Here is a 125,014-nt window from a genome sequence, read left to right as displayed (position 1 = left end):
CAGCCCTCTAAATCGAGATATTTTCACTTCCACATACCTGTGAAAAAAAAAGAATGTTACTGGAACGGCATGGCCCACAAAGGCCCTAATCAAGGCCATCTCATTAATGCTATATATACATATACCCTGTCCTAAGCCAGGTACCCATTTTATCGACCAACCCCTAGGGGATGGATGAACAGCTAGGTTGACTGTGGACAGATTCCTGTAACCAGGAATTGAACTTGTGCACTGAACCCGGCATAGCTGTGAATGCATCGCGGTCTGAGACTCAAACCCCAACACCATGGAGGTCCATTTGCATGCAAGGCTGAAGCTATCTATCCATATGACGCTTCAGGGATTCCTATACCTTCAGACTTTAATATTTTTGCCCTCGCAGAAATTAACTTATATACCGCACACTCCATGATTCTATACTATATACTGAACTATATACTCTGCTATAACTGTTTCATACTTTTGTTCACAATTCCTAAGATTTTCTTTTACAAACCCATCATTATCCTTGCAGGCTCTTTTGAGCTGCCACCAGAACTGTCATATGCAAACAGCAACTGCTTTATCTTTGTCCCCAAACTCCCAGCATACTGCAGACCCTTGCACCTACCTCCGCCACCCTATCCATAGATATATATATATCGCTGGTGAAATTCTTCATGCAAACCTATCATCTGGAGCACTCCCTCACCCCCTACACACACATGCGCTCTTTACACGCAGTAAAATAAACACTCTTTTTGTAACTACAATTTTTCATATATATGTAGTACCTTCCAGAAGGTGCTTACTTTTTCTTCAGATTCATAAATGTTACGTGTACAAGGTATTCTTTCTCCAGTATTTCTTGCACTCCGCCTCTCCCAGATCCACATTGCTCTTTCTCAATTAGCAGTTGTGTGCTTGATGCAACCCCCTGTCACCACTCTCCCATATACCTCTCCTGGTATTCTCAAAAGTCCTGTTAGTGTACCTCACTTGTTTGGTTTAATATATATATATATATATATATATATATATATATATATATATATATATATATATATATATATATATATATATATATCACACTATTCGCCATTTCCCGCATTAGCGAGGTAGCGTTGAGAAGAGGACTGGGCCATAGAGGGAATATATTATATTATATATATATATATATATATATATATATATATATATATATATATATATATATATATATATATATATACAAAGGCATTATGCATGCACTTCACGTTCTCAGGCACCTCCTATCAATTAAAGCAATATATATAATGTACAGCCTGATTATGCAGTGAAGAGCATTATCACTTTTCTTGAACTAAAGCAAATTCATTCACTCCGAGCACATTACCATATTCATCTTCCAGAATGCATTCCGCCAGTAAGGGACAGATTGCAACATTGCTACTAAGGGGCGATGCCTTGCCATGCTAAATGCTGACATATATATTCGGATGCCAAACAACAGTTCAGTTAGGGTTATGATGCAACATTACACTAGCAAATGGTACTGTGCCATATCAAAAGCCAACGACGTAGAATGCTTAATCACAGGCAAGCAAGGGACATTGACACTAAAACTGGAAGCTATTAAGGGGTGGCATGTCACAAAAGCCAACAAGTAAACAAGTGGGATTTTATATCACGCTAACAAAATCAATAGGGAAAAGAACTCTGCTGGCCAGCAAGGGGCAGAACTATAAACTACAGACTTAAAAGGATGGGGGGGTTGACGCTAAAGAAGGTAACTAAAGGAAGCAGGCTACACTACATGCCAGCACTGACGAGGGCATTACAAGACTGCAAGTGACGTAACACCATTACAACAAAAAGTCAGGACGTTACAGGCCAGCTAGGGTGGGTAGGGGCGATACACTGGTGCAAGTCGTAACAAGTAGGACACCAGCCAACAGACCATCACTGGGTTGCTAGATGCGGGCACAGTCAACGGCCTTAATGGCCCTTTTTTTTTTCCGACTTTTATTTCAATATTACTATTGAAAGTTATCATATCTTGCAGTGCATAACAGCTGGTCCGAAACTTTTTTTTTTCTCTGTCCACAGACTATTGTACGCTAAAAATGCGCCGTGTCGCTATAGATTCAAATTTGTAATTGATGGCGCCACAGAAAAAAAAAAGGTATATCCTTTTGTAATTAGTAGACATAGTTCCGTGCGTTTTACACAGTACCGTTTTGTAAGCTAAACGTAAACCCTTATGGAAGAAAATCCCAGTCGCCCTTTACAAGACAATAGATGACCACTGCGGTCTTGAGTTGTCCTGTCTCCAAAGAAGGCGAAGAATAGGATGCTCTAGAACGAAACCTAATGTTACATATCCTGCACCGTACAGTAGATCTATTTTTATCAATTTTCACGGAAAAGAAAAAATCGCCAGAGATGCATTATCTGTGTTGTTTTGGTAATAAATTGACCTCATTATTTCGGCTAAAAAGAGGCCACAGTTTGATTGCCAAAGTAGGAAGTCTAATATTAGTATTAGTCATCTTAGTCTGTATGTTATGACGAAGAATGATTGCATAGGGGGAGTTAAATGACGCTATAATCATGTACGTGTCTCTTTAACTGAAACAGATTAGCAATCATTAATTGAAATATACGAGATTTCCGAGAAAAATAATAAAGCAATATTACCTGCAATGTTACCTACCATGAAATAGGCAAAAAAAGATCCTCTAGCTCAATATATGTCAGAACATATTACAAAGAGGATGATATTCAACACTAAAGAGTAAGATTTTCGACCTAGATTACCTTACCATTCTGTAGTTGGATAGTTGCCAGAGTCACGAGAAGATCCGTGGGAATTAATGCATATGACAAGGTCTGAGATATTCTTTCATTTTCCAGGCAACATTTCCTTATAACATTCTTTACTAGTCTTAGTTTTTTCAAAAACATTATAGAAAAAAAAATTGGGATGTATTAGAATTAATTAGTACTTGGTAGCTCGATTTCTTCCCCAGAATGGAAAAAACTTAGAGCGTCTTCGAGATCATCTTTTTAATGGTGCGGAAAGCTGAATTCGTTTGGTTGTTTGTCTCCATATTTCAAATGAGGTCAAGATCATTGGATGTGATTGGTTCCTTAGAGAAATTTCGTCCACGTGGTTCTGTGTGCGTTGAAGTCACTTAACAGTTGAGATATCTTCAACGTATTGTGATTCACCCTTCATGCCCTTTGTTGTTCCCAGGTCAAAGAAAGCAAACTTTGTTGCCGATTCTCTTAGATTCGAAAATAAACACGAATTATATATTCTCAAAATTACATTATAGACTACTGCTTTGGATTGCAATCGGGAAAAAATTATTCTTTCTTAGGAGAAATGTTCGCTAGCAGATGATAAAATGCGAACAGCAGAGAAATTTTGGACACAAGCAAGAATGTGGGCGGGCAGTGGGAGTGTGAGGCCCGCGGACCCGCAGTGCTGGTTGTGTTGTGGGTTGACGTGTGTCTACTTCTGCTTAAGCCCGACATTTGCTACTGTTCTTGTGTTTTATGATATTTAAAGTTTATCCAAGTCTGGCATTCTACGAAGTGATTGGTAAGAATATTTTTGTGTGTGTGTATGTGGGTTGCAGTGTGTAGCAATGTGGTTAGACAAATGAAATAGTCCGAGCATGGGTAAGAGCCATAGATATGAAATATGACATTATCAACAAGCATTTGTTGTTGTTCACAGATGAAAATGATAAGAGTTCAAGCTGGTCGTCGTCGATGTCCGTGACCTCATTAAAGAGTATGAATTAGAACGCAAGGGATTTGTAAATGTCTTATAGGGCTGTTAGGATTATTTCATTTCCACCTAATTTTGTTTTCCATTCCTTAAAATGATTGTAAGTGAATCTTACAATGAAAGGTGACAGCAGTGTCAACATTCGCGGCCGTATCGTTGTCAAGATTTCCATAAGGCTGCCTATCAAGTTGTTTCCTGTGGTAGAATCCTCCCCAAAGTCGCTGAATGCCATAGTACTTTGTGGGTCGTAAAGATTCGGCCAAGGAGGGCAGGAATTTAAATTAGTGAGAGGTAGAGCCAAATTGAAGAAAGGTATTGAACCGTTTTAAGTTTTCTTGAGATAGGCTCTGATTTCGATTTATTGAAACGTAGATTAACTTTAACGTGTCGTAGGTTAACTTAAGAGAAAAATATTCAACTGAATGATTGGCGCCAGCCTACTATAGGGTATTCTTTATTTGGAACGTTCGAACCGAGAGCAATTAATTTATTATATTGATTACGGTTAGGAAAATGAATACGATCAGTTTACTGTGGTCGCTGACGTGGCGGTTACTGTAATTTAGTTCTGGTGCGGTTTCAAAGGTTAAGTTTCAACCTTGAACTTGTGTAAGGTTAAGGAATCATGAGTTCATGGGCGATGGCTGATGGCTGTAGACGGTGATTATCAGGATCGTTTGGTTATAGTGTTTGGTGTAAATGAAAATAAAGTTTTAGTAAATAAGTATGTTTGTACACAAACATACTGAAATAATGACATTTGTCATATTAAGATCGCGCTGTGCTGTGTGTATTGATGACCATAGAGCAAATTCCATTTTTTCTAATATTACAGGAGGTCATACGTTCTCTGATTGTAGGTTTAGCTGGCTTGTCATGTCTGTTTTTTGCCATCATGCTACGTTTGCTCTCATGCATATTACTGTGGAAAACGTATAGGTCAGTACCCCGACGTATATTTTCGAGTTCTGTAATCCATAGCTTACCCAGGTATCCTTCTTTCGAGCCTTTCACGCTTTGGGACACTTTGTCACTTGTTTTGGGAGGTCTTTAGAAAAAAATCAACTCAAATGGCAGGCAGTATTCAACCAGGAAGGTACTAACATTTTGGTATTGAAAGGATGATGACAGCGCATTGGGCTAGCATTACAGAGACGATCAGGTTTTATCTGGTCCAGGTTGCTATCTTTCCTGTCTGTCACACACCTAAGTTACTGGCCTTCAGCCTACAAATGTATATACCCTCCATATATATATATATATATATATATATATATATATATATATATATATGTGTGTGTGTGTGTGTGTATATATATATATATATATATATATATATATTATTATTTTTTTATTATACTTTGTCGCTGTCTCCCGCGTTTGCGAGGTAGCGCAAGGAAACAGACGAAAGAAATGGCCCAACCCCCCCCCATATATATATATATATATATATATATATATATATAATGGGATTTACGAGTTAAATACTCTCTCCGTAACACAGCTAATAATGAAGCACATGTAAAGTAGTGGTCATCGGTCTTGGGGCATGAATAAATTTATGACGAATGTTGTGTCTGGAGACCGGAAACACTTGTATAGATGTCGGAGACCGGAAACACGTGCTGGAGATCTGGTGATGTAGCTAGTGAGGTCTGTAACCTTTTGTGGCTTCATCGCTGAGGTGAGGGCTTGTGCCCGTCTCCATACCTGAAGCTGAATATACGCCAACGGTTCCCAGACATTTTTCAGTCATTACGCCGTTTTTACACCACTGCCTTTATAATGACCACCACCCCACCTGTTTCCTAAATAACAGTCATCCGCTGGCGGTTTGTAAAAGAAAACGTACCATTTCTGGTGATTACAAATACAGTTGGTTGGTTATCAGTTCACCTGAAGTCATCTTTCAGAAGGGTTGCAAGATTTTTTTTTATTTCCTTTATTTTTAGTGGATGTGACGAATGCTGTTGCCCACCTTACAATCGTCCCGAAATAGCCAACATTACCCTCTAATGGTTACCACTGTAATTTAGGATAACATTTAGGGGTATAATTAAACATCCTAGCGTCGTATTTAGAGTTTTCCATAAATCAGATTTATAATTCATTGACACTGATATAGAATGGCTCAGCTGTCATCGTCCATTTAACGTTATAGTGGATAGTTTAGAATGTAATAATATATATATATATATATATATATATATATATATATATATATATATATATATATATATATATATATATATATATCCCTGGGGATAGGGGAGAAAATACTTCCCACGTATTCCTTGCATGTCGTAGAAGGCGACTAAAAGGGAAGGGAGCAGGGGGCTGGAAATCCTCCCCTCTCGTTTTTAGTTTTCCGAAAGAAGGAACAGAGGAGGGGGCCAAGTGAGGATATTCTCTGAAAGGCTCAGTCCTCTGTTCTTAACGCTACCTCGCTAACGCGGGGAATGGCGAATAGTATGGAAAAAAAAATGTGCGACGGACTTAGGTTCCTCCAACGAATCACAAGCGCTCTTAGTCCCATAGCCAATCAAGGGTAGCTTTATAGCAGCAGGGCGGAGGCTCGTCTTTATAAATAAATACCCATGACACCCGCTAAGATTTGATTTTCTCTCTAGCCCAGCGAGGTAAGTGGTGTCCCTCCTGCTGTAAGCCCGATTATCCGAGTGCATTGCGATACAGACTCTACATTATTTTGTCTTATAATTATCATAGACTTATAACTCGTTATAAAAGGGTCTAAGTGTAATGTTATCGAAGAATTTGTCGTAAAGGAAAGAGATCTGGTTCGAAATCTTACCTGGAATGTAAACCCATGTTCAGTGTTAACTCATGTTCATTGTTAACTCATGTTCAATGTTAACTCATGTTCAATGTTAAATTCATGTTGTTCAGTGTTAACGTAAATGATTCATGCCTGATTTATGTGCTTATTTTTAGTACAGCTTTAATTCTTTCATTATAAGTAGATTTAGTTTAATGCTGGTCTTTGATTCAATCCTATGACTTACAGATAGTGTTATCCTGTTGTGAGACATAAATCTAACGTCCTTGCAAGACAAGGATCAATATAGTATTTGTAACACATATATGTTACTGGCGACCTTGCCCGAATAAGTATTGAGTTCGTAACAATATATATATATATATATATATATATATATATATATATATATATATATATATATATATATAATAAATGTAGTATCTTATCTCTCAGGAAAGGGAGACGTGGGTGTTTGCACTTGAGATACACCTGCATCGTTCTTCGTGTAGAATATTGTCGTGTGTTTGCAGAACCTACGTTCACATCTGCACGATCTTTTAAATGTTGTAACGTAACATATATTTTCACCATCCTTGCATTAGTTGTCTGAATTTGTCTTTGCTGAATTCCATTATATTCAGGTATTCTTGCAAACTCTCGTTGTCCTATTTCGTACTTATCATAACCCATGTGTCCTCCTCCTCCTGGCCCTTATAGACGAGGAAAAAATGCTCTAGTGCCTGAACCAGAGCGTAAGATGCTAGCAGTCAAAGTAAACCATGGAACATTCGACGGGGCGCGGCTCTGGTGTGCAGGGCCCCCGAGAGGAGTTTTATCACGGGATACAAAGTTTCTTTCGGGTCCCCTACCCTTCTCCATTAGTCATCCTATTTTTATCCACTACGGGTTTATGCTATGAGCTGTAAGGCAAGGAAAGATATGAAGGATGAAAGAGATGGGTGGAATGGAGCGCTCTGTTGATTTTCTGCATTATCTGAAATCCCAGGAAATTCCTGGCCCCGTTTTGGACCACCGGGCCCGGGTACGATGTACCCCTTGCACCCCAACCCCCCTCCAGAGGCCCAGCTAGTGTGGGTGCATCGTACTTGAGCCGGAGAGAGGATGTGTGCGTTGTTCGTCAGTTCCAGACGCTCTCTCGTCAAGACGGGAGATGGAAGTGTGTGTGTGTGTGTGTGTGTGTGTGTGTGTCAAGAATATATATATATATTAAAAAAAAAAGAATACTCGTAACACGCAGTAGTGTTGGTGATCAGTCAAGAGGGCTATGGGGGTCATATTTGATGTCATGGCTCCAGTAAAACTCCCTAATCAAGACAATGAATGACCCTATTATGCCGCAGAACTGCCAGGTTTACCGTGACCGTTCGCTTTCCTGTAGGCTTAAGGAAAGGTCTCCAACTTTCTTGCATTTTCATATCTTTAAATCTAATAACAGCGGGAGAAGTAATGTGGCATGCATCCTGACACACATGTTAGTAATGGCTAATAAGTCCTTATTCACAAGTGTCACAGAAAATTCAGTGGCAATAAATGCATTCATTTCACGTGTAAAAACACATCCTGTAATTAAACTCAATTGAGATAGCTCTTTCGATATTGAACTGGTGGGCAGAAGCAATATTGGGATATGCATTTAAACTACATTACAATATAGGACTGATGGGCAGTGATGTGTATATGTACACACACACACACACACACACACACCCTTTTGTTCTCTGTGAGACAGGCGTACTGCCATTTTGTGACACGTCCCTGCATCACTACAAGAACCTAACCACCTGTGATTTATGTGTCACCATGAACAGCCTCGCTCGCATCAGTCAACCTATAGCTCTTGACTCGATTTCTCTCTGGGCTTCTTTTTGTTTTTGTCTTCAGTCACAAGGAATATACAGACGTTTAGAAACTGCCAGTGTCAGTGGTTACAATAGACCGTTCGGTAGAAAATATACAGTTTAGAACACGTCTTCTACTTGATATTATAGACATGAATGTCAAGAGGTCAGGTCGAAATCTGCACCGGAAGTCTAGATTCATAACAATTATATAACTTAGAATATAGAAATTTTTTGACTATGGTAAATACCTTTGTGTGTAGAAGTTTTATGGATTTCAAATAATAAAGTAAATAGACAGAATCACCCATTATCGCTTCATTCGAATTACGGCGAGCGAAATTAGACTAATGTAGCCTCGCGTAGTTCGTAATATCGAGATAAACCAAAGTCTGATAGTTATGACTACCTGTGTTAGATAACCTATTAACCCTATCTTTTCCAAGCTAAATTGATTTGAGTCGTTCACTCTGCCCCCTTACGATCTATATCATAGACCTGGAGTCATCTTAATAGCTCGCCGATGTACACTGTACGGCTAGACTATGAAACTATTTAGTCCCATTTACTTCAGTTATGAGCATGAGATGTACCCCAACACAGGATGCCGGAAATGTCACCCGCGACCGTTGGTAAGGGTATTATGGGCTTTAGGCCTATCGACAGCCAGGTCTGAGATCTGCCATTACGGCCGGCATCCCCGTGTTATAACAACCACTCGAAAAAATCGTAAAGACCAGTCGTTCAATAGAAGTCTAAGATCATGAACACCTACAACGCATGGTCCTTGGCCGCGACGTGTAGGCGTAGCTGCTTTTTATTCACGGTGGTAGACGGGTTGCCCTCCTTGGTTATGCTCTCTGAGTGGATGGCCACTTAGTGAGCGTACTCGGGAACTCGCTCACGGACCTATGGCGCGGCAGTGTTAGTATAAGGCTGTGGTTGGCGTTGGTAGTTAAGTGCTTGTATGTTTGTAAGGCAAGTGAGCGAATGAACTTAAGCTTCCACAGGTGAATACCTCTTCACTATCAGACACATTAGCACTCTGAAAGACAAACGTCTCTTGAATGGAACAGAGTCTGGTGTGATTATGTTTTGAGTCCATTTTTTATGGAAAATAGAGTTTGAAGAAGGATTTTAAGGAATACGTGGGCACGTCCAACTGCCTGCACAGTAAGTTCGTTAATGTATATCTTATTTTGAAAGTTTGGAGCCTTTCCACATGGGCACGTCTTCCTGCACATTATGCTAGTTAGTGATGTAAACCATAATATTTGGAGCATTTTCCTACACAGTGATTGAGATGGTTTACAGTATCTGAATTGGCATATAACTTTTTTTCATTAATTTGAAACCCAGAATTTTTTCAGTTTATTGAAATTGCTTTGGCAACTTTCTCGTACAAACTTCAAAATTTTGTTGTAGGTTACACATTAAAGTTGTGCAGATTTTCGTCAACTATGCCGTACTGTTATGGACTTGGTACTCTGCATTAGTTAAGTCTTAGATGTTAGGCCGGCGGTAAACGTTTATGTAAACTTCCACTATCAGTAGTAAGTTCCTTTAGGGGAACACTACCTACTTCGGTGGGTCGGTCGGAACTCCTCCAGGTGTTAGGATCACTGATTATCGACATGTATATACCTTTGTAGCTCACTGATAGTTGCGCCTTTATTGCTGACGGGGTAGATTATATAAATAGATAAACCCGTAAATTGGGGGAAAGTGCTGGAGATATTTTAATTTCGAGAAAGCCGCAAAGTTTAATTAGTTTTGATTATAAGTTGATCTTGAAATTAAGAGTAACGAGATCACTGCATAGACTTGTTCACGATTAAACCAGGGTGTAGTATTAAGCCTTCCCTGCCTTGGACCTTGATTACCTATCAAACACAACTTGAAACTTGTATATTATTTTTTCAGAGCTTACTGGATCTCTGGTGTTTGCAAAATGGGTGAGTAAAGCAAACTGCTTGCTGATGATCTAAAAATGGTTTTAAAACGTGCGAGACATGACCCACAAGCTATATGCGTGTCGTGTGGTATCACCCTTTCGACATGAGGCATTGTGTGATGTTAGGGAACAATATGCAGAGATAATGACACGGGAACACAACTGCTGAGATTATCCGCCGTGCCATCAAACATTCCACAAGCGACACCGAATGAGGAATGGATCTTTCACTGGTGTTAGGGTTGGTTAGGTGCTTATCAGGTGACTGAATTTCGTGTTAAAGCTACGGGTGATGCTGAAGGAAATTGTCAATCAGGTGTCTTTTTTTTTTCGGAAATAAGATAAATAAACGATTGATTTATACATGATCTGATCTTTCTTATCTGCAGGAGTTTATGTTATTTGACTGGGCAGTAGGTACTTACTGCTTAGTGTATTGCAGTGTTCTCTAGTAGTTACTGGACGCAGCAATACACTAAGTGAATGATACGGCATATCCTCGAGTGTTCATATTGTTGCTTTCATTATCAACGTGGGTATTCGGTGTGTGGATGAAGATAAACTATTTTATGTTTAGCTGTGTTTGCAATTTACTTCTGTTTTAAGCTTTGGCATTTTATTTTCTTTCAATATTGATAAGTGGAACTTTTACAGATTTGTTAAGATAAAGTTGATTTTCGTTTATTTCAATTAAATGCAAGATCTTGGACCTTAATGTCTGCTATTGAAATTGTGTTCGCGCGTGCAAGGTAAACTATCCATAAGCTCGAATGTGTTTGTACCCAGTAGCGAGTGTTACTTGGCCCTCTCGTTCATTGATCCATGGACTCGGGTGGAAGGCATGCGCTTCTTATTTTCCAGGAATTCATTTGAGTGTGCTGTGTAAATTCATGACTTTACTAAGGGTACGCTGTGGGTGTACTTATGAACTGACGGACTGGCCAGATTGGAGAAACTGAGTTATAATATTATAAGTGACATGAAGTGTGGGTTTTGCCTAGGACCTCTATTCAAAGGCACCTGCACCCCAAGGCTGTGTCAATTCTAGTAGCAAGGAAATATGGATTCCTTTAGAGTGAGAATTTCTTTGACCATACTTTACTGGCCAAAGTTAGGTTTTTACTCGCGGTGTAACCTTGTGGAGACGGCGCTCGGTAACATGATTTTGAGAAATGTTGGCGGTTTATACGCGAGTGGTGTGAAGCAGAAAGCCCTCGTGTGGGGTCATCTGTCACGGACCACCTAACTTTCTAACGGGATGTGAGAGCTTTAGTTAATAGCTTGATGTAAGCAGCTTCAACCTTACATGACGTTTAAGTTAGTCCTTTTTAATAAGATGCAACCCAGTCTTGTTTAACTTTTTTATCTTGTGTAAACCACTCTAAATGTAACTTACAATTTTTTTTAGTAATCAAGACGTTTGGATAACGAATACAATATAATTGTGATATCTAATCTAACTATCGTGGCCATATTATATATTTGATGTAGCTATCAAGGATAATATTTGATCAAACCAGCTTAGTGATATTTAAGCTCAAATAGCCTTAATGGCGATTGATATCTTATCTCACCTAGATTAATATAACATGAAACGGCAACGGTACAAGCTAATTCCGAAGACTAAACTTCTGAAAGCTGAATCGTAGGATATACGGTCAGCAGGGGAATGGACTCGACTGTTGCAATCTCACTTCCCGTGACGCCCAACTTGTTCAGTGGTGTGACTCTCCCAGTAAGTGTGGCAATCCGACATGAGGCATACACATCCGTTTTTTGATGTGCAATAGATGTATTATAAGTGGCACCGGGAGCTAGTTTTCTCATTTTTTTAAGAGTTCAGGAATGCTATAGAAACATATGATGATATTTTGTAAATTAAACGAACATAGCCATTTGTTAAGGAAGCTGGTGGAACGAACAATGGAATTTCCTTTTCTAACCTGTGATCAAGCACACCCCTCGCCTGACTGTTAACGACAACCCTCACTTAGATGTAGACGAGTTCATTGATTTGACGTTCAGTAAGTTGATTATTTGGGCTTGTCAGGGTCATTTAGACTGTTATCTTTTCGTAAAACTCTGACCCTTTTCAGGTGATCAAGACCATTCGTAAGACCATACACACACTTGACATACACACTCCGGTATAGGTGAGTGAAGTACTTTAAATATAGTACAAACCCTCTAAATTTTGTAAAAAAAAAAAAAAAAAATATAGTTAGGTGTATTCTTACTGCTTCATATGACGTATTTTGATAGGGACATCAGTTTTCTTAATTTTGACATGTCGGAAACTGTTAGCTTATATCTCTGTCGAACTCATATGTTTCTCATAATGCTAGGAATGACGTCCCTCAGGTAAATGACGATGATTCATAACTGGCAACCACACCCCTCACCTGACTAGCAGCTGTTAATGCAAGCAGTAATAATAACGAATAGAACCCCCCCCCCCCCCCGCCCCCCACTCCACACACACACACACACACTCCACATGCAGGTGGCAGCACATGGGTGTGGCATCTATTTATGGAGTCCCTTGGCTTTAACAAGAGCAAATGATACTGGCTAGAAAATGCGTTTAAAACCTAAATTCCATTATTTTTTTTGCGGGGTTGGCAACATGACCCATCGTCATATCTCTTAATTATGAGGATTGGGTCAATTGCCCTACATCATGATTTCAGTAGACTTTCCACGACACACGTTGCTTTTTTGTGTGTCTTAGACCGTACTCCAGGCTGACACGTAGTATTTCTGAAGTCCATGTTACTAGTCCATTCTAAGTGAGCGCCTTTTTTTTTACCACGCGCCTGCAGATAACCATCTCATTTCCTATAATGTTTGCAGTATTATCTTCTCTACTAAATTATTTTTGTTCGGTGGAGCGGAGTTGGAGATTTTCTTTCGTAAACGTTTGAAATTTAGGTTAAAATTTAGCAGGTTTAGAGTTTCTTAGATAACTGAAGAATATCCCGATCGCGATATATGATAATTTTCCTTACTGTTGCTGTGAAAGGCGCACGAAACCATATCCGCTGCTTACTTTTTAGATCAATTTTTGTAATTCCTCTCAATTCCTTTCTTGTACTCCATGTTTAACATTGTTTAACTTTACCTCCACTCCACTGCCTTCAACTGTAGACATTCTGCTCCTGCGTGTTTCGCTAGTGTACAGTGATACGGACTGAACAGCTTCTGACACAACCTTACAGTATGTCTTCATTCTTTTCCGGTCAACATTTTGAAAGCTATGGAAGTTTGCTGCCTTTCAAAACTCAGTCTAACGTCATGGCTCCCGTTGTGGCATCTAATTCCCCACCTTGCCTAGTATTATTGTGTTTACGTGCATTTATGTAAGAGACCTCGTTACCCACTGCGTTGTAAGCCATGTATGGCATAGTGAACACTACTAACAAGCATTGTTTTATTACTCTTTTAACGTCCTATTTAAGACGGTATGGGCTCCACCCTCGCAGACGCTAACCTTAACAACGTCTGGTTCAACAGTTTCAGCATCTGGCTCTCTTCATCCACCCTCGCCTGCCGTATAGGACTCACCCTTCTGCATCCTTACATCTGAAAACTGTAGCAACGTTACACTGTCTTTTTCCCTTGCTCTTTAAGACACTGTTCTGTTGGAAAGTGCTTGTATGATTATTGATTGCCTATTTGTACTGTTCGGGGACTGAGTTTAACCCTCGTGTTGATCCATTTCGAGCTTTCTCAGCTATCATACAACTCCTTAAACTTTTATGCTGTTTGTATTAGTTTCATCATACGGTTCATTGCATTCAGTAATGTGAAAAGTGCTTTTTTTTTTCTTAATTTCATGTTATTGCGTCTTGTTCGTGTATCTTGAAAAGTGTTTAGAAACTTTAAAATTGTGAGTAGGTTACCCTATATTATTCGCTCTTTTATGGTAGGCAAATCTAAGGCCTCTATTTTTTTCCTTGTAATTCAGTTCTCTTAGTTTAGGTATTATCTCAGTCGCCCTCATTTAGATCCTATCTCATCTTCGTGCTTGGGAAGCATATTATAATTTTGGCTTAATATAGCATGTGGGCAATGCACTGAATATTTCCGTATACCTTAATGCTGTTTAGATGTTTGCCAGCAGACAGCTTGATTTCTTCACTGTTCTCCTAAGGTGTGACTCTGGGTACAGGATTCTGGCTGTACTTGACCGTTGGTATGATGGTCTCCCTGGGTCATGGTTTGACCTCACACCGCACCTCTTTCAACCAAGCCCGCTGCTGATGTTTTGACCTGACCCATATCATGTGCACTAGCTTGACCCAGTTTTCGATGTGGGTCATGTAACGAGAAATAAATATTTTTCATTTTCATTTGTGAGATTTGACTTAGTGTTGGATTATCGTTACGTCCGTTTATTTTCTGGGGGGATAGTGTGTTTAGGGAAGACCCGCTGATGTTGCCAAGTCTTTCAAAGGTCATGAGACTTGTATAAAGCATCTCTTGTCCTTACGCAGATTACGCAACATTTTTTCGTCTGTTCTATTTTTCGTTCTAATTTTCGCTAATACTGGCTACCGCTTTATTCACCTTATGTTACTTGTCTTCAGTCCTTATCATCACATGTGGTATTTTATGCTTTGCTTCGTCTTTTTCTCCATTCTTTTTTGTGGGGAATGGTATTCACACATTTTTTTTTTAATGTCACTTTGCATTTGTTTGACGTTTGTTGCGTTGAAGAGTAACAAGTCAGCTACGGTGTCTTAAAGAACTTTAAGTGATTCCAGTTTGGCTCAATTTATCTGCGATCTCACCCCTCGGGTCTCAACTGATACGCTGCCGTCCCTCATTTTTTTTTCTTTCTTACCTGAATTCACCGACCGTGTTCGTATTTTTTTCTTCCTAATCACCTTTCCAAAGGTATAACCTATATATCATTGTTGCTTCATGGTTTTGTGCGGGGCATTGCTTCGTCTTTTGCGATATTTCATCTTTCCTCTTGGGTCGTACCAGTCACTCATCTCTCCACTCTGCCAAAGTTGCCTTACTAATAGTTGTGTCCTGCTCAGCCTTCAGCTGTGTCAGTGTTAACTTCATCGTACCCAGCGTCACAGGGTGATGATCCAGCATTCCTTCACATGCTTTCCGTCCTTACAGTATCGTGGACCTGGTTGTGACTACGCAAACCTTGTGACAGGAAGCTTGTGTACGTGAGTTTTAGTTTACGGTAAACAGAAGGGAAGAGGTTCGTGTTATGGACGGGACTGGGCGGTGTTTACACTAGCGAGGAAGGTAAGAGGTTTTCATCAACATTCCTCATGTTCGCGTTGCCATCGAGATTATTATTATTATTATTATTATTATTATTATTATCATTATTATTATTATTATTATTTTTTACATATACGGTGTTACCGACTTCCACCTACTTTAAGAGTACACCGCAAATGAAATGTCAGCTTTGACGAAGTTGTATCATTGATAGATGAAGCAAGAGTGTACAGTTTCGTCAAACATCTCGTTTCAGAGAAGTGCACGTCTCCTTGCTATCTGAGAACCATGTGCTGCAGGAGCCTCAAGATACAGGCATTTCAGGAAGGGAACCTTGGTTAGTTGTAGGTATATAAATCCATGTATATGATGTACACACTTGGAATGAAGAATGAGAATATTTTTAAGAGTATGAAATATGTTGAAGTACACTCTCTTATCCGTGCCACCTGTGGCACTCACATTACTCATCCGCACTACCCAGCATGTCCCCCGTATTACCGAACACTTGTGTCAATATCTCTTACTAGTGCCACTCTCCTCCACCCGTATCACCCACCCACACTGTAAACCTCCCTCCCAGCCGCTTACCATACCCATCGTGTGTGCTGCTCGATATCGATTCTACCACCCACTTGTGCCACTTAAGATACCAGTTAGCCGTGTCACCCACTATGGAGACCATCCGTGTCACCTGTCACCCGTGCCATCCTCCTCCTATTCCCCCAATGCCAACTATTCCTTGTATACACACTTGGGCTGAGGGAAGGTCCGTATTTTGTTAAACCTGTGGATTCGACATTTAGTTGGGGTGACAGTGGTAACAAAGGTATGTATGCCAGTAGGTGGGAACATTTTGACTTGTGGTTGTGGCAGTACTTGTTGTGGTAGGAGTGGTCACATTAGTGATTCCGGCAGTGGTTGTGATGGTACTTAACTCGTTGGTAGTGTAGGTGTTAATGGTAATTATGATGATGGCACTGACAGCTATAAAAGCTGTACAGGTTGTCATTGATGGCTGCACTGGTAGCAGGGGAAGATATGTAATGTTAGTTGGGATGGTCGTGATGGTGATGACTGGAATGGTAGTAGTGTTAGTGTTAATGATAATGCCGGTGATAAGGGTGATAACAAGATGAATGGTAGTTGCGGTAGTATCCATAATTGCATTGCAATTAGTGATAGTTGGTATGGTGGCCATATTGGTAGTGATGGTGGTCGTGCTGGTGATGGAATGGTAGCAGTTCTCCTGGTGATACCATTGCTGATGGGAGTAGTGGTGACTGTAGTTAGGGTGGTAGTTGTGATGATGCAGTTGATGACAGAATGATGGTCGTGATGGTGTGCATGTGGTGACGGAATGATGGTGGTGGAGTAAGGTTGTGGTAGATGGAATGGTAGTGGCGATGATGGTGGTATGGATAGAAGTAGATGAAGAGGCAGGTTGTGGAGAGAGGGAGAAAGAGAGAGGGGAAGCCTGTGTTGATCGTTGCGTATACAGTGTATGGTATGGGCATTGATGCCCGCTTTTGATGCCTTGCTTTACTGTTTCCACTTCTGTTACGAGAGAGAGAGAGAGAGAGAGAGAGAGAGAGAGAGAGAGAGAGAGAGAGAGAGAGAGAGTTGCCCGTGTGGATGAACGTATGAACGTATTGATTCATCTTCATGTCGCTAGTCCAATGTCTTTGATGTTGTTTGAATGTGTTACCACACTACTGGGCTCCATTTCTTGAGCTTTCTTCGTCGTGCAACATTTATAAACATCTGTTTATTACCGGCCATCACCGTCTCATCAGATGGCTTTTATTACATGTATCCACAACTTGGGTGTTATAGACGTCAGATGCATCTTTATAACATGTTTCTCGCCTCATCTTTTACCGTGAACGTTTGGGATGTAGTTGTGGGCAGTTGGGAGGTAATATAAGCGAAACATGAACGTAAAGTTATAGAGGATGATAAGAGGTTGCTGGTCTTTCTGTACAGCTTTGAAGAAACTGGCCATTGTCCACGTTGTCAAATTGATTTGGAATATTGAAGGATAAAGGAAACCCCCCCTTTTTTTTTTCTTAGGACAGCATTATACTCTCTGACCTTATCCTTTAACTTAGCTCATATTTCAGGTACCAACTCCCATGTCCTCTTCTAGATCTTCTTTATTGTATCTTAATGATCTTTGAATGTGATGACGAAACGTGAGATGCATATTCTGTGACGTGTGATATAAGCTGGTCACGGCTTGTTGGACGTTTTCTTATCCAAGTGTTTGTTGATGATTATGATATTAACCAGTATAGAGTCTGGCTCTTTTGCATTCCTGACCCACGCGGTGCTCTGACGTTAGCGTGGACAGCAGTGTCGATTCATGAGTGTGTATTTGTATGTGTGTGTGTGTGTGTGTGTGTGTGTGTGTGTTTGTCATACTTTTTCGCCGTTTCCCGCGTTTACGAGGTGAAGACTTCGTTTGGTTGGTTGTGTGGGCTTTTGGCCTGTCATCTGCCAGGGTTATTAAGGCCGTCATCGTGAACTACATCATCCACCAACCGCAAAATATTGTTAACACTTTCTTCAGGTGTTAAAGATCATTCTAAGGCCACATTACTCACCGCGCATGTGGCCCATGGGTGACATGTGACGAGAGGAAGAAACAGGTCATGCGCTCACACCATTTCTCTAACTGTTGTGTGTAAATGCAACGAAACAACAGTCCCCCACTCCACAACCAGGCCCCAAAGACCTCTCCGTGGTTTCCCGCGGCTGCTTCATATACCCTGGTTCAGTCTACTGACATCATGTCGTCCCCTGTATACCACAACACTCCAGCATGTCCCCTCCACTTTTGATGTACATAAATCCTCTTTGTCAGCCTCACGGGACTGATAACAATAAACATTACAACAGTAATAACAACCACATCAAGTCACAACAACGGTAACGGAACAGTAAACCCTGAGGCATGTACAACAGCATGAACAACCCCTGAAGCATGTACAACAGTATGAACAACCCCTGAAGCAGTTACAACACTTGAGGCATCAACAACGCAAACAACAGCATTCAAGACACCTGCAGCAACACCTGAGGTAAAAAAAAATAATTTACTTCTACACTTAAGGCAGTGACAAGCACACAAGCAACAGATAAAGAAGCACTTAAGACCAAAGCCGACAGTAACTCTCCGAGACAGAACAGGAAAGATATCACCAGCAACACCTGAAGGAGCAACACCTACAGCAGCAGCCATACCGCCAGCAACACACACACACACACACACACACACACACACACACACACACACACATTACAAGGCAGAACCCACCAACACTGGCGCCACCAACACCATCAGTACCAACGTGCACACGGACGGACACTCTGACAGCAGGTGCTCCACGCCCAGCAATACCTGAACCAACACCTTAAATGCGGCAAGGGAATGACTCACTGACCATGAACACAATGGCTGTGCAGGTCTAATGCTGCTGCTGCTCTCTCTCTCTCTCTCTCTCTCTCTCTCTCTCTCTCTCTCTCTCTCTCTCTCTCTCTCTCTCTCTCTTTCTTCAGTTGTTGATATGATGCCCTGATGTTGTAGTTAGTATTGTCATGACAGACCTTCCATGATGTGCTTGGTGCCCTTGTAAGTGGCCCTGGACTCTCTGTAAATGCCATTCCTGTGCCGACTGTGACGAGGAGTAATGTAAATGGTGGATTTTTAGCCGACGTTGTGCACTGGAATGATAAACTAATACCGAACGTAGTATATGTAACAATGTACTTTGTAGTGGACGTGATTCAGTCATCATAATGTTAACGTATGCGCCCCTGACATGGGACGTAGTGCACTTCGTTAACCATCCACGTTTGAAAAAGAAAAAAGAAAGAGATGGACTCACGAAGGTGGTATAGGCTCCATAGGGTTCCAGGAGGGTCGTTTAATTCCCATTATGAAAAACAGGCGGCGGGAGAGACTGACAGTGGGATTGTTACCGTATTTGTACATGTGTATGTTTAGCTTTGTTGACCTCTACAGCACGACGGTACGTGCTCTTGAGCACGAGGGCACCGCTCTTCAGCACAAGGGTACATACAGCCCCTTTTCGCGCAAAGAGGCATGACATTACAACCCTTAGGTTAGATGGCCTGCCTGGCCGTTGACCTGATCCTTGTGGGTGAGTGGAGGCAAGTGTACGCTGGGGTCGTGCCGTCACGTTCAAGCCGCGAACATCGAGCGCGTCTATGGTCGGAGATCCTTGTCTCCTACGTGAGACTGGCATGGGACCAGGAGGCGGCCGCCCTTCCCTACTTAGCGAAGGAGGCTCTTCCCTCCCCAGGTGAGGGCGAGCACGTCCGTAGGTGGCTGCTGCGGCATCTCAATCGGGGGGGAACGTGCCGCAGGTTGGGTCGGCGCTGGACGACAGTACGACACAGAGCGCCACCAGGGTCGAGCGTCACGTAGTATTGTTGTTCCATCACTCGGTCGACTCCTTTGCTGAGTTCCAAGCTTTGACCTGAAGTGGAACGCTCCTCCTTACAGTCAGAACATTGTCTATATCATTAGCCTTATCGAGTTCACAGAAGATCTTAGAAGATGTCACTAAATCTCCTCGTGAATTGTGGGCAGACGAAAGCTAGTCCATGGCTCCTTTTCACCATTTGGCTACGAATTTCCCGTTCTCATACGATTATAGTTACCTTTGTGTACGAGTGTAGCCGCCGTCGGGAAGACGACACGAGTGATGCCCGGTACCTGCCCAGGTGTCCTTGTAACAAGGATGGCATCATCGCTAACACAATCATACTTTTATCAGAACCTTGGCATTGTCCCTGTTTAGCCGAGTTTGTGTTTATGTGTGTGTGTTTGTGTGTGTGTGTGTGTGTGTGCGTGTTTTGTATTCGTATTCTTGCGTGTATTTAGACGTATTAGTGTTTGCAGTACATCATTGGAGCTACAGAAATAAAAAAAAAATAGATAACAGCGTGTGAAACAGTCGTGAAAATTATGTGTATCCTAGATCATCTTCACATGGTAACATGTCATACTGTTACGGAAGTGTGGTGATGCCTGGCGTCCTGGGCTGGTAAAGACCAGTGACTGGCTGGATTGTTTAACCTCTTGAGCTTGATGATGGTAAGGAGATCTGAGGCACGTGTTCTGTTGAGACAAGTGAGGGGCCGCCTTACGATTAATGACGTCAAAAGGCTCTTGCAGCAGTCACATTAGACTGCAGGACACATGAACGGAGAGAGAGAGAGAGAGAGAGAGAGAGAGTAGTCCAGTCTAAGTCGTGACCGATCAGCTTTCGCGATCCTCGCTGCGCAAAGTTACCCTCCTAGACGCGACCATAGCTGAACCATCATAGATAGGTAGGGTGAGGAGCGGATACCGGGGCAGATAACGTCTTACGATGCTGGTGACCAGCAGAAGGACAGTGACATCAAGTGGTAAGCTTCGCATCAGGTGTTGTTGGACAGCAGCTGAGAGTGGCCTGCGACGTAGAGTGGCCTGCGACGCTAAGACGACATGGCTTTCCTCCCTGCCGGAGGGGATGTTGCCGGCTCCTGCGTTGTCTTCATGGACACCTGGCTGAAGCCCGACGCTGCGAACTTGGGATGCGAGGGCGTTGACTGAGACCCGAGACTTTGAATCACATAAACTGCTAAACTGATACTTTCAACTGGGTTATATTTTTATGCGCGCGCGCGTATGTGTGTGTGTGGGTGAATCATATACGTGTGTATGTATGTTCCCCCTTTCATGCTTGTTTACCGTTTCTTATGTTTGTTAGGCAGCGCCGGGAACAGACGAAGAAAAGGCTGCATTCGCTCAACATCCATCCTCTAGCTGTCATGTGTCATGTACCGAAACCACAGTTCCCTTATCCAAAACTAGGTCATACAGACCTTTCCTTGGTTTTCCTTCATATTCCCTGGTTTAGTCCTTTGACAGCACGTCACCCCCAGTATACCACAGCCCCCCAGCTCACAATATCCCGTGCACGACTTTCCTCCTCCTGCGTGTTCACATCCCGACGTTCTTATTCACTCATCCATCTCCAGTTTAGTCTCCTCCATTCTCCTTGTCCCCTCCACTTTTGACACATATCCTCTTAATCAGTCTCTCTGTCTCCGCTCATCCTCTCCATATGTCCAGACACACCCTGGTCAGGTCTCAGTCATACTCCACATACTGTGGTAGCCATCCTCTTTTTTAGTCTGTCATTCGTTCTCTCCGCGATCGACCCACCTCACACCACACATTTGCCGTCAGGCATTACACTCCCAACACGTTCACCTCATCAAACACTTTTGCGTTCAGACCTCACATCCATACAACAGTGTCGGGACTATTATACCTTCAAGACGTACATACGTTTGTCTAACAGGTAACTGACCTCTATCACCACACACTCCTCGGTGCTCCCATTACCTTATTTAGCCCCCTTACCAACCCTATAACTCACTTCAGCCTCCATACTTCTATTTGCCACCAAGTCCACTCCCGTATATCTAAAACGCGCCACCCCTCCAGGTCCTTCACTTCTCAGGCTTACTCTGAAACCATCATGATGTTCATTTCCTGACGAAGGTCGTCGAGAAGTCTGCACCATCGGCCAAGTATCATGCGTTGGTCTGCACCGTCGGCCAAGTATCATGCGTTGGTCTGCACCGTCGGCCAGGTATGCGTTGGTCTGCACCGTCAGCCAAGTATCATGCGTTGGTCTGCACCGTCGGCCAGGTATCATGCGTTGGTCTGCACCGTCGGCCCAGTATCATGCGTTGGTCTGCACCGTCGGCCCAGTATCATGCGTTGGTCTGCACCGTCAGCCAAGTGTCATGCGTCTGCACCATCGGCCAAGTATCATGCAGTATCATGCGTCTGCACCATCAGCCAAGTATCATGCGTTGGTCTGCACCGCCGGCCAAGTTCCGGAAGTTGGTCTGCACTTGGTATCAAGAATGTCCTTACTTGAGATATTCGTCGTGTGTGTGTGTTAGTGTGTCAGATTCAGTGTGTGGACAACTGTTAGAAAGTCGATAGGGTGGGAGTGTTGGGGTGCGTGTGAGCTGGATGTCAACATACTTTGTTTTGATGTTCGTTTTTCACGCCCAGTCCTCCAGTCACTGCTAACTTGTCCCATGGCTGTTGTTTGTTCCGTAATATCTATTTTGTTTCACTGTTTTTGCTTGTTCGGTGACTCTTGCTTGCTCCTTGACTTAATATTTAGAGGCTTCGGCTTGTTCCTTAATTGCTCTTTGTATCATAATTCATTTGTTTTGTAACTGTTGCTTGTTCCGTGACGATTGTTCTTTGGCTCTTCGTTCCGCGTCTCTTTTGTTTCGTAATTGTTCCTTGTTCCATGGCTGTTGCACGTTCATTCAGTGTTGTTTATGCCCCGACTTCCTTGCTCCGTGGGTGTTGTTTGTTGTGTGACTCGGTTATTTTCTGTCCCCCGTGGCTTTTGTTTGTTCCGTGACAGGTGCTTATCGCAAGACGGAGGAGCTACTCATGAAACCACTGTGTTACTTTGTACGTCACTGTTATGTATGATGTGTGTGTGTGTGTGTGTGTGTGTGCGCGCTCGTATTTGTGCATAGGGAAAGGGTTTTGCACAAATAAGGGTTAGGTGGGGGTCCCCATCTCCTGATATCTCTCTTAAAGGAATTTCTTGAAAATTGTTAATGTTTTCCGTGTCTGCTGTTTCTTTACTTCGCTTCATTTCGTCCACTGGTGTTGTTTCAAATTACTCACAGTTTCCTGTCACGTATTTTACGGTACAAGTTCGTCCAAATTTCAGGGAACTTCATTGTTTTTGCCTTGTCGGCTCGTCCACATTTCAGGGTCTCTGTGTTTGCTACCCCTCATCCTCTGACCTTATTTTCCTTTTTTTTTTTTTTTCCTCCCTCTCTCTCTGTCTCCGTAGTGTCTCTTCTCGCATATTTTATACCCCACGTAGGTGGGGTGATTAAGCCAGCGAGGCAGACTCAGATTCGGGCGTAATACAGGCAATGGATAATTTCCTGGACATCACCATCTGCCCACATACGTGAAGGCAATTCATTGTGATCTTTCATTTCACCTGCCCTGTTGTTTTACTAATGTTTTCGGGTGACGACGTTTCACTATGTTCCATTATCATAAGTTCGGTAAACATTGCATTTACCGTATGTGTGTGTGTGTGTGTGTGTGTGTGTCAGCAGATGCCTCAGGGTCGAATACTCTGAGCCTAAAGGTTAGCATCCTCCGGATAGATAATTAGTTGTAATTTGAGAACATATGGTAACATATGGTCATTTCAGTAACTGAATATTAGCAGCAGCCTCCTAGTCGATCGACCCCAGTGGTAACTTCAGATGTGTACAGAGGGCACCACCGGCATGTCTTCTCTGTTCCCTTCCATTAGGTGATTTTCTGTCCACCAGTGGAACTTTGCTTTCATGTCTGGCCTGAAATTAGCGTTTCAGCCAACTTCCTTCTTGTGGATGGCGGTAAATGCCTTAAGGCAGTCATAAAGTACACAGTTCATCTATTTTTTTTTTTCTAAGTGGAGTGCTTACGTTATAGACGTCTGAGAAATTCGTTATGCATTACTCATTTCCTCGGAACGCATGATGCCACTTTTTTTTTTATTTTTTTTTGAAGTATTCGTCGATGGTTGTCAGTTTGCTGGGGAAGCTTCCAGAAAAGATGATTCTTGGCATTGTCAGTAATACGTAGGTCTGAAGATTCTTGGGATTATCGTTGTACTTGTCTAGCATAATTTTACGCTCGCTAACCATAAATACAGACATAGATATTGCCTTCTTCCACCCTCTTATTACCTGTTCCCCACGTAGCTAGTTCATCACAACATCCAGAGTACTCGGTTAATAGTTGGGAACTAAACGGGGGTGATATCAAATTTACGGGGGTGTCTCAAGGCGTCGTCTTTTTCCTCGTCGGGCCATCTGTTGTAAGATGATGCCAGGATCTGCACACAACGGGTAGAATGTAACAGCCATGGGTGCGACGCTTCTTCCAGTCAGACGCTCATACTCAAGCAGATGCCACTAAGCAGGACGATTTATATATTTCTTGGCCGTTCGTGATCCATATGTGTACGTTAGGCGGGCACGTTCCAAGACGGAGAGACGTATTTGCTTCCCCTTCCGTACGTTTGACTCAGATACATGTCAAGGCTTCATTATCTATTAAACATTAATTCTGGACCACACGCTGCCTCCTCAGCGTTGCCTCGGTTGCCAAAGCATATACCAGTGAGATTGACAAACAGGATTTGTGTCAGAGGTAGAGGGAACGAGGAGAAGTGGGAGACCAAATTGGAGGTGGAAGGATGGAGTGAAAAAGATTCTGAGTGATCGGGGCCCGAACATGCAGGAGGGTGAAAGGCGTGCGAGGAATAGAGTGAATTGGAACGATGTGGTATACCGGGGTCGACGTGCTGTCAATGGATTGAACCAGGGCATGTGAAGCGTCTGGGGTAAACCATGGAAAGTTTTGTGGGGCCTGGATGTGGAAAGGGAGCTGTGGTTTTGGTGCATTATACATGACAGCTAGAGACTGAGTGTGAACGAATGTGGACTTTGTTGTCTTTTCCTAGCGCTACCTCGCGCGCATGCGGGGGGAGGGGGTTGTCATTTCATGTGTGGCTGGGTGGCGACGGAAATGAATGAAGGCAGCAAGTATGAATTATGTATATATATATATATATATATATATATATATATATATATATATATATATATATATATATATATATATATATACGTTGAAATGTATAGGTATGTATATGTGCGTGTGTGGAGGTGTATGTACATGCATGTGTATGTGGGTGGGTTGGGCCATTCTTTCGTTTGTTGCCTTGCGCTACCTCGCTAACGCGGGAGACAGCGACAAAGTATAATATATATATTGTTACGAACACATGTGTGCGTATGCCCACATGTTCGTGTATATAACGTGTGTGTGTGTGTCCTTGTGTATGGTGGTGTTATTTCTTATCAGGACGAGGATTTATGTCTTTCTCTGAGACTGGCTCGGAGCTTCTCTTCCCACCAAGCATTAGGCTTAATAATTTTGTATCGAAGCCAGATGGCGATCTGTCCTTGAGCACCCGGACCCTCATCAGAGGCGTGAGATAAACTTGTCAGTCAGCGTACGGGACATGTTTAATACTGGAGGGCAAATGAGGGTGAACTACGCAGAATGTGCGACGGACTTGGGATATTCCAACCAATCACAAGTGCTCTTAGTCTCTCTCTTTAGCCCAGCGAGGTATATGTAGTCCCGTACCCTCCTTGTTTTAAACCCGTTACCCGAGTGCAATGCGATACAAACCCTACATTGTTTTGTCTGTCAAATTTGAGTATCAGAGAATTATAACTTGTTATGAAAGGGTCTAAGTGTAATGTTATCGAAGAATTTGTCAGAAAGGAAAGAGATCTCCTGGTTTGAAATCTTACCTGTAATATTATCTCATTTTTAATGTTAAATTCATGTTCATATATTTTCTTTCATACTGTTCGCCATTTGCTGCGTCAGCGAGGTAACGTTCAGAACAGAGGACTGGGCCTCTGAGGAAGCATCCTCACCCGGCCCCCTTCTCTGTTCCTTCCGTTGGAAAATTAAAAAAAAAAAAAAAAAAAAAAGAGCGGAGGATTTCCAGCCCCCGCTCCCTTCCCTTTTAGTCGCCTTCTACGACATGCAGGGAATACGTGGGAAGTATTCTTTCTCCCCTATCCCCAGCGACAAAGCAAAATAAATAAATAAATAAATAGATAAATAAAAATATTGATTATTAGAAACCCCAATACATTTCAAATTTTAGATTGAACAGTTTATCGCATTTTTAAATGTACCAGGCTAATATATAAAGTGAGTCGTTAAATGTTGCGATTTTGAGACACGGATAAAATCGTTTACCCGCTTACGCGTAACATATACACACTTGAAACCACCAAACAAGGCTCACTAATGGACAAAACTTTAGTGTAACTTGAATCCGCCTCTGCCAGGAACCATGTATTGGGGTACGAGCTCCATGTGACACAGTCAGCATACAGTAAGTATTCAAGATTTCTAGGAATGAGGCTGATGACAATGTCATTCGTCTTAACTAAAAATAGTGTCGATGTCAGCGCCCGTCTGCCCATTTCTTCGTGATTTTCAAAACCTTTTGAAATACACTTAAGATCGCTCAGTTGATATTTTCCTGGGCAGTGGTGTATTCCATGTGATATGGTAGTCCGTTTGGTACTTAGGCTATGACAGGGTAGTGGCGGTTGTCGCATACATTTTCCTCCGTTAATCTCTTTTCGACACCTTGGTATAGTACTGGCCGTGCGAGGTTCATGCAGCGGCGTTGTGCAACCTCGGAGGACATGTTGCACTGTGCGGCCCGGCCGGAAGGACGTCTGATGGAGCTCAGTTGTCGGGTGCTCTTTTTTTTCTATATTTAAAAAGGAGAAAAAGAAGAGGGGGATTGCCGAGAAACAGATGCTAGTTGTAGCGAAAAGATTATGTTATTGGTGTGCTGATGATTTTATCTATATGTTACGTATACAGATATATCTAGTGTGCGTGTATGGTCAATACGTAACACTGCCTTGCGTTCCCCTGTCCCTCCCACCTTCATACCTCCACGCCCACGCAAGCATAAATTCTTATTCCCAGAATCGTTAAGTTGGAATGTCCATAATGTTACCAGTGGTAGATACCGTGAAATAGGGCATAGTGCCGTATCTAGACGCAGGTACTTATCGGGCACGGTGTGTAGGCTGACTTCAGACCATAAGGCCTTTCAAAGGCAGTGGGATTGATCTACAAGACGTCTGATCTCGCGATAGAAAAGAAATTATTGATTTATGTCAATAAATGAATTTTATATATTTATAAGGAAATGAGGTCGCAGAGTAGGCAACTGTTGCTGGCCGGACGAGGCGAGGAGTGCACTTGTGCTGTTAATTGGTGGATTATGAGCCTTCTCTCCAGCTTACTCACCTCCAGCTGCTGCTTCCCCTTGAGCTGCTGTTGATACTCGCTCGAATGTTGATACTATTATTTCTGATACTCTTACCGATGTTGATAATGTTCTTGTTGCTACTAATTCTGCTATCACTGCTACCCATGTTCATGTTACCTCTGATAGTGGTGTTGCTCCTGTTTCTTCAGCGACTACTCTTGTTGCTAACATGTTCCCTATTGTTATTCATGTCATAGTAGGATTGCCGATGCAGTTATTACTACTTCTGTAGCTACTCAAGTCGCCAGTGAGGGTGCTGGTGTTGCTGGTACTCCTGTTGTTTTTGCTTGTACTTTGTGTTACTCTGACGGATTTTACTGGTGCTGCTGGTGCTGCTAGCATAGCCTTTGCTAGTACACAAGGCTTGCCTGCTGTTGATACAGTCGCCATCGCTACTCCACCTGCTGTTGTGACTACCGTTGCTCATGTAACTGCTGTAGCTGTTCTTGCTATTTATGCTACTATTGCTGATGCTTCTACTCCAGTTGCTTTTACGAGTGCTCGTGCTACTGTTTAAGTCTGATGCTGTTGTTTTGCTGATTCTCTTATTGGTGCTGCTGCGTTTGATGTTCGTGATATTGTTAGCGCTGTTGGGTGTTGCTATTGGGATTATCGTTGCTAATCCGGCATGCTTTTGCAGTTGCTGCTAGTTTTTTGTTGTTATGGTAGCTAGTATTGCCGCTGTTGATGATCCTAGCTGCAGTGTTCCTGTTCCTATTATCACTGATGGTATTGGTGTTGCTGATAATCTTGTTCCTGTTGTTGCTGACCCTGTTGTTGTTAGTAAATGTTTGTGTTGATAATGATGCTGTTGTTATTTTTGCTGAATCAGATCTTGCTCTTGCTGCTAATTATGTTTTTGTTGGTATTGCTGCTTCTGTCTTTTTTTTTCTTTTCTTGGCAGTGGTGGTTGTGTTGCTGGAGATGTTGAGCTTAATAGAGCTGTCTGAAAGGTTTTTGATTGATGATGGTGAGGCTGCTGAGAATACTATCTCATCATTTGTCACCTCTCTTTAAGGTAGTCATATTTTGATGTGATTAATGTAGGCTGATAATAAAATCGTGTTCATGGAGGCCCTGCGGTTAATTTCAGTAAGCTCATGTGGGCTTCTTATGTAGACAGTGTATTTACATCATATATTGGTTCATTATATCCTTTAATCATCTTTGCTGTTATGTAAGCCCTTAGTTTAAACGTATTACAAAGGTTCATCATGCAGGCATTTCGCTTCTCGTCTCTAGACTTATCGTTTAAGCTTGTCATATCGATTCATTATGTACAAAGGTTCATCATACAGGCCTTTCATGTAGACTTTAAGTTTAGGCTTGTCGTATAGATCCATTAGGTTGCCTTACATTGCTTTCTGATCATGTAGATTGCTCTTGTACGGTTTAGACGTGGGCGGGTTATATAAGGGAAAGTGGACTGGTATTCTGAGGTACTTCATTTCTTGGGGACGTATTTTGCTTATGTACAGTTAACTAAAGTTCTTGTAGATATGGTAGGTACGGCTTGTGGGTCACCGTTATGTAGTACGGTTGTGGAATGTTAGCAATATTATGGTGGAAGATATTTATATTAATCCATCTTCAAGGATTATTATTTGTGTCAAACTCTTGATTACCATTCATGGGTGTTAACCTCTTGAGCATGAACGTATGGCCCTTGAGCACAACTGCCCAACCATTTGATGCAACGGTGCGACCCTTAGGGTAGGTAATTCTTTGGGTGTGTTTAGTGGTGGTGTGTTTTTTGAGGGATAGATCACCTTTGTGGCGTGTGTAGTTTTAAATGTTCATTCCTTCGAGAGAGTATGTAGCTGTGTTGCACACGTCCATCCCTGCCAAGGTATGTGAAGCTGTAGATTACACTCATTCATGCTAGGGTGCATGTACCTACAGTGTACGCCCATCCCTGCCAGGGTGTGTGGAACTAGAAGTGTGCACGCCCATCTCTGCTATGGTGTGTTCAGCCGTAGAGTACTTGCCACGGTTTGTGTACCTAGTACTGTGCACACCCTTATCTGCTGGGGTGTGGTGTAGCCGTAGAGTACACGCCTAGACCTGGTAGGGTGTATGTAGCCTTAATTACATACTCTTCCCTGCCAATGTGCGTGTGTGGCTGTAGTGTACACATCTGTCCCTTCTAGAGAGAGTATGTGTACATGCCCATCCCTACCATGGCATGGTGTAGCGACAGGGTACACGCCCTCCCACCTGCTAGGTTTACGTGACTGTATTATGAATTTAGCAATTTTTCACACCTGAGCCTGACGTGCTTTGCCCTCACCAGCAGCTGGGCTGGCGTCGCCAGCCAGTCTTTCAAACCTCGGTGGTAACTTCAGAGGTGATCTGGGTTGTGAGGGTGACTGTAATTCGTCCAGTACAGGTGTTTGAAACCCAACATAAGGCGCAGGTGTTCACAGCTGTGCATGCTGTTTAGGGTGGGGGGGGGGGGTTGTGGATAAGCTATGAGAAAGAAGGGTCGTGGGAATAGTAAGGGGTCGTGGGGAGTGGTTGGGATTCATTGGGGAAGTGAGCGGATTGTCGTGGGGGAAGGTTTCTGGAGAGGAGTTAAGGGGTCGTCAGGGAAGAGAGGGGTATTGAGCACGGACCGGTAGGGAGGTTTGGCCACAGAATTGTAAATTCCTGCATCTGTCCAGGTATACTTGATTGATCTTCATGCCCTCACTTCTACAGGCCTCCACATGCCTCTCTCATGCTCCAAACACAGGTCCTAGCATTTTTCTCGCAAGCTTATAGCACGGACCCTCACATGTTTGTCTCATGTCCAGCCTGAGGCCCCTACAGCTTCTCTCATGGTTAGCCTTAGGCCTTTACAAGCCTTTCTCATGCCCCCACCATGGACCTTCACATGCCTTTCTCATGGGCCCTCACAAGCCTCTCTTGTGCCTCTTCAAAGGGCTCTCAAATGCCTCTTTGATCCCCCCAAATACTGTACTGTTGATCTACATAACCTTACTCCACCTCTAGGGAGCATTTGATTACTGCATGTGAGTTGGAGTTTTTCTCATGTTAGCCGACTTAATCTTAAGTATATTTAATGTGTGTTAATTCCTATGTATACACAAACACACACACCAGCCCATGTAAAGTATCCATCTTATATCGAGCTCAAAAGAGAGAATGAACATTTGGGTAGGGTCTTGACTGTTATGCTCAGGATTAGATATCATGCGAGTCTACTCCTGGGGAGGCCCAGAATGACACCTGGTCAGTAAGGCAAACCATTATACAGTGGAGGCCTGTGTGTCTGGAATTACTATTTGTGTGACGGGGAGAGATTACACTCGTGTTGCCTGGTCTCCGGACTTTGTTTTTATATGTGTGTGTACGTGTGTAAATACTTGCTTATGCTGTACAGAGGAAAACTTTTACTTTATGGGGCCCCCATCTTTAACCATCTTAACAATCATACACTTTTTTTTTTTTTTTTGCTTATGCAGTTTGCATGTACAATATCTTATGCAGCTTCATTCCATTTATCCACAACTCTTACCATAAGTACCGATTTACATCCTTTTTAACAAGATTCTTAAATGTTATGCTATGGCCTTTGGTTGTTTTATTCCTCCATCTATCAAAGAACTATTTACTATGTACATCAAGCTGATTTAAAACCTTAAAAGTGATAAGGTCACCCATCACTCTTCTTTCATCCTTGATGGGCAAATTCGAGGCATTTAGCCTTTCCCGGTAAATTGGTTCTCTTAATTCTGGAACCATCTTTGAGACCCTTACCATTAGTCCTTTGTGCTTCTGTAGGTGCCAGCTGATGTTTTGGCTCCTTTACTGTTCGTGTGATGAGGGACTGATGTCAGGTTGGGGATAAAGTTAATTCCCCAAGACCCACAGATTCCTGCAGCTTAATTCTTGCTAGATAATATTCGTATTGAAGCCTCCTTTCTGTGTGTGTGTGTGTGTGTGTGTGTGTGTGTGTAAGCAGAATTTGTCATTTAAAAACAATATGATTTTGATTAAACTTATTTCTTTCTTCCAGGTTAAGAACAATGCTATGTATCAAGAGGAGGATTTTGAATGAATTTTGATAGGAGAAGCAAGAGTCTTTAAAGCACCAAGATGTCGAGGAGAAGCAAGAGTTTGTCCGCAAGTGACGAAGAATTCTTCGATACTGTTGATTTCTTGAACAATGACGGTTTGGTAAGAGAACAAGCCTCAGATGACTCTGCCTTCTCAGAGAAAACAGTTTCAGAGGAAGCAGGAGATAAATCTAGCAATGGCCAAGATGGAGGTCCTCATCCAGTGACCTCAACTCCAGAACTGGGAAGAAAGAAATGCAAACTGAAGGAATCAGTAAACTCTTCCAGTCCAGTGGAGAGTCAGAGTGACTCGTCACCAGTAATTATGATTAAATATTTGTAATTACCTATTTGTACTGTACAGGGATGGAGTTTTACACTCTTGGGGACTCGTCTCTTGAACACTACCCACAATCATCTAACCTCTTAAATTTATGTGCTGTTTGCATTAACCATGTCCTCAGTCAGTTTGTTCCATTCATCCACCACTCTGATACTATAGAAGTATTTCTTTAGATCCTTATTTGCAAGTTTGTTATGTAATTTTATATTATGTCCTCTTGTTGATTTATCTGTACATCTCTCAGAGGACTGCCCACTCTCCTCCACTTCAATTTTCTTTTTAATCTTAAAGGTTATGATCAGTCGCCCCTCACTCATTTCTTTTCCAAGGTAGGTAAATTTAAATCCACCAGGCTTTCCCTGTAGCTTAGCTCACTTAATGTTGATACTATCTTTGGTGCCTTCCTTTAGACCTTTTCTTAGAGGTCTTTGTCCTTTAAGTGTAGTGACCAAACCTGAGAAGCATATTCTAGTTTTTGCCTAGTGTAGGATGTGAATAACCTGTAAAATATTTCTTTATCCTTATACTTGAAACCTTTCATGATATTTACCAGCAGACTAAGAAGTTCACTAAGAAGTCATCAGTCCACAAGTGGTCGACTATGGCATGGGAAGTGATCCAGTCAGGCTCTCCTGATGACAACCACTCCTTCAGGAGGTCATCCAGCAGCTCCAGCACCTCAAGCTCTGACAGGAGGATATCAGGCTCCTCCATGCTGGAGGATATTGCTCAGGTGTGATATATATAGAAAGAAAAGAAATTACATTATTATTATTATTATTATTATTTATTTATTTATTTATATTTATTTTGCTTTGTTGCTGTCTCCGGCGTTTGCGAGGTAGCGCAAGGAAACAGACGAAATAAATGGCCCAACCCACCCCCATACACAATGTATAAACATACACGTCCACACACGCAAATATACATACCTATACATCTCAATGTACACATATATATACACACACAGACACATACATATATACCCATGCACACAATTCACACTGTCTGCCTTTATTCATTCCCATCGCCACCTCGCCACACATGGAATACCATCCCCCTCCCCCCTCATATGTGCGAGGTAGTACTAGGAAAAGACAACAAAGGCCCCATTCGTTCACACTCAGTCTCTAGCTGTCATGCAATAATGCCTGAAACCACAGCTCCCTTTCCACATCCAGGCCCCACACAACTTTCCATGGTTTACCCCAGACGCTTCACATGCCCTGATTCAATCCACTGACAGCACGTCAACCCCGGTATACCACATCGATCCCATTCACTCTATTCCTTGCCCGCCTTTCACCCTCCTGCATGTTCAGGCCCCAATCACACAAAATCTTTTTCACTCCCTCTTTCCACCTCCAATTTGGTCTCCCACTTCTCCTCGTTCCCTCCACCTCCGACACATATATCCTCTTGGTCAATCTTTCCTCACTCATTCTCTCCATGTGCCCAAACCATTTCAAAACACCCTCTTCTGCTCTCTCAACCATGCTCTTTTTATTTCCACACATCTCTCTTACCCTTACATTACTTAATCAAACCACCTCACACCACACATTGTCCTCAAACATCTCATTTCCAGCACATCCACCCTCCTGCGCACAACTCTATCCATAGCCCACGCCTCGCAACCATACAACATTGTTGGAACCACTATTCCTTCAAACATACCCATTTTTGCTTTCCGAGATAATGTTCTCGACTTCCACACATTCTTCAAGGCTCCCAGGATTTTCACCCCCTCCCCCACCCTATGATTCACTTCCGCTTCCATGGTTCCACCCGCTGCCAGATCCACTCCCAGATATCTAAAACACTTTACTTCCTCCAGTTTTTCTCCATTCAAACTTACCTCCCAATTGACTTGACCGTCAACCTTATTGTACCTAATAATCTTGCTCTTATTCACATTTACTCTTAACTTTCTTCTTTCACACACTTTACCAAACTCAGTCACCAGCTTCTGCAGTTTCTCACATGAATCAGCCACCAGCGCTGTGTCATCAGCGAACAACAACTGACTCACTTCCCAAGCTCTCTCATTCACAACAGACTTCATACTTGCCCCTCTTTCCAGAACTCTTGCATTCACCTCCCTAACAACCCCATCCATAAACAAATTAAACAACCATGGAGACATCACACACCCCTGCCGCAAACCTACATTCACTGAGAACCAATCACTTTCCTCTCTTCCTACGCGTACACATGCCTTACATCCTCGATAAAAACTTTTCACTGCTTCTAACAACTTGCCTCCCACACCATATATTCTTAATACCTTCCACAGAACATCTCTATCAACTCTATCATATGCCTTCTCCAGATCCATAAATGCTACATACAAATCCATTTGCTTTTCTAAGTATTTCTCTCATACATTCTTCAAAGCAAACACCTGATCCACACATCCTCTACCACTTCTGAAACCACACTGCTCTTCCCCAATCTGATGCTCTGTACATGCCTTCACCCTCTCAATCAATACCCTCCCATATAATTTCCCAGGAATACTCAACAAACTTATACCTCTGTAATTTGAGCACTCACTCTTATCCGCTTTGCCTTTGTACAATGGCACTATGCACGCATTCCGCCAATCCTCAGGCACCTCACCATGAGTCATACATACATTAAATAACCTTACCAACCAGTCAACAATACAGTCACCCCATTTTTTAATAAATTCCACTGCAATACCATCCAAACCTGCTGCCTTGCCGGCTTTTATCTTCCGCAAAGCTTTTACTACCTCTTCTCTGTTTACCAAATCATTTTCCCTAACCCTCTCACTTTGCACACCACCTCGACCAAAACACCCTATATCTGCCACTCTATCATCAAACACATTCAACAAACCTTCAAAATACTCACTCCATCTCCTCCTCACATCACCACTACTTGTTATCACCTCCCCATTTGCGCCCTTCACTGAAGTTCCCATTTGCTCCCTTGTCTTACGCACTTTATTTACCTCCTTCCAGAACATCTTTATATTCTCCCTAAAATTTAATGGTACTCTCTCACCCCAACTCTCATTTGCCCTCTTTTTCACCTCTTGCACCTTTCTCTTGACCTCCTGTCTCTTTCTTTTATACATCTCCCACTCAATTGCATTTTTCCCCTGCAAAAATCATCCAAATGCCTCTCTCTTCTCTTTCACTAATAATCTTACTTCTTCATCCCACCACTCACTACCCTTTCTAATCAACCCACCTCCCACGCTTCTCATGCCACAAGCATCTTTTGCACAATCCATCACTGATTCCCTAAATACATCCCATTCCTCCTCCACTCCCCTTACTTCCATTGTTCTCACCTTTTTCCATTCTGTACTCAGTCTCTCCTGGTACTTCCTCACACAAGTCTCCTTCCCAAGTCTCCTTCCCAAGCTCGCTCACTCTCACCACCCTCTTCACCCCAACATTCACTCTTCTTTTCTGAAAACCCATACAAATCTTCACCTTAGCCTCCATAAGATAATGATCAGACATCCCTCCTGTTGCACCTCTCAGCACATTAACATCCAAAAGTCTCACTTTCGCGCGCCTGTTAATTAACACGTAATCCAATAATGCTCTCTGGCCATCTGTGCTTCTTACATACGTATACTTATATGTATATCTCGCTTTTTAAGCCAGGTATTCCCAATCACCAGTCTTTTTTCAGCACATAAATCTACAAGCTCTTCACCATTTCCATTTACAACACTGAACACCCCATGTATACCAATTATTCCCTCAACTGCCACATTACTCACCTTTGCATTCAAATCACCCATCACTATAACCTGGTCTCATGCATCAAAACCACTAACACACTCATTCAGCTGCTCCCAAAACACTTGCCTCTCATGATCTTTCTTCTCATGCCCAGGTGCATATGCACCAATAATCACCCATCTCTCTCCATCAACTTTCAGTTTTACCCATATTAATCGAGAATTTACTTTCTTACATTCTATCACATACTCCCACAATCCTGTTTCAGGAGTACTGCTACTCCTTCCCTTGCTCTTGTCCTCTCACTAACCCCTGACTTTACTCCCAAGACATTCCTAAACCACTCTTCCCCTTTACCCTTGAGCTTCGTTTCACTCAGAGCCAAAACATCCAGGTTCCTTTCCTCAAACATACTACCTATCTCTCCTTTTCTCACATCTTGGTTACATCCACACACATTTAGACACCCCAATGTGAGTCTACGAGGAGGATGAGCACTCCCCGCGTGACTCCTTCTGTTTCCCATTTTTTTAGAAAGTTAAAAATTACAAGGAGGGGAGGATTTCTGGCCCCCCGCTCCCGTCCCCTCTAGTCGCCTTCTACGACACGTGAGGAATGCGTGGGAAGTTTTCTTTCACCCCTCTCCCCAGGGATAATATATATATATATACATACACATACATACACACATACACACATATACATATATATATACATATGAAAAATATAAGAAATAATTTAGAAAACTGAAACTTCTAGCTTGAAATGAAATGAAAAATGAATGTCACATAATGGTTCAACCTCTGGCTATGGAAAAGGGAAATGTATAATTTATTTACACAAACGTCAATAGTAGTTTTCATCAATTTAACCACTGTATCATACTGAATGGTCCACTTCTCTTATCATGAAACTGGAATATTGGCTTATGATGTTTCTCAATTGTCTTCATTACACAAAGTACAACCATATCTTGGATACATGAGGGTAGGTAGTTGGTCATTTGCCATAATAAAGCCTTGACTGACCAAAAATTTATTATTATTATTATTATTATTATTACAGTTTTTTATATTAGCTGAGATGGCAAGGGCTGCTGAAGGAAATGTGTTGAAGGAGAGAACTTTATCTCTGAGAGCAAAAATGGGTATGTTTGAAGCAATAGTAGTTCCAACAATGTTATATGGTTGCAAGTCATGGGCTATAGATAGGGTTGTATGGAGGAGGGTGGATGTGATGGAAATGAAATACACATGTGTACATGTACATATTCATGCTTGCCTTCATCCATTCCTGTCACTACCCTGCCACACAGGAAATAGCATCGCTACCCCAGCTTCAGTGAGGTAGCACCAGGAAACAAACAAAAAAGGCCTCATTAGTTCACACTCAGTCTCTAGCTGTTATGTGTAAAGCACTGAAACCATAGTTTCCTATCCACATTCAGACCTCACAGACCTTTCCATAGTTTATCCCAGATGCTTCACATGCCCTGGTTCAGTCCATTGACAGCATGTCGACCTCAGTATACCGCATTGTTCCAATTCAATCTATTCCTTGCATGCCTCTCACCCTTCTGTATGTTCAGGCCCCCATCACAAAAAATCTTTTTCACTCCATCCTTCCACCTCCAGTTTGGTCTAACACTTTTCCTTCCTTGTTCCCTTCACCTCTGACACATATATCCTCTTTGTCAGTCTTTCCTCACTCATTCTCTCCATGTGTCCAAACCATTTCAACACACCCTCTTCTGCTCTCAACCACTTTTTTTTATTTCCACACATCTTTTATCCTTTCATTACTTACTCGATCAGACCACCTCACACCACATATTGTCCACAAGCATTTCATTTTCAACACATCCACCCTCCTCCATACAACTCTATCTATAGCCCATGCCTTGCAACCATATACCATTGTTGGAACTACTATTGCTTCAAACATACCTATTTTTGCTCTCTGAAGTAACGTTCTCTCCTTCTACACATTCTTTATTGCTCCCAGAACTTTTGCCCCCTCTCCCACCCTGTGCCTTACTTTCACTTCCATGGTTCCATCTGCTGCTAGTCCACTCCCATATATTTAAAACACTTCACTTCCTCCAATTTCTCTGCATTCAAACTTGCATCCCAATTAACTTGTCCCTCAACCCTACTGAACCTAATACCTTACTCTTATTCACATTTACTCTCAACTTTCTCCTTTCACACACTTTACCAAACTCAATCACCAACCTCTAAAGTTTCTCACTCAAATCAGCCACTAGAGCTGTATCATCAGTGAACAATGACTGACACTTTCCAGGCCCTCTCATTCCCAACAGACTGCATACTTGCCCCTTTCTCCAAAACTCTTGCATTTACCTCCCTAACCACCCCATCCATAAACAAATTAAACCACTATGGGGACATCACGCACACCCCTCTGCAAACTGACATTCACTGGGAATTAATCACCCTTCTCTCTTCCTAGTCGTACACATGACTTACATCTTTGAGCCATTTTATCGACCAACCCTTAGGAGTGGATGAACAGTTAGGATGACTGTGGACCAACTGCCATAACTAGGATTCGTACCTATGCACTCAACCCTTGGTGGCCCTAGAATGCATCACAATCAGGAATGCTAACTGCTACACCACAAGAGTAGTTAATGTTATCATTTGAATGCTCAGGATCTGAACAGTAGTGAGGGCAAAAGGTATGCACAAGATTGAGTGATTTGGAACAATATGGTATGGAGGTGACATGATGTCAGTTGACTGAGCTAGGGCATATGCTAGTCTCGAATTAGGATGCCCATTTATGATAAAAATTACATACTAGGTTTGGGGTAGAAATCATTTTACCTCCGTATTCCCTGTGTGTTGTAGAAGGTGACTGAAGGGCATGGGAGTAGGGGGACTGGAAACCCTTCTCTTCTTGTATTTCAATTTCTGAATGATGGAACAGATGAAGCCAAGTGGAGGGTGCTCATTCTCTTTAAAGGCTCAGGCTGGGGTGTCTCAATGTGTTTGGATGTAATCAAGATGAGAAGAAAGGAAAGATATGTTGTATGTTTAAGGAAACAAACCTGGATGTTCTGGCTCTAAGTGAAACAAAGCATAATGGTGAAGGGGAAGAATGGTTTGGAAATGTCTCGGAAGCAAAGTCAGGGGATGGTGAAAATCAGGGTTTGCCAGTTTTATTTAACTATCTCTGTTTTCTTCATTTTTACACCATCACAAATGGCTGTTAGATGCCATCATCACCTTAAGCTTAACTTGCAATAAAGTAGTGAATAATGAAAATTATTTATATCTATTTTATGTAGTTTCTTTTTATTGTAAATGGAAAAATTCCTATTGGTAAAACTATATCTGATTTTTTTGTTCTTGTCTTTCATGGCTTGTTTATTATTTTAGGGTAACTTAGCCAACTGGGACCCAGAGACCTGTGTAACACTGCTGCGTATGCCAAGTGTCTCTAACTACTCAGGTCTTAAGAAACTCATGGAAGTGGTAAGGAGCTGTCTGCTATTATTTTATGAGTTTGGATATCATATCTTGAAATGTAATAGTTATTCAGGTTGAGCATGTGTAATTATATGTTGATTTTCTTTTCAGGCAAGTAAAGAGTGGTTGGAAGACTTTTTGAATTTGGATGGTTTAGGAGTATTGTTCGAATCCTTGGAACGACTGAGTGACCGAGGTTTCAGCTCTATTGCTGATGCCTTGTTACAACTAGAATGTGTCCTTTGTGTTAAGGCAGTCATGAATTCTAAGACAGGATTAGAATACATCATTAACAATGATAGTTACACCCGGAAACTTGCCAGATGTAAGTGCCATGGATTGTAAGTAGATGCCCTTATACAGTACAATTAGAGTTGGGATAATATACAGTACTTTCATGTTTTTGCTACAGAGTTTTCATCATCATTATTTTACACTTTTTAAGTGTTTTGAAACATTGCTGGTGAGAAATCAGTAATGAATGAGAAATATACAGCCGGAAGGAGCAATTAATTATTATTCAGTTGAGCCTTCATCTCAAGGTATGTACAGTATTCAGGAGTCCACTGCAAATCTCATTTTAGTGATTGGGTTATGTTCATGGAAAACCTGTGATTGATCATTAAACCAGTAATTGAAGTGGTTTACATGAGGGGTTTACAGTCCAGAGCATATATTTTCCATATATAACTCTTCATGTTAGGAATTTATGTAAAACAGCTCTAGAATAACATATCATCTCCCTCATTATATAATTAAGGCAATATTTAATGAAAATCTTTCGGAAAATGTAATGATGAGGACATGAGCTGGTGGTGGAATGAGGGTTACTGGGAGAGAGAGGGAGGGACATAGGTGTTGTCTTCATCGCCCCATGAACTGTCTGATTCAGCATGTAGAGTTATAGCTTATTTTCTTTACTCTGTTAAGTACTTTTAACATTTTTGATGATATAATGAAATGGTCACAAGTTAAGGGCAGGAAATAGGTGAAGGTACAGAAAAATTGGTGAGTTAGAGCATTCACTGACTTTTTTTATACAGTGGGTGGAATATGAACTTTGAAATATTTTGCCACTGGTTTAGATATGAATTGAAAGGTACATTGCCAGGACATTATTTTGAAGTGCATGTATGAGAGAAAAATACCTTAGAATATCTTGATTTTGTTTTATTATTTTAAAAGTATATTCATTCCCTGGGGATAGGGGAGAAAGAATACTTCCCACGTATTCCCTGCGTGTCGTAGAAGGCGACTAAAAGGGAAGGGAGCGGGGGGCTAGAAATCCTCCCCTCTCTCTCTCTTTTTTTTTTTTTTTTTTTTTTTTTTTTTCCAAAGGAAGGAACAGAGAAGGGGGCTGGATGAGGATGTTTCCTCAGAGGCCCAGTCCTCTGTTCTTAACGCTACCTCGCTGATGCGGGAAATGGCGAATAGTATGAAAGAAAAAGAAAAGTATATTCTGTACACTAAATATTTTTTTTCAAATTTGTTGTAACTATGAGGTCTTACCTGTCCTTATCTGAGCTTGCATTTTGATATCCAACTGTCACAATTGCAAAATGGTTATATTTGAGCCATCACTGTATAGGGGTCTTTATCGCTGTGTTTGGATTTATGGTAAATTTGAATGTTATAGCGGGAAAAGTAAGAGTAAAATCTCTTATGAATTCATTTTATTATTATGTTACTAATTAGGTCACTGACCCTCTGTTCTTGCAGCTCTAGACTCTCATAACATGTTGGTGAAGAAACAGGTGTTTGAGTTGCTGTCAGCTCTTTGTGTATACTCTGAGGAGGGCCATGCTCTTGCTCTGGACTCCCTTAACAATTACAAAGTGAGTATAATTATTTGGTGTATGAATTGTCATCAAATTGGATGTAACTGTGCAACTGATTTGTAAGTACCATAAGATTGAAAGACCTTTCTTTTTCAAACTATTCGCCATTTCCCGTATTAGTGAGGTAGCGTTAAGAACAGAGGACTGGGCCTTTAAGGGTATATCCTCACCTGGCCCCCTTCTCTGTTCCTTCTTTTGGAAAATTAAAAAAAAAAGAAAAAGGGGAGGATTTCCAGCCCCCCCCGCTCCCTCCCCTCTTTGTCGCCTTCTACGACACGTAGGGAATACATGGGAAGTATTCTTTCTCCCCTATCCCCAGGGATAAAGATTGAAAGATATATAACAAAAACAGCCTCAATTTCAGTTGTTTTATTATTATAGAATTCTTTAGTTTTAATTAGAAGAATGTAATTACTGCATGTACAGTATATTATATATTTTTGTTTTGTGTGTCTTGCATGTATCCCTTGGGATAGGGGAGAAAGAATACTTTTTATGTATTCCCTGTGTGTTGTAGAAGGCGACTAAAAGGGGAGGGAGTGGGGGCTGGAAATCTTCCCCTCCTTTTTTTTTCTTCAAGAGAGGGAACAGAGAAGGGGGCCGAGTGACAATATTCCTTCTAAGGCTCAGTCGTCTGTTCTTATAGCTACCTCACTAACACGGAAAATGGCAAATAGTATGAAAAAAAATTTTTGCATGTACTTCTGGTATCAGTCTGTTAAGTTTCATCTCGTAACTACAGTTCTGAAAGTATTAATATTTACTGTCTTCATTCTGACTGGTGTTTTGGTGTTTTTAAATAATCTTATATGCTTTGGAATGCAGGTTCTATTACTTAGATATCATAGCACGTGACAGTGTTTTGTTAATTTCTCTGTTAGGAATATAGTTGGTGTTATCTATCTCTTTGAAGGGATGGTCACTACTATGACAAAGGTTAAACATTAAAGTAATTCATGTTACCTGGAAAGATACCATCCCAGAGTGAGTTGGAAATCCTGGAAAATATATTAAGTTTAACTTTGCTAAATTGTTCCTTATTTCTTTTATCTATCTATCTGTCTGTATCTCTGATGCCTGTTCCTTTCTGAAAATCCCTCTTTGGGGTGGCCATGGCATTAGTCTCCATAACTAGTGAACTCTAGTGTCGTTTCTTAGCCATTAGTTGTTCACCCTTAACATGTCACTGGTAGAGGGTAAGTCTAGTGCAGTGTTTGCAGATGCTCCTACCTAATGTTTGTGCTGACTGCTTCTACTTAATGCTTGTTCCTGCCTACTACTTCTACCTAATGTTTCTACATAATGCTCCTTCCTAAATGCTCCCACCTAGTGCTTCTCTCTATAGCTCCTACCATTTTGCCAAAAGGCAGGGCTAGCACATAACGTTCACCACAGGAAAATCTAGAGTTACAGAAGAATGAGCTGTGTTAGTTAAATGTTGTCAAGTGTTATGGGTGACAAAGAGAGACTGTATGATGATGGACATGTATCTTCTTAGAATCACCTACCCCACATTTTATCTCCATTTTTAAGTATCCCTTTTAAAGTCTCAATTTTATAATTTTCCCTTCTAGTCTCTCTTTTGTGATACCCACTGTTGTTTTCCTTACTTGTCTAACATAACATCTGACATATCTGATTCTTGATGTCAGTATCCTTTGTCCAACCTTTTGGAAGGTGTTCAAGAACAAGAGGTACCGTTTCATGCTGGTGGTGGAGGAGCTTCGAAGTACAGAAGTTGTGGACTATCAGACAACGTTGGTTGCTTTTGTTAACTGCCTTGTGCTTGGTGTCAGCCATCTGCAAACACGTGTCTCCCTCAGGAATGAGTTTATTGGTGAGTTTTGTTTTCATCTGATAGAATTCACCTAAGGGACATTTGGATGATATTTGATATGGGTTTTCTTGAGAAGCAGTCATTCTGCATTGAAGATGAAATCACAGAATAGATATTAAGTAATTATTTAATGCTTAGTGAGATCTGAAGAATTTGATCAATAAAAGTTAAAATTGAAAGATTCCCTGGAAACATAGGCTGTGAAAACTGCAGAAAGACATGCATAAGTTGGGTAGACATTAATTAAAAACCAGTTAGAGTAACATTTCACAACCTTAAGGAAAACTAGTAGTGTTCAGTATTCAAAATGATGGTTAAGTATTTACCAAAAATCACAGAGAGAATTCTTCTGATGAATATATGGGAGATTTGTTTGAAAGCATTTTGTTCTGTTCCACAGCAACTGCAAATCCAGGTATGATCATCATATATCTGAGATATGAATGTCAGAAAATGAGAAAAAATCAGCTTTGCTTTTATTTCTGTGATACTAGGGTGTCGAGTGTTGCTGGATATGAAATTGACCATGGTTTTATGGTTGACTAGGACTGGACTTCATGAAGGTACTAGAAGACCTACGAAATGTGGAAAATGACCAGCTGGACCTTCAGTTATTAGTGTTTGAGGAAAGCCAGGAGGAAGACTTAGAGCAGCTGTTTGGTGCTGATGGACAGCTCAACCTCAACCACTATGATGCCTTTAATGCACTCTTCAATAAGGTAATGCAGCATTCTGTTGTGAAAGGACAGTTAATTCAAACATACAGTAAGTATAATTTCTTGAAATGTACTGTCTGTCTTTTTACATATATTCTGTAGAAATACACAATGTTGACACAATCAAAATGAAAGTACTCCATTTGCCATCTAAGGCACATATCAGCAGATTTCTTGATCAAGAGATGTCTCTCACACATTCCTAAACTTTTTTGTACCAACTTACCCATGATCACCTTTTGTATCGGTTCCATTTCACATTGCTCAGACATTTGTTTGTCATTCCCCTCACATTTTTTTCTCATCACAAATCAGCACCTCAGATTTTCACTCAGTGTACCTTAGAACTGATGGGTGAAAAATTCTGAAATGAGTGTTGGTGGTAAGGATTGATTTTTTGTTGTTTAGTACTGCATCATCAAACTGACAGTCATATTTTGTTCCTATCTGTGAAAGTTTTGAGACTGCTTGGCATCAACTCAGCAGGTTTACATCTCCTGGACCCATATTCATCAAAGAGTGGGGTTGTGGAATAGGTTGGTTCCTTGAGCACTGCTGTTTCAGAAAGAAAAATTGTTTGATTGTTTTTTGAAAATGGTGACACCTGTGTAATGATTACTTGTAGATATTTCATTTCCGTGAGCCTGCAGTATTACCTTTTTCTGATAAACCATTTCACTTCTTCATAGCATCTGGATTTACAGTTTCATAACTTTGCGTATTATATTCATCCACATTTCTGGTTTACGTTGTAGTACCTCCAGTTGCTATTTCTTTTCATCTCTGTGACTCAATTCCCTAAAACCAATTACTATCATAGTTGAACCTCTTGTGGACCTTCCCCATTAGGTCATATGTTTCTTGAATTGTGGTGACCACATCTGAGATATATGTATTCATATTTAACTGTTATAAATTGTGGTTATTCCTGGGGTAGAGGAGAATGACTACTACCTACATATCTCCTGCATGTTTAGAAGGCAACAAAGAGGATTAGGAGCAGAGGGTTGGAAAATAGCCCATCGTGCTCTATTTCTATCCAAAAGAAGGGCCTGAGGAAGGAGCTTAGCTGGGATTTTTCCTTTGGTGCTCATTCGGTTGTTTGTGGAGGAGGTGTATAACCTGCATAGTATTGTTGGAACTATTAGGAGAAGGATAGCTAGAATACAAAATGATGAGAGATGAATGGTGTGAAGAAATCATTAGGGGACATATTGGTCAAAGTACTATAGGATATTGTGGCTATGTAGAATGTATAGCAGATAAGGTAAAAAGGTATATAGTATTACTTCAGAAGGTACAAGGAGGATAGGTAGATTGTAAAGGTAATGGACTGCAGTCAGGGGTACTTCAGACCCTTAGATAAGTGATGGAGGATCAGATGGTAGTGTGAATGAAAAAGCTGGTCACATTTCATGGATAACTAAGTGTGAAGACTGAAAAAATAAGAGGCAATGAGGTAAATGTGAAGGTATGTTTTTATGAGTTGAAGATGTGTACAAGTTATTTTCACATGCTCTATATACCTGATCCACCTGGTGAAATTGGAAATTAATTTGGTCTGAGTTAAGGAGATAGTTAGAAATAAGGCTAGAAATGTATAAATTTTAAGTGACACCCATGTTTTGACCATAACCACACATTTTACAGCTTTTTCGTCTTATAGGTTCGTGATACACCTCAGTCACTTCAACTGTTGGCTCTGATCAACAACCTCATCCAGCTTAACCCAGAAAATCCTGAAAGGTTGGTATAGTGCTCCATACCTGTGCTCCCCCTTCTCCAAAAAGTGGGTTGTGAAATTACTTATTTTGTACTGTATGGGGAGGGATTTCAACACCCATGGGGCCTCATCTCATGAACTTTCTTTACTGTCATACAGTGTTTTAAACTTTTGTATATTTTCAACAGTCACCTTCTTATAGCTTGGATTATTCCATTCATCCACAAGTTTTCTACAATAAAAGTACTGCTTTACTTATTTCCTAACAAGTTTCTGCTTAATCATTTGAAGGACTGTTCAGTCTGTCTTCAGACTGGTTTAGAAACTTAAAAATTATGATCTTTTCCCTTCCATTGTGGGGACAGATATGAAGACTTATGACTTTCTCGGTATCTCAGCTTTTGTAATTCAGGAATCATGTTTGTTGCCATTTGCTGGACCTTTTTTGTTAGGTCTTTGTGTTTTTTAAGTGCAGTGACCTAATATAAAAAGCATATCATAGTTTTACCCTAATGTGGATGTGAGCAGCTTGCTGAATATTTCTTTATCATTGTATGAATGTGTTTCAAATATTTGACGGTAAACAATTTCATTCTTTTACTACAGTTTTCTCAGAAGGTTGGTCTCTGGCAACAAATTAGGAATGATATTAGCTCCTACATTTTTCCACACATGTTCTTGCAGTTTATTTTCTTCATACTTAAATTTATAGTGAGGCCTTCTTTTATCATGTCCCATCCTCATTACACCAGTTTTTTCTTTCTTTTTTATTTTGGTTTACAGGAGGATTCCATTTCTAAACTCTTTCCATAAATCAATCCTTTGGAATTGACCCATATTTTACCATTGACTTCATTATGTGATTGGAGATGCTTTCCAACAGAATTACTTTCTGACAAGAAATGGAATGTAATCATATTTTTGTACCTTTCTGATAACATAGTGAATTGAAACAGAGAAATTTTGATAGTAGAGGAATGAAAAGTTGTATTTTTTAGAAACTGCTGATTCGCTTGTGAAGTGGCCGTGTGGCAAGGTTTTATGGAATGTAAGTCACATAGTGGGTGAAGAAGGGGCAGAATGCCTTTGTATTGTTCTGTACTCTTTACTACAATTCAGAACAATGCCTTAAGCAAAATTAATCTTGATATCATGGCTGTCACTGATGCTGGTTGCTGCACCATTACTAGTAACATGTACAGTACTCACTGGGACCAGGTGGCACACATTGTTTACCTTAATGGTCTGACTTGGGTAAAGCTAGTTTTAGTTTTTTTGTTTTTTTTCAATTTTTGTAAATTATATGGCATTTGAAGCTTGGATACTGTTGCTCAGTCACCTTGCAACAGAACTTGATTTTTCCCATATGTTTTGATTTTTTTATCAGAATTTTCTTTTGTATGTAGGATCACCTTCCCTGATTTCAGAGTAATGGAACTTCAAGTATTTAATGGTTTTCTGTAACTGAAGAAATAGGTTTACATGTTTTTGGGTTGATTTCATCTACCAAGTATCAGACTGGTGGACTGGTTGTTAGTTATGGGGTGGTGTTGATGGAAAGGCTATGGTGCTGTTGAACCGTAAGTACAGTATAGGTACAGTATATATGGTTAGAAGTAAATTAATCACAAATCATATTGCTTCCAAAGGTGACTATCCATTCACAGTATTTTGAGCCCCAAATGGTATGTTTAGTTATATGCTTGTATCCATGCAACTCACAAAACAGATGAGATTTTGAAATATATAAAGATCAACCCCCTCCAGTGGTCTCTTCACATAATGAAGAGATATACAGCACTGTAATTTTCATACATGGAGGATACTGTTTGTTACAGTTCTTAGTCAGTGTTTGAGAGGGTGGAAATTGTTATTAGATACAGTGATGAAGCACTTTGTTATGGCATGACCGGTCACTTTACCTTGCATCTGATAATGTGCACACAATTGTTGTCTTCACTAAAGCTTTTGTTGGTCGGCAAACTACTATCATTTCTCATTTTACCTTCAAAATGAGTTATGTGAAATGTAATACACCATTTAGTGGGTGATCTAGTGATGGACATACTACTATACCTCTAAACAAATGTAGACATTAAGCCTGATGGAGTTAGAATGTTGGGAGAAAATGCAGTGTTAGTGGATGAAGCATTTGAAATTGGTGTACATTCTGTTTATGATAAACACAAACAAAAGAATGAACTTATGAAGTTTCCAAGTGATTTTTGGGCATGCTTAGATGATTGTCAGAGAAATGCATCTTACTTCAGAATTGCTTTTTGTTGGCAAAGAAGCATACAGGTTGTATAAACAGTGTTACAGTTAAAGGTAAATTTTCTTAACCAAATGAAATCAAGGATCATGTGACCACACTTCTGGTTGCTTCAGATGTTACAAGCAACATCATGGCATAAAAGCCTTAGGAATATGCAGTGAGCAGGCATCCACCAAGAGTGCTGCAGCAGAACATATAATGAGGACTTTCACAAGGCCATTGATGAAGATAACCTCACCCTCAAACAAGTGCTTAGTTTTGATGAAATTAGGCGTTATGGGTGGTGTTTTCCACAGCTTAGTTGAAAATATACTTAGTTTTATACTTATTTGATTTTTTACAAGAATAGTTGACAGCAAAACTCAGTTTTTCTTACTTCACAAGAGCAAATAACAGCATAGTGTATACATTATATCTTAAATTTGTTATTGTATACATCCCTTCTGAAATATATTGTTGAATTATGTTTAGAACTTATGATGCTACATACTCTTTTCTAGTGATGCTGTGTGGGCGTTATTGGACCGTGTAGGTATTCGTGCTGTAGACGGCACCCTGACTACCACATGGGCTGAGAGTGTGACACCTTCCCAGGACTTCTCACGCAGTGTTGCCACCCAAACCTTTTCTCTTCGTGCATCACGCCTACCCATGTCTGTGGGAGGTACCCCTTCTATGCTTGACCATGAAGTAGCTGAAGGCTTTGAAGAGTGTCATCTTCCTTGCCTACCATCAATGTCAGAACACCCACCACCATCCCTACCCACCAACCACTGCTCCAGCACTCGCAAACAAACTGATGCCTTAGATAGCAAAGCCCAGGACACAAATGGTGGAGACAAAGTCAGTGATGGCACTCGAGGGGAAGTGTCATGTATCTGTCCAGAGACTGATAGTGTTAAAATTACCAAATCTACAGTGAATGCTTCTCCTGGTATTTTGAATGATAGTAAGGAAATGGATTTCCAAAGTGCACAGGCTGGTAGGCCAGGGTCTACCATACCACCACCTCCTCCCCTTCCTAGCCTTGGAATTGCCTCGTCTTCCCATACTTCTCTTCCAGGATATGGCATACCACCACCTCCACCACCACCACCACTCCCACTTGTAGGACATGGAGGAATTCTGCCACCACCACCACTACCACTTTTAGGGAATGGAGGGCCTCCACCACCACTTCCAGGATTTGGGGGGCCTCCTCCTCCTCCACCACCACCACCACCACCACCACCACTTCCAGGATTTGGGGGGCCTCCTCCTCCTCCTCCACCACCACCACCACCACCACCACCACTTCCAGGATTTGTGGGGCCTCCTCCTCCTCCTCCACCACCACCACCACCGCTTCCAGGATTTGGGGGACCTCGTCCTCCACCACCACCACCACTTCCAGGATTTGGAGGGCCTCCTCCTCCTCCACCACCACCACCTGGTGTTCCTGGCATTGGAGGGCCACCACTACCACCACCACCACCTCCACTTCCTGGCCTTAGAGGACCTCCACCACCACCACCACCTCCAGGATTTAGAGGACCTCCACCACCACCACCACCTCCAGGATCTGGAGGACCTCCACCACCACCTCCATTTCCGGGATCTGGAGGGCCTCCACCTCCACCTGGTAGTGAAGTTCGTAATCCTTTTACTAGCACTATGTCTTTCCCTCCATATTCAACACCTCGGAATGTTCCAGCCTTCTACAATACACTACCACGACCCAGCATCAAAATGAAGCATCTAAATTGGAGTAAAGTAAACAAAAATACAATCAACAATTCTCTGTGGCAGGATGTGCTTAAAGATTTAAATGAATCCCCTCCAGCATCATTGAATTACATACAAATTGAAGAACTATTTTGCCAAGTAAGTAAAGTGGCAACAGCAAAAGCCACCAAGAAACAGTCTACAGAAGTGACCTTACTTGATCCAAAGAAATCTTTGAATGTTAATATATTTCTGAAACAGTTTAAGATATCTCATGCTGAGGTTGCTGCCCTTATCCATGACTGCAAGAGTTCAGATATTGGTACTGAAAGGCTTAGAGGCTTCCTTAGAATTCTACCTGAGGATGGAGAGGTGAGTGAAAATGTAACACACATTTTTATGGTATGAGGAAGGAGTTCTACACTCGTATGGCCCCATCTTTTGAACTTTATACCATCAAGTTGCCTTTTAAACCATTTAAACTGCCATCATTCTCTATTTCCCCAATTAGTTTATTCCAATCATCAGCTACCCTTATACTAATAAAGTACTTAACTGTCATCATTCACCATGAGAGTTTTTGATGTATTCTAACTGTCCACCTGTCTTACACTTATGCAGTATTTCTCTACATTCTTATTGACCAGATTCCTGCCTTGATTCTTGATGCCTCTTGATTTATTGTGCAATTAGTAATATGAAGACTTATCAGGTCCCCCTTTCTCTTGTCTCCTCCATTGTAGCTCAGCTCACTTAATTCAGGAACCATCTTAGTTATTCTTCTATGGGCCTTCTTAATCTGATCCTTATGCTTCTTTTGGTGGGTTGACCAGACTTGTGAGGCATATTTCAGTTTTGGTTTGATATATTTAGTGACTTGCTTACTAAGCATTTTCTTATCCACATAACTGAATGGGCATTACTGGACTCGGCCTACAAGTGGTTATGTTGTGAGTGAATTGTCACTTTCAGCAAGGTTGTATAGCCTACAAGTGGTTATGTCGTGAGTGAATTGTCACTTTCAGCAAGGTTGTATCATCATCAGTAGATTAGGAGTCCATCCTTAACCTGCTGTTGATTGTAGCTCAGAGATGAAACTGCTGTAGGCAAATGAAATGGATCTTGGGCTAAATAATGAAAAGAAAATTATACTTCAATTATATTTTGATATTTTCCAGTAGACAGTTTGTCTTTCACAATTCTCTTGATATACAGTTCTAGCAACAGATTAAACGTAGTCTACCCCTAGATCTCTTTCACACTGAGATTCTTGTAGTTTATTCCTCACTGGATGCTTTTGTAATTACAGTCTGTCAGTTACAATAAATGATATCCCACTTAAGAGAACTAGTCATGGACAGGAAACTAGAGTTACAATTCTTGTACACACACACACACACATATATATATATATATTTATATATTTTTTTTTTTTTTGCTTTGTCGCTGTCTCCCGCGTTTGCAAGGTAGCGCAAGGAAACAGACGAAAGAAATGGCCCAACCCACCCCCATACACATGTATATACATACGTCCACACACGCAAAATAAACATACCTACACAGCTTTCCATGGTTTACCCCAGACGCTTCACATGCCCTGATTCAATCCACTGACAGCACGTCAACCCCGGTATACCACATCGATCCAATTCACTCTATTCCTTGCCCCCCTTTCACCCTCCTGCATGTTCAGGCCCCGATCACACAAAAATTCTTTTACACTCCATCTTTCCACCTCCAATTTGGTCTCCCACTTCTCCTCGTTCCCTCCACCTCCGACACATATATCCTCTTGGTCAATCTTTCCTCACTCTTTCTCTCCATGTGCCCAAACCATTTCAAAACACCCTCTTCTGCTCTCTCAACCACGCTCTTTTTATTTCCACACATCTCTCTTACCCTTACGTTACTTACTCGATCAAACCACCTCACACCATACATTGTCCTCAAACATCTCATTTCCAGCACATCCATCCTCCTACGCACAACTCTATCCATAGCCCACGCCTCGCAACCATACAACATTGTTGGAACCACTATTCCTTCAAACATACCCATTTTTGCTTTCCGAGATAATGTTCTCGACTTCCACACATTCTTCAAGGCTCCCAGAATTTTCGCCCCCTCCCCCACCCTATGATCCACTTCCGCTTCCATGGTTCCATCCGCTGCCAGATCCACTCCCAGATATCTAAAACACTTCACTTCCTCCAGTTTTTCTCCATTCAAACTCACCTCCCAATTGACTTGACCCTCAACCCTACTGTACCTAATAACCTTGCTCTTATTCACATTTACTCTTAACTTTCTTCTTTCACACACTTTACCAAACTCAGTCACCAGCTTCTGCAGTTTCTCACATGAATCAGCCACCAGCGCTGTATCATCAGCGAACAGCAACTGACTCACTTCCCAAGCTCTCTCATCCCCAACAGACTTCATACTTGCCCCTCTTTCCAAATCTCTTGCATTCACCTCCCTAACAACCCCATCCATAAACAAATTAAACAACCATGGAGACATCACACACCCCTGCCGCAAACCTACATTCACTGAGAACCAATCACTTTCCTCTCTTCCTACACGTACACATGCCTTACATCCTCGATAAAAACTTTTCACTGCTTCTAACAACTTTCCTCCCACACCATATATTCTTAATACCTTCCACAGAGCATCTCTATCAACTCTATCATATGCCTTCTCCAGATCCATAAATGCTACATACAAATCCATTTGCTTTTCTAAGTATTTCTCACATACATTCTTCAAAGCAAACACCTGATTCACACATCCTCTACCACTTCTGAAACCACACTGCTCTTCCCCAATCTGATGCTCTGTACATGCCTTCACCCTCTCAATCAATACCCTCCCATATAATTTACCAGGAATACTCAACAAACTTATACCTCTGTAATTTGAGCACTCACTCTTATCCCCTTTGCCTTTGTACAATGGCACTATGCACGCATTCTGCCAATCCTCAGGCACCTCACCATGAGTCATACATACATTAAATAACCTTACCAACCAGTCAACAATACAGTCACCCCCTTTTTTTAATAAATTCCACTGCAATACCATCCATATATATTATCCTGGGGATGGGGGGGAGAAAGAATACTTCCCACATATTCCCTGCGAGTCGTAGAAAGCGACTAAAAGGGGAGGGAGTGGGGGTTTGGAAATCCTCCCCTCTCACTTTTTTTTTTTCTTTTTTAATTTTCCAAAAGAGGGAACAGAGAAGGGGGCCAGGTGAGGATATTCCCTCAAAGGCCCAGTCCTCTGTTCTAAACACTACCTCGCTAATGCGGGAAATGGCGAATAATATGAAAGAAAAGAAAAGAAAAGAATATAAATGCTGTTTCCTGGTGCTACTTTGTTGTTGCGGGAAACAGTGATTAGGTGTAATAAGTAAAATAATAATAAAATGGGAAACAGACGGAGTCACGCGGGGAGTGCTCATCCTCCTCGTAGACTCACATTGGGGTGTCTAAATGTGTGTGGATGTAACCAAGATGTGAAAAAAGGAGAGATAGGTAGTATGTTTGAGGAAAGGAACCTGGATGTTTTGGTTCTGAGTGAAACGAAGCTCAAGGGTAAAGGGGAAGAGTGGTTTGGGAATGTCTTGGGAGTAAAGTCAGGGGTTAGTGAGAGGACAAGAGCAAGGGAAGGAGTAGCAGTACTCCTGAAACAGGAGTTGTGGGAGTATGTGATAGAATGTATGAAAGTAAATTTTCGATTAATATGGGTAAAACTGAAAGTTGATGGAGAGAGATGGGTGATTATTGGTGCATATGCACCTGGGCATGAGAAGAAAGATCATGAGAGGCAAGTGTTTTGGGAGCAGCTGAATGAGTGTGTTAGTGGTTTTGATGCACGAGACTGGGTTATAGTGATGGGTGATTTGAATGCAAAGGTGAGTAATGTGGCAGTTGAGGGAATAATTGGTATACATGGGGTGTACAGTGTTGTAAATGGAAATGGTGAAGAGCTTGTAGATTTATGTGCTGAAAAAGGACTGGTGATTGGGAATACCTGGTTTAAAAAGCGAGATATACATAAGTATACGTATGTAAGTAGGAGAGATGGCCAGAGAGCGTTATTGGATTATGTGTTAATTGACAGGCGCGCAAAAGCGAGACTTTTGGATGTTAATGTGCTGAGAGGTGCAACTGGAGGGATATCTGATCATTATCTTGTGGAGGCTAAGGTGAAGATTTGTATGGGTTTTCAGAAAAGAAGAGTGAATGTTGGGGTGAAGAGGGTGGTGAGAGTAAGTGAGCTTGGGAAGGAGACTTGTGTGAGGAAGTACCAGGAGAGACAGTACAGAATGGAAAAAGGTGAGAAAAATAACAATGGAAGTAAGGGGAGTGGGGGAGGAATGGGATGTATTTAGGGAATCAGTGATGGATTGCGCAAAAGATGCTTGTGGGTTGGGCCATTTCTTTCGTCTGTTTCCTTGCGCTACCTCACAAACATGGGAGACAGCGACAAAGCAAAATAAGATATAAATAAAATGATAATAATAAAATAATGTGCTGTGCTGTGTCAATGGATTGAACCCGGGCGTGTGAAGCGTCTGGGGTTAACCATGGAAAGTTTGGTGGGGCCTGGATGTGGAAAGGGAGCTGTGGTCTCAGTGCATTATACATGACAGCTAGAGACTGAGTGTGAACAAATGTGGCCTTTGTTGTCTTTTTCTAGCGCTACCTCGCGCACATGCAGGTGGAGGGGGTTGTTATTTCATGTGTGGCGGGATGGCGATTAGAATGAATAAAGGCAGACAGTATGAATTATGTACATGTGTATATATGTATATGTCTGTGTGTGTATATATATATGTATACGTTGAGATGTATAAGTATGTATATTTGCGTGTGTGGACGTGTGTATATATACATGTGTATGTGGGTAGGTTGGGCCATTCTTTTGTCTGTTTCCTTGCGCTGCCTTGGTAACGGGAGAGACAGCGACAAAGCAAAATGAAAATAATAAAAAGAAAATATATATGGTTGCAAGGCATGGGCTATAGATAAAGTTGTGCGGAGGAGGGTGGATGTGCTGGAAGTGAGATGTTTGAGGACAATATGTGCTGTGAGGTGGTTTGATCGAGTAAATAATGAAAGGGTAAGAGATATGTTTGGTAATAAAAAGAGTGTGGTTGAGAGAGCAGAAGAGGGTGTTTTGAAATGGTTTGGTCACATGGAGAGAATGAGTGAGGAAAGATTGACAAAGAGGATATATGTGTCAGAGGTGGAGGGAACAAGGAGAAGTGGGAGACCAAATTGGAGGTGGGAAGATGGAGTGAAAAAGATTTTGAGTGATCGGGGCCTGAACATGCAGGAGGGTGAAAGGCATGCAAGGAATAGAGTGAATTGGAACGACGTGGTATACCGGGGTCGATGTGCTGTCAATGGATTGAACCAGGGCATGTGAAATGTCTGGGGTAAACCATGGAAAGTTTTGTGGGGCCTGGATGTGAAAAGGGAGCTGTGGTTTCGGTGCATTATACATGACAGCTAGAGGCTGAGTGTGAACGAATGTGGACTTTGTTGTCTTTTCCTAGCGCTACCTCATGCACATGCGGGGGGAGGGGGTTGTCATTTGATATGTGGCGGGGTGGCGATGGGAATGAATAAGGGCAGACAGCATGAATTATGTACATGTGTATATATGTATATGTCTGTATGTGTATATATATGTATACATTGAGATGTATATGGGCCATTCTTTCGTCTGTTTCCTTGCGCTACCTCGCTAACGCGGGAGACAGTGACAAAGTATAATAAATGTAAGGCATGTGTACGTGTAGGAAGAGAGGAAAGTGATTGGTTCTCAGTGAATGTTGGTTTGCAGCAGGGGTCTGTGATGTCTCCATGGTTGTTTAATTTGTTCATGGATGGTGTTGTTAGGAAGGTGAATGCACGAGTGTTGGAAAGAGGGGCAAGTATGCAGTCTGTTGTGGTTGAGAGAGCTTGGGAAGTGAGTCAGTTGTTGTTTTCTGATGATACAGTGCTGGAGGCTGATTCGGGTGAGAAACTGCAGAAGCTGGTGACTGAGTTTGGTAAAGTGTGTGAAAGAAGAAAGCTGAGAGTAAATGTGAATAAGAGCAAGGTTATCAGGTACAGTAGGGTTGAGGGACATGTCAATTGGGAGGTAAGTTTGAATGGAGAAAAACTGGAGGAAGTGAAGTGTTTTAGATATCTGGGATTGGATTTGGCAGCGGATGGAACCATGGAAGTGGAAGTGAATCATAGGGTGGGGGAGGGGGCGAAAGTTCTGGGAGCGTTGAAGATTTTGTGGAAGTCGAGAATGTTATCTTGGAAAGCAAAAATGGGTATGTTTGAAGGAATAGTGGTTCCAACAATGTTATATGGTTGCGAGGCGTGGGCTATAGATGGAGTTGTGCGGAGCAGGGTGGATGTGGTGGAAATGAGATGTTTGAGTAATGAAAGGGTAAGAGAGATGTATGGTAATAAAAAAGAGTGTGGTTGAGAGAGCAGAAGAGGGTGTATTGAAATGGTTTTGTCACATGGAGAGAATGAGTGAGGAAAGATTGACAAAGAGGATATATGTGTCAGATGTGGAGGGAACGAGGTGAAATGGGAGACCAAATTGGAGTTGGAAGGATGGAGTGAAAAAGATTTTGAGCCATCGGGTGAAAGGCGTGCAAGGAATAGAGTGAATTGGAACAATGTGGTATACTGGGGTCGACGTGCTGTCAGTGGATTGAACCAGGGCATGTGAGGTGTCTGGGGTAAACCTTGGAAAGTTTTGTAGGGCCTGGATGTGGAAAGGGAGCTGTGGTTTTGGTATATTACACATGACAGAGACTGAGTGTGAACGAGTGTGGCCTTTGTTGTCTTTTCTTAGCGCTTCCTCGCATGCATGCAGGGTGAGGGGGGTGCCATTTCATGTGTGGTGGGGTGACGATGAGAATGGATGAAGGCAGCATGTATGAATATGTACATATGTATATATTTATATGTCTGTGTATGTATATGTATGTATATGTTGAAATGTAAAGGTATGTATATGTGCATTTGTGGGCATTTATGTAGATACATGTGTATGTGGGTGGGTTTGGCCATTCTTTTGTCTGTTTCCATGCACTACCTCACTAATGCGGGAGACGGTGACAAAGTATAGTAATAAATAAAAATATATATATATATATATATATATATATATATATATATATATATATATATATATATGTGTGTGTGTGTGTGTGTGTGTGTAAATATTAACCATGAATAATGTTTTGCAATTTAGGGAATGTGGGTCATGAGGCAATCCACTCCAGTGTACCTCTCCCCATTAACTTCCCTCAAGCCTCTATAGTTGCAATTACGCATTGTCTTTAAGGCTACATCTCAGACACATATGCTTATTTTTATATATACTTAACTTTTACATGCATTTCTTCCATGAATAGTTATAAGTCACTGCTGAATTTGCATCAGAGACTTTCCCCATCACTCTTCCCTAACCCCCCTCTTCCTTCCATATGCATCTTTTCATGTTGACACTCAAAATTGTTTCTAGGGAATGTTGTTGCAAAGACCATTACTGTGTTTAAAATGGGCATGAAAGGCCCACCACATGAGTAGAAATAAGAGGAAATAAATATCAGTAATAAACACTTGTTCTGTTGTAGATAATTACTGCGTTTGTTCAATATATCAGTATTTTGTTGGAAAAATATTGTATTTTATTAACTCCATTCTTCAATTCCATAAGGTGATCAGCTACATACAGATCCTCACATCAATTATGCACTTCTGCAACTCGTGTACTGTGCATTGAATTGAAATGTAACCTGACCAATTAAAGTGCTACATATTTCTTCTGTCTGTACACAAAGATAATTATTCATGGTTATTATACAGACAAATGAAATTGTACCCAATATCTTTGTTCTGTATGATGTATGTGCATTGTAACTTTCCACAAAGTTTTATCATATTAATTGTTTTCCTCCAGTATATGAAAAATTAGAGTAGATAGACAACTTTGTAAAATTTGATTTAGATGTTATGTGGTGCATACTAAAATTGATTTGAGAAAACTAAATAGATTTCTTGACAGTTATGCTTCTGTTTTAATTGATATTTAAAGTTATCATGTGTCTTATACCTCTTTGCAGGTGTCGATGATCAAGGAATACCAAGGAGATGTAAACAAGCTTGGCAATGCTGAGTTGTTTTACAGTGAGCTCATTAAGGTTCCCAAATTTCAGGTCCGTATTGAGGGCATGATTCAGGTAAGTTATCAGTGGTTATATTCAGGTTAAATGCTTCAGTATTATATCGTATTTGAGTTAGTTTTGTGGACAAGTTTTTTTGAAGCTGTTGCCTATTTTTCAGTACCATTTAGGATGAGTTTATAAAGTTGATGGACTCTTGATACTTTTAAAGGAAATGAATATATCTGATATTAACAGCCATTTATCCATTGTTTATTTTGCTAGCAAATTTCACCATTTTGCCAAAGTAAGCTGCTTTCATGATGTAAGTGCTCTATACATTAAGGATGATGTGAAGGGAAAATAATGGAAATTTAAGAAATATTATGGAAAGATTTTTAATTTTATCAAAGTTTCATGTTACATGAAACCATGGAATGTAATGGTTCCTTTTTTTCGTTCTCACATTCGCATATTTCTTTATGCATGTGGTTACAGGGTATTCTCAGATTTTAATAACAAGTCACCTTGTCTCAGGACATTGCTTATACTGTAAGTGCGTTTGCATAACATCTACTTACATTTAGTACCTCCAGGCATTTATGGTATGCTGAATTCATTTTTAGACAGTATCTGAAAAAGGATTGGTAATTGGAAATACCTGGTTTAAAAAAAAAAGGTACACAAGTACAGATATAGTGAGTAAGTGGGGTTAAGGGTCAGTTGGCACACAGATGGATTATGTACTGATGAATATGCTGACAGGGGAATCAAGTGGGTTTTGTGATAATTTCTTGGTGGAAGTAAGTTTGAATATTTTTAGTGGTTTCAGGAAAAGGGAATGATATGGATGGGGAAGAAGATGGTGAAGTGAATGAGCTAGGAAAAAAAGGCTTGTATATGAAGATTCCAAGAGAGATTGAATGAAGATTGGTATCAGGTGAAAGTAAATGAAACAGGGGAATGGCAAGGAGTGGAATGTGTTTAGGGAAGCTGTGCTGATGAGTGTAAGTGAAGAGTGTAGACTGCCAAAGATGGGAGGTACACTTATGAGAGAGGTGTGATACTAAGAAGAATGTGTATGAGAGAGCTGAAGAGGGTTTGCTGAAATGGTGTCGGCATATGGAGAGCATGAGTGAAGAGAGGCTGACTACGAGGGTATTTGTGTTGGAAGAGGTGGGAATAAGAAGGGGAAACTGAGAACGAGTCGGATGGATAGAGTGAAAGTTGCTTTTGAGTGTTTAGGGCCTGAACATTTAGGAGGGTGTGAGGCATGCAAGGGATAGAGCGAATTGGAGCAATGTAGTATACATTACAAAGATAACATGCTGTATGTGGGCTGAACCACGTACATGATAGCCAGGGAGTGGATATGAGCAAATAAGGCCATTTCTTAATATATTTCTGGTGCATCTTTGTTATGTAGGAAGAGGTGATCAAGTATGAATGAAAGAAAAACTATGTATGTACTTGCTTCCCCCGCAGACTGCACATTTGCTTCTTTCTCCAAGACTCTCATATTTGCCTTTCTCACCACCCTATCCATGAACAGATTGAACAACCATTGTAACATTACACATTTATGCCGCAGACCAACCTTCATTTGGAACCATTCCTCTTTTCATGTTCATACTCAGCCTTACAGCCTTGATTAAAACTACTTACTGCTTCTAGCAGCTTTCCTCTCAAACCATATACTCTTAAGACCTTCCACAAAGCATCTCTATCAATCCTATCATATACCTTCTCTTGATCCATAGATGCCACATGCAAATCCATCTGTTTTTCTGAATATTCCTCACATATTCTTTAAAGCACACGCCTGATCCACACATCCTCTACTACTTCTGAAAACTTACTGCTCTTCCACACACATACATCATACATATACTTATATATACATACATACATTTATGTAAACACATATACAGATACATACACTATACACACACATTCATACTTGCGCACCTTCCTCCATTTGCGATGCCACCCTGCCCCATAGGAAACAGCACAAATGCATGAGACAAAAGAAAAAATGATAACATCTACAATTTCTCCTTCCCCACATCCAGTTGTTGTCCCCTACATCAGCAAAGTAGTGCCAGGAACAGATGAAGAAAGGCTACATCTTCTCACATCCATACATGAGCTGTCATGTGTATTGCACCAAAATCATAGCTCCACAGACCTTTTCTTAGTTTACCCCAGATGTTTCACATGTCCTGGCTCAGGGCACTGTGAGTGAAAAGTGAGCTTTAGCAAGGCTGTATCATGGGAATACAATCTTCTTCAAGAATGTTTCACTCCAAAGGAATTCACCTTTCTCAGTTTCTGGAAGTAGTGTATCCCTGGGTTGCAGGAGCCTCTTGCACAACGCTGAGACTTTTTCCTAGGTTGGCATTCTGAGGTAAATATAAATATCTGCCTGTATATCTAATCATAGTTTTCATGGAAATGTCCACAGCTTTAATAATCATGTAATTTCAGATATACTATTTTTATTTCTTTCCCCCATTAGATGGAAGAACTGTATCCAGCAGCAGACAGTCTTAAGCCACAGATCAAGATGCTCTTGACCACCTGTGATAAAATTCTTAACAGCGAGAGCATCAGGGATTTCTTTGCATACATCCTTACAGTTGGAAATTTCATCAACATGGTAAGTTTTGTTGGATAAATAAGTAAATAATGTTTACTGCTTGATTGTCAGACAAGTTTAGTTAACCATATCAAAGGTTGAAATGGAAATCCAAAAGTTTAAATATTAGAATGCAGTTCCAATTATTTTTTCATGAAATGCAGTATGTTATATTGTGTAAAATTGTTATAATGGAAAATCTGTCATGCTCCAGGGTGTCTAGTATGCTGTACCTTTGCCAACATAGTAAGTGGTCCTTGAATAGTAAGAAATTTTTCCAACAGGAATTCAACTTTGTTTTAAAAGATTATATCACCATGTTAATGGTTTCCACAGACGAAAGGAGAAAAGACACAGGATTAGGTTTTCATCAGTATTGTTGATTGGGGTAATTGATTTGGTTTATGATTTACCATTATGTAATGAGTAAGTGTTTAACTTTCATGACATACTTTTACCAAATGATTTAGGCTTCTTGTGACTTTCATTTTAGGGAAGTTATGCAGGCAATGCTCTGGGATTCCGCCTTAACACAGTATCCAAGTTGTGGGAAACACGAGCCAACAAGCCAGGGATGACATTGCTTCACTATCTTGTCCAGACTGTTGAAGATGAAAAGCTGGAAATATTGAACTTTGTTGAGGAGCTTGGTGATTTAAGCAAAACAGCTCGGTTAGTTTATTATCATTGTCATTAAATATTCTTAGTATATGAGACAACTGCTTTTGATTATTCATCTATCTGTCTGTATCTCATTCCATGTGGGAACTCCCTTAAGGGGATGGCCACCGCAAAAGAGTCTCCAAAACTGATGAACACCAGTGCTGCTTCTTATCCTTTAGTGTGTCACCCTTGACAGGCTACTGGCAGAGGGCAACTCTTGTTCAGTGACTTTAGATGCTCCAACCTGATGTTCCCACTGACTATTTCTGCCAAGTGTGTCTACCTAATGTTCCAACCTGCTTCATCTATCACTTTGTTCCCATGTACATGTTATGGATCTTTCATATGCTACCTCTCAGCTAATTCATAACTATCCCCAACGTACCACAAGTTAGACTCGCTGAAGTAATGTAAGTTGGTTGTGCACTAAAGTATATTGCTAAAAAAGTATGTAGGACCCATCATCTGTGTTCCAGAAAAGTTATCATATAATATCAAGATTTAAACCAGCCAGTGTGACATTAGTCAATCTTACAGTAAATTTTTTTTTTTTTTTTTTTCCACTGTCTCCCGTGTTTGCGAGGTAGCGCAAGGAAACAGACGAAAGAAATGGCCCAACCCACCCCCATACACATGTATATACATACACGTCCACACACGCAAATATACATACCTACACAGCTTTCCATGGTTTACTCCAGACGCTTCATATGCCCTGAATTCAATCCACTGACAGCACGTCAACCCCGGTATACCACATCCATCCAATTCACTCTATTCTTTGCCCTCCTTTCACCCTCCTGCATGTTCAGGCCCCGATCACACAAAATCTTTTTCACTCCATCTTTCCACCTCCAATTTGGTCTCCCACTTCTCCTCGTTCCCTCCACCTCCGACACATATATCCTCTTGGTCAATCTTTCCTCACTCATTCTCTCCATGTGCCCAAACCATTTCAAAACACCCTCTTCTGCTCTCTCAACCACGCTCTTTTTATTTCCACACATCTCTCTTACCCGTACGTTACTTACTCGATCAAACCACCTCACACCACACATTGTCCTCAAACATCTCATTTCCAGCACATCCACCCTCCTGCGCACAACTCTATCCATAGCCCACGCCTCGCAACCATACAACATTGTTGGAACCACTATTCCTTCAAACATACCCATTTTTGCTTTCCAAGATAATGTTCTCGACTTCCACACATTCTTCAAGGCTCCCAGGATTTTCACCCCCTCCCCCACCCTATGATCCACTTCCGCTTCCATGGTTCCATCCGCTGCCAGATCCACTCGCAGATATCTAAAACACTTTACTTCCTCCAGTGTTTCTCCATTCAAACTTACCTCCCAATTGACTTGACCCTCAACCCTACTGTACCTAATAACCTTGCTCTTATTCACATTTACTCTTAACTTTCTTCTTTCACACACTTTACCAAACTCAGTCACCAGCTTCTGCAGTTTCTCACCCGAATCAGCCACCAGCGCTGTATCATCAGCGAACAACAACTGACTCACTTTCCAAGCTCTCTCATCCCCAACAGACTTCATACTTGCCCCTCTTTCCAAAACTCTTGCATTCACCTCCCTAACAACCCCATCCATAAACAGATTAAACAACCATGGAGACATCACACACCCCTGCCGCAAACCTACATTCACTGAGAACCAATCACTTTCCTCTCTTCCTACACGTACACATGCCTTACATCCTCGATAAAAACTTTTCACTGCTTCTAACAACTTGCCTCCCACACCATATATTCTTAATACCTTCCACAGAGCATCTCTATCAACTCTATCATATGCCTTCTCCAGATCCATAAATGCTACATACAAATCCATTTGCTTTTCTAAGTATTTCTCACATACATTCTTCAAAGCAAACACCTGATCCACACATCCTCTACCACTTCTGAAACCACACTGCTCTTCCCCAATCTGATGCTCTGTACATGCCTTCACCCTCTCAATCAATACCCTCCCATATAATTTACCAGGAATACTCAACAAACTTTTTTTTTTTTTTTTTTTTTTTTTTTATACTTTGTCGCTGTCTCCCGCGTTTGCGAGGTAGCGCAAGGAAACAGACGAAAGAAATGGCCCCCCCCCCCATACACATGCACATACACACGTCCACACACGCAAATATACATACCTACACAGCTTTCCATGGTTTACCCCAGACGCTTCACATGCCTTGATTCAATCCACTGACAGCACGTCAACCCCTGTATACCACATCGCTCCAATTCACTCTATTCCTTGCCCTCCTTTCACCCTCCTGCATGTTCAGGCCCCGATCACACAAAATCTTTTTCACTCCATCTTTCCACCTCCAATTTGGTCTCCCTCTTCTCCTCGTTCCCTCCACCTCCGACACATATATCCTCTTGGTCAATCTTTCCTCACTCATTCTCTCCATGTGCCCAAACCATTTCAAAACACCCTCTTCTGCTCTCTCAACCACGCTCTTTTTATTTCCACACATCTCTCTTACCCTTACGTTACTTACTCGATCAAACCACCTCACACCACACATTGTCCTCAAACATCTCATTTCCAGCACATCCATCCTCCTGCGCACAACTCTATCCATAGCCCACGCCTCGCAACCATACAACATTGTTGGAACCACTATTCCTTCAAACATACCCATTTTTGCTTTCCGAGATAATGTTCTCGACTTCCACACATTTTTCAAGGCTCCCAAAATTTTCGCCCCCTCCCCCACCCTATGATCCACTTCCGCTTCCATGGTTCCATCCGCTGACAGATCCACTCCCAGATATCTAAAACACTTCACTTCCTCCAGTTTTTCTCCATTCAAACTCACCTCCCAATTGACTTGACCCTCAACCCTACTGTACCTAATAACCTTGCTCTTATTCACATTTACTCTTAACTTTCTTCTTCCACACACTTTACCAAACTCAGTCACCAGCTTCTGCAGTTTCTCACATGAATCAGCCACCAGCTACCTCTGAAATTTGAGCACTCACTCTTATCCCCTTTGCCTTTGTACAATGGCACTATGCACGCATTCCGCCAATCCTCAGGCACCTCACCATGAGTCATACATACATTAAATAACCTTACCAACCAGTCAATAATACAGTCACCCCCTTTTTTAATTATAGTGTAATAAACACATTAAATTTACCACCTAATTAAAGCTCCTTATGAAGGTGACGCAGAGAGCCAACACTGCTATTTCTCATGCCCTCTATCTCAAACAAAACAATTGTTAACACACAACTCTTTACTCATTTCCAGAGAAACACTCCTTTCTGTAGTTTTTCTTTCCATTTCCAACAAAATCAAAATAAAGTACATCCTCTAGTGGCTTACTTATCTGTTCCTGATGTGCCTAAGGTGGGAAAGGCAAACAAGGATGATTTTTTTTTATACATATCTTTGGGGAATGGGACAATGAATTCTACGGACATATATCAACATTTCATTGAAGGCAACTAAGAGGGACTAAACTGAGGTGACTGTAAATCCTCCAATCCTTTATATTATCACTTTTTGAAAATAAGAACAGAAGTAGCAGAGCAGGGATTTTTACAGGACTTGGTTTGTAGTGCTGCCCTGTTAAGGTGGGACAAGCACAGTAAGCTGACATATAAAAAAGAATATGTTTTTATTATTCATCCCTAGGAATAGGGAAGAAAGAATATAAAAAAGAATATGTTTTTATTATTCATCCCTAGGAATAGGAAAGAAAGAATACTACCTGCATATATCGTCTGTCTCTTAGAAGGTGACTGGAGAGGGCTGGGACATCTTTTCCTCCTTTATTATTACTTTACAAAAGAAGAAACAGAGAAAGGAGCTAAGTGAGGATTTTTCTTTAAAGGCCCAATCATCTGTGCCTAATGCTTCTTGCGATTTATAGATGATACTGCTCTGGGGGCAGGCTGAAGTGAGAAACTGCTGAAGCTGGTGTCTGAGTGTGAAAGAAATTGAGAGTTGGTGGAAAAAGAAAGGTAATGGAGTTCAGCAGGGGAGAGAAACAGTTTGGTTGGAGTGTGAGTTTGAATGGCGAGCACCTGGAGGAAGTGGGATACTATAGATACCTGGGGGTGGGCATGGCAGTGGATGGAACTATGGGAGCTCAACTAAAGCATAGGGTGGATGAGGGGGCAAATATCCTGGGTGCATTGAGGAGCATATAGAAAAGAGAGTTCACAGTCTGAGAGCCAAGATAGATAGATATTGTAGTTCTGAAGATGCTGTATGGTTACAAGTTTTGGGCCATAGATGCAAAAGTATGGATGAATGTGGATGTGCTGGAATTGAAAAGCCAGAGGACAATATGTGATGTGAGGAAGATGTAATAGCAATCAGATTATGTTTGTGAGCTGAGCAGGGTGTGCTGAATGGTTTTGACATGAAGAAGAGGTATAAAGAGACTCTATAATTGTATATGCAATGCAAGTGAAAGGAAGGATGGAGCAAAAGATGCTCCATGTGCTGTAGGGTGTGGGGTTCACATGGTATAACAAATTAAGTGGTGTGGCACTAATGGTATGTTGTGCTATCAGTGATCTGAACTATGGGGCTTGGCTATTGATAGGGGGCTCTGGTTTTGATGCATTATGCATAACAGCAAGAAAATGGATTTTTTAATGAGAGCCATTTCTTCATCTGTTCATGGCGCTACGTTGTTTACATAGGAAATTGCAAACAAGCACAAGAAGAATAGTTCTCATTATTATAATTTTTTTTTTCATACTATTCACCATCTCCTGCATTAGCAAGGTAGGGTTAAGAACAGAGGACAGAGCCTTTGAGGGAAATCCTCACTTGGCCCCCTTCTATGTTCCTTCTTTTGGAAGTAAAAAACGAGAGGGGAGGATTTCCAGCCCCATCTCCCTCCCCTTTTAGTCACCTTCTACGACATGCGGGGAATACGTGTGAAGTATTGTTATTTATCCCTGGGAATGGGGGAGAAAGAATACTTCCCACATATTCCCTGCATGTTGTAAAAGGCATCTAAAAGCTGGGTGGGGGGAGAGAGAGAGAGAGAGAGAGAGCAGTAAGCTGGAAATCCTCCACTCCAGTTTTTACTTTTCCAAAAGAAGGAACAGAGAAGGAGGCCAATTGAGGATTTTCCCTCATAGGGTCAGTCCTCTGTTCTCAACCCTACCTCAGTGATGCGAGAAATGGCGAATATGTATGAAAAAAATCATCATTATTATTATTATTATTATAAACATAGTGAGGTAGTATTATAAGCAAATGAACAATTTGCACTGTCATTATCACTTTAATTATTATTATTATTGTTATTATTATTATTATTATTATTATTATTATTATTATTATTATAATAGATAACCGCTGTTTGCTGCATCAGTGAGGTAGTGCCAGGAAACAGGCTAAGAATGGCCCATCCACTCGTATACACATGTATATACATAAACGCACATATACATACATATACATATCAGCATATACATACATATACATACACATACACAGACATATACATATATAAACATGTACATATTCATACTTGCTTGTCTCTGTCCATTCCTGTTGCTACTCCACAGGAAACAACACCACTACTCGCCACTTCAGCGAGGTAGTGGCAGGAAAACGGACAAAAAGGCTGCATTCATTCATACTTGGTCTCAAGCTGTCATGTGTAATGCACTACAGCTCCCTATCCACATCCAGGCCCCACAAAACTTTCCAGAGTTTACCCCCAGATGCATCACATGCCCTGGTTCAGTCCAATGACAGCATTTTGACCCCAGTATACCACATTGTTCCAGTTCACTCTATACCTTGCATGTCCTTACCCTCCTGTATGTTCAGGCCCTGATTGCTCAAAGTCTTTTTCACTCCATCCTTCCACCTCCAATTTGGTCTCCTGCTTCTCATTGTTCCCTTTACCTCTTGCACATATATCCTTTGTCAATCTTTCCTCACTCATTCTCTCATTGTTTCCAGACAATTTCAACACACCCTCTTCTGCTCTCTCAACCACCCTCTTTATATTTCCACACATCTCTCTTAACTGTTCATTACTTACTTGATGAAACCACCTCATACCACATATTGTCCTCAAACATTTCATTTCCAACACATCCACCCTCCTCCATACAACCCTATCTATATCCCATGCCTCACAACCATATAACATTGTTGGAACTACTATTCCCTCAAACATATCCATTTTTGCTCTCCGAGAGAACGTTCTCTTCTTCCACACATTCTTCATTGCTCCCAGAACATTTGCCCCCTCCCCCACCCTGTGACTCTCCTCCGCTTCCATCTTTCTATCCGCTGGTAAGTCCACTCCCAGATACCTAAAACACTTCACTTCCTCCAATTTTTCTCCATTCAAACTTACATCCCAATTAACATGGCCCTCAACCCTACTGAACCTAATAACCTTGCTCTTATTCACATTTACTCTCAACTTTCCTTTCACACACTTTTCCAAACTCAGTCACCAACTTCTGCAGTTTCTCAAACAAGTCAGCCACTAAAGCATACTTGCTCCTCTCTCCAAAACTCTTGCATTTACCTCCCTAACCACCCCATCCATAAATTGAATTAAACAACCATGGGGACATCACACACCCCTGCCACAAACTGACTTTCACTGAGAACCAATCACTTTCCTCTCTTCCTATTCGTACACATGCCTTACATCCTTGGTAAAAACTTTTCACTGATTCTAGCAACTTACCTCCCACACCACATACTCTTAAAACCTTCTACAAAGCATCTCTATCAACCCTATCATATGCCTTCTCCAGATCCATAAATGCTACATACAAATCCATCTGTTTTTCTAAGTATTTCTCACATACATTCTTCAAAGCAAACACCTGATCCACAATTTCTCTCCCACTAATGAAACCACACTGCTCTTCCCCAATCTGATGCTTTGTACATGCCTTCACCCTCTCAGTCAATATAATTTCCCAGGAATACTCAACAAACTTATGCCTCTGTACTTCGAACACTCACTTTTATCCCCTTTGCCTTTGTAAATTGGCCCTATGCATGCATTCCACCTATCCTCAGGCACCACCATGGTCCATACATACATTGAATATCCTTACCAACCAGTCAACAACACAGTCACCCCGTTTTTTAATAAATTACTCAATAATTACTCAATAATACCCATCTGTTGCTAGATGTACTCCTTCCCATCCTAACATAATCCATACTTGTTAGATATAAAACTGTACAATGCTTTAAAGTGCAGAAAAGATAAGACACCAGAAAAAGATAGCATGGGTGAATTTCTGAATGGGTAAATAGAGTATTACAACACTGCTAAAGTTATAGGCTGATCTTTAGAATAGCATAGCAGTCAAGTATCAGTTTCTGTGTAATAAGTTTTGTATGTATTTATCTGTATCTTTATTATTTGTGAATTTTTTTGCAATATGTTTCTTATTTACAGACTGTCTGTAGAAGGGCTAACTGGTGAGGTGTCAACACTCTGTGGGGACCTTAAAATGTTATCCAAAAAGCTAGAGAATGCCCCAGATGATGTGAAGAAACATTTTGAAGGTGAGTTCCACGGAGCGTAGTCCACCTGAACTTTGCCTAACAGTTGTTTGATGCTACCCTCTTCCCAAAATTTTTAAGTTATAGATCATCAATTTCAGGTGTTAAAAGCTTAGCAGCAATGCTTGTGACATTACCCAAAGATTTCTGGAAATTGGTTTGGATTTCACGTTTTCAAGAAATATTTGCAATATCAGATGGGACTTTATAACTGGAGCCTTTCTCCATAAGGGGCTGGTAATATGTGCAGGAACTGTGTTGAGGATCCTAAACTGTTGAAGGGTATTTCAAAGATAGATTGATAAATTAAATCTATGGTAGTGATTGATGCTTTTTGATTGTCATGAAGTGTCTTGGAACTGGATGGGGCTGTATGCATATTAGCATTTGGGCTCTTTACTCATACTGCTTCTTTCCCTACTGCCCTGTGCCAGTAGGTAAAAGAGATAGGTTTGAACATTAGGTATACAGATTCAGTAGAACTAGTTGATAGGAGCTTAGGTAGGAGCCTCTAAAAACACTGCACAAAAGTTATCTTCTGCCATTGTCCTAAGGCACTCAAGGCTAAAATGCAGCACTAGAGTTTATCACTTATGGAGACTTTTTTCCATTGCCACCCCATTGAGAGAGTTTTGGAGAACAGCCATCAGAGGTAGAGGTAGGTAGATAAATGGATAGACTCATTTTTCTCTCTAATTGTCAAAGAAGTGTTCACCGTCAATATCGTTTCATTGATTTAGAAACTTGAAAATTATAATGAAGTCTCCTCTCAGTTTTCTTTCATCCATGGAAATCTCTCAATTTTCTCTCATGCATGGCAAGGCAAACTTATAGTCTTTAAACCTCACCTCCCACATTTCAAATACTACCCATGTTGCCCTCCTGTGGACCTTGCCTATTAGATTATATTTTTTTTACTGTGGTGACTAAAGATGAGATTCCGACTTTGAACTAGGTCAAATATAAGCTGAGAATAGTTTTTTGAATATATCTTATCCAGGTACTTAAATGGAGTTTTGATATTAACCAGCAATTGATTCATCTCCCATTTTCGCCACCCCACTGCATATTGTAGACCTGCCTCTCATTCGAAGGCCCATGTTACCTTCTTCACCACTTAGTCCACAGAGATTAGACATCCTTTGTGACATCACGCATCCCTCCTTCCTATTTGCACACATGCCTTACTGTCTCAGTTAAAACTCCTTACTGTATTTAATAACTTTACATATACCCCATATAGCACCTTTCATGAAGCCTTAATGTCAACCTGACCATTCTGTAGCAGTATTTTCTGTATTGTATACAAACTCATAGAGTTGACAGACCAATTGATGAATAAGTTTAACCTTAAATGGATCACTAGTAAACCTCACCGAATGATGCCTCTTCAGAGATTTAAAGCATCATGACAACTGAGCAGAGGGATCTGGGTACCATGGCATCACAGATGGGTACTCCTGCATGTGATTATGCCACAAGTGAAACATCATGTTTAATGAGGTTGTATCATCATTGGTTACAATGGAGTAAATTCCCATGAACTAATTTCTCTAAACAGAGCAGTCCTATCCCTCTGTTGTTTGCAATGCAGTCTTGAAGCTGCAGGCACCCCTTAAAAGGGTTCTTGGGGTTATATAGTTAGCTTACATTAATATTTTGTTTGTGTTAGATGTGATTTGCCACACAGGTAGTTGTATGTTCTTGCTCACTTAGTTTAATATGATAGTTTGTAGGGAACTACAAGAGTGGGAGTTTGCTGAAAAAAAAGATATTTTCTTTAGCTATCATTTCTTCCTTACTTCAAATGCATTTTATTCGAGGATGCGAGATTGATTATGGAGGTTTTAGTTGTATACATGAATTTGATTCTTCATATGTACAGTATCCACTGTCAACACAGATATCATATAGTATAACTGTCATTACTTTGTTGAAGATGAATTGTACATGTTATCCCACATGGCTTTCCATTCTTTTGTCAGTGTTTTAATACCACATGTAGTGAAGAATATGAAGAAGCTTAATGACTATATCATTTATCTTTCATATTAACCTTATTTGTCTTATTTGTCTTTTTAAACAGATTTCACTATTAAAGCTGAGACTGTGGTGCAGGACCTAGAGCAGAGTTTAAGGGAACTGGAACGGTCAAGAATCAAATTAGCACAGTACTTCTGTGAGGATGAGTCCAAATTTCGTGTGGAGGACTGCGTTGGTAATTTCCATACACTTATCACAAAAGTTATTGATGCCAGGAAGGTTAGTAATGTGCTGTTAGTTTTAATGTATTCCCACTTGGGTATTATGGGAAGTGTGATTTGCTGATAGTTCAGTATTTGATGAAGTCGAGACCAGGCATAAGATTAAAGTCTGTGTAAAAGTTTCATTGGTGTCTTGTGGATTTTCTTAGATCTGAAGAGGATTAGATAAGTAAGTATATAAGGCTCTTCAAAGAAGTATAAATGAAAATCCTAATGATGATGATAAGCCAACCTGGAAGGAGGTAATAGGTGCAGAAGATTAGTCATTGTAGAAGGTAGAGTATCTTCATCAATTTTGAGATATAACTTTTTGAAAAATGATGATGTTCATGAGATGCAGAGGGAGTATTTGAAAGAACTGGTTGGGGTTGGTGATGTAAGAGTGACTTAACATGTACTGTTTGCAAGAAGTTTTCATGATGGAATGCTTAGATAAATTTTTCCATTGGGTATCATATTTAGATGTCAACACTTTTTCTCTTCTGAGCAGTTGCTCCGTTTATACAAAGGATTGATTCATCCTTGTAGGAAGTACTGCTCTCGCATTTGGGGTGGTTCTAGCTCTGTATGCTTACTTGACAGAGGTGAGCTGAAAGCAGTCCGACTTATAAACTGTCCCAGGCTAACTTCCAAACTTGAGCCCCCTTGCCCTGCACCACAATGTTGGTTCATTTTCCCTCTTCTCTAGATATTGCTTTGGTTTCTGCTCCCAAGAGCTGGCTGTTTGTGTGCCCCCACCATTAGCTAAACCACACAATACTTAGCAAGCTACTGTTGTTATTGTGTGGCTGTCAGCAACTCAAGGATGGGACATTTTGATACCTGCTTCTTTCCTTACACTTTGAAGCTTTGGAACTCTCTACCTTCTTGTGTTTTTCCCAGTAACTACAGGTCTTTCACTTTTGAAATTTGTAAATGTTTTCCCTTGTCTTAACTTTTTCCATTTCATAATTCTCTTATATTTCAATTTAGGCCCGGCCTTGATGTGGACTTTCATCCGTGACTGAAGCCTTCAAAGAAAAATCTATTTTCAATAAGGATAATTTCTCTTGAATGATACTTCCTACAGCCCATTTGTATCACAGAAGTACGCATTTAGTTGTGCCAGCCAAAATGAATGTGCACCGTTTTTGGACTTCAAAAATGCTTTCTAATAAAAATAGCCATATAGATCTTTGTAACAACATTTTCTTTCCATTCCATATCTTCCCTCTCCAGCCTTTGGTAATGTATATCCTTTAGGGCAGATTAGGCCAGACTTCAGCTCTTCAGTGAATTGTTTCTCCACTACTCCAACATTGATTAGATTGCTTTCCTCAGATTCTGTTGTGTGTGTTTGAGGTCTTTCACATCCCTTGTCTCTCATAGTGCAATTGATCCACACAATGAGAAAAGTGGTGTTTCATTTGTACCTCTAAGTGCAATTGATCCACACAACGAGAAAAGTACTCTCATCTTCCTCACCATATATCTTGAGATGGTTTTAGAGGCACCATTAGTCCCACAACTCAATGTTAGAACTAGCTGTCACAGTACCCATACTTCATTCAAGATAATGAAGGACAAGACCCATAGGCCTAAGTATCTACCACATCTTTGATGATCTGGTACACTTTATAGGCTCTTGCCCATTTCATTCTTAAAAATCATCTCAGATCATTTCATTGCTTTTTTTAATGATTGTAGGAAATATATTAAAAAATTTTTGTATCCTCAATGTTTAGTTTTTCTGGTTATACATAATTCTTATTTCATAGTACAAGTATAAGCATATATGCCTAGATTTTTGTTGTGTTAAGCCTTCAGCCCTTAAAAGCATGGAAATAATCATTAGTAATGGTTCTTTATATACCTCCCTTCTTTAAGTGCAGATAAAAGTATGCCTTGATTAAGGTATTTGATACCAATTATTCACAAAACACAAAGGAGTGTTAATATCATAAAAAGCTATGAGGTATCATGAACTTATTTAATTGTTGAAAACAAAGGTGAATGTCATTTTCATCAGAGTTTATTATTTCATTATGAAGAATTTCTGTTACAAACTTAGAGGTACAAATGAAACACCACTTTTCTTACAAACTCAGAATGGTAATGTGGTTCGTATGCATCATACATGAATACATTTTTAGGAAAATGAGGCCAGACGAAAACGTGAGGAGCGCAAGAAACGCTTAGAGGATGAACGACACCGACAAGAGGAGGAGCGTGCTAAAGCACAGGCTGCAGGCATCCCAGTTAGGAAGAAGGGACCTGGTCTTCCTCCTCCAGAGGACAGTGGAACCTGTGTTGTGGATCGCTTGTTAGCAGATATTCGTAAAGGAGATTTCAAACTTCGTAAAAGATCTGCACCTACCACTCCTGTTGTCACAAGCTGAAAGACTGATTCAGACTGTATTTGTACTAGTTATGCCAAATCGAAGAAATTACTACTAAACAATGTGTATATTTCTAAAAATTTATGAAATACAGTTTGAATATTTGACAACAGTGATAAAGCACAACTAAAGATAGATTAATATGTAGATATATATATATATATATATGATAGATGATATACAGGGGAAAGGCAGTGATTTAGTTTTATAGTGTATGAATGTTAAAACAAAGATTGAAAAACTTTCATAGATTGTGTCCTTTCTCCCATGTCATTTTACATGATTGTTATTAAGTGCATGAGATTTAGGACTGTATTCCACCAACAGTTGTCCTCTCCAGTTACCAGTGGCATCATTTGAATTCAGAACTACCCATCTGAATAAACAGTCCATAAAAAACCATGTCTGCCTCCCCACACATTTTCAAAGTTGATATACTTTCATTTTATTAGTCTGTGTCATCTATCCTTTGGCCTTGATTACCATCTGCTGACATCTGGACTTGGAATTATCAGGGTTCCTGAATTATTGATTCCATGTTTTGTGTCCATAAGGTCTTGATCTCTTGAATGAGTCGAGGCACAAATGAGGTGTTGCTGTAAGCCGCCACCCGATTGTCTTTAGAGCGCCCAGTTCCCCTAAAAATTTCACATTCACCCATATTTTCTTGCTTCCAGGCGAGAATTCAGGCTTTCTTCTTATAAAGCCAACCATCTTGAGGCACAGGTGGAGAAATACTGTTCCCAGGAGCGAAATTCCCAAAATAAAGTGGCAGCCTACAAGAGTCAAAAAACATTGCTCCCTCAGGATAGTCTAAGGCACAGTGAGGCAAGTTGCTGGTGCTCACACTGTTAGAAACACTAGTCTCAGTGACCAGATTTAAGATGATTTCACCATAAGAGCTATGTATATCTTTCAAAATATATCGGAGGTAGACTAAGTTTTTTGGACATTTTATTTTCCAGTTGTCATGCTTTTCAAATACATATACATATTTCAGATAGTGCTTCAAAGAATTTTTTTATGAATAGTATTATGTATGTATGTATCCCTGGGGATAGGGGATTAAGAATACTTCCCACATATTCCCTGCGTGTCGTAGAAGGCGACTAAAAGGGGAGGGAGCGGGGGGCTGGAAATCCTCCCCTCTCGTTTTTTTTTTTTTAATTTTCCAAAAGAAGGAACAGAGGGGGCAAGGTGAGGATATTCCAAAAAAGGCCCAGTCCTCTGTTCTTAACGCTACCTCGCTGATGCGGGAAATGGCGAATAGTTTAAAAGAAAGAAAGAATAAATATTAAGACAAATGTTGGAAATGTTGATGTTTTTCTTCCAAGAGGGTATTTCCATTTCTATAAAATCTACAATTCACGTGTATTATCTGTGATTTTTGCATCAACTGATTATTTTTGTCCTTTGTTAGAAGACACACTTTGGAAAGGAATCTACTTATGACCAAAAATTGCAGTAAGTGAAGACAAGTAGCAGTGAAATGTGTAGGACTCGTTCCTCAAGGTTCAAAGTAGTCTTTAATAGAAGGATTTCAGAGCTGGGTTTTTATTTTTAAAAAGGTCTCGCTGTCTATACTGACTTACGAACGCGTTTGCCGACAGCGCCAGGTTGTGGACGCTGTTAGAAAAGTGTGTGAAAGGAGAAAGTTAAGAGTAAATGTGAATAAGGGCAAGGTTATTAGGTTCATTATGGTTGAGGAACAAGTTAATTGGAATGTAAGTTTAAATGGAGAAAAATGAGAGAAGTGAAGTGTTTTAGATATCTGGGAGTGGACTTAGCATCGAATGAAACATTGGAAGTAGAAGAAAGGTGAGGAAGGGAACGAAGGTTCTGGGAGCGATGAAGAATGTGTGTATGGAGAGAATTATCTCCGAGAGTGAAATTGGGTGTTTGAAGGAAAAGTAGTTCCAGCAATATTATATAGTTGCGAGGCATGGGCAGGGTTGTAAGGAGGAGTGTGTGTGTGTGTTTATTATACTTAGTCGCTGTCTCCCGCGTTAGCGAGTTACCGCAAGGAAACAGACGAAAGAATGGCCCAACCTACCCACATACACATGTATATATATATATATATATATATATATATATATATATATTAGAGAGAGAGAGAGAGAGATAGGAGTCATGGGGCAGAAAGGTCCAGATTCATGGTATTCTTCAACGAATCATTTTTTTGAGCCCGTTAACTTTGTATGAATAGATGAATTAAAATGGTTGCACCTATAGCATGTATTTTGCCAAAGTGATGGCCGTCAATAGACTTTTATAGACAAAAACACTTGGTTGTGTATTTTAATGGAGCTAGTTAATCGAAGTAGGGCACTTATATCTCTCATTCTGTGTATATGAAACCGTTACTAATCTGAAGAAAAAGGTAAAGGACGACAATGTTGCTGATATTTCTTTCGATTTTTTGTGGATTTTCTTTCTTCAATTTAGCCGGTACAATATTTGTAGAAGACCCCTCTAATTACAGAAAAAGTGGGGAAGGGTGTGAATTCCATGAAGAAGTGGAGCTGAAACAGAGTGACGGAAACAAATGTAAAACGAAGTGAAGGCTAACTCAATCAGGCTGATACCTGTTTTAGAGAAGAAACTCGGAAACGTTTGAAAACTCTTTGTCTTGCAGTTAATTGCTTAAATAATGGTGAATGATACCAAGATCCTTTCATTGTCTTGCGCCAAAACAGGACTAGAAGTTTACTGGAGCAGAATGGTTAAGGTGAGGAGGAACCTACCTGATCACCCCAGAGCTCCAGCAGACAAAGTAGTAAGATTAACGGATGTTTTGGTAGGAGGCTGAAGAACTGGAACTTCCCATACACACACTAAAGCAGAAAAGTTGGTGTCCGTGGCAGATGCTGCCTTTTCCTGGTTTTCCGTGACTGAGTTTCTTCCCTTCCGTTGTGAGGTCAAGATAGGCGCAAAATAAGGTTCTTGGGCTTTACCATCGTAGCACAGAACAGGTAACATATAAAGTGTCAGGGCGTTGCGTTTCGCACAAAGAAACCAGTTTTGGAGACTGAGGAAGGGAACATGGTGTGTTTGTCATGTTTGTTCATGTCTGAATCGTTGCTTTTGTGGCGACCTTTGTGCTAGGTGTTCAGGCCTGTGTGTGCTTAACAAGACTTTTTTTTTTTTTTATCACGGAGATCTTAAACAGCTTAGACTCTACATTCAGAAATTTAAGGTATAAGGCACTCAAACCACGGAATTTATCAGTTTGACAATATTAGGGAGTTAATTATTATTATCTGTAAATGTACAATATCGATTTTAAGTGGAATGCTTTTTATGTTCTGATTAAATGTATTTTCGTCCTATCATATGATGTAAATCGAGGTTCAAATTGAACAGCTAAACCAAAGCTTAGAGATAACGATTTTATTGAGTAGACCTGTACCATGACCGAAAATGTGAATGGAAATGTAATTGAGGACTGGTATTTAAGAATGTGGTTTATGAAGAAAATGGTACACTTGAGCATTACATTCATGAATATGATATATTGATATATAATGTAGATTTTGAGTATTGTATATGATGAATAATGTTGTTAGACTCATAGAAAGGATATAACTAGATTTTTAGGAAAAATGGAAACAAATTGTTCCATGATGCCTACAAGTGCGCAACTACTTGAAACTAATACTACAGTATTATGATGCAGACACCTTTTCATATTGTAAATGGGACGTCTTTAATCTTGAGATTTTTTTTCGTTGAAATGTGATCAGTGTTACCTAGTCCCTGTTTACGGGTTTCTGCTATGCAGGCCAGAACAGTAGCTTATCCTATCGCGAGTAGAACCCCAAATCAAACCTAACTCCAAAGTGACTCAATTGGGTGATATGTAAATGATATCTTTAATGAAATTCTTAGTCAAACCAATTAACGTGACCTAATAATATTTAAGGAGAAAAAAAGAGCATACGCGTATACAAATTTCAAGGTCGTAGAGAAGGATGTGCTTCGACTATTGTATTACAAATATACATCATGAACCGGGATTGAAGTGACATTGATATGCACATAAAAATTCAAAGCCCACGGAATGCAACTGTAGATTTTTATATTTGGAAATGCGCAGACGTTCCCTCCCGCGTGGCTGGCGGTCTGTTATTTGGAAATGCGCAGACGTTCCCTCCCTTCTGGCTGGCGGTCTGTCAATGTTAGCATGTGGCAGGGGGAAGATTTTCCTGGTGGAACAACTTTAATACTGCTGGGAAGAATGAACAACCATCCTCTTCAATCAAAGGTATGTGAAAATTTCCTCAATGTTAACTTATTTTTTTATTTCTTTTTTAGTCATTACCACCAAACTAACACGAATGTAGATGTATTATGTAATGCCATCGTTTTTCTTATTTATTTGGTCTAGGACGCCCATGATATTATCTTATGCTGATGAAATAACGCCTGGTCGAGCTGGTATGACGTCATCATGGGCAACGCCACTTGTCTGACGAAACTTGGGAAAACCTGTTCTGTCATGGCGCGACCATTTCCTTGTTTGTTGGTGCATCGTGCTGCGTCTTACCACAGTAGATAGACTTATTGTACATACTTATCATATGTATTTATTATTTTGTTATGGAGCTCTTGATGAATATCTGGTTAATATTCATGTAAATCGGAAGTGTAAGCCACCAGCAGAGGCTTCTCAATCAAGCTATGTCAACTGTTGTGAATCAGGTCAGCATTACATTACCTTCCCCTGAAAATATCTGTTCACTTACTGATATTCTTTCGATACCGTTAACACAGTAGTTAAACATATTTATCATTAGGAAGCTGTTGAAGTAGAACCATGCACCCTTTCTGTCTCGGCAGTCATTTTTTTTTTAAACCTTATCAGTGGCGCTGAAGTAAAAATATTAACCGGGGCCAACGTAATCAATCTAAATGTTCATGTAGAAAGTATATATATATATTACTGTATCAGCAATGATTAGGTTATCTATAAAGCAAGCAATTTGCTAATGGAGCCAGCCAAATCTCTTCAGTATTCTAAATCAAATATATTGGGTAGAGAAGCTGTGTTTACTGTCAGACGTACAAATGCATACCAACCAGAATTTTGTCAGGAGATAGCAATTAAAGATATTATTCATCTGCATTTACATCAAATTTGTTAGAGATATGGCTGATATTTATTATTCGTATTATTCTCAGAGTTTATGTGTATTATGTACTCGCATGACTGAATACAACTTTGAAGATAATTTATAGGATGGTATTTGAAATATTGACTGCAATATTTCTGTTCCCGCATCTCACATATGTTGAATGATTACAACTAACTCTCCTTGTATTATTCTAATTATTGCCTTGAATGATTTTTCTTGGCAAACTAGCTGGCTCTTCGATAACGAATCGTCGCCATGAAAGAATATATATATATATATATATATATATATATATATATATATATATATATATATATATATTTTTCATACTATTCGCCATTTCCCGCGTTAGCGAGGTAGCGTTAAGAACAGAGGACTGGGCCTTTGTGGGAATATCCTCAACTGGCCCCCTTCTCTGTTCCTTCTTTTGAAAAAAAAAAAAAAAAACGAGAGGGGAGGATTTCCAGCCCCCCCCCCCCGTTCCTTCCCCAGGTTTTTAGTCGCCTTCTACGACACGCAGGGAATACGTGGTAAGTACTCTTTCTCCACTATCCCCTAGGGATAATATATATATATATATATATATATATATATATATATATATATATATATATATATATATATATATATATATAATATTCCTATGAGTCCACGGAGAAAATGAAACACGATAAGTTCCCAAGTGCACTTTCGTGTACTAATCACATCGTTAGGGGAGACACCTAGAGAAATAAGCCATTTGATATACAACGAAGAGACGTAGCTAAGACGCCATTTGGTAAAACATGCGACATAAACTTGCATACAAAAGCATTAATATGTGAAGGTGAAATCACCAGAGGTGCGCTGGAACCAAACAGAAAGGTTCCCTGACCAGCCAGAGTGGAGAAGATGGGCGGAGGTCGATGGGGTCTTGAAAGGAGGCTAGGCTGCGCAGAGGTGAGTGAGTCATAACCAGCTGATATAATTTAGGTTTCACCCGGTCCAAATAAGTTCGTTATGCTTTCTAACTGAACAGCACACGAATAAAGAAAAATGAAGAAATAAGATGAGCCACCTGAAAAGGCAAAAGACTAAATTTCAAGAAAGACATTTGGTGTTTTCCGAGTTATGCGTGGCGCCTACGTCATCATGCACATGTACCCAGAGCAGTGTTGCTAACGGAAGTCCTTAAAATGCACCAAGTTGAATGTTGTTTCCCAACATCAGTGTTCAACTGTCTGTATTGATATATCTTAGAAGCATTTTATTTAAATGTCGCTGTATAATTTTTCGAATGTTTGACCGAAGCCAGTTAATTCTTATAGAAAGACATTTTGGCATTTGTGCTTAAAAGAAAAAATTCCGGACATCATTATATAAACATATAATGGTGTTCATAATTCTCTGAGACTCAATATTATTTCTAACAAGGTATTTTATTCATGATGCTGGACATGTACAATGCTTATCATAGAATTTCCTTTTCGGTTGACTGAACATTGCACTGTGAATCATCATCCTATGTTTCAGAATGACGCAGGGGTATCCGGCCCATGTGTCCCCGGCCTCGTACATTCAAGGGGAAAGTACATTGAGTGTACGAACTTCGTCTTTATTTCTTCCCCCGAATCATGTAGTAATTTTTTTCGATTCTTTTTGTCTTAGGATAAACCACTTTTCTTGGATTGGTGAGATTGCGAGTGTACACATCTACGTAATAATCTTATTCCGGCCTTAGTGAAAGACCTCCCCCTAAAATCTTTTTGGTACATTTCAAGAGAAAGCACATTATTGTATGATAGGTATTAATGTTACCTGTAAGGTAGATTGGAGTGCTGTCCTCAGGTGATTTTGTTTTTGCAAGTATATTAATCGAGTTTTGTTTTTTTTAACCATAAAGTTGTTTTTATGATTACGTTGAGGTTATGAATTCTGTTGGAGAGCAAGAGGGGCTGTTATGATTAACGCTACTATCACTTGTAATTGCTGTCTAGAAAAATGTTAAATGGCAGAAGCTTACAAGAGTGCAGTACACTTGTTATTCATATTTTTCATCATTTTTTTTAATATATAACCTTACATGTTTATTTATTACGCATTTTTCTCAAGTTTTGACGCATTTAAATATTGTTTGCGAGAGACGCAAACATATTGTGTGTTTGCTAGTAACACATTGAACATTCTTTGAATGGTTTGTACTTTGTGTGTGTGTGTGTGTGTAGCACGGAGAGAGAGTTCTGTGATTGTGAGTCCCCATCTTCATTTGTTTTTACCTGTGATTAGTTATGCCTAATGTGCCTTATATAAGGCAGGTGTTAGCGCATAGCATTCACTTATGGAAAATTTAAGAGTCGTGTGAGTTACGTGTTTGGCTTCTAGTGTGGAGAGAGTGCGTGTTTGTGGATTGACTACCAACAATCCATGTATATGTGAGGCAGAAAGAAAAGAAGAAAACCTGGTCTTGGGAGAGGAACACTGTGTCGCCTTCGCGAGCCTTCCACCATAGTACCTCCATGACGAGCGATAGTTTAGACCCTCAGCAAACTGGCCGTGAGTGGTTGCCTGTTCACGACATGTGATTACTCATTGTGGGTTACGGGGAGATAACTTTACAGTCGTGTTCCCCCGTCTCGTATCTTTATAGTTACAAAGCTTATTTTTATTCATGCACACACACACACACACACACACACACCTCAGTCTAAGCCTAATGTGAGTGTGTTTGTAGATGCATCTTACGGGTACATCGTCTCTACAAAGTCTCTTAACTTTACGTGTTTCTGTCAGTTTGTGTCCATGCTGTCTTTTATGTCAACTAATCAGTTACTATGTTTGCCTGTCATTTTGTATTCGTATAGAGGACCACAATGAAAATGAATATGTGCACTCTGTGTCATCCACAGTAGTATCTTATGTATTATAATATGTAGTTTTATTATCATGTAGACATCAAACCCAAACCTAAACCAACATAGGTAAGGCAGAGCTGTGACGATTTTCACATGTGCGTCTGATTTTCACATATGCGTTCTATCTTGGTGCATCTTCTGTCGCTAGAAACACCAGTTGAATCGTGGATATTTAATTAATAAAGTTATATTCATCAATTCTGTGCAAACGTTTTCAGACAACAGGTTAGTCGTCAACTAAAATAATAAGAGCTTAATGCATTCTTGTGCAATTAGGGACACAGCCATCGTAGTTACAGCCTGAGATTCCTCTATGAATTGGTCGAGAAGATATAAAGTAAACCAAATAATTGCGATATATAACCTATATCGCAATTATTTGTCTTTTTGTGTTTTGTTTTATTTCTTGCCTGATCACATTTAGGTTTCATTACGAAGCTGAGTGAATTCAAAATGGATTTTTTCAATATTTTCCACCTAAGCTGGTTAGCATAAATTAGTGACTATTTCTCAGTCAACTGCCTGAAATCAATAGACTTTATGGCATCTTAGCAAATAACTCGAGATGGATAAGTGAAGTAGTTAAGAACCAGTAATTAAAGTAATGGAAACGGCTGAGTAAACCCCACGAAGAATGCACCATGAGAGGGTTTGTGATGTGGTATGTGGCGGGCGGACCGGACCGTTGGTGTGGGTAGTGTTTGCATCCAGTCAGGAATGTGGGCCCGCCGGCCACGGGCACGCCTCCCTACCTTCTCACATTGTATCGTCACTTTCTGATGCTCTTCAGCCGAGAATGACTCATTCGTGTTACAGCCTGAATAGTGGCTTGCTATCATCAGTGGCCTCCCTCTATAAGTCAGTAAAGCGATGTAGGGATTCATATGAACGACTTCAAGCTTTGAAGTGTCATAATTCTCAAAGTTATTGCTGAGACTACTCACTGCCCAATCTAGTGGCGCATTCCAAGAATTTATCTCTGGCATCAGAGCTGTTCCTTCTCTTGGTTCTGTGCCTTGGTTTGATGAGGTTAAGCGCGTCTTCTCACGGTATTCTTCCACATTGGTCTCCAGTTACTGAAAGGAAGAACTACTGAGAGTAATGTAAATTTTCTAATCCATTTAGTGACTTTCCTTACGTGTTGCCAACGGAGGCTTGGTTAATATTTGTTTTGGACTAGGTCCCTTAGCTGGGGCACTAATTATGAGGCTGTTCTTTGTACATTCTTTACCTCATCACTGTATCCTTTGTCTGGGAAGATCGTGCTTTTGCTTCATTTTCCATAGTAAAGGTTTCTTTCTTTTTCGTTATTATAGATTACGGAAATATTTAGATGAAGTGTAGTCGGTAGGAAAAATGTGTGGCCTTATATCTCAAACAGCATTCACAGCGATTCCGGTGGAAGTTTGAAGCTCCCATCAGAAATAAGAAAAATGGTTAAAGTTCTGGTACCAGCAAGGGAACAAACCCAACTTGAAAGATATTTGAAATTACACGGAATACTGGTCACATTCCCTTGGAATGGGGAAGTGTCATCTATATATGCCCGTTACGCTAAAATTAGAGGTTGAAGCCTGTCAAAGTTGGGGAGGTATATTACTAATGCTCGATTTGCAAACAAATATCACATGTGAAGGCTTGATCTGTCAGGCTTTGTGATGATGGAGGTCGAAATTTAGGATATGCATATTCTATGTGGTTTAGCACACATTGGAGGATATTGTTTACTCTGATTTAAGGAAGTTCAGTGATTATTACACTCATAGGAATGGTGTATATTCTCACATAAACTGTTGGAAATAAAGAAACCAGCCATGCAACGTAACTTCTTCAGTGTCTTACATAGACAGTATTCTGAGTCTCAGGTCATGGATGACCTTGGGTTAAATCGACGTGACCACATTCCTGTCCCATGAGAATTGATAATTGACCACAGGTCACTTTCCCAAATGCTTCTTGTATTGGCCTGTCACAAAATCATTATACATTACACTTGTTTTACAGCATAGTTAATGTTAATCTGATTTTCTCGTCTTTACTTATCTGCTCTGTAGTGGTAGGAGTAACAAATCTGCTGTAATAGGAGTACTTAAGGAGCACTTATAGAGCATTTGGAGAAATATTTGTAGAAAATAAAGCAAGAAAAACTAGTAGGATACATTTTAGTTGATGCTATTGTTTCAAGACTGCCGTGTACTAGAGAAGAAATGGTGAATTTCCATTAAATCGTGATTATTTTAGCGGAAGTTCGATATAAAACTGGAATACATGGAACAAGAGACGAACATATATGATAAGTAGAGCACATGGAACTCCGAGGATGATACATGTATGAAGATATTTCCACTCGTAACAAAGTGACAACGCAAAGATGACGGCAGAATGACTGATTACATGATAGCGAACTGGAAGCATAATGAAATAATGATACTGAGTAAAGAAGTACCATGGTGTAGACGTGGAGAGAAAACTGAAACTGAGACAAAAGCATTACAGGGAACATTATAAGATAAAGGATGAAAACATTAAAATATGAATGCACTAAGGAAAAAATAGGGCAAAAATATTAGAGCATTAGGTAAAACATTGTCAAATACGACCAATAATATTGCAGCAGGTGGTAATGATCTAATATCACCGTACATAATGTATGTATAAGGGTCAAACTTTGAATAATGTTTAGATAATATTAGTATACATCAACTTCTTTTTTTCATCGAGGAGAATCTCGCATTTTTTCCCACTTTAATAGCACATATGGCCGTATCACCTTCAAGTGCATTTTTTTCCTGAAATACAAAATGATGCAAAACAAGCTTTGTGTAAATCTCTCCATACATTTTTTTTTTCTTTTCATTGTAGCATGAAATATTGCAGATTCTCTCTACTCACATATTCGTCCTCACCGAAACAGCGGCTGTGGCCTTCTCAACTTCAGGTGCATTTTTTCGGAAATGTAACATGAACGATGTGAACTGAATGCTTTATGTTGAAACCGTAAAGTTGATTTTGGAGTAATATTGTACGTAATATCGCCCGTACGGATGCCACCCTCAAGGATGAATGACTCCACCGCAAGATCCGATCAGCTGCTGGGGCGGGCCGACCGACCAATCAGGGTCCAGGAATGAATGACGTCACTTAGCCGAGCCCTGCCGAACCGAGTCTCGGCAACAGTCGGGTCAGTCGGGTGGCCACAATAACACGATACGACAGCGAACGCTCAAGTCGTCAGTCGTGTGACCTTCGCAAGTGTACTCCGCGATGGCTCCTACAGCGAACAAAGATGACCAGTCAGTGAGTGTAAAAGAGACCAGTGATAATGAGACAGATGAAGGGTTCCACTCGCCCGTAGTGAGTAGGTCTGGGCTGCGAGGTGAGAACCTGCCTGGACCAAGAGTGACTGAGGCGGAAGTGGGCGATTGTAGTAGTAGTACTAGTAGTAGTAGTGGTGGTGCAAGTGACAATGACAGCCAGGCTGACTCGGGCTCCAACGCTGTGTCAGACGTGGAAAATGAAGCCCAGCCGAACAGTGCTAGTAGCCAGAGTGGTCCAAACAGTGGTGATAGTGGTAGACGAGAGAGAGACTCTGTGGAGTGTCAGGCACAGAGCCTGGCCGAGTACATCGTGTACACACTTACCGGTAAGAAGAACGAGCAGACAAAGTGCCCCGTAGAACGGACCATGTTGAGGTGTGTGAAAAATATGATGCTGAAGCACGAGATCTTGCTGAAGGGAATGATGAAGAGATTAGACATCACGAGAGAAACTGGCTATGTTTCCTTTGTTGCCGTGGCCAATGAACTTTTTGAAGGAGAAAAGAAAGCAGTTACTTGGGGCAGAATAGTAGCACTGTATGCTTTTGGTGGACAGCTGTCTTTGTACTGTAAAGAGAAAAATATGGTAGACTTCTGTGGCAAGATAGCAGAGTTTATGGGAATCTATGCAAGTGAAGTTGTAGCACCATATGTGAAGAAAGTTGGTGGATGGGTAAGTGCTTTCCCATCCATGTTTGTTTATACTGTGATTATTTGAATGTTTACAAACAACTGATAATATTAGATTTTGACTGGCACTCACACCAGCTAGTCAAACCCAGTGTCACATTTGGGTGTTTCTGTATGGTAGACAAATTCGGCTATGGTCAGTGCGTGTATTTTGTATGGATAGTAGCAGCTTTAAGTCACTTAAAGATGCTAAACCTCCAGTTGTAAAAAGTTCCTATGATTATGCATTTCTAGTTACTCTTACATGTCTATATCTAGAGTCACTCCTTTCTCCAACTTAGCGGGATGCTGCAGGTTACATGGATCTTTAACCATAACATTGATGAGTATGGTGAGTTTCAGGTAGTAGGAAGTGGTGGGTCAGGTGTTTGTAGGTTAGCTTTGGTTTGATTTGGGGAAACAATTTTAGAAATCAGTAATAGGACTTGGGTACAAAAAAACCTCACCCATCATCCCCTAGTGGTGGGAATTTCTTGATGTTATACAAAGGAATTCAGACAGCAATATATATATATATATATATATATATATATATATATATATATATATATATATATATATTTATATATTGCCATTGGTAAATTCTTACCCTTTTTTATTGTTGTGAGGCCTTGCATAAAGGCAGGAAATATTAGTATACTGATAGTGAATTTATCATCAGTATGAGAGCTCTTTAAATAAAGTAAATGGTTTCTTTGACTGGACCAACTTCCTTTGCCATCTAAGGTATCTGTTGGTATTGCTCATGTATAAAGCTTGGCATGAATATGTACTGATATTATTTTAGGAGCTTTAAGAGTGTATCTGCTGATGGCTCCAAACATACCATACTCAGGTGTAAGAAAGCAACTAATGAAAACATTTTGCACAAAATTATTGAGTACACTAGAGGAATAATGTGTTGATTATACTTTTTTAATGAGTCGGTAGTATTGTTTCACATTTTGAAGCAAAGGTATTGATTACATTAGTAGTACTGTTTACCAGAATTTTTTCAACTCATGTGATGCATACTTTCTAAAAAGATAGGTGCTCTATCCACAAATAGATAAGAATAAATTTCGGAATATTGGCATCATATTATTGAAGAAAATTCCAACATGCTTTCCTCAACATTGAAGTGAAAGCGTGCAGGAACGTTTTATTTTGTGCCCAGTACTTGATTATGATTTTCCCTAGGTAGAGTATATGAGTTTGTTTTGTCTCTTTATGTCATTCTCTGTAAATGCATCACAAGTTTTATGTATCATTTACTTCATTTTATGTGATATACACAATTACATAGAATACATACAGTATTTACATTTTTGATTTGATAGATTATTTACGTATACACTTACCAGTTACACACACTAAACATTATTTACATGAATAACTGAAAAAATATCCTGAAGTTCTCTATATATCCAGTATGTCAACAAATAGGAAAAAAATAGTTTCTTTTACTGTAAAAGTGACTATGATGATTGCAGTATTAATCTAGCTACCCAAAGTGATGAGGCAGTTACACTTATGACAGTTATGTGTCTCTCTGGCTATTGACATTTTGTCTAGATGTGTTATGAGTTGTTAGTGACATCTATGGGTCAGATGTCATGAATCTGCTGGAAGCTGATTTATGATTTAAATAGTTTTACCTGAGAAGAAAAATTACTGGGTTTGAGAGCCATTCACATTTGTTACTGGTTTGTGAATATATTGGCAAAAGTTTATTAAAGCTCCACACCAAAAATTAGCCTTGGGAAATGGCTTATGTTTTAGGTGCTATATATAGTTTGAATATTTTATAAGGCAATTGTGGTATATTCAAGAAATTGGGGTTGATGTAAGAAAAAAAACATAATTTCCTTTAACTTCCTAGGAGTTAGGATTTATCTTAATACTTGTATTTTAGGTGATGTAAGACAGTCATACTTAAAAATGAACTATAATTTTGGTGCCCGATGTCTACAAATGAATGACACAGTGAGCAGTAATTAACCTCATTTTCCTTGTATACATAGCTTTATTGATATTGTTCAACAAGATATAATTCTCCATGCTTAACAAATGTTATTGTGTTTCCTAAACACTATGGTAATATTGCAGAACACAAGTAAACAGTATTCAAAGTTAACATTGATACAGAACTATTCAAGACTTACCCAAAATTTTTATGAAGAGATGAGTCCAATACAGGTCGTATGAGGGGAGCTCTTTCTTGTATCACACTTTTGTTCCATAGACATCTTGTGTTGAATTTACTCAAGATTTGAACATTTACAGATACATATGGGTTTTAAATGTATATGGGCTTCTTTTGTGGATATTTATTTTATTAGTATATTTATTAGCTGGTATAGTTAACTTGAATAATGCGGGTTTTAAATGTACATGGGTTCTTTTGTGGTTATTTATTTTATTAGTATATTTATTAGCTGGTATAGTTGTTAATATGAATAATGCAGGAAATTAGCTCTTTGAAGGAACATTGGTTACTTCAATAATTAAATACTGAGTTCTTTTCATCTATTACCCATCATTACATCTGATTATTATGATAGCTGCTTAGGTTATGTGGATTAGGTTTGGACTTGCCATACACTATATATTTTTGGAGATCATTATATACCTTTGTAAATTTCCACATTTTCCCTGAAGGGGGTGACTGTGTTGTTGAGTGGTTGGTGAGGATATATATTGTATGTATGGATAATGGTGAAGTGCCTGATTATTGGCTGAATGCATGTATAGTGCCATTTGATAAAGGCAAAGGGGATAAAGGTGAATGTTCAAACTACAGAGACATGAGTTTGTTGAGTATAACTGGAAAATTATATGGGAGGGTATTCATTGGAGAGGGTGAAGGCATGTACAGAGCATCATATTGGGGAGGGGCAATGTGGTTTCAGAAGTGGTAGAGGATGTCTTGATCAGGTGTTTGCTATGAAGAATGTATGTGAGAAATAATTAGAAAAACAGATGGATTCCTATGTGGTTACCCCACCCCACAGGAAACAGCATTGCCACCACTTGTTGGCGAGGTAGCACCAGGAAACATGAAGAAAGGCCACACCCGCTCTCATCCATACATGAGCTGTCATTTGTAATTATTATTATTATTATTATTATTATTATTATTATTATTATTATTATTATCATTATCATTATTATTACAATATGGCAGCAGGATTTACCATCTTACTGTGAATAATTTTATAGAGAAATGTAATGTGTATTATCATTATATTTTATTTACAGGCAAAATTATGTGAAGAGTTTCCTGCTGAAGATAACTTAGAAAGCAAGGCATGGCGATTCCTCACCTGGACAGCTCTTGGCTTGGGACTGGCAGCTACTGCATCATTCTTCACTTCTCACTGATGAACTATCATGCAGTTTCATGGGGCTGCTCCCTACAGCATTGAAACTTTGGAACTTCATCATCTGGTATATTTTTTCCCACCAGTTACACAACCAGTGTGCTAGGTGTTACACTCTGAGGAGTTCAGTACCCTCTTCCCCATTTATCTGCGGAATAGTTTTCGTCTTTGGTTACAATTTCAACTGGTGCTTCTTGAGTATGTTGACCAAATGTGGTTGTCAAGATTTTGTTTCCTTGGTCGTGTATTGGTTAATATATTGTTAAGCTTTTGGTTAGTATATGGGAAAGGAGGTTTGTAGGTGGATTGGGCATAGCTACAGTACACCTTCTAATAGACAGAAGGTTTTAGGATCGTCCTCATTTTAGTTACACTTCACTTTAACATCTTAAGATCATGAATTTGGTGTTGGAATTTTCTATTCCAGTTGGGTAATTAGATTTTTTTCAAGTAGAACATTTTATTTTGATTATTATAAAAGTGTTTATATTATTTTTCCACCTCAGTGCAAAACTGTAGATTGCTTCTATATCATGTAAATAGAAATGTTGATGTAGTTGTAAATGATCATTCTTCATAAAATATCAAGTGATGAATAATTCCAGATAATGCATTTAGGTTGGATGCAGAGTAAGAGGATTATTGGTTTTAAAGAAACAGCTGTATGATATAGAGTTTTGAACCCATCCTGCTTCTTAATGTGTTTTTGATGATAAGTGTAGGTTTGGCTTTTGATTATTATCCATTTGTTTATTGCAATTTCTAATTTTTCATGAAAAGTTTTCTGTTTGGTCCTTCATGTTGTGCTTCCAGTAAAACCTCGAAGATACACTGTGATCTGAGCATTTGCACATTTCCATGACTGCAATAAGCCTGTATCTTTATACACATTTTATCTTTCTTCCTTGATTTTGACCTCCCTCAGATTTCACTGGTCACCTTTGTTTTCTATTTATCTATTGTCTCCTTGTATCTATACTACCTCAACGATATATCAATGATTACCATGTCTTTACTGTATCTTCCTTTAATTATCCTGTCCCCCTCCACAATTTACTCAGGTCCGGTGCTCCATTTACCCTTTTCAGGAAGATCCCTTTGCACAGTGCTGCCCAAACCTTGCACAATTTTTTAACATTCTTCAGAATATTCATGACCAGCCTATTTGTTCTTTTAGTACTGATCCATGGTGTACCAACTAATCTGTAGTGTGGGTTTCACAGCCCCACCCAGACATTGTTGCTCATATATTGAAAACCATAACTACTTTCCTCGAGGCTCTGACAGTTTTCCTACCTTTAAGTATTTTTAATTGTTACTTTTTCTCTTTGGCAAGCCATTTAATCATATTTTAGTCTTTACCCCACCTACAGACACCATCACATTACTTTTGTGTTTGAATTCATTTGAAATTTTCACTTTATAATTCTTCCGTTTATCTGTCTTTCTGTATCTGACACCTGCTCCCAACTGGAACCCTCTTAAGGGGGTGACCACAGGAATAGAGCCTCCATAACTAGTGAACTCTGGTGCCGCCATTTAACCTTTAGTGCCTCACCCTAAACAGGCCACCGGCAGAGTGTAACTAATGCAGTGTTTGCAGAGGCTTCTACCTAATGTTCATACTGACTACTACTACCTAATATTGTCCTTGCCTAAAGTTCTTTTATTCTTCCTGCTTATTCTGCTGTTGTAACCAACACCAACATAGAACAACACTGTCATTTACAGTGAGGTAACTGTAAAATGCCAAAGAGAAAAGCAAGATCTGACAGTGTCAGACTTATTTTCCCCTTAAAGTTGCAGTTCTTCATTTAATGAGCGCTTACCATCAGTCACGCATCATATTACTGTAAGCACCTTAAATTTTCAAAGTTTCCAGCATGAGCCTTATTCTTTGTTATGTTTACTTGATGGAATAAGCCCAGTTTAAAGGTAGTTTACCACTTATGAGGAAATGATTAAGTTTACTCTTAGTTTAGACAGTATTAACACCATACCTGCCATTTTTTGCTGTTGAGAAATAAGAATCCAAGGCAGAAGAAAATAATGAATAATAGAAATTAGATGAGTATCAGTAAGATGCAAATGTTATCAGTAGACAATGCAAAAGCTAATGTATGTGTGAAATAGAGGTCTGTGACCTACTTCTTTTGTGATGGCATAACAGAGTCATATGCTTAGAAGTACATTTGTTCTTTAATAAAAGCCATAAAGTGCATATGAACATAAATTTCAAGAAGATTTTAATGGAGGTACATGTGTATGCATGAACAGCCCATATATATATATATATATATATAGAGTGTATTTCCCCAGCAAGTTTAGCTTAGGCATTGGAATACAAGTTCTCCCTGAAGTATATTGGATTCTTTTGTCCTTGTCTTTATTTCTGGCGTCTTTTGTCTGATGTTTCATCGATGCATTTTAAGGGATTTTCTTCAGTTTTGTTTCCAGCATATGTGCTGTGAAAATATATTGAAAGTTTTCATTCCTTCTAATTCATAGTTTAGAGGGAATTTTAATTTTAGTTGATTTTTCTTCCCATTCAGATCCAAGTTTTTTGTTATGCAAACCAAGTATGGCAAACTGAGTCCATTGCACAAGGGTCTCGTGTTGCATAGGAATTCCAGTTTCATTCACAAATTGAAGTGGTTTATGAGATACTTGTAAGTAAAATAAGATATTTGAATATTTCCTATGTAAATATTGTATAGTTAGAGAACCTTGGTCATTTCCTATGTCATAGAACAAATTACTATTCTAGTATCTAGTCAGTAGCTGTCTTAGCTGTTGTTATGGTATGACAGGTAATCTTTTGTAATACAGTATTTAGTTGAGTCAGCTAGTGGCATGATAGCCACTTAACTTCATACTCATTCCACAGTGTAGATTACAATCATAATCATATTGTCTGTTTTGTAATCAGTCTCTTGTGAAGCAATGGCCTGTACACGATGTTTTGGAAAGCTAAAGCAATATTTTACAGAAATTTTAGTTTTTCATTTTGTTCTCATAGAGTTCATATGCTACATTAGTGAATTTTTTTCTCAGATTTTATAGATATTGTATACATTCAAATAAAGTTAAAATTTACTAATTTTTCATTTACTAAAAAGGAGTTATGAAATCTGTTCCCACCTGAGTCTGTTCACAGTGGTGTCTATATATAGACTTAGTAGTGACAGCCAAATTGAGATGATGCTTACTGGTACCAACCAGCAAAGTATTATTCTAAGCATGATGAAGTATATTCCCTGAATAGTCTAAGGCATATTTCATGAATTTATTCATTATATAGGGGAATAGTAGTAGTCACCCTTCTGTACAGAGGAAGGTCTAAAAACTTATGGTGCCAATGTATGCCTGTTTAGGACTGCAAGTCTAGGCAGCAGAAAAACATAATGACCATGCCTGATCAGGACTTAACTGACAAGTGGCCTTGATAGCATAACTTGGGAGACGTGAGTTGTGCTTTAGCTATAGAAGCTCTGGATTAGATTAGGTGACGTCACCATATGCTGATTTCATCCTGATCGACTTTGATATTAAGGTCCTTGAAAAGTCCCAGTCAGTGTCTGGGGAATGGGTAAGGTTGTCAGTGCATGACAAATACAAGTTTTTATTGATTGCAAGTTTTTATGTATTTGTAACAAAACTTATAAATAGCTTTATTTCAGAGCAGATGAACTATGGAAATTAAGTAGAAGATAATTCCAACTCAGTACTTCCAAGTTATGGATGATGGTCATACAGTTTTGGTAAGACAGCTTTGTAGTAAAGTTATGTGATTTGTCAGTCAGTACTGCTTTTGGTGTATATTAGCCAACAGATTATTAAACTTCACACAACTTGCACATGGATCACTTATGTTTATATACCTGAACCTAGGAACCCCAGGACCCCTCAAGAAGTTGGCCATTTTCACCTGGTTGGAGTACAGGCCATGAAGTGTAGTGATATGAGTTTGACAGGGTAGGGTAATAGTAAGGCAGTTGAGTAGTAGACACATTCTTATACAAAAGATACTGGAAACCATCTTCCACAACAATAACAAAAGGATGTTGACCTACTTCATAGGTGGCCAACAAGCCAGAATTGTTCACAAAGGCTTCACCTCTAAAACCCTCAATATCTACAATGGAATTTCACAGGAAGCAGTTCCCTTTAGTCTCTTCCTTCATATCTTCACAGATCCAACTGCAAACCACACTGTAAAAGTCCTCTGATATCCGGATGGCCCTCATATTTACATCACAGCACCTTGACACTACCCAAGCAGTGACAAACACTGTATATTACACTGGATAATTTAAGCATTGTGTTTTTTGGGGATGAGGGATCTTTGAGTAGGGTTGGTGGTTTGGATGGGAATGGTATAGTACTGTTTTAAAGAATTGCTTGCATAGCACATTGAATTGGGAATGTACTGGGAAAATCTTTGTTTCATTGTGTAGGTGTTGACTGTTGTAGTGGCTAGGCAGCCAGTGTTTTTACACATGCCAGAGGTTACACCGTAAGTAAATAGTCACCTTTGGTGAGGTTGTAACAGAGTGAAGTCTCATTATAGAACTTATCACTTCAAAGAACTCCATTCTCTCCCTACTACTGAGTGTAGTGTAGTCTTTGAACTTCAAGAGCCCCTAGGTCACTATGAAGAGGGTCCTGAGGTTATAGGATAGTAATTTTTTTTTTTATTTATTTTTTTATTATATTTATTTTTTTAATTTTCCAAAAGAAGGAACAGAGAATTGGGCCAGGTGAGGGTATTCCCTCAAAGGCCCAGTCCTCTTTTCTTAACGCTACCTCGCTAATGCGGGAAATGGCGAATAGTTTGAAAGAAAAAAGAAAGAATTACCCAAAGGTCAATTTCTATAAAGAAGTCCTGGTGTTACCTAGAACTTTTCAAAAGTTCCCTGCAGCCTAAGGCTGCAGTACTGCCAGTTGCAGGGAAATGTACACTCCTTTGGAATGGGAAGTTCTTTGATGTGAGTGCTGTACTCTCAGCGATACAGCCTCATGAAAGGTGATATTTTATTCATGGCGTAACCTTAAGCAAGCATAGTCCAGTAACACCTACACACACAAACATATATATATATTTTTTATACATATTCGCCATTTCCCATATTAGCAAGGTATTGTTAAGAACAGAGGACTGAGCCTTAGAGCGAATATTCTCACTTGGTCCCCTTCTCTATTCCTTCTTTTGGAAAATTATAAATGGGAGGGAAGGATTTCTGGCCCCCCGCTCCCTCCCCTTCTAGTTGCCTTGTACAACACTCAGGGAATACGTGGGAAGTATTCTTTCTACCCTATACCCAGTCTCTGGCTGTCATGTATAATGCACTGAAACCACAGCTCCCTTTCCACATCCAGGCCCCACAAAACTTTCCATGGTTTACCCCAGATGCTTCACATGCCATTGACAGCACGTCATTATACATATACTTACATATACACATACACAGACATATATGTATATACACAAGTACACATTCATACTTGCTTGCCTTCATCCATTCTCGGCGATACTCCACCCCATAGGAAACAGCACCACAGCTTCACATGCCCTGGTTCATTCCTATGACAGCATGTCAATATATATATATACATAGATATACACATACACAGACATATATGTATATACACAAGTACATATTCATACTTGCTTGCCTTCATCCATTCCCGGCGATACCCCGCCCCATAGGAAACAGCACCACTAACCTCTCTTTCTCATCCCCACCCCTTTTCAGCGAGGTAGCACCAAGGAAATAGATAAAAAGGCCACATTCGTTCACTCTCATTCTCTAGCTGTCATGTGTAATACGCCGAAACCACAGCTCCCTGTCCACATCCAGGTCCCTGAGACCTTTCTATGGTTTACACCAGATACTTCACATACCCTGGTTCAGTCCATTGACAGCATGTCAAACCCAGTATACATATTTACCATTTTCTGCCTTAGCAAGATAGCACCAGAAAACACTTAAGAAAGTCACTCACACATATACATATATGTATAATACACACATTATATATATACAAACACATTTGTATTTAGAAGTGTTGCCAGGCTCTGACCGCAAGAGGTTATCTTGTGAGTGAAAGGTCACCTTTAGCAAAGCTGTATCAAAGAACTTACCTCTCCTGAGTAATCTATATTTCCTTGCAACTGGAAGTAGTGCAACCTTAGGCTGCAGGAACTTTTAGAAAGGTCCAGGGTAACACCAGGACTCTTTCATAGAGATTACGCAATGCATGAGAAGTGACCATTGGTAAGGCTGTATCTGCATCATATATATATTTAGTGGAGTGTTACTGGATTCCACTTGCTTCTCACTCCTTTAGCGAGGCTGTATCACTGCATCATATATATAATTAGTGGAGTGTTACTGGATTCCACTTGCTTCTCACTCCATAAGGGTTTTCATTCCCCTCCTACTGGAAATAGCATACCTTGGGCTGCAGGAGTCTTTAGAAAGAGGCCTGGGTAACACCAGAAATCTTTTAATGAAATTGGACCCATAAAATATGATATATTTTGAAGGATGTGGAATACTAATTATAGCATAAACTAAAGTTTGTGCCATGCTTAAAGTGGAAAACGTCAAAGAGCCTGACAATCTGAGAACTGTTCAGTGTTGTGTTAATGTACATTTGATGTTCAGAAATGCAATCAGTTTCATGTTTATACGTGTTTTTGTCACTTGATATCTTTAAGCTCTATATTAAAAGACCATTTAAAGTAAATATTTTTCTTGTCTTTTAGGTGTAAACTTTCAAGAAAAATGGGTCTTATGTTTTTAAGTATTGATCTTAAAAGGCTTTAAGAAGGTTTTAAAACTGTTCAGCTGATAGTTGCAGGGACCATGTATTTATACCTGATTGCTTCTTCTGCCTTAGCAAGGTTATGTCAGGAAGAAATAAGAGTGGCCTCATTTACACACATCCACTCTCCTGTCATGTATAATGTACCATAACCACAGATTACCTTCTATATCCATTCTCCATACACTATTATCTTCTTCATATATTGCTTAACATGACCTGGTTCAGCCCATTAGCAACCCCTCGCCTCCTATATATATATCATATTGGTCCAGTCCATTCTATCCGATGCATGCCTATCATTATCGGAATGTTCTGTTCCCTATACCCTGAGGCCTTCTTCACTCCATTGCTCCATCACATTCTCAGTCTTCCCCTTCTTTCCTCTATTTATGACATGTAGTTCTGCTTAGTCTAATCTTTCTTTACTAATCCTTTTTGTATATCTTAACCATTTCAACACACCTAATCAGCTTATGCTGTCATTCTTTACATACTTCACTCCACCTACCTTCCTCAGGCATTTCATTTCCAATACATTAAACCTCTTCCTTTTGCATTCAAAGCCCAATACTCGTATCTTTTCAACACCAAGAATTAGCATACTTTCAAACATGCCCATCTTTTCCCAAATACACAGTGGCCCACATTCTTTTAATGTGCTCAGGACTTGAAGCCCCTCATGACTCACTTCAGCTCTCAAGCCATGTCTACTTCCAGTTACTTGATTCATACTCAAACCCAGTCCCATCTCTCCTGTTGCACCTCATTATCTTATGTTCACATTTACTCCCATACTGTAACAAGGTTTTGGAGTTTCTCATTAAAGTCTGCCACCAGAGCTGTCATCTGCAGATAGCAACTGATTCACCTCCCAAGGCCTCTTAACCTACCTAAGCAAACTATATCCACTCTTTGCTCTAAGGCCTTTGCATTCATTTCCCCCCTCACCACCTTGTCTGTAATAGATTAAACAACCACAGTAATATTATATATTTTTGACAAAGACCCACTCTTGCTGGGAACCCCTCCCATCTCTCTCACATTTTTTTTTTCTTGCCAAAACAGAGATCTGAAAGTAAGGTTTACTGGTTGAGGTAAAAGAGTAATACTTTTGATTTCAGTATCCCTTAGGAATGAGATGTGACATTTAACGTCAGGAGTGCAGAAAAATATAAGCCTAATGAAGTTTACCATGTCAGCAGTGCAGAAAAATGTAAGCCTATGAAATTTACTGTTAGCCATGAAGAAAAATTTAAACCTCGTCAAATGAAATTTCCGTCAGCAATGCACAAAATTATAAGCCAAGTATACATGTATATTTGTATACTCTGCCATCCACCATGGCTAGAACCATACCCATAGTAGCTGTTTGGTTTTAGCTCAATTGACATTATGGTTTTTATGCTTTGGAATTCAGGACTTCATCATACATATCATATCCTACAGTAGATAATACTGTAGGTGAATTACAAAGCATAAAGAAAATTGTGTTAAGACACAATACACGATGAAGGATGTATGTTGATTGCTCCTGGTTTTCTAAAGAATGGTAGATTGAAAACATTTGTTTTGCAGAATGTGCCACTTTCAATAATGCAAGGTTTAATGCTCAGAATTCTGTATAAACTATGAAAGGTACAGTTTTTGAGAATGCACTCAACACTATCCATCAAGAAAACAGTGTTTCTCTGCTGCACTCATAATTTATGTCTTGCTTTGGTTATCAGTTGGATTATCAATGCCCATATATCCAGTAAAAGAGCCCGTGTATCCTTGGGATTACCATGGTCTGCAGGTTTTTGATTTGTCCAACGTTGTTAATATTTAATGTTGATGACAATCGATAACTCTAAAGTCCAAATAGCCCACGATGATGTCATGGGGCGATTAGGTGTGGAGTATTGTAGTTAGGGTTTAGAAATTTTTGATTTGCCTGATTTAACCTAACTCTTGCGAACTCTGTGGACTTAAATGTGTTTTTTCAAAGTGATATTTGCCCTCAATAAGACTTGATTGATGTTTGCCTGGATCTAAATATTTGCCAAATGTCTTCGAAAATGAAAGCCTAAGAATCCAGAAATAAAGGAAATTTAAAAACATTTGATCTATCGTTGCCGACTGTTCGGCAAAATAATAACTGCGAAATGGTGTTCGTGGCCGTTTGTCTTGTAGAAAAAAATTCAGAATTTTAAAACCTTAACTGCTGCAATGATCTCTAAAGTAAAATAATAGGGTATAATGACAGAAATGTCCAGTTCTGACGTATGTAATAACCTGCGAAAATGTGTCGTCCTAAATGCTCATAAGGCAATAGATCTCAAATGCAAACCCTTCGAAAACATTTTGTCCTCAAATAGTCTATATTCTTCAAAAATGAGAACAGAAAAGGCGTAATGCCTTGTTTGCTGGTCGTGAATGCCTACTCTTGCCAGTTCCAATACTATTGTCAGCGCGTCAGAGAACTCTCGCCCTTATGGAACAAGTAGATAGTTACGAAAATGTTGGCTGACCTGAATACAAACGAGTGCCCAATAAATATGCAATATCACCATAAAATTTGATATATATATATATATATATATATATATATATATATATATATATATATATATATATATATATATATATATATATAGTAAGACAATATTTGATAATTGTGAAATTAATATTCCAGTTTGACAATTGAGCTGACAACTATAAACATGTCAAGGGTTGCGGGTCAGTACGCCAGGTGCCTCAAGGAAGGTAACAGCGTACTGTGACTTGCAGCTATTTCTTCTGCGTGCTTGATGTATAAGCAGTTCAGAAGCTTAAAAGTCGCCACATTACAAGTGAGAGTTACGAAATTCATCTTGAGATAATGAAGATCGAGGGAAAGGAGGAACTAACAGTAACATTCCTGAAAATGATAAACGATTGTAAACATGTCGGCGAAGGTGAGTGAGAAACCATTTATATATATACCGAGTTGATGTTCATAGCATTAGTTAAGTAATATCGTAAAAGGCATAGCAACTTTGTTCCGTAGGTTTTCATTTGATGGTAGGAATATAAGATGTCTGCTATTACATGTTATAACGTCTCGAATAGGCATTATCCACATCGGGTTTAAGGAGGTTGCTGGATTTTCTCCATATTTCAGGTACGGGGTTTGCTCGTTATAACAGTGGCATATGTGTACATGTGGAAAAATGTTCACTTAATTTTGCTGTAATCTATAGACCAGCCATTGTGTAAGTTTTGAGTAGCTGAGGCCGGTCGTTACTACTGTCAACCCTGTGAACAACGTAATTGCCTGAAAACCGTAGTTTTTGATAAATTACTAGATTATTATTGATGGTCAGTGATTTTGTTGGAATATCAGTGTAGTCTCCAGACTACTTATGAGCATTATATTAAACTATATTAAGACGATTTCAGTAAGGTGAGGGAGGACTTTTCGTTATTGTAAAAGTTGGTAAAACTTAAGTAGAAATGAAAACATGAAAACCTCACGTAACCTCCCCGTATAGGCCGAGATGTGGAAGTGGCTTGGCAAACTTACCGTCACTTTGGATACTGAAAAAGCCTGTCATGCAGTGCTTGTGAAGTTGAGTACGATAAGGTTAGCAGAGCGTGGTTTGGAATATATTGTATTCTACGTTATAGATTAAGGTGTTAGTGTCGAGGGATATGAATATTAGGGAGAGTGTGGGGTTCATTAATATAGCAGTATGTCAACTTTGGGTATATTACTATATTTTCAAATCTTCTGTGGAAGTTATACAAATTGATGCCGAGTTGGCGGAACGAAATTGTATTATTACTGATTAGGTTTTCTGCTTGACTTGGGTCGTTGACTTGCTTCACTTGGGTGTATTATAGCATATAGGGTCTGCAACGAACCCCTTTTTTTGTATTCGTACTTAATTACGGACTGAATGCAGTGGAGGCATATTCCATTACAGCAGAGTAAAGAATTTTTTAACTTCTTATTTGTGTATTCTTCAACTTATGAAAAAGATTGCATTCAAGATTCCCGTATATATCATGTATGTTTGAAAAATTATTTATATTAAATTCATGAGAATATGACTAGCAAGAGTAATTGCAGTTTATGATTATTTTCGAGCTACTAACGAAGGATACTTAAGCTGACAAAAGAAACTATGTTAGGGTACTGGTTTAGCTACACATCGAAATTGGTCTTGTATATTCCGTAATTTTTTCTGCAATGATGGACACTGTAGTGTTTAGAGAACTAGGAGAAAAGATGCGGGGCGTGGTTTTGCATATCACTACGGTATATAGAAATGAACTGAAATATGGTGAAAATAATCGCCCTCAGTACATTAACCTAAACAGCGTGGGCTCGGGTTAAAAGCTTGTCGACAAATCCCGTTCGACTAGAAATTTCTAATTTTTTTTTTGTTTTTCAAACCGCGCATCAGTTCATCGATTATTAGCTAGGGTCCTTCTGCTGTCAGATAAGTCAGTTATTCTTGAAATGAATTTGATCAAGGAAGGTAACTAACCAAGAATTTATTGATTTTGAAATAATTAAAAGCAGGATATTTGTTTGCTACATAAATGTACTAGCTGTACACTTTTGGTAATTATCGGGACATATGTGATTATCATAAGTCCACTTGCGAGTCGACTTCCTTTTATTTATATATTGAGAACACATTTCACTTCAGATGGCGACACAATTGACCATTTTGTGATAAAAGCATTCGGATCTTTGTTTAAAGATTTTTCTGTTTTTGAGGTAGCTGTACAAGGGTCACCGGCGAAGATCTTTGCCCATTTAATTTCGGCAACTGCTAAAGAGTCACTCCATTGGTCCTATGATTAAGCTTTGGGTCACGATGAAAGCTTATCCAGTCTGCCTAACTACTGACATTTTTTTCCTAAAGATTTTTTGATGTGTTAGCAGCTAGTAAAGGGGGGTTATCGACAGCCGTAAGTTATGTTGTAACTTAAACAGTCGTATCAATATTTTCAAAGAGTTGAATTACGCTTAGCACTTGCGTTTAAAGCCTAAGGTTCACAGTCGGGTGTCCATGCACACCAGTGGTAATGAGAGAGAAAATTTCCAAATGAAAAAGGTCTTTGAATAGGTTTCATGCTGGTAATTGTTTCATGGTGTGGGGTATAATTCCGTTGAAAGTAATAGAAAAGGCATGACATTGATATCAGTTCGGTACCACTCTCGAAACTTTGAAGGGTCTTTATTGATATTTCTGGTGCTACTAGCTGTATTTTTACATAGAAAATACCAATGTGAAACATTGGCGAGAAAATACTAGATTAGGTGGCATGCAGATCTCAGAAAATAAAGGAAAAGATTTCTTGTCAATTAATGCAAGATTGATCGTTGCAAATGTCTCCTTTTGTGATAGTGGCATAAACGTCAGAGTGATTCTGATTATCATATCCACTGTAGTCGTTACAACCCTGTGCCTTTTTTTTTTATACACCGTGGAGGATGCATTGGAAACTTAAATACACAAGACTTTTTCTTTGCACCACGGAGGATGTAAAGAATTCTCCATAGTTAACCCTCTTCGTTAGTCTGTGAATACTATCCGCAATCCTTTAGGTTATAGCTTTTGTATATAATCTTTTCCTCCCTATGTTTGACACAATGACTGGTTTGGCAGGTACACGGTGTAACCACAAATGTAGTAATTGGAATCTGTTTCGTAAGAGACTACTCAAAAATGCAAATAAATGTACCTTCGAAGTCATGGCGACGTGGTCTATTCGTAAAGAAGCATTTTCTATCCTATCCAAACGTTTGATGTGTGTATGCTCTTAAACCTTTGTGGAGTTTCAGCGACTGTCCTCCAGAGTAAGGTGAGGTAAATAAAGTAATCAAATAATGATACACGTCAGGATAAGTAACTTGGGGTAAGCACGTTGTGCTGTCATTTCGCTGATGGAAATTGGTTTGGTTGTCGCACACTTTATTCGATCACAACTACGTTTCTTGGCAACACCAAGACGTTTGTCATACCCTGTGATATATAATGCACATATTCCATAATAGTATACCTAAGGAAAAAATATAGTTTTGGTCATGAGAGGTAAGCCTTCCGGTGCAACTTTGATGACCAATATGGCGGCGGGAGTAAAAACAAGTGACTTCCTTTACACATGTTCTGTAAGATCCTGATTTTACAGGTTAAGTACTTGCCTAGTTGAACTGATATCCATTTCAGCTGCACGCTGGCAGTCTGCCTTTTCCTTAAGAATATTTCGGTCATCTGTAGGATAAATGCGAACTTTTCCGGAAATATATTTTGAGCTCTTGTCGCTACGTGGTTGCTCTTCTTAGTTGTTTGTTGTCTGCGTAATGAGATACTAAAGGCGGATTAATTGGAAAACTTTTTCAGCAAACTTTTTCAGCGGTATATTCAGTAAATAGTAATATTGCGACCTTTAATACCATTTTGGCGATTTTACTTATCGTGTCGTTTTACAGTGGAAAACGATGGTTTTTGATATAATTTTTAAGAAATGTAATACATGTCATTTGAAATCAGTTTTACTCAACTTGTGCAAGAAACAGATTAATATGGATGATATTTAAAATAGTGTGTGTTCATTTGGTTAAAATGTTATTGGCTCGAGTAGTGTGCACATGCATGCACATTTGTTTGTACCTATTATGCCCAGCGAATTTGGTTTTGTGAAATGATGAATTATGGGTTTAGACTTGCTAGGACGTTTCATTTTTTTGTACTTCGTGTATGCTGTTTCATCGAAGGATATCAGATGGTAGAGAAATAAAGGTAACCGATGGTAATGGCTTTAGAATATCCATAAGATATATCGTAAGGGAGACATATTAAGGTAGCCACTCAGAACTCTTGATCAGTGTTTGAATGACTTTTACAAGCCGAAAACGACAGTCTTTTTTTTCTTTTCACGGACCTCAATATAAACTAAACACTTTTCATTGTACCCCTTTGGTTCCAAAATGCACATATTGCAACCTTAATATCGGTAGCGTGGCCGAGCGGTCTAAGGCGCTGGTTTAAGGCACCAGTCTCTTCGGAGGCGTGGGTTCGAATCCCACCGCTGCCAGAGGTTTTCACGACGACATGTCTATGCTGAATATGATGGTCTTGGAAAACAGTGGAAAGTTCTTAAGCGTCAGAGGTTTTATTTCTTGGTAAATAGAATAGATCAGGTAGATCCTAGTACAAAGATGAATCATCATAAATACTCATATGCATATGTAATGTTAAACATAGAGTAACGAGTGTTGTTTCTACGTGGAGTTTCTAAGGTATTGCATTTTATGTTTTTCATTGTTATTAAAGATTTCGAATACCACCTTTTTGAAGACAACGAATATGAAAAAGAATGCCTTTCAGGTTCCTTTGCGCTGCATCCAGCGAGTGCGACCCAAATGCACGCCCGGCGCTCCAGGGGGCTGTATTCATCTCGATTTTCTACCATCTACATCAAAGGCGGGACGAGAGCGATGCAGACACCCTTCTGTAGGGCTATGAAGCCTTAGATTTAGGTAAGTTCACCAATACAGTTCAAGGTGATGATTGAGGATGCAAGTGCTTGGAGTTTACCACTCAGGTTTGTTAAATGTCTTGTGATTAACTCCAAGTTGCGTCATGGATCATCGGTACTCAAAACATAACGTCGTCTATAAACGCTTCGTTTAGCGAGAATAAGAAAATAGATCGAAATTGGTTGAATATCGTTTAATTGAAGTTAAGGAGAAGCATGATCGTATAGACCTTCCAAAGCACCGTTCTCTCATGTATTTTAGCGTACGTGGTAGAAAACGGTACTTATGCTGTTATTCCCGTCAAGGTAACTAAGGTAGTTATTGCCGGAGGGAAGCTACAGATCATGAACTTTGGATTTGTTTGTAATAGGGATGTTCTCCGAGTTCATAGCTAAGTATTATATTCCGATGCTACTTTTTTGAAAGTGCTAGATTTATATACTATGTATTGCAAGTGTTCATCTTTCACTGGGTTCGTTCAGTCTCCATCCACGTAGGTTTTATGCTGACAGCCTACCACTCAAAGGATCGTACAAAAAGTAGTTATGAATTTATCTAACACACTGAGAAGACTCCACTAATATGTATATGGTACTTGGTACATTGCAGGTTATGGTCGATTTCTATGTCCACTGTGTAAAGACGGAAACAAAAAATACAACAGAAAACAAAGATGAACAAAGGAACATTATTTATTTAATTGAAATACTAAGCTACACGTGATTCAAACCACGGAGCTATACATATTGATTGAACTAGCATTATTGTTTAGGATGGTTTTGACTTACAAAGAACGAATTCGTATGTTTTAACAAACTCAAATTCGTTGAGTAACAACTGTTTATGCCCCGTATTTTCACATCTATATACAGTATGAACGAAGCATTTCGTTGATATTTTATATGTTTGTTAAATGAAGGCAGTCGCATTGGGGGGAGGAAGGCAATACTTTATGGTTCAGCTGGTATTGATGCTGCATTTTCGACACTGTTTCTTGATGTGTCCTTGTTGATTTTTGTGAGTTTACAAACTATTTTGATCCATACGGTTACAGCCGGTAGCGACGGAATGAGCGTAATGAATACGGACAAGATGGAAGGAAAACCTGTTTGCCAAGCTACGTGAACAGAAGCCAGATTTGTGCTGGTGTGACGCCCGCTTGGTGGGAAGCAAGCGAACCACCACTAAGGCGACCGTCTCCATATTTCCAAGCGTGACGGTGTTTTGCTGCTTGTATCCCTTTTTTTTTTTTTTTGTGATTACTCGTGTTATCCGTATATCACTGTACTTGAAACTGGCTATATTATGCTGTTGCGTTGTCAGACTCCATTAAATTAGATCATATAGTTGGATTCTAGGTTTAGTTTGCGAATATATAAGAAAAATGCTAGTTAGTACGTTCTTTGTTAAGGGAAATGGTGAAGACGGATGTGAAGGTACCAAATTTTCATTTTATTGATATACGATCAGAAAACAAAGACCACATTTACAGCGCGTTGGTCTATTATTGTAGACGAGTCTTGGTTCCTTTAAGTCCTTGTAAGTGACCGAGCTGGTACAGAAAATGTAGTGTAAAATTACAGTTGTAAACCTTTGGAACAGACATTTATCTATAATAACCAGGATGATATCACCTCTTGCGTAGCGCGGGATATCACGGTGTAGTAGATAATGGCCAAAAATTCCCATTATTGTGGCCCATTGGCGGTGATCCGCTTGGGTGCTCAGCTTCAGCTTCCAGACACATGATTATCTCGGGAGAAGACAGTACTGCTTAGGCCAGGTCTTATTTACCCTGGTTGTCTCGCTGCTAAAGACGGGTGGTTGGCAGTCAGTTATGGCCTTGTACCAGCAGCTGGAGTTTTGTGCAGAGGGTTTGTGGCGATGGTCAAGCCATCGCTTTAGTTACTATAAATACTCGATGTCCGTTCTTAGTGTTCCTTGCTTGGCCTAATTGTCAACAACACTCGGATAGACCCAACATGGTTAGGAACTCTGTTATAGATGGCGCTTCCCTTTGGCTGGAGATTGCGTAATGAGAAAAACTGAAACGTAATTCAAGAACATTGTCGTTATTACTGGAATACCTCAATGATTATGCAGCACAATGTAATTTTGTGAATTGTCATGATTATGAGCTTTAGCATGTTCAAGAGATTGTAACTGCAAATAATTGTTTCCGTAGTGTGGAAGCATTGCTAGATCACCAGGCTTTGGAACTACGAGGTGAGCAAAGTGGTGATGCATCTTGCAATGACTGTTGGTTCGTAGAACCATTAGCAAACCTCAAGAGTTGGGCAGGACGTTTTAGTGAACGGAGGATAGCGTTAGTGGCTGCAATGTAAGGGATTTAGAAGAGGTTGCTAGTGGGTTCCTTGGGAGTTTGGTGATATGACCTTTAAAGTGCAGGATGGTCATATGGACCTGCTGATTCAAAGGCTGTTTGAGAATCTTAGAACCTTAGAGTTAGGTTGGTCAGGTTTGAGAATCTTGTAATCTTAAAGAGCTGGGTTGGCCAGGGATTTTAGCACTGCAGTGTGCTGTATGAACCGTAACAAATCGAAACTAGTTATGAAGGACATCTTATCCTATATACAGTAAGGCAAGAATCATGCATTCCGCCATATTTATTGGCACAAGACACCGATAAAAAGATAGGTTTAACCTTGGCCACCACGTCTGGCTTGAGGACAGGGAGTCTGGTACTGAGAAATTTACTGAGAAGGTATATTGTAGAGGCAGGTATTCCTATATCGCACCGGAGTTCCTGATCTTGAAGTACGTATGACACCTCAACCATAGTATAGGAGTGATCTCAACTGTAGCCTTACTTTTTTTTTTTCTGCATACATTGGTTGTTGGCAAGCCTCCCGACTGTACCGTTTGATGGCTGTGCTGTGTCTGTGTCTGAAGTACGATGAAGTGTTTTTGACTCGACGGTACGGCTGTTGCTGGCTGGCTGGCTGGGTGTTGACGTGGATGTAGAGAGCTGTTGCGGCGTGTGCTGCGCTTGACCCTGACTGACAGCTGTCTGTTCCTCTGCTCACATTCTTCTGCAGTGGTTCCTGGACACGAGTTGTATACCTGTGAAGGGAGCCTTTCTTTTCTGTCCTTGTTTTCCGTTAATGTTGTTGCGTGGCGTTTTGCTGTTGGAAGGACTGACTTGTTCCCAGGGATTCGAAGCATTTGCCTTTGTAGTCTTGTGGAGTATTGCTTATCGTGTCTTCATCATGCTGTGAGCAAAGTGCTGCTGTTAATCCCTGTGTAGGAGCCATTGCCCATGTGTGTAGGAGGAGGAGTGCAGTGGCAGCTCTTACCATACAGAGCTTTTCAAAGTATCGACGCCCAGGTAACGTGAATATGTTGGAATTTTGTTCGAAAATTCAACGATCCAATAACGGAATAATGCTTAGCTGTCGATGTGCACTTGTATATCATTGTTTATGAAAATCCCTATTATCGTACTGAATCATTTGAGATTGTACCAGTACCCCCTGACAATCAAGAGTAATTGAAGTTCACTATATTCTTAAGGCACACAAGGAAAGCAATCGAGCTTTCTTAAGAATTAGAAGTATGATTTTTTTTTTAAATGTTTCATTACATTTTGTCTCTTACTAAAAGTACATGACCAGCGCAATAGGCTTTTTGAGATCGTGTGTTTATGATTATTATAAAGCCCAGGAACCCCTTTTTATTGGATCCCTGCATTTCCCTCTTTTAGAGCGAGAAGTTCCTTTCACGTCCATTGACGAGGGTGACTTTTCGCTGAGCCTGGAGGCTTATGCATATGTAGCTCAGCATGTTGAGCTAGTGATGTGTAAGACTGTTCATCTGTTGCAGATGAAAGATGGCACAAAATATTGTAAAGAAAAATGACTGGAACTGCTACCCGTTAGGGTGTGTGGGTTTTATCCGTCATTAATGATTTTGTGCTCCGCTGTTTGAGCAGAATTCCATCCACACGTCACATTGTACCTGAAAGTTTGGTCTTATTTGAATAGAAGATATAGAAAAGTGATGGAAGAAAGATAATAAAGGTTTAGGCAGTGAAGTAAGATCCTCCTAGTTCTTTAAAGTGTTTTGTTGGTGCTGACAGCAGCCTTCTCTTAGGTACTGACGAGATACTGGTGTGTGTGTGTGTGTGTGTGTGTGTTTCTGGTTTTATATATCAGTGGGTGTTGCTGCTGCTGCCCCGGGGACGCCATTAAACAACAACGTTGACACGGCTGTCTACCCTCTGGCTAAAATGTCATACGGGTATACGTGTGCGTCCTGTTATTTCTGGCGATTTCTGTTGCTTATTAATGCGAGTTGCCCTATTTTAGTCCAGCCCGACGCTGCAACCCTTCGGTGTGATGGCTCGCCCTTCGACATGGCGCTTAGGGTCTTGACCGTCCGTCCATTTCGGGAGTCTTTTAAAAAGTCGTGCTCAAAGGTCGCACCGTTTTCGATGAGCAACTGTCCATCATTTGCCTGCTCCTATGTGGAGTATATCCTTGAAACTGTAGGAGCCCCATAAAAAGGATTCTAAGGTTGGGTAGTAGAAGAGTGATGATATACTTTTGCTGTGCTTGAATGCAAGGTTGAAAAGTTTTATATGTTAGAAGTCCAGGATAGCCTGAATGAAGTTTAAATTTCTTAGAATTTCAGCAAACGAACACACTGGCATAACGATAAGACTGAAGTGTCAGATTACTCGTAATTCGTAATTAGATTTAACGATTTGGTGTCTGTTCACGCTCAGGGGATTCGTAAACTGTAAAGTGGTGAGTAATTTGATTTTTGCAAGTTTGTGCGAACACAAACACGAAACGCAAACTGAATTTCTCATTTTCGTATGCGTGGTTATGACAGCCGTGAAACTCATGTTATGCAGTGTGCTTACACAAGGTTGACACTTTATATGTACAAAATTAAGAGACTGTTTAACACTGTATAAAACTCTCTTAGTATCATACAAATGGTAATAATTCAGTAGCTTCAACATTATATCCACCACATCACTCAGTCATGTTTCGTATCACGAAGTACTGTATTTGATTGATTTTTCCACATTTGTAGAAAATCTCATAAAGTCTCATAAAGGGAAAGGTGTTGAAATATTATTACGTTGGTAACGGACAATTCAGGTTTTACGACGGTAATAAGATTGGGCTGATAGTAAGTCGAACACCTACGGTACCGACGCATAAGGAACAGCTGTTAACATCACAAAGTAAATATCACGCTACATGACGCCCCCATGAACTAATGGCGCTAGTAGCGACTCGCTAATGGTAGCGGGACTTCAGCTACTGATAAATTTCGGAATTTTATTGGATTTAATACTCGTGCATTCATCTGACGTCGTCATGTCACGTATAGTACAGCATCACAGTTGTAGGAGCAGGTCAGTATAGCACTGACTTCTGCAGAAAGGCTTTGTACATGCGAGAGAATAATATTACATGTTGAGAGTAAATGAGAGAACATGGTGGCATGTTGAGAGAAGACGAGAGACAATAGTCACGTTTGTGATAACGGGAACAGAATATTTTTCTATATCGGAGCAAATGTGAAAATATTCTAACAACAGAACTTTAAGAAAATACCGTTAGGTCAGAGAAAACTGAGGTAATCACACTGTTTAAATGGGTAATGATCATCTTTGACATATTTTCCATCTGATTATATATATATATATATATATATATATATATATATATATATATATATATATATATATATATATATATATATATATATTAGTTTTCATTCTCTGCATTGGTGCGCTTCATCTGTGTGCGAGGTAGCGCAGGGAATCAGACGAAAGAATGGCCCAACCCACCCACATACACATGTATATACATAAACGCCCACACACGCACATATACATACCTATAGATTTCAACGTATACATACATATACATACACATGTACATATTCATACATACTGCCTTCATCCATTCTCACCGCCACCCCGCCACACATGAAATGGCACCCCCCTTACCCCCGCGTGCGCGCGAGGTGTTATGCACCGAAACCACAGCTCTTTCCACACGGAATGTTTAAAGCAATATTTGTAGTTGATTAATAAGATACTCTTTTTAGCTATTCATGTAATGTTGATACCTTGAAAATATTATTTTCTTTCATGTTTATCATACATAATCCTCTTAAATTGTTTTCCTTAAATAGCTTTCAGATTTACCATTTTTCTATACGTAAATCATGTAAAAAAAGTTTTGTTCACATTGTGTATTATATCCTATCAAGTTATGTCTTGTCTGTAGATATTTATCGGCCATCTGTTCCCTCATATCGTTATCAGAAAGAAAATTTTTCACTTTTGGCTTTGATATAAGACTATTTAAGAGGGAAACGAGTTACACGTAAGGGGCTTTAAGGTGAAACTTTGCAGAATTATGTATTGTATCAGTCTACTTTAGCATATTCGACTCCAGAGTGATCTTACTATAGCTATAACCATTAGATTATGCGATATAATTCACTTAGAACATATTCATTTTATACAGTTATTCTGCATATGTGCTGGGTAGAAATATAGTGAAGTGACTGGGTAAACCATTTGTCCTCGTTGAAGAATTAGTCTCTACTTAATATTTTAAGGGATGCCTCGTCATTTCCTGAATTTGATAGTTTTTCTGGTCATTTTATGGTACTGGGAACTGGAGAGAGAGAGAGAGAGAGAGAGAGAGAGAGAGAGAGAGAGAGAGAGAGAGAGAGAGATTACATGATACTATTTAAGGATTGGACACAAGTTTTCGTGGAATATGGCAGTAGATAAGTGAGAGGGAAGGAAAGTGATACTTTTTGACAGAACGATACCGAAACTCTCCAGTTGGAGACCGGTAGAAAACTAAGTATCCATAGAGGCGTCAGAGATAGATGAGGGAGCGTGGTGGGTGAAGGAATTTGAACATACGTCTCTCTAACTGTAGAAATGGCCAGGTGGTATTCCACAGGTATGCTGCAACTGAATTCTTGATATTATATAAACGTGCGAAATATTCACTGTAAGATTACTTTTAGAATGTAAGATTACTTTTAAGGTTACTCATCATTTAATGGAATACTTTCAAACCCTTTGAGTTATAGTGTTACCACTTTGAATTAATGAAATAATGAAATTATTATGAAGAGGCTAGAGTGAGGTGCAGTGAAGACACATCGTAGTAACTGGACGGCAGTAATATACTGATGGCAGCGCTTGTAGCTTTACTCATTTGCCACTCTTGTACCAACCTGGGTAATAACTCGTCGCTTGAAATAGTGGGAAATAAAATGTGTAAAGTGAGCTTGAATTCCAGAAAAACAATACCAAAAACATTTGTAAAGAAAAGGATGATTTTTCTGCAGTGTAGTGTTTGGTGAACAATATGTTGAAAATGTATTTGCTTAGAGTGATGTTAATTGACATGTGCAATATATCATTTGGAAATATCTGAATATATTGGTGATTGATTGTATGAAAGTTGGTCATTCGTGGCTCAAGGCTGTGCGAAGGCGTCGGAAGGTGACATATGTTCTTGTGTAGTTTATGCAGAACCTTTACTTCACCGTGAAGAGATATATCCAGTCACCAATGGAAAAAGAAATGCGAGACTGTGAGTACTTTCGTTTAATACATCCTCACTCTGAAGATGTATTAAACAAAAGTACTCGCCGTCTCATTTTTTCTGTGGTGATTGTGTATGTATATATATAATATATATATATATATATATATATATATATATATATATATATGATAAGAGTGGATAGAGATGCTCTGTGTAAAGTATTAAGAGTATATGGTGTGGGAGGCAAGTTGCTAGAAGCAGTGAAATTTTTTTATCGAGGATGTAAGGCATGTGTACGAGTAGGAACAGAGGAAAGTGATTGGTTCCCACTGAAAGTCGGTTTGCGGCAGGGGTGCGTGATGTCCCCATGGTGGTTTGATTTGTTCATGGATGGGGTTGTTAGGGAGGTCAATGCAAGAGTTTTGGAGAGAGGGGCAAGTATGCAGTCTGTTGTGGATGAGAGGGCTTGGGAAGTGAGTCAGTTGTTGTTCATTGATGATACAACGCTGGTGGCCGATTTCGGGCGAGAAACTGCAGAGGCTGGTGACAGAGTTTGGAAAAGCATGTGAAAGAAGAAAGCTGAGAGTAAATGTGAATAAGAACAAGGTTATTAGGTACAGTAGGGTTGAGGGACAAGTCAGTTGGGAGGAAAGTTTGAATGGAGAAAAACTGGAGGAAGTGGAGGAAATGAATTGTTTTAGATATCTGGGAGTGGATTTGGCAGCGGATGGAACCATGGAACTTTCCATGGTTTACCCTAGACGCTTCACATGCCCTGGTTCAATCCATTGACAGCACGTCGACCCCGGTATACCACATCGTTCCAATTCACTCTATTCCTTGCACGCCTTTCACCCTCTTGCATGTTCAGGCCCCGATCACTCAAAATCCTTTTCACTCCATCTTTCCACCTCTAATTTGGTCTCCCACTTCTCGTTCCTTCCACCTCTGACACATATATCCTCTTGGTCAATCTTTCCTCACTCATTCTCTCCATGTGACCAAACCATTTCAAAACACCCTCTTCTGCTCTCTCAACCACACTCTTTTTATTACCACACATCTCTCTTACCCTGTTATTACTTACTTGATCAAACCACCTCACACCACATACTGTCCTCACACATCTCATTTCTAGCACATCCACCCTCCTGCGCACAACTCAATCCATAGCCCACTCCTCGCAACCATATAACATTGTTGGAACCACTATTCCTTCAAACATACTCATTTTTGCTTTCCGAGACAATGTTCTCGACTTCCACACATTCTTCAAGGCTCTCAGAATTTTCGCCCCCTCCCCTACCCTATGATTCACTTCCGCTTCCATGGTTCCATCCTCTGCCAAGTCCACTCTCAGATATTTAAAACACTTTACTTCCTCCAGTTTTTCTCCATTCAAACTTACCTCCCAGTTGACTTGACCCTCAACCCTACTGTACCTAATAACCTTGCTCTTATTCACATTAATCTCAGCTTTCTTCTTTCACACACTTTACCAAACTCAGTCACCAGCTTCTGCAGTTTCTCAAATGAATCAGCCACCAGCGTTGTATCAGCAACGAACAACTGACTCACTTCCCAAGCTCTCTCATCCACAACAGACTGCATACTTGCCCCTCTTTCCAAAACTCTTGCATTCACCTCCCTAACAGCCCCATCCATAAACAAATTAAACAGCCATGGAAACATCACACACCCCTGCCGCAAACCTACATTCACTGAGAACCAATCACTTTCCTCTCTTCCTACACGTACACATGCCTTACATCCTCGATAAAAACTTTTCACTGCTTCTAACAACTTGCCTCCCACACCATATATTCTTAATACCTTCCACAGAGCATCTCTATCAACTCTATCATATGCCTTATCCAGATCCATAAATGCTACATACAAATCCATTTGCTTTTCTAAGTATTTCTCACATACATTCTTCAAAACAAACACCTGATCCACACATCCTCTACCACTTCTGAAACCACACTGCTCTTCCCCAATCTGATGCTCTGTACATGCCTTCACCCTCTCACTCAATACCCTCCCATATAATTTTCCAATAATACTTAACAAACTTATATCTCTGTAATTTGAGCACTCGCTTTTATTCCCTTTGCCTTTGTACAATGGCACTATGCATGCATTCCGCCAATCCTCAGGCACCTCACCATGAGGCATACATACATTAAATAACCTTACCAACCAGTCAACAATACAGTCACCCCCTTTTTCAATAAATTCCACTGCAATACCATCCAAACCTGCTGCCTTGCCGGCTTTCATCTTCCGCAAAGCTTTTACTACCTCTTCTCTGTTTACCAAATAATTTTCCCTGACCCTCTCACTTTGCACACCACCTCGACCAAAACACCCTATATTTGCCACTCTATCATCAAACACATTCAGCAACCCTTCAAAATACTCTCCATCTCCTTCTCACATCACCACTACTTGTTATCACCTCCCCATTAGCCCCCTTCACTGATGTTCCCATTTGTTCCCTCGTCTTACGCACTTTATTTACCTCCTTCCAAAACATCTTTTTATTCTCCCTAAAATTTAATGATACTCTCACCTCCTTTAGATTACGAGTGAAAAGTCAGTTTTACTGAGGGTGTATTATCGTCAGTCAGTTTTACTGAGGGTGTATTATCGTCAGTTAAATAATTCAAAGAAGTCTTCGACTCAAAAAAGTCTATTCTGCTAATACTATTGACTTTAGAATAGCATTGAAGGGGAAGCTTCTGGAACCCACGGACGTTAGGGGCCAAGCAAGGGTTATAGCCCTAGGAACCCTCCCTTTAAAGACTCCGCCTTCTTGAGCTTACGCTTTGAATGAAAATTTACCTCTAGGGGAGGCTGTACCTTCGTTAGTTTAAGGAAGCAAGTACAGTCTCTTCCTTTTTCAGCTACCGCGTGTAGCACAACCTTGTAGTTGCAGGAGCTCCTGTATCACATAACTGAGAAAAACATCCTGCGGTTTATATATATATATATATATATATATATATATATATATATATATATATATATATAAACACACACACACACAATGTGTGTGTTTCTGTGTGTCTGTAAGAGAAACATGATGTTTGAATAAACCTTAAGAGGTCCTTTTTTTTTCTCGCATTGTTTCAGACAAGGAACTTCCGCATTCTTGAGCGGTGAGTCGGTTTATCAAGATGTCTGCGTGTTGCTGGCTGTAATGGGTGGCGCTCTCTAGACTCTCATTTTATCATGATTCTTGACACATGCCAAAGATGTAACTTAAAGCTTCGTTGTTGAAGATGATGATAATCGAGACATAGAACTTTGGAATGATGGAAATGTTGCATAGGTTTCTTTGTGATTTCTTTAGCATCCTTGCGGTAATATATATATATATATATATATATATATATATATATATATATATATATATATATATATATATATATATGTAATGTACTTTTTACAGTTTCCAGCATTAGTGAGTTAGCGTCAGGGACGGACGAAGAAAGGCCACATCCGCTTATATCCATTCTTTACCGTCATGTGTGATACACCGAAACCACAGCTTCCTATCTTCCTATATATATATATATATATATATATATATATATATATATATATATATATATATATATATATATGAATTGATTACAGTTTCCCATGTTAGCGAGGTAGCGTTAGGAACTGACGAAGAAAGGCCGCATCCAGTCACATCTATTTTTTTTTAGCTGTCATACTCCCTAACCACAACCAGGCACCACAGACCTTTCCATGGTTTTCCCCGGCCGCTTCACATTTTCTGATTCAGTCTATTGACAGCACTTGGACTCCAGTAAACCACATGGTTCCAATTCACTCTCTCCCGTTCACGCTTTTCACCCTCCTGCATGTTCAGGCCCCGATGTTCAAAATCTTTTTCACTCCATCCATCCATCTTTAATTTAGTCTACGTTCTCCTTGTTCCCTCCACTTGTGAGATATCCTCTTTGCCATTTTTTCCTTTCTCATTCTCATGTCCAAACCATTTTAACACACCCTTTCCAGCTTCCTCAACCACATTCTTTTAATTAAAACGCCTCTCTCTTACCCTTTCATTACTTAGTCGATCAAACACACCACACACCAGATACTGTCTTCAGATATTTCATTCCCCGCACATCCACTCTCTTCCTCCACCCTATGACCCGCTTCCGCTTCCATGGTTCCATTTGCTGCCGTATCCACTACCAGGTATCTAGAACACTTCACTTCCTCAACTTTTTCTCCATTGAAACTCGCACCCAACTAAACTGTCTCTTAACCTCACTAACCCTAATAACCTTGGTTTTATTCACATTTTATTACGACTTCCTCTTTCCACACTTCCAAACTCATTCACCAACTTTTACAGTTTCTCATTCGAATCCGCCACCATATATATTTTTTTTCAATATTATGCTTAGTCACTGTCTTCCGCGCAAGGATACAGACGAAAGAATGGCCCAACCCACCCACATACACATGTATATACATAAACGCCCACACACGTACATATACATGCCTATACATTTCAAGGTATACATACATGTACATGCACATATATACACATGCACATATACATACTTGCTGCCTTCATTCATTCTGGTCGCCACCCCGCCACACATGAAATGGCACCTCCCCGCGCTCGCGCGAGGTAGCGCTAGGAGTTCATTTTGACCTTACCCTGAATACTGCGAAGCGGGGGAGTTGGAAATCCTCTCCATTATTATTTCTTTTCGTAAGGAGCAATAGAGGAAGGAGCCAAGCGAGGATTTTTTTTGTGTGTGTGTTCCTAACCTTAAGACTCCTCATGTGAGGCTTTTGATGCTTCGAGATGCTCTCCTTTCGGGAGCAGGTTAAGTGATGGACACCTCTGGAACGAGAGATTTTTTGTCGACTGTACTCATTGTCCGTTACAGATGATGCATCCTTGCCATAGGCGACTTCTTGCTTGCTTTGCCAGATGGAGTGTAATTATTATTATTATTATTATTTATTATTATTATTATTATTATTATTATTACCACTACTACAGATCCCTTTCTCAGCGATACAAGGTATTCTGCAGCTTCAAGGGGTGAGGTCAAAATGAACTCCTAAAAGCTAGAGGAGTTCTTTGAGGAGAGTGTTCTGTCTTCGTCTGACGGAGGTACATACAGCCTCACGAAAGATGATTTTACACTAATGGTGTAACTTAAGACAGGCGGAACCCGTTCACACACACACACACACACACACACACACACACACACACACACACACACACACACATTATTATTGGTGTTACTGATTTCGCGTGCTCGAGGTTACACAGCGAGAAAAAAGTCACCTTTGGTGAAGTTGTATCATTGGGAGTACAGTTTTGCCCAAGAAGTTTACAGTGTAAAGGAGCCTACATGTCCCTGTTCCTACAGTTAGCGCATCCTTAGGCTGCGGGAGCCTTTAGAAAAGTCTTGGTTAACATCAGCACTGTTTCATAGGTATTGGTCCTTGGGGTAAATATGATCCTTGTAATGATTATATAACCACGGCTCTTGCCGGTCCGAGGCCCCACCTGTACGATCAGTGGCAGGGAGTGGATGGATGGACTCCTTTGGAATGGGAATTTGTTGGACGTGATTGTATTCCGATAACACGACCTCCCTGAAGGTGACTTCGCTGAGTCTCGGCGCTCACCGCACGCAGGCCGAGTCCGGTTGCATCATTGTATAGGTTTTCCACCGTAGATGTTGTACACCATCGTTGGAGGGAGGTGGTGTTGGAGCGTTGTGGATCTTATGTCGTGTGGTAACCGCCTTGTGTCACTCGATGTTACATACTCTGTTCGGTAATGGTGTGCTTGTAGTGAGCTGGCAAGAATTTTATAGTAACGTAATACCCTTAGAAAAGTATGTACTAGTGAAGACTTGGATTAGAAATGTGGTAGAATATAAAAGCATGGAGTACGTTACTTGGAAACTTGAAAGGTTAAACGGAGCGAGACTTGTGTGACCACCTGAATAAGCCGTTGGTATAGGGAGGAGCAATTGCGCTCGGCAGTGACACTTGTGGGCTTCAGTCATACCTTGTATTTACTGTTCTGGATATGATTTATGTATGTGAAAACTACATACCTCAGACCTTTTGTATGTTTTAGTGAGGCTCGTGTAGTTGCGAGATGTGTGTGTGTGTGTGTGTGTGTGTGTGTGTGTGTGTGTGTTAGTCAGCGACCCGTGGAGACCTAACCTAACCGCAAGCCGCTGGGGTGACTCTCCTTCCCCTGGCAGCCAGCCACCCACGCCACCAGTTGGCCCCAGCAACATCAGAAGGCAGGCGCGCGTAACGGTTCCTCACGGTCGCGTTTGCCCAACGATTTATGCCAGGGTTTGATTTTGCACTAGATGTGAAGGCTTGGCACGAATGTGTCTAAATTGTTAGGTGAAATGGCTGTCAACAACTTAAAGTAATTAAGTCAGAATTGGTAACGTAGTTATATGAACCGCGATAAAATGATGTAAGCGTTGCTACTAAAAGCCGGTTTTCTAGGCTAGATTGATTTAGGCTCGATTTTGTTGGTTAGGTTAGATTAGGCTTGGTTAGGTTAGGATACAAGCCTGACTACCGTAACCTAGCCAAGAAAACGTTGAAGGATCACCGTTAGGGGGTTGTATTAACAACACATTACACCAGAGGAGAGAGTAATAACCTCGCTTCATTCAAGAGTTGGGGAAAACAATTGACTCTTGGTATAAAATCTCGTGAAACAATGATATGGCCAGTAGCATCACTGGACCTAGCAGGAGAGGAGCTGTCCCGTGTGTGGGTGATCAGACACACAACTAAGGGAGTGTGGGAATCCCAGTCACGTCAGGATCCCCGGGAGGCAAGAGAGATAAGATGTAAATAATGACTGAAACAAGAGACTTAGCATGACTGGTTACGTTATCATTTCTCGGTGTACGACGGTACGACTCTCAAGCACGACGGGTACGACTGATGTACACGACAGCACGACCTAAGTGTTGGATCCGAAGCCAAACCTCTTATGATACCGAAGGGTCGTACCATCGTGCTCGAGACGCCGAGCTTCGTGCTTAAGGGGTCGTATCGTCGTGCTGAAGGGGGGCTAACCACGCCTATAACATTATAACCCGTCAGGCAGGTCCCCGAGCGATCAGGTAAGAACTTCCTTTAAGAGAATGTGGCGTTGTTACACAGGGATAAAACACATATTGTGTACAGAAACGAGTTAATTGATAGATAAATTATGTTGGGAGATGAGAATGATGAAAATATGAATACATTTAAAAATATGATTCTATAAAACAAGAAGAAGAGACACATGTGAGTGAAGACCTGTCTAAGGAGGGCATTAGCATTCTGCAGCAGCTGCAGGAGGAGAGGATGGATGAGCAAATAATCAGTTGTTGCTACACTTCTCTCTTGGCCTGTGTTTAGCTTGTTTGTTACCGGTTTTGGTCGCTGTTTGTTTTGCGTTCTACGTCCAGCGGTAATTCTCACATTATGCTGATGGTGGCAGCCAGCATGTCCGTCGAACCCCAATTATCATCGGGGCAGCATAGCGATGTCACCATATCGAGTTGTTTCGCTGTCGAGAATACCCCCCCCAGTGTCCTTCGCCTGTCCCCGCCAGGTCTATCTAGGGGTGACTCTGACCTTGTAACCTTACCTCCCACGCACAGATGAGGGAGACCAGCCGTTGAGCAAGTCCCTCCCATTCCGCCCACCACCGCACAATTGGGAGGGAGGGAATCTCTCCGCTGTGTTTCAACGTTATCAAGGGAAGTGTTTGATTCGTCGTCACACCGGCAAGGGGGGGAACGCCCTGTTGATAGATCACTTTGCGTCTTTATATACATCTCTGCCACAGTTGGTTACGTCTTTTGTACTCGCGCTCCCTAAGATGAATAACGAATTTTCTCATTTTGGCGAGAGGATCTGCCAACCTAACCTCCGTTACATGGACGGCAGATCAGTTATTTCCTTAGCCGAGCTTGAGACATGAGAGTTTCAGTAGGGCTATAATCCCCCTCCTCCAGTTGCTTCGTTCGATCATTTCAAGATTTTTGTTAAACGGTAATGCTTTCCTGGCGGCCATCCAGCCTTGTGTCATTTGTATGTTTGACACTTTAATATATATCCTCCCCCTCTCGGTTTTTTTTTTCTTTTCCAAAAGAAGGAACAGAGAAAGGGGCCAAGTGAAGATATTCCCTCAAAGGCCCAGTCCTCTGTTTTTAACGCTACCTCGCTCACGCGGGAAATGGCGAATAGTATGAAAGAAAAAAGAAATATATATATATATATATATATATATATATATATATATATATATATATATATATATATATGAGGTTGAAGAATTTATTGATGTTCTCACACTGTTGAAACTCATCTTTTGGAAGATTTTTTTTTCTTTTGGAAAATTATCGAGAAGATAAGTTATAGACAGGCACCGACGGGATGTATCGTAATTATACCCGCCAGGTATGAAGAGAAAATTCAGTCCGTGCTTTGAAAACTAGTCTGGCAACTGAAGCCGATGCCGCCACCTACACCACATTTGGCGAGCGAACGTGGAAAAATATTACTCCGCAGTGGGGGTTACGTATCAAAAGGCACCCGATCGCAGTATTTTTTTTTTTGAAATGAAAACTCTCAACAGTTTGAATGCAATTGGTAGACTCCAGATCGTGTGAATGACTGGGGGGATCTGGTATTGTTGTTATAAAGTTCTCAGAAGCGTGGCACGTCATGGGACAACATGCTTCGATAAACCCTACTCGGTCATTATACACACGTTGGAGAAAATGAGTGCTGACAGATATGGCCGCTGGCATCTAGCTAGAGTTTGAGACTTTATTGTTGTCATCAGACGGTGCAAGGCAACGCAGCGTGATAGGGACTTGTGAAAGTAATCTTAAACCCACTTTAACCCTCTTGTTTTAAACCCACTTAGGTTAATTAAACCCTCTTGTTTTAAAAGCATATCCCGATGAGAGATGACCGTAGTCTACTTAGAGAACATAATGTGTGATTTTAAGTACACTTTTTCAAAAAGTTTCCACATTTCCCCGGTACTTGATGGATGTTGAGAGAGAGAGAGAGAGAGAGAGAGAGAGAGAGAGAGAGAGAGAGAGAGAGAGAGAGGGGGGAGGGAGATAGGTAGGAGTTGAACAAACCTTGTAATATTGTGCCGTATCAATGTAATTATTGCACTCTCTTCCTCCCCAAGCTCACGGACGACAGCCTGTTCGCTAACGATGGTCGTCTCTCACCAAGATATGACGTCACAGAGTAAAAAAAAAAAAAAGCTTCGTTAAAACGATAATGGTAGCTCGTGTCTGGTCTCTCGCACACACAAAAAACATCATTGAAAAGATAATGATGATGATAGCTCGTGTCAGGTCACAAAGTATGACGTCACCGTGTCATTTAAGGGGGGGGGTGGATTTTTGCATCAGGGTCACTTTACGTAAACCCTGACCTCGCCTTAGCTACCAAGTTTCAAGTTGCTTAGTTAGGTATTTAGGGTAAGACTGGTTGTGGTTAATGGTTGTTAGGTAGAATAAGATGATGAGTGACGCTCCTGTGTTAAGTACGAGTAAGATGATGGTGCATTGGGTGAGTAACTTGAGTGAGGAGGACAAGTTAGGAATTGTTCGATGATGAGTTAGCTGGATGAGTCAAAATGAGTGAGACGAATGAGGTACATAGATTGAATGGTACGCATTAGTTGGTGGAGATCAATGGGGTAAGTAGAATGGCCAGAGTTGGTGTGATACGTAAATAAGCCGAGTTATGTAAACTTGCATAGTTTGGTGAGAAGGTCTGACACTTGTTTGGTTTTAGATTGCTATGTAACGCAGGGTACGTACGTATTTGTTACTCTCTGCCATGTAACGCGGACCAGTGTACGTAATGTCACTCCCTACCATGTAACGTATTGTGTCACTCCCAACCACGTAACGTGTATTGGTGTTCATATTGTGTCACTCTTCTGTGACGTAACATGTATTAATGTTTGTGTTATCAGTGTTTTCAGTTTACCCTGACGTCACACGGTTACTCCAACTATGCAAATTACACTTCATTATATTGCTCAGCGCCTGATGTATCTTATCTTGATTTGTTTTGTCAGTTTATATAATTGATTCTTTTGGCGACTTTTTCGTCTTATATCTTCAGCTGACACAGAATTGAACGTTATTCATTATGTTACTCAGCGCCAGATTTATATATCTTAATTTATTTTGTCAGGTTATATAATTGTGATTTTTTAAGGTTACTTTTTCGTCTTATATCTTCAGCTGACACAGAATTGAACGTTTTCCCCCTCGTGTGAGTGACGGACTTAAGAGACGGTCAAATGTTTTACCGGTAACGTTAGCCACGTCAGTTGGTGTCTTTTGGTGACCAGGAGGGGACAATCGAACGGCTTTGCGGGCGATTGACGTATCGGGGAATAGATGAAATACGTTTCTTGTGGTTCATAATTTGGCAGAAACGTCTTGTTGATGAAGAAAAATCGGCAGAATATTGAGAGTTTCTGCAAGCTTCACCCCTCCGTAAATAAAAATCGAGCTGTGGGTTATTTTATTTAACGTAGATTCGGAAATGTTTTAATTGTGGGACTGAGTGTACCTGATGCAGATTGGCAGATGTTTTAAGCACGTTTCTGCATGGTGCGTGTGGCGTAAAACAATTTGTTTTCATAGTATATATATATATATATATATATATATATATATATATATATATATATATATATATATATATATATATATATATATATATATTATACTATTCGCCATTTCCCGCGTTAGCGAGGTAGCGTTAAGAACAGAGGACTAGGCCTTAGAGAGAATATCCTCACCTGGCCCCCTTCTCTGTTCCTTTTGGAAAATTAAAAAAGAAAACGAGAGGGGAGGATTTCCAGCCACCCGCTCCCTCCCCTTTTAGTCGCCTTCTACGACACGCAGGGAATACGTGGGAAGTATTCTTTCTCCCCTATCCCCAGGGATAATATATATATATATATATATATATATATATATATATATATATATATATATATATATATATATGCATATACACACACAAAAGCTTATATCAGCTGACAGGGAAGGGAGCTACAAATGTTGCAACCGTAACCTGTCACAGTGTGGTGAGCTGTGGACTGTAAACAGTATTGCAGCCTTTATTTAGTGTCTGTGCTATCGGGACTTGAGTCTCGATTGTCTTCCGTCACATTTGCTACCTACCGCTCCATCTGTCATTTGTTTCATGTCCTGTGGCATGAGAGACTTGTGATTTCTTTCGTAAGTATGACCTTCCCGTATTTGTTTATGATGCCATGATCTTTTGACCTGACACCTAAAGAAGTCGGAGGCCACGCCATCGTGTTCTAAGTCTTACTATAGTGGTCAGAGGTCGGACGGTCGTGCCCATAATGAATCCCTCTCTGGAATACATTTTTTTTTTTTTCACAAACGGTAGTCATGGTACGCTTGGATGGTTTTGAATGTGATTGTTTTATCTGAAGCGAAATGTAATAAAGCCAGAATACGTACCATATGTGTAAACTGTGCCTAAAATTGTGTTGATCAAGTTATATATATATATATATATATATATATATATATATATATATTGGAAAGGATCAAAATTTTGCGTGTGATCATGTATATTCCTAAGAGTCCACGGGGAAAATGAAACACGATAAGTTCCCAAGTGCACTTTCGTGTAATAGTCACATCATCAGGGGAGACACAAGAGAGAAATATAAGTCAGTTGATATACAACGAAGAGACGTAGCTTGGACGCCATTTGGTAAACATACGATTGTCGAAGACGGACAACGAGCGTATCATACGCTCGTTGTCTTCGACAGTCGTACATACATACACACAACTAAAATCCTGCACTTTAGAATTACATCATTAGTTTTTCTCATAGATGCCATTTTGTGACATATTTTGTATAATAGCCAAGGGAGATATACAAGAGTATTTAAATGACGTATCTAAATCAGGATGAACATAGTTCATAACCACAAAGAATATCGGAGGCAGTTTTAGAGTCTATTTCGTTCGCGTAACAGTAAAATACATTGCATTTTAGAGGAGATTCATCCTTAACACTGATTTCTTAGATGCCCATTCCTCATCCCAGATGGATTCACACATCACACTTCTGAACAGTGGTAAAGTCCGATGGATGTGTCCGGCTTGGTAATAGAAGCCCTAAAAGCAGGTGGTTGTAGAGGCGGAGGGATTTAGGTAGAGGAAGCGGTAGCACGGTTAAGGTCTAGGCTAGGCTGGGACCGTCCGCTTTCGTATGAGTTGATGTGCCGTATGCATTCTGCTATGACTTGTCAAGTTGCTGAGAGCCAGTAAATCCAGTGTTATGCATGAATTATTTCAAGTCAGGCATACCGGTAGAATGCAGAAAACCGAAATTCATGATTCACACTACGTAAGTAGAGAGAAAAAAAAAAAAACCAGATTCCGATCACAAAACAGTTGAGCCCTCCCAGCCGGCACAGGAATCAAAACGATTCGAATGGCCATCAGTGCGACCAAAATATTGGTTGTCCAACGCAACCGTTGAATGGAGGCCTCCCGGACTTTGCGGGAGCCAAGACCCATTATTTACCGCATCGGAACTACCGGTGTTGCGCATCAAACACAGCCTTTCAGACCTGCCTCGCCATCACACCACAATTGCTAGAACAATAATGTACCATCCAACACCACGAAATTTTAACGTGTAATATTTCTAATGTAGCTCTAAAAATCTCGTGCATTTTACCGCATGATTAATCGTTTACGTGGATTCTAGAGAAAAAAATATTCAGAGCAGTCCATGCATGTGTCATATGATAAAGTTTTGAGCTACAGGTCTCTCATTTTTTGGGAAATATTTTGATATCCATGGCGAAAGCAGATGAAGACAGTCGCTACAGTGGTGCAATCTCCCGCTTTGCAATTTATAAAAAAATGCAACGCAAAAAATACGTATTATGTTAAACATTTATTTTGTCATGTGAACAAAGCATGATTCATACCGGAAAGCAAGGGATGTGTTGTAGTAAACTATGTATATATATATATATATATATATATATATATATATATATATATATATATATATATATATATACATTTATTTTCTGTGTTAGCCAAGTATCGCTGGGAAGTCGAAGAAATGACCTCAATCGCGCACATCTCTTATGAAGTATACCGAATATATATATATATGATATATATATATATATATATATATATATATATATATATATATATATATATATATATATATATATATATATATATATAACAGTCTTGTCAAAGAACATTCATTCCAGAGAAGACCATATTTCCCTGTTCCATCAACTGACGCAATCTTGGGATGCAGGAGCATGTGCAAAGACGTCCTGGGTTACACACACACACACACACACACACACATACAAGCACACACCAGCTGTCGTACAAGCTGGATACATAAGATGTAAGACATTTGCTTCCTGTACTACCTTAAGTGGTCCATGTTCTCTCTCTCTCTCTCTGTACACAGTAATTAAGGTAGGGTTTTCGTCGTCGTTATATTGGAGGATACTGTAATTGAACTGTTTCCTATCATGGGCGCCATGTGGTCGCCACACGGCTCCTGTCACCGTTGTTAGTGTGTGTGACGCAATACTCATTAGGTAGATCTTTGGTTACTATTTTTTCGACGTTCACCGTTACATATGCATCACTAGGAGGTATTGCTTCTTCATGTTCACTACGAGGAACTATGACTGGTTCACCTGTGGCCAGGGCCCGGGACTTTTGGAAACTCGTGAGCCTGACCATAATACGACCGTAACATCATCTGCTGGTGTTCCATTAGTGTTCGTCTGTAACAACAGGTTGTTGAAACTGGATGTAAATGGGACCTCAAAGACATGCAGAGACGAGGTATAAGAGATTTTATTACAATTATTTTGGGGAAATGTAATTACCTAACTCGTTATCAGTAGTTTTGCATAGGTGAGGCTTGGATGGCTCGTGCAGTGAGGGTCCCACTGCTCATAACCTTCGGTACGTTTCCCACAGAAACAACGACAGAAATGACGAATGACTTCCTCAGGAAGTATTGATTCTCGTAATAACTTAAGCGGGCGATTTTTTTTTCTATCGTACGGTTATCTGATCGTACTAAAAGAGCAGTGAACTTAATATTGTACCTTTTTTTTTTTCTGTGGCTTCAAGCGGGCGATTTTTTTTTTTCTATCGTACGGTTATCTGATCGTACTAAAAGAGCAGTGAACTTAATATTGTACCTTTTTTTTTTTTCTGTGGCTTCTCAAGCGGGCGATTTTTTTTTTGTATCGTATGGTTATCTGATCGTACGCAAACAGCAGTGAACTTAATAGTGTACCATTTTTTTTCTGTGGTTTCTCAAGCGGGCGATTTTTTTTTTTTTTATCGTATGGTTATCTGATCGTACGCAGAGAGCAGTGAACTTAATAGTGTACCTTTTTTTTTTTCTTTGGCTTCTCTCTAAGTCCCAACCACAACCCGCCCCACTCTACAACTCAGTTTACGTGTGGATCGATAATGGACTCCATCTTCAGAGAACCATCTAGCTGTTGTATGACCATTTTGCTCTGAA

The 125,014-nt window shown here is 40.0% G+C and overlaps 2 protein-coding genes and 1 non-coding gene across 7 annotated transcripts; all 3 read left to right on the top strand.

Annotated features, from left to right (window-relative positions):
• The first annotated feature begins 3,430 nt into the window (after nt 1-3,430).
• LOC139758121 (inverted formin-2-like) lies at nt 3,431-73,969 on the top strand. Of its 4 annotated transcripts, none has more exons than XM_071679242.1 (16): nt 3,431-3,568; nt 31,641-31,999; nt 32,580-32,756; nt 39,156-39,251; nt 39,357-39,570; nt 40,965-41,080; nt 42,761-42,920; nt 43,467-43,639; nt 45,303-45,382; nt 48,135-49,710; nt 57,494-57,610; nt 60,051-60,191; nt 60,664-60,842; nt 68,280-68,389; nt 70,473-70,648; nt 72,783-73,969. In XM_071679242.1, the coding sequence occupies exons 2-16, from the start codon at nt 31,721-31,723 to the stop codon at nt 73,026-73,028; spliced, it is 3,840 nt and encodes a 1,279-aa protein (XP_071535343.1). In that variant the 5' UTR covers nt 3,431-3,568; nt 31,641-31,720; the 3' UTR covers nt 73,029-73,969. The 4 variants fall into 4 exon arrangements, with proteins under 4 accessions (XP_071535343.1, XP_071535341.1, XP_071535342.1 ...); XM_071679240.1 differs by having other exon boundaries at nt 32,577-32,756; XM_071679241.1 differs by lacking the exon at nt 3,431-3,568 and adding an exon at nt 9,321-9,571 and having other exon boundaries at nt 32,577-32,756.
• Nucleotides 73,970-84,232: 10,263 nt separating this feature from the next.
• LOC139758120 (induced myeloid leukemia cell differentiation protein Mcl-1-like) lies at nt 84,233-92,182 on the top strand. Of its 2 annotated transcripts, XR_011714763.1 has the most exons (3): nt 84,233-85,047; nt 88,305-88,493; nt 92,107-92,182. XR_011714763.1 is itself a non-coding variant. In XM_071679239.1 (2 exons), exons 1-2 carry the CDS (start codon nt 84,322-84,324, stop codon nt 88,425-88,427), a joined length of 849 nt encoding a protein of 282 aa, XP_071535340.1. In that variant the 5' UTR covers nt 84,233-84,321; the 3' UTR covers nt 88,428-91,522. The 2 variants fall into 2 exon arrangements, 1 of the variants encoding a protein (XP_071535340.1); XM_071679239.1 differs by lacking the exon at nt 92,107-92,182 and having other exon boundaries at nt 88,305-91,522.
• A 10,070-nt stretch (nt 92,183-102,252) lies between these two features.
• Nucleotides 102,253-102,334, top strand: TRNAL-AAG (transfer RNA leucine (anticodon AAG)). The gene has a single exon. It is a non-coding gene; the product is annotated as a tRNA-Leu (tRNA).
• The last annotated feature ends 22,680 nt before the right edge of the window (nt 102,335-125,014 follow it).

This window comes from Panulirus ornatus, chromosome 29 (assembly GCF_036320965.1).
Source record: "Panulirus ornatus isolate Po-2019 chromosome 29, ASM3632096v1, whole genome shotgun sequence".
NCBI lineage: Eukaryota > Metazoa > Arthropoda > Malacostraca > Decapoda > Palinuridae > Panulirus > Panulirus ornatus.
Note: the sequence above shows the minus strand (reverse complement) of the source record. Positions and strands in the feature narration are given on the sequence as shown.

Coding starts and splice junctions, on each gene's coding strand:
- LOC139758121 (XM_071679240.1), top strand. CDS start 31,721: ATGTCGAGGAGAAGCAAGAGTTTGTCCGCAAGTGACGAAGAATTCTTC. Junction 60,843..68,279: donor GATTTAAGCAAAACAGCTCG/GTTAGTTTATTA, acceptor TCTTATTTACAG/ACTGTCTGTAGAAGGGCTAA. Junction 68,390..70,472: donor TGTGAAGAAACATTTTGAAG/GTGAGTTCCACG, acceptor CTTTTTAAACAG/ATTTCACTATTAAAGCTGAG.
- LOC139758120 (XM_071679239.1), top strand. CDS start 84,322: ATGGCTCCTACAGCGAACAAAGATGACCAGTCAGTGAGTGTAAAAGAG. Junction 85,048..88,304: donor TGAAGAAAGTTGGTGGATGG/GTAAGTGCTTTC, acceptor TTTTATTTACAG/GCAAAATTATGTGAAGAGTT.